General features: G+C 44.4%; 1 protein-coding gene and 1 pseudogene across 2 annotated transcripts; both read right to left on the bottom strand.

Moving 5' to 3' along the window:
- Window positions 1-65,244: 65,244 nt before the first annotated feature.
- Lrig2 (leucine rich repeats and immunoglobulin like domains 2) lies at window positions 65,245-118,730 on the bottom strand. 2 transcript variants are annotated; one of them, XM_057793361.1, is made up of 18 exons: window positions 118,295-118,730; window positions 104,618-104,683; window positions 101,354-101,428; window positions 101,006-101,140; window positions 98,967-99,110; window positions 98,714-98,857; window positions 97,900-98,043; window positions 97,550-97,693; window positions 92,314-92,394; window positions 90,691-90,762; window positions 90,342-90,410; window positions 81,632-81,795; window positions 78,964-79,284; window positions 76,638-76,919; window positions 75,311-75,760; window positions 74,201-74,329; window positions 73,000-73,287; window positions 65,245-69,765 (listed from the first exon to the last, which is right to left on the bottom strand). In XM_057793361.1, the coding sequence occupies exons 1-18, from the start codon at window positions 118,531-118,533 to the stop codon at window positions 69,548-69,550; spliced, it is 3,165 nt and encodes a 1,054-aa protein (XP_057649344.1). In that variant the 5' UTR covers window positions 118,534-118,730; the 3' UTR covers window positions 65,245-69,547. The 2 variants fall into 2 exon arrangements, with proteins under 2 accessions (XP_057649344.1, XP_057649343.1); XM_057793360.1 differs by having other exon boundaries at window positions 74,201-74,350.
- LOC130890268 (small nucleolar RNA U13) lies at window positions 99,267-99,365 on the bottom strand (annotated as a pseudogene).
- Window positions 118,731-144,179: the final 25,449 nt, after the last annotated feature.

Below are 144,179 nucleotides of genomic sequence, written 5' to 3' on the forward strand. Positions count from 1 at the left end.
TGTCATTCCTGCAATGTTAGACCTTATCAGTCTCAGGCCACGACTATCTCAGACTATTGAGTTTTCCAGAGGCTACCTCATTCTATGGCTGAGTACCCTTGCCACCACGGGAGCACTCATACCAAGGGAGCACTCACATTTGCTGCTGTAAAAAAGCAGAGAAGCAATCACCTTCGGTGTTGTCAAGGAGCAGTGGGAACGGCCACACTTGCTACTGAAGATGAAGAGATGGAGCACTTACATTTGCTCCTATAGACGAGCGCAGAATGAGAGGGAGCACTCACATTCACTGAAGAGAAGCAGGGAGAGCACTCATATTCATCGCCATAGATGAACAGGCCCTCCACTAACGACAGAGTCTCAGGGTCCTGAAGAAAACTATCTCTACCTTCCTCAGGCCACCAAGGCAAGAATCAAAGTCAAGCGGTTTCACAGTCTTAAGAATACTCAATACTGGGGCTGGAGAGATGACTCAGCAGATAAGAGCACCAGTGCTCTTCCAAAGGACCTAGGTTCAATTCTCCACACCCTTGTGGCAGCTAAAACCTGTCAGTAACTCCAGTTCCAGGAAATCCAATGTCTTTTTCTGGTCTCCACGGGGACTAGGCAAGTGTGTGGTGTACAGACACACATACAGGCAAAACACCCATGCACATAAAAAGTTTTAATTAAAAAGATACTTAATGCCGAATGATGGTAGTTCACACCTTTAATCCCAGCGCACAAGAGGCAGAGGCAGGTGGATCTCTATGAGTTCGAGGCCAGACTGGTCTACAAAGCGAGTTCCAGGACATCCAGGGCTGGTACACAGAGAAACCCTGTCTCGAAAAATACCAAAATAAATAAGTAAATAAAAACAAAAAGATAGTACTTTTTAAAATCAATTTAATTTTTAAAAATATTTTATTTTATTTGCATTGGCGTTTTGCCTGCATGTATGTCTGTGTGAGGATCTTAAATCTTGGAGTTATAGACAGTTGTGGGCTGCCATGTAGGTTCTGGGAATTGAATAATCAGCGCTCTTAACAGCTGAGCCATCTCTCTAGTCCTCAATTTAATTTTTAAAGTGTGCATTTTCACAAGTACAAAAGTAATATAACCTGCTTATAAAACATTCCAATAATATATTGTACCTTTGAAAGTTAAAGTCCTTTGCTTCCTTGCTGCAGGGGTGGTTACTCTGACTTTCCACCTTTTGCACACTTGTGACTTATGTAAATCTGCGTACTTGGTTGTGCTGTATCCTTTCCAAAACAAGACCCTCCCCTCTTGTTGGGGACTGCAGACCCCCAGACCCTGAGTTTTCACTAAACAACTTATTTTCTTCTACTCTGAGCAGCCTGCAGCTGCTCTGAGCATGAGCCCCTGATGGCAGGGGAGTGGGTTCTGATGGATCTGCAGCTGAAAGATCCCAAGAGCTGGGGCGTGGCCCATGTCTCTGTCTTTGTGTGTATGTGTGTGTGTGTCAGTCTCCAGCCCCTTGCCCGGCTCGCAAACTGTCTAGTAGTGCCGTAGTACAGGCGGTACCTACTACCTACAGGCTTAGTCATGTAGTACATAGAGTACAGGCTCTACAGGACCGTAATACAAGTATTAGCAAGGACACCACACCCTCTCACCTCCAGTTACTGTGTAATACCTGCCTTTCCTTCTAGACGGTCACGTCTACAAGAAATTAGATCCCAGTCCTTTGAGGGCAAATAGGGAACTCTGTCGTCTAAGCACATCTTCCTCTTAGAAACTGTGGGAACTCATGACCATGTTCCCAACCAGAGGTCTTGCCAGGATCCAAACTATCCCATGGAGGAGCCTCCCCATTCCACCGTGAGGGGAAAGTCTTGCTCCATTTGATATATTCAGTAGATGGCTTACAGAGGAAAGATTATCAGTCATTATTTTGAGCACAGAACGGTGTTCAGGGACTGACTTGTGAGGTCTCTGGTTGAGTAAGCGATTCAGTCATGAAGGGCGGTTCTACTTGGCCTCCATGCTGACAGAGTGTGGGCCTCTCAGCTCTTGGCTGCCTCCCACTGCCCTGGGCTCAGAGCCCTACAGTTTGTTCAGCTCCAGGAGCTGCAGCAGACCAGGGGCTCCATGGTGTCCCCCAGAAGTGAGGCTCCAGAGAGCCTCGCTGTGGTGCAGCAAGACTCTTGTGGCTAGCTACGTACAGAACAGGCCCATCTACACAACCAAGGCTGGGCAAGGATCCATGCAATTCCCACCCATCCAGAAATTCTCAGGGGCACAACTGCCAGGGATGTCCAGCCTCCCAGATGGCTCTGTTATGCTGTGATCTTTTTTTATGTATTCATTATCCGGTCTTACATAGACTTGGCTCCTTCATTTCAGAGGAGACAATTTTCTTCAGAGCGAAATTGTGCCAATTCTTCAACAATATATCTCCACTTAAAGGACATTCGTCTTATTCCCTTCGGTTTTGATTTTTCTTTTAAGCTAGTTTCAGAAGGTAATTCTGATATAGAATTGTGTAATTTGGTCTTTTGAACGCTCATTGCTTTAATCATAAAAAGGGAAATATTCTTTCCCTGTTTTTTTTTCTTCCCTCCTCCTCTCCCTCCCTCTGTCTTCCATCCATATACCCGCCAGACTTCCTTCTCTTCTTGCTTTGCTTTCTCGTTCTCATACTTCTTTGTCTCCTTCTCCTTCTTTCTTCTTAGGTACAACACCTGATTCTTGTGTGTGGCATGGTTGTGCACACAGTTAAAGAGTCCCCCTGCCTCTGCCTCCTGGCTGCTGGAATTTCAGGCCTGCACCACCACATCTAGCCAGCATTTGATTTCTTTTGAAGATTTGTATTTTTATTTTATGTGCATGAGTGTTTTGCCCCTGTGGATGGATGTGTACCACACAGATGTCTGTTGCCCATGGAGGCAAAGGAGGATACAGGATTCTCCGGAGCTGTAGTTGCAGGTGGTAGTTGCATCTGGATGCTGGAAATCAACCTCAAGTTCTCTGCAAGAGCAAAAGTGCTCTTAACCACTGAGTCATCTCTATGGCCGCCAGCATATGATCTTTAAATATGGTTTCATTAAAAAACTCTCTTCATAAAAGATGTTAATTCTACTTCCCCCTTAAAAATTATTGTGCAAAACTAACTTGCCAGATATTAAAATATCTTTCAATGTTCCAGTCACCAGATCTATAAGATTACACAGAAAGAGCATGGCACATAGAGGATTATAAACACATTATAAAAGAAACATTTCAAATCAATAGAGAGATAGATTACTTAAGAAATGGTGGTGGTGACAATACTGGATGGTCATTTGAAAAACTAAGCCTGGATCCAAACCTTACTTTTATAGCAAACTAAAATCCAGCAACATCGCCAAAGGTCACGTATAAAATGTAATCATAAAAATAATAAAAGATAAGTTAAGTTTTAATAATTTTGGGACAGAGAGACCTTTAAAAGTAAAAACATAAAAAATCCAAACAAAGAGCTATAGTAGCATTTGCTCTATAAAAATGAAAAAAAATATCCCACTTAACACTCTGAATGACAGAGAACAAATCCTTAATTTACCTAAACACATACACACTTCTATACAATAAAATTAAAACCCATCTACAGAAAGCTTTTACAAACCAAAAATATCAGCTATCATGGGGAATGGAATCCTTCACTTCTCTGTCTTCATAATTGGATTTCCTTACAGTAAGGTTTGTTTGGGAGGGGGCAAACCAGGGCTCGGGGCCTTGCGCGTACACAGAAAGTATTTCTAATGTTAAAGCCATTGCTAAGTAAAATGGTTTTACATAGATGGACATTTTCAGTAGTTGGACCCAAAGCCCAAAATGCATTTCCAGGAATCATCTTATGCTTCTACTCTCTCCTATAAATCATTAATAGCCTTCAATAATCCATGTTGTAAGCTAATACTAATTCAGACAGACAAGATGCTCGAGAAATAGTGGGGAAAAATTAGAGACACAAATATGGAACGGTAGCCTAGAAATGTAGAATTTGTTCAACAAAACCTGATTTCAATATATATCTTTGGATTAAATTTATTTGAAAAAACAATCCTCCAAGGATAACAGTCCATTTAGCGAAAGTTCTTTCTCCCCAAGACATTCATTTTTAATTCCAAGGTCTTTTTTGTCTTAACACAGGTGTCGCCTTGCCACCACTCTCCTTTCTCCTGACATCTAAGTTGTCCCATTAAATAAAATGTATGATTTAAATTTCAATTTTACTGAAGCTGCGGGTAGAATTAAAGGGATCATTCAGATGAGCGATTTCATTGAATGCCATTTCACATAAATTTACATAAAGGCTCAAAAAGAAACTGCACAGCCTCTAAAAATTCTGCTGAAGGAGAAAGGAGGAAAATGTATATTTATTGGGCACCTATGGTTGTCAAGCACTGGAGTGGATGACTTTATGTCATCTCATTTAATCCTTGTGGCCAGCAGGCCGCATCGGCAGTCCCACTTTCTAGGGGGACAGAACAGTCCCCTGGAAGATGGAGTGATTGGCAGAGAGTCCTGCCCAGGTGACTAGAGCATACACCCTTGACCTTCCCTCACCCCCATGATCCAAATGTAGGCATTTCCTCTTAAAGTATCAAGCATCCACAGGTCCTAAAAAGTGCTCTGCTAGCCTCTCAAGCGCTCTTCACAGATGAGGCCACTCCACCTCTGGGAAGTGACTGCATTGTCCCCTGCACACGTTCAAATGAACTGTGGGGGCCACACCATGACTGTTCCCAAGGCATAGAGTCCAGAGTGGTCACCTTTTGCCTTGGCCAAGGTTGGAGTCCTGTCACGCTCTTCCCTCCCCACTCCTCCGCTAGATGCTGCTGGTGTCACAAACACTAGTGGTTCAGGCTCCCACACTCATGTCTGCACACGTGACTTGACCTCTAAGTACCCACCTCCTTCTCTGAAAGCTGAAGTCCACGTGTAACAGCGTCATGGATTTCATGTTCAAAACCAGCATGCTCAGCACAGTGCCCGGCATGACAAGTTGCTCTCGCAACTGAGACCCCAGCCTCATCTCTGAGGTCCACTCACTAGCAGACCTCAGATCACCCTTCCTGGATCTTCAGGTCATTGCATCTCCACCAAACTGGTGTGCTGGACTCTTTCTTGCCTTTGGGATACATTTTCCCACATCCCCACCATGCGACCCATTGCTATTGCTATTCCTGGCTTACCTGGATTCTAGGATGGCTCCCAGTTAGGCACAAGTTTGATCTGGGGACAGAGCCAAGTCTTCCCTGGGATAAACACAAGCCCAGCTGCTGTGCTAATGGAATCAATGTTAAATTACAATCTTCCCTGCTGACAACTGATCTGTGGACTTCCGAGGGGAAATTGGCACAGTGGTGGTAAGGAAGACCATGCCTGGGGTACAGGCGGTCCCTAAGGATCCCTTTTAGTAGTAATTTTCCCTGCTGACAATCCTGCCAGAGACTTGTTCCAACAGAATGGCGGAAGGCTGGCCATGAAGGGGTGTCTTCCCAAGGAGGAGCAAGCTGCTAAATGGCTATTCTTCCCTCTGCACTGAAATCCCAGCATATTCTCCTGAGGTCCTGGGTTCTCTCTTGCTTCCTCTCTTCCTATCCACTTTCTTGACCTTCCTTAAAGCCATTGCCGATTGGATCCCTATTATCATCCTGTGGCCGTGTGACTCAGAGGATGGTCAGTCCATTGCCGACTCTGTCCACAGCCACCCCTGCCTAGGACTCTGAGGGACTGAATGAGGAACTCCAGCCACAAAACTAAACCTTTCAGCCAAAGCCCAACTTCCCTCCCTCGATTATTTATTCCATTCCTTTAACAGCGCCAACTGCTCCCTCTTCAGGAAGTGCTTAGGGGGCTGGAAAGATGATTCGGTGGTTAAGAGCAACTGCTGCTCTTGCAGAGGACCTGGGCTCGATTCCCACATGATGGCTCTCAACCGTCTGTAACTCTAGTTCTCGTGGATCTGATGTCCTCTTCTGAACTCTGAGGGCTCCCAACATCATACACATATATGCATGGATGCAGAGCATCCAGACACACAAAATGAAATAAATCTAAAAGAAGAAAAACGGAGAAATGCCTTTCACCATCTGTGTTTGGGGGCGGGGGGGGGGTGCATAGGATTCCTTAATGTCCAGATTCCGGGTACCTTATCACCATTTATGACCTGCCCAAATCTCTATGTCAGCAATCTCTCTCTCTCTCTCTCTCTCTCTCTCTCTCTCTCTCTCTCTCTCTCTCTCTCTCTCGTGTGTGTGTGTGTGTGAGAGAGAGAGAGAGAGAGAGAGAGAGAGAGAGCATTCCCACACACTTCCACTTAAGGGCTGTCCCTGTATTGTTTCATTTTGTAGATATGAAAACAGTATTCTGAGACAAGGTCTATGCCCCTGACTCTAACCCTTCCCCACAGTTCACTGAGGTGAACAGGGTCAGAACGGATGACAGTCCTCACAGGTAGTGCGGCAATGAATCCTCGTGTGCATGCCTTACTCAGGAGGAGGTAATGTCCTGTGTGAAGGGCCAGGGTCATTCTGACGTTACGCATGCTGCTTTGTTGGCCAGGTCCCGGACTGGCTTTGGGGCTGCTGGACTGCTGACCCAGCTGTCACTACACCAGGCTGGGATCCAGCCGCCAGCTTGTCTGTGGTTTCTCAAGGTCAAGGGAAAGCTCCATCTTAGAGCAGAGTCTCTCAAGGCTGAAGCACAGTCTCAGCAGAATTTGCTTTTGGCTAATTTGTCTTTTTTAACATCCAAGGAGGGAAATCGGACTCATTGTTCTGCTCTTAATAAAATGAAGCACAGTCTGCAGAAGCGCAGAGCTGGCAGTGTCGCTCGGCCGCGCAGGCCAGCTTTCTCTAAAACTGATTGATGGCGACACATAAAATGATGTAATTTTTATGTCTCTGGAAATCCCTCATTACACATTTTACCTCTCTTTGAGGGGGTCTCAGTAGTGACTGATTCTGGAGATCACTCTTAAAGGAAAACCACCGCAGGGTGACAAACAGGCCCAGGCAGGGAGCTGGGGGCGGGCAACACACCCTCCTGAGCATCCCTTATTTCCCAGAGCATTGCCAAAAGTGAGCTCACTTACTGTTGCTGAGGCCCTCTGGGTAAAGCAGGAGGATGTACCCTTCACTGACGGCGAAGCTGAGAGTCGGAGGTGGTGAGGAGCTCACCCCAGCTAGAGCCCATCAGGGCCAGGTCTGAGCTCAGCGTGGCGCGCTCTGGGTCTTTCTCTTCCCCGTGGTGGGGTCTTGACCTTTATACCTGGAATAATGTGTGCTTGGCCCTCTCACCTGGATCTGTCCATGTGTCCCTGATCGCTGGTGCTTCCTAGCCTCACCAGAGTCCCTGGGAAAGGTGTAAAATGTCCCACCACTTCCCTAACAGTGAACACGCCTGCAGGCAAGGAAGGGTTGTGGTGTTCCAGGGCAGGGTTAAAGGACAATGGTGAGTCTAAACTTCCCCAGTTCTGGCTGCCTTTGTTTCTTGGTGCTGCAGTTCCTCCCCATCACCATCTCTGAACATCTTCAGAAATGGTCATGGGTCTCTCTTCGTCTTTTCTTACAGAAGTCTGCTCCAGCCCAAAGCCTCCGTGGGTATTCTCTCTGTTCTGGAGAGCCCAGAGCACCTGCTCAGCCACACTTGGATTTGGGTCTTACACCTAAAGAATGGATTTGTGCTCACAGGGCTCTGAGACTAACAGGCAATTTAAAAGAAGATGGGAAATTGCGGAGAGATGGACCATCTTCCTGTGAAGTCCTGAAATTCCAACAGCAAATTCTGTTCTTTTGAAAAGCAGCGTCTAGTTCCGCAGTTAAGGCCACTTGTTCTTTTTTTTTTTTTTTTTGGTTTTTCGAGACAGGGTTTCTCTGTGGTTTTGGAGCCTGTCCTGGAACTAGCTCTTGTAGACCAGGCTGGTCTCGAACTCCCAGAGATCCGCCTGCCTCTGCCTCCCGAGTGCTGGGATTAAAGGCGTGCGCCACCACCGCCCGGCAAGGCCACTTGTTCTTGCAGAAGATCCAGGTTCAATCCCCAGCACCCACATGGCAGCTCGCAACCATTGTTTTGAGTTACTTTTCTGTCGCTGTGATGAAACACCGTGAGCAAAGCAACGTGGGGAGGAGAGGGTTTGCTTCACTCCTGTCTTAGGGTTTCTACTGCTGAGAAGATCACAGCAACTCTTATAAAGAAAGCATTTAATTGGGTGGCGAGCTAGACTTAAATTCTAAAGGTTCAGTCCATTATCATCATGATAGGGAGCATGACGGATGGCCTGCAGACAGATGCCATGCTGGAGCAGTTGCTGATGAGAGTCCTACATCTTGTGGGCAACAGGAAATGATCTCAAAGTCACCCGGAGGGGATCTTGATCAAAAGGGACCTCAAACCCCACCACCATCCCCCGAAATGACATACTTCCTCCAACAAGGTGGTACCTACTTCAACAAGGCCACGCCTTCTAATAGTGCCACTCCCTATGGGGGGTCACTTTCATTCAATCATCACACTCACAATTCCATATAAGACTCCATCATCAAAAGCAGTGAGGGCAGGAGCTCAAGCAGGGCAGGAACCTGGAGACAGGAGCCAATTAGAGGCCATGAAGGGCGCTGCTCACTGGCCTGCTCAGCCTGCTTTTTATAGAACCTGGGATAGATAGATAGATAGATAGATAGATAGATAGATAGATAGATGATAGATAGATAGATGATAGATAGATAGATAATACATAGATGATAGATAGATAGATAGATAGATAGATGATAGATAGATAGATAATACATAGAGGATAGATAGATAGATAGATAGATAGATGATAGATAGATAGATGATAGATAGATAGATAATACATAGATGATAGATAGATAGATAGATAGATAGATAGATAGATAGATAGATGATAGATAGATAATACATAGAGGATAGATAGATAGATAGATAGATAGATAGAGAGATAGATGATAGATAAATAATACATAGATGATAGATAGATAATACATAGATGATAGATAGATAGATGATAGATAGATAGATGATAGATAGAGAGAGAGATGATAGATAGATAGATAAATAGATAGATAGATAATACTTAGATGATAGATAGATAATACATAGATGATAGATAGATAGATAGATAGATAGATAGATAGATAGATAGATAGATAGATTAGATAGATAGATAGATAGATAGATAGATAGATAGATAGATAGATAGATAGATAGATAGATAGATAGCAGCATCTGTGTGGAGATGCTGGATGTGGCTCAGTGACCTCTGGAGCCCTCACCTGCTCCCAACCTGCTCTTTTATCTCCTTAAATGCCCTGAAGGGCCACAAGGAGTCTCACTTCCCGCTTTGCCTCTGAGTTTTCTGCGTGATGATGCTTGTTTCTTAGCTGCCCATTTGGCTGCTGTCTGGATTTGTCAGGGCACCAGGGTCTAAGAGAGTATCTGTGGGCCAGTTTGGGCCCCATGACTCGGTCCTAGGGATGCTGAGCTGAGTCAATGTGGTAGCTGTTTTAGGTTGCCAACTTGACTACATCTGCAATTAGCTAAACACAAATAATTAGGCACACCTGGGAGGAATTTTTTCTTAATTAAATCATCTGAAGTAGGAAGACCCCGATTCTAATCCGGATCTAAAGCTTTAATCCAGATCTTTTGAGGAGAGAAGATCCACCTTCTGCTGGCCACCTATATAATGGACATGGAAGAAGGAAGTTTGCTTTCTCTTTGCCTGCTTGCTCTTGCTAACAAGTCCATTCCTTCACTGGCATCAGAGTCTATGTCTTCAGGATTCTGGCATCTACTGAAGACCAGCTGAGACATCCAGTCTCATACACTAAACGACTTCTGGATTCTTGGACCTTCCATAGTTAAAGCAGCCATTGTTGGACTAGCTGGGCCACAACCCGTAAACCATTCTAATTATCACCCCATATAGTGGGTGCACGCATGTGTGTGTGTGTGTGTGTGTGTGTGAGAGAGAGAGAGAGAGAGAGAGAGAGAGAGAGAGAGAGAGAGAGAGAGAGAGAGAGACAGAGACAGAGAGAGACAGAGAGAGACAGAAAGGGACAGAGACAGAGATTCATCCTATAACTTCTGTTCCTCTACAGAACTGACTAGCACAGTTGGGCTAGAGCCTCCAGGGACTGAAACTCTGTCTCTGTCCCCAAGAAGCTTTGTCTGATAGGGACACAGGATGACTTCACCATATGTCCACATATTTTGGCTGCCTACAAGTGGGGTGCTGCAAATAGCAAAAAGAACTCACGCGTGTGAATAGCTTTGCAAGTAGGCCTTGTGAGTGGACGGATGTGCTCTGTTTAAAAGGCAAGTGCAAGTTGACAAGGAATATATTTGTGATAATTAATCTTATTGTCAGTTCAACTGGATTTAGACTCTCCTAGAAGGCATGCCTCCGTCCAAGTGTGTCTGTGAGGATGTTTCCAGAGAAAATTAACAGATAGGAGGTAAGACCAACCCTGAGGTTCAGTCCCCAGCACCGCAAAAGATGGGTATGGATAACTGTGCAAGCCCCAGGACACTTCCCCATCTGAACTTCAGACCCAGTCCACAGATATTCCTTGAGTACCCACCTCATGTCTGTTAGGTGCACCTGCAGCTCCCTGGATACAGAGCTGGGCAGGCAGCCTTTCAGGGGCAGATCCGGGGCTCGTCACCTGTATTAATTCGTGTATTAATGCTGTTGCTGTGATAAAACGCCATAACCACAGGCAGTTTATGAAAGAGAAAGTTTATTTGGCTTACAGTTTCAAAGAAATAAGAGCCCATCATGGTGGGAGGCGGAGGGCCATAGCAACAAGAGGGAGGCATGGCAAAAGATGCAGGAAGCCGAGAGGTGGCATCCTCAACCACAAGCATGGAGTAGGAAGAATGAACCAGAAGTAAAGTAAGATTATTATCATCTCAAAGCCTGCCCCTAGTGATGCACTTCCTCAGACAAGACTGTACTTCCTATACTCCCCCACACACAGTCACCAACTGGGAACCAAGTGTTCAAACACCCAAGGCCGGAGGGAACTTTCCCATTCAAACCATCGCCTCGTCTCAGCCGAGACCCAGCGCATCCTCACTGAACTCTTTCCTCAGGTCTCCCAAGTCTGCTCCTTGTCTGTTCGCCCTCTCAGAATGTCGCGGCTTTGTTCTGTTCCAGCAAAGGGCACTCCTCTCCATGCTTAGGCAGAAATGAGGTGTGGTACCTCTCAAAGCTGACCCTGTGCGGCCTACACTATCATCACAGCACCGGAAGCAGGGAGCGGAACTTTCCGGATCTGTGTTACCTACCGTCTAGGCGCTTCTCACACTATCGTCATAGCACCTGAAGCAGGAAGCGGAACTTTCCAGATCCGTGTTACCTACCGGTCTAGGTGCTTCTCTTCTCTCCCATAGAGCCCAGCATCCAGAAACTCTACAGATGTTTGCTAAACAGAGGCAGGAAGGTAATAAAGTGAGCACAGAAAAAACTTGGATCCTCCAGTCCTTGGAATACACTCTCAATAGCCCCCTCTCATCTCTCTCCTCCCTTCTTCTTCTTCCCCCTCCTCTTTCCTCTCTTCTCCCTCCTCCCTTCACTAAAACACCAACTACCGTCAGTTAATATCTATAGCCAGTCTATAGTGTTTGTATCATTTCAGCTATAATCTAACAGCACAAATCACGTTACTATTCCTGCTCCCAAATCATTGCAGATCTGCGTTGGTGGTATAGTGGTGAGCATAGCTGCCTTCCCAAATCATTGCAGCTAGACTCCTGAAAATCCATTCTGAACTCTTGCCCAAACCTGAGTTCCCTCTATGCATGTGGCCTACCCTGCTCAGAGCTCTGCATCCCTGAAGCCACCTTCCCCTGCAGAGCACCTGTTACCAATGAGATCTGTGTGTTCACTCGTACCAGGGCCACCTGCTCCTCTCACGAGCAGACTAGCTCTGACTGGTAATCTTGACCTTGATTGTCGACTTGAGTGGGGGCGGGGGGGGGGGGACTTAGAATCACCATGGGAACTAGGCTCTGAGCACATCTGCAGGATTATCTAGATTAGATTCAATGAGATGGGCAGGCCTAACCTAAATGTGGGCGGTGCCACCCTATGGGCTGGGGCTCTGGGCTGAACAAAATGGGAAAAGTGAGCTGAACATAAGTGTTGCGCTCTCTCTCTCTCCACCCCCCCCCCCCACTGTGGTCCCAGTGTGACCAGCTGCCTCACGCTCCCTCAAACAGCGAACTAAAAATAAATCCCCTTCTTTTAAAATTACTTTTCTCAGATATTTCGTACCATCAACAAAAAAAGAATCAAATTGAGAAGATTGGTACTAAGAGTCAGAGCGCTGTTGTTATAAACTTAAGTTTCTTAAGCCTTTGAAAATGGTTTATGGCAGGAACGTAGAAGAACTTGGAACCTGGACCACAAAATTCCTTAACTACTGTAACGGAGCTTATCTTGGAGGAGCCCGGAAGACAAGAACACTAAAAGAAGCGAAGAGAATGGAGACCTGGCTCTTGGAGTTTCAGGGGGGAACAAGAACCCTGTCACACCTGGGCTAGAGGCCAGTCATGTGATGTTCTGGCAAGGAACCTGGCTGCCTTCTATTCATGTCCCGAGAGTCTGGACAAGGTTGACTTTAAAGGCAGTGGGTTCATTTATTTGGTAGAGGGATTTTTTTTTAAAATTTTTTTTAATTAATTTATTTAATTATTAAAGATTTCTGCCTCTTCCCCGCCACCACCTCCCATTCCCTCCCCCTCCCCCAATCAAGTCTTCCTTCCTCCTCAACCCAAAGAGCAAGCAGGTTTCTCTGTCCTGTGGGAGGTCCAAGGACCACCCACCTCCATCCAGGTCTATTAAGGTGAGCATCCAAACTACCTGGGCTCCCACAAAGCCATTACGTGCAATAGGATCAAGAACCCATTGCCATTGTTCTTCAGTTCTCAGTAGTCCTCATTGTCCATTATGTTCAGCGAGACCGGTTTTGTCCCATGCTTTTTCAGTCCCCGGCCAGCTGGCCTTGGTGAGTTCCCGATAGAACATCCCCATTGCCTCAGTGTGTGGGTGCACCCCTCGCGGTCCTGAGTTCCTTGCTCGTGCTCACTCTCCTTCTGCTCCTCCTTTGGATCATGAGACTTCAGTCCAGTGCTCCAATGTTGGTCTCTGTCTCTGTCTTCTTTCATCGCCTGATGAAGGTTAATATTCAGGGGGATGCTTATATGTTTTTCTTTGGGTTCACCTTCTTATTTAGCTTCTCTAGAATCATGAATTATAGTCTCAATGTCCTTTATTTATGGCTAGAAACCAAATATGAGTGAGTACATCCCATGTTCCTGGTAGAGGGATTTTCAAAACAGACTAGCATGCAGGCTGTATGGTACAAAAGCTCTTCCCCAGGTCTGCAGAGAACAAAAAGCGGAGGAGGAAAAGTGTGTGAGCAGCTTTGCAGCTTCAGACAGGGAGCTGGAGGATGACAAAGGATCTCTAGTTGGTAAAGTGATTAGTGTCACTAAGGAGAAACCTGCCGCGGGACAATAAAAGTGACCTGAGGAGCAAGATCCCATCTATCAAAGGTTCCACCTTGTAAAAATGCAAATTCATTTGCAAGGAGAGAATGTCACTGAAGGGGCTCCCTGCTCAAATTAACTGGCTAAAATGGGTATTGGTGGCGCACAGACTCGGGAGGCAGAGGCAGGTGGATCTCAGTTCAAGGCCAGCCTGGTCTACAGAGTGATAAATCTGGCTAGGATGGTCTTGCCCCAAGGCTAGCACACAAAGTTAGCATACAGCTGTGGTTCAAAACCAGCCAGGCTCCACCCCTAGTTGCAGAACTTGGCAGCATTGTCCGTATGGTATTGGAATTAAAGGCTTGAAAGGTGAAAGACGGAAGAGGCCACGGGCTTGTACTGTGATTCCAGAAGACTGTGGAAGCCAGGTAAGAAGACCCAAAAGGCTGCTACATGAAGCTATGAAAGTAAAGTTCAGTTGTAATGGAGATCCAGGATGTTGGAGATGCTAAGACCATGGGGCATTTGCCGAAGAAAGCTGCGGGCAAGAGATAGAGTTGGCACAAAAGAGCAGCTATGCTCACTGCAGGTAGCGGCGCTGGAGGACCACACACGCCCTTTAGCGCCCAAACAATTCTATCCCTGCTCCCAAATGACAGACATCGAGCTACACAGTTGCTTCGCACTGCTGGGTTTCCGTCTGATGGCAGCCTCGTCACCTCTTTCTAGTTGCCTGTCCTTCCCTCTTGGACCAGAAATATTTATTCTGCACCACTGTAAACTGGTGCAGAATAAAAATATAATATAATAATAAAATAATGTTATTTTATGAGCTCACAGTCAAGAGACTACTGAAGTTCAAGACGAGACTTGGTTGTTTTGACTTCTAAACAGTGTTGTTAAGACTATAGGGACTTTTGAAGTTAGACTGCATTTTACAATAACTGATGGCCCTTAGCCTCTGGGGAGGAGAAGGAAGCCCCTGGGAAGATTATGGCTTAAAAGTGATATGCTTAGGAGTCCAATTCAGAGGGGTTAGGATAGTTCATCTTCATCATCAGCTCCATGGGCGGTGGAAACTTAGAAACAACGTGGAGATGAATCTCCAGGTGTGTCCGGGAGGGCTTATGTAGATTAGGCTAACGAGATGGGAGGCAGTGTGCCATGGGCTGGGGACCCAGACTGAAGGAACAGTAGACAGTGAGCTGAGCACAGGCTTTCACCTCTCTCGGCTTCCTGGCGATAAATGTCCTCTACCCTGTAAAACTCTTCCATGAGATAGCATGCGTCAAGCACATAGAGTACCAGCCACGTTAAGATGCCCAACGAATGAGAGGCCTTGTTAATCTCTGGGGAAGCAAGAGGGAAGGAAGGCACAGAGATCACAGGTTAGGTCCTCTCTCTGACATTCCTTTTCAGGGAGCCAGAGTGTCAGAACTGGGGCAGAGGAGGGCTTCTCCTTACTGTGTGACACTCACAGCAGCCCGTATGCTGCACACCTGCAGTGAAGACTACTTGGTATTCACGCCTCTGCAGCGCTAGAGGCTGAACACAGCCGGGGAAGGCTCCCAGCTCCTGATCTGATAGACCCGGGAAGAGGATATCTTCATCAATAATAAAGGGCATTTCACACAGACGGGGCACAAGGCACAAACCTTCTCCCCACCCCCAACCCCTACCCCACTGCAATCGTGAGAGCATAGGAATCAACCTTTAAGAAGACGGTATTTGACAGAAACACCAACAAAAACATTAAGGGAAGCATAATAGCCAGGCGCCTGTCCAAAGCCCCACACTGTGCCTCAGCAGGAGAGAAACACAAGCTGCCAGACTCGCAGAGCACAGGAGAACCACGCCAAATATCTCATGCAAGTGGAAGCCAGGGAAGCTGCAGATCAAATATTCAGGGGTGGCTCTGTCATTACCTCTGAAAATTAAGTTAGAAAAGCTTCATTAAGACTTTGGAGTCAGAGCAGGCTCTCACTTTGCAAGCCTAAACGAAAGCAAGCCTCAGAAGGGAAGCCTGTCTGCTCAACGGATCTCAAGTCCCAGGCCCAAACCAAGCCCAGTGTGAACTGTTGTCCCGGGTGGGGAAGAGGGTGTGTTCCAGCCTCTCCCCCAGATCTATGCAATATTAGGGGAATGGGGCTGGCACATTTCTGAGACTAGAATGACGTGCCAATGAAACGGAACGGTGCCGTAGCACAATGTGCAAATGGAATCAGGTTGATAATGACTTGAATCAACAGTTACCAAAACCAGCAACACAGCCCTGGAGCCCGAGTGCCGCCGCCTTCTTGTCCCACCACCCACCCTTATGTCTGTCTGCTTTACTTCGTGGAAACAAACACTTGAGATAATCAACTTTATTTATAAGGGTTTTCTATTTTGTGCGTATGAGTGTTAACCCTGCATGTACATCTATGTACCATGAGCCCGCCTGGTGCCCAGGAGCCCAGAAGGCTTTGGATCCCTGAAACTGGAGTTACCGACAGTTGTGAGCTGTCATGTGGGTGCTGGGAACTGAAACTGGGTCCTCTAAAAGAACAATAAATGTTTTCACCCCAAGTCATTTAGCTTATTTTAAAAAACAAAACAACCATAGATCTGGGTTGGGGAGATGGCTCAGTGGCTAAAGCATTTGCCACAGAAGTGTGAGGACTGGGGTTTAGACACCCAGAACCCACGTAAATGTCATGCCAGTGTGGCAACCTGCCAGCAATCCAGCCTTAGGAGGTATAGACAAGGGCTCCCCAGAGCAAGCAAGCTGGCTCTTGGAACAAATCCTATCCTGAATTCTGAGTCTGCTAGAGAAACCCTGCCTCAATGGAAGAGCTATTGAGAATGATCTGGATATTAATCCCAGGCCTCTGAATGCATATACCTGCATGTATACTCACATGTGTTTACATGCATGCGCATGAGCATACACATACACACACACACACATGAAAATGAAAAAAAGAAAACAAAAGAGCAAAGGTTTGCTTTGGCTCACAGCTTTGAAGTCCAGAGTTACTGGTCCAATACTAGGGAGCGAACAAGAGGGAAGGGAAAGGACTGCTCAGACACTGGGAGCCCACCCTCAATGACCTGAAGACATGCTATTAAGTCCCATCTCATTAACGTATCACCTCTCTTTCCAGGCAGCTATCCCAGCACCTGAAGCACACTTTGGTATGTTTCTGTGTCACATGCCCAACTCGGCCAACCACAGTGGTAAAGGTCAATGAATCATTCCAGTCGGGCAGATGAAAGGCAGGTACCTCCCCTATGGTGGAGGGGGGTCAGCCCTACCTGAACTACCTGCAATGGGTTCTCTTAGGAAAAGCAGTGTATTTCCAGAAATAGGACAGCAAACCCGGGAAGAAAACAGTAAATCGTTTTCCCTTCGTGGGTAAGAGACCTCCACTTTGGAAGAGGGTAAACTGAGGCTCGTCGGTAGCATGACTTCTAGATAATTAAAAGGAGGAGAGATTTATTGACCTTAAATTGGAATGCAGTTTCCAGGAAGCATGCAGAGCCATCCGAGACCACCTTGAGAGCAGTGGGAAGAGAGCGGGGACATTGTTGGGCATTCCTTTCCTTACACCACTCAAGAGTCAAAACAGCATAGCCAAGTAGCCCTGGCCCCGCTGAGAAGATTCTGCTCGGCTCTGAACCGCAAGTGCTGGCAAGAGGTCTCTCCCAGCCCTGGACCCCTCAGCTCCTCTCCAGCTTGTAGGTCCAATGTCTGGGTTTACTTAACAGATCCAGTGGAACAAAACAATTCTTCAGTTCCAGCATGGCCCCAGAGCCCAAGGAGGGCCTTAACCAATGTTCATGGGGGCCCTTCCCCAGCAGGCGGAAGTAAATACCCAAGAAGAATTTGAAGCAAATGCAACTTGGCCTCCCTGTCATTCTTCTGTCCTTTAATTCAGAAGAGTGCCGTACAAACCTGGATTGCCATTCCAGCAAACACAGACGTAATCAAAGAGCCACCCCCCTGCCCATGCACAACCGTTTCCATCCTGCTAGTAACTGCTGAGCACTTGACAACCGCCTTCCTAAAAACCAAAAAGGTGTTCCAAGCCAATGCGCCCGCAGCCCATTTGTCTGCTGAACAAGGCTGGAGGCAGCACTTCGAAGAGCTCAGCCTCACTGTGGCGGGGAGGAGCTCAGAATTTGAGCGGGCATCTCCTGCTTCTCATCTGCCATTGCCAAGGAGAGCGGTCAAAAAGGATGTGCCCCACTGGCTCCTAAATGCCCATCACTGCAGCCCTGGGCAAATCCAGAAAAATATTTGTACCGCTCCGTGGTCACTTAAATTGTGTAGTGGCAAATCCTAAACCCCCACCACCCCAACCAAATTTCTGTGTTGAAGTTCTAAACTCCAGGACTGCAGAATGTGAGTGTGTTTGCAAACAGAGTCTTTAAATCGGCAGTTATGTTAAAAACAAAGCAAAATGAGGCCATTAGGGTGAGCTGCCATCCCGTGACGAGTTTCCTCCTAAAAGTCGACTGGGAGACAGGTGTTCACAGAAGAAAGACCATGAACAGAAGGAAAGCGTCACCCTCAAACCAAGGAAGAGGTTTTGGAGAAAACCCACTTTCTTCACCTCAGAATCCCACCTCCAGAATTCCAAGGCAGTAAATGCCAGCTGTTGAAACCACCCAGCTACGGAACTTTGTTACCCTAGGAAACTGACATTGAAAACAACAGGTTTGAAATTTGTGAAGCTTTTTCTCCTAACCTCACTTGATTTTTATGAAATCTCCGTTCTCAGGAGAGCCTTGCACCCTCAGTTGCTGATCCTGAGTCCTGCTGATGGCCTCTCATTCCTCCTTGCAAGACAAGTGCTCGGCACCGTCGTTTTCAAGCGTCGCTGCCTGTCTGTCAAGGAGAAGAGGGTTAAGATTGGAGCCTGTAAGCTGGAGAGAGGCTGTTGGCATCAGGCTTACCCAGTGGGTTGGCAGCATTCCTGAGCTTCCAGCACTGTAACAAAATGCCTGAGGGCACCGACTTTAAAAGGAGGAAAGATTAGGGCAAGGGAGATAGCTCTGGCAATAAAACAGTTGTCCTTCAAGCAGGACCTAAGTTCAGATCCCCAGCACCCACCTAGAAATCCAGACCTGCATCTGTAACCCCAGCACTAGAGGGACAGACCCAGGCAGATCCCTGGAGCTTGCTGGTCAATCAGTTCAGCTGAACTGGTGATCCCACTCTAGAATCAGTGAGAGAGCTACTTTAAAAAATAATAAGTTGACCAGTGAGAGAGAGAGAGGGGGGGGGGGCAGATCTCTGTGAGTTCAAGGCCAGCATGTTCCAGAAAGAGAAGTTCTAAGTCAGCCAAGAACTTCATATATACATGTGGAATTAAATACATACATACATGCATACATGCATACATACATACATACATACATACATACATACATACATACGGAGAGCAACTGAGGAAGACACCTGACTCTGGCCTCTACATACATATACACAGACACAGACACACGGACACACATGGGGGCGGGGTATTTTGAGTCACTGTTTCCGATCGGCTCTGTGACAGGGGGTGGGAAGGGAATGGAGGGTTCTGTGAGGCAAGGCAGTGGCAGGAGCTTGTTGTAAAGAAGGCATTTACGGCATTTACATCATTGTGACCAGGAAGAAGGGACTGAGGGCCCAATGTCTCATTTAAGGAAATATCCCAGTGAACCAACTTCTGTCTCGTAGGCCTTGCCCTGCAGCAGCAGCAGCACAGATTGGGAACCAAGTCTTTGACCCCTGACCTTTGAGGATATTTAAACTCCAAGCCACAGCAGTATTCAAATGACTTGGGATCATGGAGATCGGTGGGTTTCTAGTTTCTCCCGTTCATGCTTCCAAATCCAGTGAGTGAAGAACTAGCGAGCAGCTTAGTGTTTGCCCACCTCTGCCGTCTCCTCCAGGAGCACAAAGCTCCCAAGCCTGCTGGTAGCTTGCCTGCCTTTGCCCTCGCTGTGGGAACACCAGGGAACTGTCGCCCTGTGTCACTACACGCTGGGAGGGGAGCTACCAGAGAACCGGGTTCACCTGAGGTTTGCTTTCAAAACAGTCATATCTTTTCCTATGAATATTGATTGAAAAGTTGATAGCATACTGAGGAGTCAGACTGGCAAATTCCAGGGGTTCAGCTTTTTCCCCCTTCTGTGCGTGTTGTGGGGGGCTGAAAAGGGACAGGGTGGAAGAACACAACAGTGAGCAAAATTTTTAAAGTATTTCTCTAGATCTGTTTTGATTATTTTTCGTTTATATGTGTATGTATGGGTGGTATGTGCATGCGCATGCAGGTGTCCATAGAATCCAGAAGGAGGTGTTGGATCCTCTGAAGCTGGAATTATAGTTGTTGTGACCACTCGGAATGGGTACTGGGAACCTAACTTGGGTCCTCCGGAAAAGCAACAAGTACTCTTAACCGCTGAACCATCTCTCTGACCCCTTAAAATATTTCCTTACTTAGATACCAGAATATAACAAGAAAGGAGACATTACATCCATGATCATCCCATTTCCTTCAAAACAAAATTCCTCTCTGTTCTTATCTAGACGCACATATAATTTTTACAGCTATATTCATGGCAAAAAAAATGAGATTTGATATTTAACATCATACTAGAGCATTTTCCCAAGTCACCACATAATTTTCACGATTATATTTTGAGTGGCAGCACAATATACCCCAGAGCAATGGAAGCACCGTACGCACAGCCATCTCCTTCACAAATTCGGTTACGCTTTGGCCAACTTCCACCTTCAGTGAACACCTCCCCCTGCAGTCTGCAGAAACGCAGCATATTCCCAACGTAGCTGGGAGTTACGGGCGTTGAACAGCAGTTCCATGTACAGATGGTTTGCCCAGGACTCACCCTCAGCTGTGGAAATAAATGGGAGGGTCAGCCTGGAAGCCACAGGATGAGACCGGCCGTCATCATCCATGTCCCCTCAGGAACCAGTGACTCAGCTGGTACCAAGGTAAGGGGGAACTTAAGGTGAATGGCAGAGGGTTCAAATTTAGCTCCTACAAAGATAAAGTATGGGGGGAGGGGAGGCTGCCTCCTCTAAATCTTGCCAGTTTCTTGAGCTTGGATACTCCAAAAAGCATGATATTGGGAGCCTTGTGTTCCTCCCAGGGGCCAGGCAGGAATGCTGAGCATCTTACTATTTACAGCTCTGGCTGATTCATTGCTGTCTCTTGCTGCTCTGCTGTATCTTCTGATGATGGACAGGCAGTTCTGGCCCCGTGGTAGCCAGTCTAGCACCACCCCTCATGCTGGTAGTGCCAGCTGGGACTCCTGGCCCGGGAGCCTCTCTCCTGGCTCATCTGAGAACCGCTGACGGCTTTGGGAGCTGACAACAAGCAGGAAGGCAGAGGATGTCACCCTCGCTTTTAAGGTCAGCCCTATTTGGAGAGAATATGAAGTGCAAGCATACTAATGTAGTCACCATCGCCAAGCTAATTTATTGCCTCCTGCTTACAGCTGTCCTGCCCCTAACAGTGAGTTGAATTTTGAGGTCTGACGGTGGGGCAGAACCTGGTGCAAAGTCTGCCGTCATCCACGGTCAGTATCAAGGTCGCTCCGGGCTTGCTCTCATTAGTAGCAGAAGCGGCCAACAGTATTTATTGTTTAATATTATGCTAAACAGTACCTGTGCTCTACACAAGATCCCAAATAATTCTCACAGCAGCTCCGTGAAAGAAAGGGCTGTGGCCGGCCCTGCTCAGTAGATGAGAAAGGCCAAGGGCAGAAAAGCCGAGTAACTGCACCAAGTCAGTCTGGCAAGCAGCTCCATTAGTTAAGCTGCAGGTTCAGGGTGGGTCTGGTGGCACAGGCCTATAATCCTCCAGAGACTGAGGCAGAAGGATCCTAAGTTCAAGACCTGCCTGGGCTCTAGAGTGAGTTTAGGGGCAGTCTGGGCAACCTAGTGAAAGGCTATCTTAAAACTAAGAAGAGAGACTAACAAGATTGTTCAGCTGCTGCTTAAAGCCTGAACACAGGAGTCCAATCCCAGGGATCCACATTGTAGAATGAAAGAATCAACTCCCCAAAATTTTCTCACCTCCACACGAATACCATGGCACATGCGTGCGCATGCGCACACACACACACACACACACTCACTCACTCAGATTCAACCAGGCTCATTTGTGCATACCAGCTCCCTGTCAGGGGCACACCTTCTGCCAGCCTTGCCACGACCATGATAAAATAACAACAATGCCTGAGCCCTGAGGGAACGCAGACACTGACTAAGAGGTTTGCTTGCATTCCTCTCGCTCCTGAATGAGGAAATTGAGAATTAAGGAGGTTATGTAAGACCTGTGGCTACTGAACCCACGGAGTCATTTCCTCCCCAGTCTGATTCCTCCTCCTTGCAGAATCATAGACCCCACTCTCAGCTGCACACGTGACCTTCTAGAATTAAGACTGCACTCCCAAACTCTAAGGGACCAGATGTACTCACGTGATTGATCATCAGGCAAAGGATGTAAGCAAAGATAGCTTCCTGGCACAGCCAGACTTCTTTTCTCCTCCCAGACGTGGGACACAGCTGTGACAGTAGAGCTGGGGACCAGGGCAGCCAGGGTCCTGAAGAGCAGCCAGGACCATACTTCTGAGACCCAGGGAACAGCAGAGCCACAGGGTAGCAAGAACCTAGATCTCCAGGGGCTCCATGAAGGAGAGATGCAATGACTGCCTCTAGATTTTTCCATTAAAAGGAAAATTTACCTTGCTAAAGTCATTACTGTGTAAGGTGTGTGACATTTTTCACACACCAGCCCAATCCTTGTTAGCATAGTGGTAGACCCAAAGGCCAAAGTCAACTGATCACCGCAATTTGTTGGAGTAAAGAAAATTTCTAGCCGGGCGGTGGTGGCGCACGCCTTTAATCCCAGCACTCGGGAGGCAGAGGCAGGCGGATCTCTGTGTGTTCGAGACCAGCCTGGTCTACAAGAGCTAGTTCCAGGACAGTCTCCAAAACCACAGAGAAACCCTGTCTCGAAAAACCAAAAAAAAAAAAAAAAAGAAAAGAAAAAAGAAAATTTCTAGTCAAGAAAATAGAATCCTTGCCTTAAGTGGAGACCTCATTTTCCAGTTGGGTCTGGGTTGTTCATTTGGTAAAGGGCTCACCCCTAGGAAGGCAGACTCTCCTTAAGACATGATAAAAGATGGGAGAAATGGTTCTTCAATAAGATGCTGAATCATTCAGAAAAGCAGATTCTCTCCTTTCTATCTCTCTTATAACTACTTTCCTCAACACTTGGGACTTTCCCCCCAACATTCTGGGTTTCCTTACTCTGCCTCTAAAGGATCAGTTCTCAGCTTGTGGGTCAGGGGTCACCTAAGACCAGTGGAAAACCCAGAAACATTATGATTTGTAACAGGAGCAAAATTACAGTTATGAAGTATCACTGAAAATAAGATTCTGGTTGGGGCTCAGAACCATATGAGGAATTGTATTAAAGGGTCACAGCATTAGGAAGATTGAGAACCACTGCTCTAAAGCCTACCTCCCCGATATGTGGCTGATAATGGCCAAATGTCTGACCTCCATACGGCATGGCTTTTTCCCTTCTCTCCTCCATTCTCCTTCTCTGGGTAGCTCCTAAACTTTACAATTTGCCCACCCTGTGTTTTTATTTTAAACTCTAATAAAACTGTCCTTGAACGTCTCTTTGAGTCCATTCTTAAATTATTTTATTAATGAGACTCAGCACCCCAAGGGGGACTCTGATTTCCTCTGTATCAATGTTATTTCTACTACAGAACTATGCCTGGTTTGGTGGTTCACCTGGTTCTGATCAAAGCTTCAACTCCCTTCTTTGGGTTGGTCAGTTGATGGCCATCATGAGCAAGCTCTGTAGTGGGGACCGTATCAGTTACTCTGTGTGTCACTGTGACAAAATACCCAATGAGAAGTAACTTGAAGAAGGAAGGGTTTGTTTTGACTCACAATTTGAGGCTACAGTCTATCATGGTGGGGGAGGCATGGCTGCAGGAACAGAAGGCAGCTGGACACAAGAAACAATGGATGAACGCTAGACCTCAGCTCACCTGCTTCTTTTTGTTCAGTCCAAGAGCTAGGATGGGTCTTCCCACACCAATTAATGTAAACTAGAAAATCCCTCATGGATACGCCCAGAGATCTGTTTTCAGGTGACTCTAGATCATGTCAGATTACCAATGGACACAAACCATTGTATGTGAAAACTAGAAAAACTAGAATATGAATGCGGTTTGATTGGTACTCCAGAAGAGTCAGCAGTCCCTCTTGGAAGACAGGTGGCTAAGCGCATAAAGAAAAGGCCATGCATGGAGTCTTGTGACAGGGACATGAGCCCACGGACATGGGGGCATACAGAGGGAGGTGACTTATCAGATGATAATCAGGACACTTAAATCAAAGAGATGTCAGGCAGCTGGGAGTTCCATGTCGCAGGAAGCAAGTGTGACATGCCTGGTTCTCAGGACTCAGCACCTTGTTACTTCAGCCCCCAGGTACAGGACAGCAAGTGCACATCCCCACTACTCTCCAAACCTCCATCTGGTCTAGAAATGCGGTCTAGCATTTTATATCCTAAGCTCTCATCACTGGAGACCCCTGGAGCCATGCCCTCAGCAATCTAGAAAGTTCTTTGAAGTAGAGGCAATATTATGAAGAAAAATGTGGAGGGGGGGGATGTCCAAAGCTATGACAAGGAATAGATGGAAGTGATAAACCAAGAGGGATCCCACAGTGGGCTAGAGAAACACTTTCCGTGTTGCTGTAGTAGCCGTGAGTTCTGCCTGAAATGACTCTGCACTTGGAAGTGGCGTTTCCTACGTGACCTTTCTACCTGCTCATCCAACCGTGGAGCTGCTGTCACTGTTCATAAGAACCAGACATGACTCTTCCTGACTGCAGCCAATTAGAGTTACCTTGAGAAGGCAACAAGGGTAACTTGGCAGCTAATGAGGGCAGCTGACATCTTGGCATTGGCTCACTTGTCTGATCATGAAGGAACAGAAAAACTTATCCCACCAAATGGTCTCCTTCCCCCACCCAGCACCTCCAATAACTTCACTACTCTGTGAAGGCCAGCTTTGACCAAGGCAGTGTGATTCACTGTGCAAAGGGGCCTCTCCCCAGGTAGTGACGCCAAAGGGGCCTCAGCAGCAAATGCTCCTCCTTGTGGTTTAAGCATCATCATCAAAGTGACGGGACTTGGAATCACCTAGGAGATACACTTCTCAGTGTGTTTGAGTGAGTGTTTTCAGAGGCTGAACTGAGAAGGGAAGATCCACCATGAGTGTGAGCAGCACCATCCCACCGACTGAGAGCCTGGGCTGAATGAAACAGGGAGAGGGAGAAACTGACTGAGCAGTATCATTTACCACTCTCGGCCATCTGAGTGTGGACGTGATGTGGCCGCTACTGTGCCTTCCTGCTGCAAGGCTATCCCCCCTAGACTGTGAAATGAAATAAAGCTCTGCTTAAGTTTCCTTTGTCGGGTATTGTCCTGGTACTGCAGACAGTGTCTAAGACCCTCATTAAGGAGCAACTGTAAGCCAGGTGTGGAAGAACAATAAACAAGGTACAAGGAGAGGCAAACTCAGCATGGAACTAGTGACTTTTATGCTTAGGGACTTCAGGCTGGGAGCATAACTCGTAGTGAAGCTCTTCCTCAACGTGAGCAAGGCCCTGAGTGGATCCACAGCATTGAGAATGAACACTTTGGGGTCTGCCATTCAGACAGTTGTGTGATTTGTGACTTTTGACAAAAGTCTGTGGGCTGTTCTTATTACTCAGTCAAAACTGTTGTCTCTCTGTACTCAATCCTGCCCTCCGTAATGCTGGCTGGTACTTAAAGAGGTAACAGCCATTTTGGCAGGATCTCATTAGGAAATTAAGTCGGATACAAATTAGGCTCTGGGGTTCTGTGGGCCATGGTTAGGTCCTCTACAGTCAGTTCTGAGTGTAATCAGCCTTCATTGGCGGGCCCAGCGTGGAAATGGCTTCAAGAATAATGCTGCCCATGGTGCCAACCTATCCTGGCACTGCCATACTGAGGCGCGGGACCAGAAAGGAGAGTGTCCCGTGGAACTCAACATCAGATGTGTTGGCAGTGCAGCAGAAGCATGCCTTGAGAGACATAGCCCATGGGGCAATTTGTCCTGTCACCCACGGTGTGATATACACAGGACCAAGTTCTCACCAGCCCTAGTCGTGGGACCGGGACTGAGCTAAGTAACACAGCGAGACGATTATACGCTATTCGTTTTCCTCTTTTTGATAGGAATGATGCCCAATAGGATTTATGAGAACTCTTGTTGGTAGGGTACAAACTACCGCAGTTCTGCTGCAAGCGTACCCGACTGTGAAATCATGTGTTATGCACCCCATCCATCAGTATAAATATCGTTTTTATTATGCTGGAGGAAAGACTAATTATTGTTCCTTTCTCTCTACAGAAAACATCACATAATCATTGAATATGAAGAGGAGATGAAAGAGGACTCAGCCAAAAACTGCGGAGAAAGTGTCCATCACAGTGGTGTTCCAAGCAGTTAATTAATAGAAAATTCTATTCGTTCTCTTTACTTTGGGATATTTGTGACATTTTCCACACTAAATAAAGGCTTGTTTTCAATTCTAATCTTGTTTTGGTAATTTTGTATTTTTTTTTAAAGGGAGCCTTCTACATGGTATAAGCTATAAGTCCCATAAAACCTGAGTTTATCCCTGGATCATTCTGCCTTTATTAATTGCTTGTCGTGTCTAACAGGAAAACCTGTTGCCTCTTCTCCCTCCACATACATGAGGTAGACCCAACACATGCCAGGCTCTAAATTGGTAGTGGGAATACGTGAAGAATGGAACAGGCCTCCTTTCCTAAGAGAAGGTTGAGAGACAGAGAGGATGTCGGGAGAGGAACCTCCTAGAGGAAATAGCTCATTTGAGAATTCCAGAATGTGTACAGGTTATCTGGATGAAGAGCTATAAGAAGTGTAGGCCAACCGTGTAGGGTTCTGAGTTGGAACAGCTTGATACAACACACTCGGTAAACAACTACTGAATTAAAATAAGGAAATAAATACGTGGCTATGGTCAGGGTTGAGATGCTATGGGAGACAGATGGGGCACAGCAAACCCTTTCCACGGCAGCTAGCAACAGAGGAGTGAGGAATGAAAAGGAGTTAGGGTGGACTTGAGAATTCCTAGTGTTCCAGTGGTGAACCGGCACGTGCAAAGACCCTGGAGTCAGGGAAAGATCAGAGAGTGGTTCAGTGTGGTTGGACCATAGTGGCCAGCAAAGGAGAAGCTTTCGAAGAGAAGCTGCAACTTTAAAACTTTCAAAGGTGGTTAATGGTGATAAATCTGGCAAGAACAGGGCTGGAAATGGCCATACCTCAAAAGCTTACTAAGTATGGGGGTTCTGTGCTGGGTGCTGCGAGGAGGTGTGTTCAGGGAATGGAAGGACATGCTCAGATAAGCGACTTAAGAAACTGGGTTTCTGTGGCTGGCAGAGCCGGGATGAGGGAGAAGGAAGGCTAAGAACAGCTCAGCTAAGCTCCTGTCCCTGATGAGAAATGCCCATCAGAGAGGGTGTGGCACCAGAAATGCCCATCACAGAGGGACTCTGTGAGCCTGCTGCAGAGGCATGTAAGAGGTCGCATAAGGGCAGGTGTCAGCTGGGGCCTGGCTCTTCCTTCCCACATCCGGCCACTCTCACAGAAGACCCATGGCTTGCAGTGAAGGGTATTCCTGTTTCCCAATATAGTGCGCCTATGTGTTTCCATTTGCTCCGCCCCTCCTTGATTCCTATCCATTGACTTCTTATTGGAATCTGCCAGTGGGAAACCCACTAAAAACAGGACAGCAGAGGAGTAGGATCACAGCCTCATTGCCTCCCCACGAGGAGGCCCTGTGCTGGCCACACCTCGGATTCTTCAAGATAAGCCACTCCCTTTATCTTCACCACATGACCTCTCTCCTTCCCAGTTCAGCATCTGCTTCCCTTCTCCTTCAGCGAAGGTCTGGGTGGCCACAGGACTCCCCTGGTCAGCTCTGGAATCCACCGACACCCTTCTGGTTGAGTTACTCTAATGAGCGAGACGTGTGGCCCTGTGGAGACCGTCACTGAGCTACACCAAACTGAGATGTCATGAAATAATGCCATCTCCTTTAAACCAGGCATTTCTCTACAAGTCACAGCCAGTGTGGCAAAGAATTCATCCAGCCTTCATCCTGCACCACTGGCCAGCCACCACCACCCTGTAGCTCTTCCCCGCCATGGACTTGAGTTCAACTTGAATTCTGAACCTTGGGATGTTCCTGTCATTCATTCCATCCAGGATGTCCCTCCTGGGACAGGGATGGAGCTGGAAAACCTCAAGGTTCATTTTCTCAAACCCTGGTGAGACCTGGGGAACCAGTCAAGTAACGATGACTGAGATCCCTGCCTCCCCAGAAAGACCTAGAAACACCTGCCACATTGTTGTTCTCCAACTCACCATTCTCAAGGCTGTCTGCTGACCTGCAGCCATCAGCGTGTCACCTAGATCCGATGTGAATGGGTTATTGTGGCATTTCTGTAAGTCCCTACTCCTCCACCTCAGAATGCAAACATCCAGGGCGGGAACTTGATCACAAATGTCTCCCAGGGCCAAGCCCACAGTAGTTACTGAATAAATATCTGTTCACCAACAACAGACCGATGACTAGCCTTAGATCACCTGTTGACCATTTCCTTTCTTCCCAAACAAGACACAGGAGCCAGAAGCCTTCAGGTTCCATAATGCTTCCACCATCTCCAGCCTCCCTCCTGAGAAGCACCTCTTGAGCATTGCAATTATTTCTAACAACTATTTCTGGACCAGCTATTTCCTCTGCAGCATGAATTTACCTTTTGATCTAATATTAAACTTAATTTGTGCCAAATATTTAAAAAGCAACTTTCTAAAGTGAATGCGGTGGGTCCTACCTATAACCCCAGTACCCCGAAGGCTGAAGAGAAAGGACGGGCCATGAGTGTGACCTGAAGGTCACACTGGACTGCAGAGTGAGACACTGTCTCGAAAGAAGAGAAAAATTACTTCCCAGATTTCCTGCCTGCAAAACCATGACTGAGCTCCAAGCAGAATTAGACCCTCTTCCTGTTTCTAGGGCAAGTGACTGGTTTGTCTGCTGGACACCAATCGCCTCCCTGTGAGCGCAGTTCCTTGCATTATGTATGAACACCACTAGTTATTTTTCCACAGACCAAGGTGGGCCTCTTAGAGACATGAGATGACCCACGACCCCACTATTGATGTTTTCTACCTATACCGCTACTCACCAGATTCGGGACTAACCTCATTGCTGAAAATTCACTATTCTTTTTTATTTTCCAGGCTCTAGATGCCATGAACAGCCACCTCACCCCACCCCCACCCCAGCCTCTCACTTGGACAATTAGCGAAAAGGTGAACCTCCCAAATCTCTCTAGGGGAACTATTCCACCTCAGGCTAAGGAATTTCAGGGCCCAATTTCTGAGTGAAGGTCAGTCAGAAGAATATTCTCTGAAATGTCTGACCTTGCCCTATGCCGTCCTTTCCAGTGATGTGCTGATGCACTCTACAAGTTCCCCGGGCAACCGAGTCCAATGTAGCCTGCGGCTTCTTCCTGCTCTGAGTGAGGCCTTCTTATTAGCACCACTCGAGAACACCCTATCACATGGCGTGACTCGCTGTCTCATCACCTTCAGTATTAACTACCTCTCGGGGTTTGTTACAGAACATTTCAGAATCTGAGCGCGTGTGTCTCTCTGACTAAATTACGAGCTCCCAGAGGGCAGAAACCATGTTTTAGATTCCTGTTGGCTTGGATAGAAGTTGATTTTAGATGACTCAGTGACGAGCCCTCTAGAGAGCGAATTGGTATGTGTGTCAGGTGCGCATGCGTGTGTGCCAGAGGTGAGCCGGGACGCAGATGTCCACAGAGGAGCAGAGGCTGTGAGAGAGGAGACGTCTCGGTCCAAGGACACCCCCCCCCCTTTTGAGGGAAGACTGCCTTAGGGTGTGAGGAAAAAAACCAAGGTTTCAAAAGGAAAAGACGGAATGATGGCTAGAAAGTTGCTGAGTCCCAAAAGTCGTCAGGTGGACTGGTCACCAGGACAGAGGCGGCTGTTGGTCTGCCAGCTGGGAAGTGGATGGTGGTCTTCGGGATCCTCATGGTCCAGTGTCTCCAAGGGACAAAGCTACATAGAGTGATGGGACGAAGGAACCAAGCAGAGCTGGCACTTTCAAGACATCCAGGAGCCAAGGCAATCTGGCACACAGAAGGCATTTCTGAGCACAGGGTATCATATAAATGTGAATGGGTGGGTATTTTAATAAACTGTCTCAGCGTTATAAGAGAGAAGCCATGTTTATGCGTCAGGGTGGGAGGAGCCTTTGGGTACGGTACTTTGTATATGTGTGTTCTCTTCTTGCCGTACTGAGGCTTGAACCCTGAACCTTGTGCATGCTAGGTAAATACTGTAGCATTGAGCTACACCCCAGGCCTGAAAGGAGCCTTCACAAAGGAGCATTTCAAGATGGAGGTAAATCAGGTCTGGGGAGAAAAAGATGGGAGTCTCAGTCCAGATGGAGACCACAGTCGCAGGAAGGAGACAGGTACTTCCTGCGAGACGCGAATGATGGCAGGAAAGAAAAGCAAAGAAAATGGCTATCTGTGGAGATGGCTTCCCTGGAAATTTTTCCAAGTATTCGAAATGATCCTGGCCCCTCTTGTCTGTGTAGATGAACTACAGTGGTGTCTGGTAGCTCCCAAACCTCTTACAGAAGGAAGAAATTCCCACCATTGCATCAGAATATCTTCTTTCCTCTAGTGTGTCACAGCGCTGGCCTGTCCAAGACATGTGAGGGCGGGCTCAGGGGAGAAGCGCTACCGAGAGTCCAGAAAAGCACAACACCCTTCAAAAGCAGAGATGGTAGTAATAAGCCAGGCGGTGGTGGCGCACGCCTTTAATCCCAGCACTCGGGAGGCAGAGGCAGGCGAATCTCTGTGAGTTCGAGACCAGCCTGGTCTACAGAGCTAGTTCCAGGACAGGCTCCAAAGCCACAGAGAAACCCTGTCTCGAAAAACCAAAAAAAAAAAAAAAAAAAAAGAGAGAGAATTATTTTTAAAAAAGTTTTTCACCAGTCGGGTGGTGGTGACGCACGCCTTTAATCCCAGCACTCGGGAGGCAGAGGCAGGCGGATCTCTGTGAGTTCGAGACTAGCCTGGTCTACAAGAGCCAGTTCCAGGACAGGCTCCAAAGCTATAGAGAAACCCTGTCTCGAAAAACAAAAAAAAGGGCTGGAGAGATGGCTCAGAGGTTAAAAGCATTTCCTGCTCTTCCAAAGGTCCTGAGTTCAATTCCCAGCAACCACATGGTGGCTCACAACCATCTGTAATGGGGTCTGGTGCCCTCTTCTGGACTGCAGGCATACACACAGACAGAATATTGTATATGTAATAAATAAATAAATATTAAAAAAAAAAAAGAAAAACAAAAAAAAAAAAAAAAAAAAGTTTTTTACCAGTTAATCTCCAGCCTGAATACAAAGGGGGGGGGTGGGGGGGATGAAAAGAAACAGGGAAAAGCAACCCCGAACTGTGTGGTCTGCACTCTTCCTTTTCATGACCCTGGCAAATGCTAGCAAGGGGCAAATCCCATTCACAAGGACAGCAGAAGCTCCATCTACTCCCCGACCTCCCCATGCATCATAAATATTCCCATAGCCATAAATATCCCTGATGAGGAAGCAGAAGGCTCTTAATAGACTCCAAGTAATTTCATGGCGGAGGGTGCTGGAGTGGGGCCGGGCTCACAGAATGAGACAAGGTCAGGGTGCGGGACCTCCCAGGAGGAAATGGAAGTCTAATCTTCTATCTTTAACGATGCTGTATCTATGTGTTGATTTAAACCATGAAAATAAAAACTAGCTCATGATCCATTGGGAAGCCCATAGTCTTCCTATGTCTCAGGCCAATTCTCTTCTGGTTAGATATTATGGCAGTTGATGTTCTTTATGATATACCATTAGAAAATAAGAGTTATTGTTGACATTTATTGGAAAGAAATGTTTGCATAATGGATAAACAAGCAGTAGTGTCTTCATGCAATGAAATACTACGTAGCAATGAAAAACTGTGTTCTGATCACAGAACATGGATGAGCTTCAGAGACATTCTGCAAAGCTGGATATGGTGAGCCAGGTTTATAATCCCAGCGCTTGGGAGGCTAAGGCAGACGTATCTTGTGTTTAAGGCTAGCTTGGCTAGTCTGAAAGCCCTACACTAGCCTGAGCACAAAAGGTGAAAGTAGTTCATACGACATGAACAAAGCAGCATTTTTATGCACTGGCGTGTGAATATGTGTGTCTGGGGGGGACAACATATCTATCCACACGAGTTATAGAATGTGGGCTTATTACTATAGATAATCAAACAGGGACCACAAAATCTTAGGAGTCATTGTGAGCCAATCCCTGGGCTGATGTCTTGTTTGTACAAATAAAGCTTGCCTAAAGGTTGGAGGGCAGAGCTAGCCACGAGTTAATCACAGGGATCTGGAGGGCTGTACAGACAGACAAGAAGTGATATGGCTGGGCAGAGAGAGGAATTCAGTCTCTTTTTGGATGGGAAGCAGAGTAGGTAAGGTGGCTGTGGTTTTGCTCCTTCGTCTCTCCAATCTCTCAGCATTTTCCCCAATATCTAACCCCAGGCTTTTATTATTAAGACCTATTATTTATTTTATTGTTTTATTATTTTATTATTAAGACCTATTAGAACTCATGCTACACAAGACAGCAACCCAGCAGAGCAAACACCAAACTTGTCAGCTCCAGGTGCAGCCTCTGGCGCTCACGATGGAATCGTCTGGGTTCCAGGAGACTTAGGCAGCCTGGCTCCTCCGATGCTGCTGCTTTTAGCACACACAGCCTCTCTCTTGGGCTGAGTCCGCTTTGTGCCCTCAGCTTTCCTCAGAAGACACGGCATGGCCCTGGCTTCTCATACATCCTAGGATCATCACTATAACTGATGTTTCCCCTTCAAAGCGTCACTCACTGGCCTCTGGAGCAAGTCTGTAGGGTATCCGACCTTGCAACGAATTGTCTCTCCTCAATGTCCTGTGGGACCTGATGAAATCCTCCATTAACCGCCCCCCCCCCACCAGCTTGCATTTTTACGAGCTTGTAAAATCAGCACAACACAGATAATGCTGACACGTTATTCTGCCAACTCAATATGGTCCGGACCGCTTCTACCACAGCTGTAACAGCTTCTGTGTGCCTCAGTTGCCAAACCGGGGTGGGGGGTGGACCTTCTGCGGGCAGTTGTTTTTGATAGAGGACTCCCTTAGCTACTGTCTCAGGTCAGTTTCTCTCCTTCCTGATGAATTTGCATTTTCACAAGCTGGAGCTTTTGATGTGTAGGGTCTTGCTCTCAAGGCATAAGCTCTATTCCTGGTGAGAAGTGAAGGATTTCTCCCTAATTGTGTTAATCTCTTTAACAAGTACAGCTGCTTTCTTTACACCCTCATCTGCAACTTTCAACACACACATGTGCTTATCCTCACCAAACTGACCATCTTCCTAGCTTCCTCCTCCACTTACTGATTTTCCTCTTTGCAAACCTGGATAAGAGCCGTGAGCAGTAATCACGGCACAGCCTGGATACAGTACTATCTTGAAATGTCCTGTTTCAAAACAATTCTTTTAAATTCAGTCTCACTCTGATTTCTCATAACATGGGAAGAATACAGGCTGATTCTTCACCAGAATAGAACATCAATGATCTCTAAGCAAGTTCCTGATAAGAGTTCTTATTCCCCCTCTGAAATCTTACGAGCAAAGTCTTAATGTTTATATTTTTCTCCATTCTGACCCTACCAGCTCCCACCAGAATGATCCATTAAACTCCACTTACAGCATTCTAGGGCTTCTCTAGTCCGCTGCTCAAATTCTTCTCATTCCTGCCATAAACCAGTTCCAAAATCCTATGAATTACAGTCACGTTTATCATAGCAGCAATCTTACTTCTGGTAACAATTTTCTATATAGTTACTTTTCTTGTTGCTATAAAAAAATCTAATAGCAGTGACTGATGTGGGATGTCCTTCTGTATATGTGTTGCTTTTATTGGTTGATGAATAAAGCTGTTTCAGTCAATAGCTTAGCAGAATAAAGCCAAGCAAGAAATCTGAACAGAGATATATAGAGTAGGTGGAGTCAGAGAGATGCCATGTAGCTGCCGAAGGAGAAAGACACTGGAACCTCACAGCCTCATGGTGATACATATATTTAAAAAAGTGGGTTAATTTAAGATATAAAAGATAGTTAATAAGAAGCCAAACAGTGTTGTAATTGGCATAGTTTCTGTGTAATTATTTGGGTCTGGGTGGCCAGGAACAAAAGAGTACTCTCTGTTTACAAGTGACTAAGGACAGGAAGGACATATTTTTGGCTAATGGTTTGAGGGAATATAGCCCATCACACACAAAAAAAAATAGGTATGGCATCAGGAGTGTGAGACAGCTGGTCACATTGCATCTGTAGCCAGGAAGCAGAGAGAGATGAATGCTAGTACAGGTGGCTTCCTTCTTCTTCCTTGTTCTACCTCAGTCAATGAGGTGGTGCTGCTCCTCTTCAGCGTAGGCCCTCTTCAGTTAAACCTCCCTGGAAATACCCTAAAAGATGTGTTTCCTATATCTAATAAAGTTAACAATGATTAACTATCACAGTAATTTATGTAAGAAAAGAAAGAATGAATGATGATCGGGAAATAGCATTAGAGGTGGAACAGGGGATGACCCGAGAGAGAGCGGGAGTGAACTTTCTGGTGGAAATGCTCCATAGATTTTCATGGGACTTTGATTTACACAGGTGTTTATAGATGTTAAGACTCAGCAAATGTGTATTAAGATTCACACAGCTGGGTAGTGGTGGTGCATGCCTTAATCCCAGCACTTGGGAGGCAGAAACAGTTGGATCTCTGTGAGTTCGAGACCAGCCTGGTCTACAGAGTGAGTTCCAGGATAGACTCCAAAGCTGCAGAGAAATCCTTTTCTAAAAAAAATTCACACGTTCTAATGCTGTAAAGAGACACAATGACAAAGCAATATTTATAAATGAAAACATTTAATTGGGGTAGCTTACGGTTTTAGAGGCTTAATCCTTTATTGTCATGGTTGGAGTGTAGCAGCAAGCAGGCAGGCATGGTTTTGGAGAAGTAGGGGAGAGCTTTACATCCAGTCGTCAGGCAGCAGGCAGAGAGGGAGAGACAGTTAGGGCACACCTTCTCCAACAAGGACACGCCTCCTCCCAATCCTTCTCAAACAGTTCACCAGCTGGGGAGTAAGTCCGCAAATATACGAGTACGAGCCTATGTGGGGCCATCCTCACTCAGACCACCACAGCACATGCTGTCGATTCTAAACCTGCAGACCAAAGAAGTGCATGCTGATACAATGATTCACTTGCTGAAAGGGCAAGTGGGCTAACATCTGCATTTGCTTTAGGATGCATCACTAAAATAAGGTAGATTCATGGGTAGACGGATAAGTAGATGGACAAGCCAGAGAAACAGTTTAACGAAATGTTAATGTCCGGGTCTGGGTGCCTCATAAACACCTCTTCACTATACCAGTTATTTTTTCTGTACTCTGTCAAGTTTTCCACAATAAAATTAAAAAGCGATGTGATTTTTTTTAAATAGCAATGATTTCCTGGCTACCCTACAAACGGGGAGGGCTTTGTACACGTTTTTCCTAATCCCATTATCCTGATTTTGCAGGTCAGAAAGTTGAATTCTGAGGCTAAGTGGCTTGCTCAGAGACGCAGGGTTCTAAGCACTGGAGTTTGACCCTCTCAATTCTCCTGCATTCGGATACTTGAACTCCACAGGCTTCTGCATTCAGAGGGAGGAACGCCTGTTCTCACCCTTTTCTGCAGGAGCTCCTCTGAGGCAAGCTCTGCAGAGGAAGACTTTGTAACAGTTTCTTTCTGGCTAGTCCCCCTCAACCTTCCTTCTTAGCACTGACCTTCGATTGGCCCAAGAAGGATGAGGTATGCATTCTGACCCTCAGCCACCCACCAGCAGCCCCGCAAAGATTACCTGAACACCGTGCTTAGGGACTTTGAAGAAATTTAAGACGGCACCTACACTCAACAGAGTACTAGAAAGGCTAACCTAGCCTGAAGAACTAGAATCTCAGGCCAGGCATGATCGTGCATGCCGATAATCACAGAATTCAGAGGGGTGAGGCAGGAGGATATAGGACAACCTGGCTCCACAGGGAGTTCAGGTCAGCCTGGGCTTCATTAAAAGATAAGGGGCGGGGGGGGGCACAGAACAAAATCTAGACTCTGAACTTGACTTTGGCACAGGTTGTGTGACCTTGAATATGCTAGTTCAAAGCCCTCATCTGTGTAGTGAGAACTTGCCCCTGCCAGTCTCCCCAACCCTCTGTGACTTTGACCCACGGGTGTAGACAGCGCATGCTAACGGATGTTGATGAAGGAAGGGGCCTTGGGTGAAAATCCGTCTCCTCAGAAGTGGAGCAGAAGAAGAGCCTGAAAGAGGGGAGCCTGAAAGAGCTCCACGGAGGGGAGCAAATGACGCTTCAGCAGAGAAAGGGCAGCCTCAGGGTCTGGAGGAGGGACACACAGACTCTGTGGTATATACACGTGAACAAATGTTGGTAATGGACCAGAGAGATGATTTCACCTGGGGCGGCGTGGTGAGGCAGTGGATTTACCGGCATTACTTAGGGGTGTACGGGTGACTCAAAGCAGCATCACTGAAAAGCCCATCCAGCTCTGGTGATGACTCACAAACCCTGCATCCCTGGAGCTCCAGGTACAAGAGATCACAGCATCTCTTCCTCCCAGCGATTGTTTGATGATCAGATAACCCTGGAGCGGGTCCTTGGGGACTTTGTTAACTTCAGGAACTTCCTGAGCCTTTTAAATTTCATTTGCTTCCTGACCCTGTATGTTTTACTTCCTGACTCATAGAAGCCTCTTTTTTCCTTTCAAAGGAGAATGTTCCATTTTGAGGAAATAGCTGCAGAGCAAAATACAAAGAGACAGGGCTTGTGAGGGGGAGGGGGGCATGCAGGAACCAGGCTGAGATACAGGTTTTGACCTTAGCTTCTGAGGAGGAGGATCCATCCCGCAGTACTGAAGCATAGTGATGTGTGGGAAAGCGGTATCTGAGAAAGATTAATCTGGCTATTTATAGCATGGGAAAAGGAAAAACACTGGCACGAATCACTCCAGTGGGCATCTTATTATCAAGCTGGGCAGCAGGCTCCCTAACCCTCTGGATCCTTGGCACTCAGCCTGCTGCTCCTCTTGTGAGCACCTTGGGATAGAAGGAGGCCGGGCTCAGCCTACCCCCACCCTAACTGCAACAGCAAGCACACTTAGGAGTGCCACATCAAACTTATTCTAAAAGGAAAACTCAACAGACCTCAACTGAACAGCCTCAATTAATGACAGAAATAAGGTAGCCAGGGCAAGAGAGATGTCTCAGCTAGTGAAGGACCTTGACACCAGCCTGACAACCTCAGTTTGGTTCCCAGAAGCTCCATGGTAGAAGGAGAGAACCAACTCCCAGACAAACATATCAGGAGGAGGTTACTGGAGGATGATGCCAAGCTCCACCTCCCAAGACCAACTGATGAGTTGTACTTTTACCTGAGGTAGAATTGAGACCCTCCAGAAGAACTGGGAGAGTCATTGTGCCCAGAGCCGGGAAATGACTGGGCCAGTCTGACTCCCTCCACCCCACCTTTCAACTCTGAACCCCCAGCCCACTTCGGGCCTAATGGGACTCTCTACCCAGCTTGGTTCCTTCTACAAGGACCTGCTCCTTACCTGCCCGCTGCAACTGCCCCAAAGTAGCTTTGGGGGCTCTCTCCTAACCCTTCACCCCCTTTCTTCCTCATCTAAACACACATTTAAGAGCTTTTCACACTGTCAAATCAGCCCAGGACCACAAAAACAAATTACACAGGATTTAGAACTTTGAGAACATTGTTTTGAATCTCTCAACTTTTGTCTCTTTCCCAGGGGACAATAGGTGCTGTTTATTTGCCGATAGTCCCATTATTCAGATCTGTTAGGGCTCTTCAAGGACAAACTTTACTCTCCTTCTGGTCTTGGGGCAGGGGAGGGGGGGCTTTTAGTAAGGACCTCATGGTATGTGTTCCAAGAAATCGCCTAAAAACTACAAGTTCCAATCAATCATTTACTACCTCTTATAATTTCCCTTGGGAATTCAAGGAGCTCTCAGCTGGGCAGTTCTGGTTTAGGGTCTCTCATTCAGTCTCGATCACACGTCATCTGGGTCTATCATCATCAGAAAGCCTCCACTTCTAAGTCAAGCTCATTCACTTGACTTCACTCATGCACTTGACTGACTGACTTCTGTCCAGGGACCTGGTTCCACTCCATGTAGGCCTCTCTCTGTTGCCACTTGGCATGACATTCACAGCCTAACCTCAGACATAGGTAGGGTCACAAAGGTCCCCTGCCCCTTCTGTGTGTAAGAAGAGTCTAAAAGGCCCCAGGGTCAGTGGAGAAGGCCTACTTGGAGCTTAGCATCCCAGACCATAGGAAGGATCAGAATCCAAGAAAAGAAAGGCAGGCCTTGCATACCCCGGGAGGCAAACTTTTGTCCCCTTCTGGTCTTAGGTGAAGTGAGGAAGACTGTCTTCCTGAAGCTCCTGAGCTGCTGGGAGAGTTCACAGAAATGACCGATCGCTCTTGGAATAAAACCCAGTCTCCTTGGCTCTGCACCCACTTACTTTTCCACTGGTGGTCTCCTTTGTCGCCGAGCCCCGACCTCTCTGGTCTTGTCTGTAATCCTCCCGCTCACAGATCAAGCCCTACCTTCCTCGGGGCTGTGCATTGGCTGTTCCCCGGAAAGCCCTCCCCAGCACCCACCATTGGCTGTGCATTGGCTGTTCCCCGGAAAGCCCTCCCCAGCACCCACCATTCAGGTCACCAGGTATTTCTCACATGATACCTTCTTGAGGGTTCCTTATCTGCCCCTGCCACCGTGACACAGCTGTAGGGGACACACACTTGAGTCCTCCACATTGCTCATCCCTTGTCTCAGAGCAGCGGTGTTACGTAAGACCCCAGGGAGTGTAGTGCCTTTCTAACCAATTCTTTCCTCGAGAATACTGTGACCACAAGCCCCAGACACACTACTTACCTCTGCATGGTGTGCTCTTCCATCAACTCCTCAACTAGCCCAGGCCTGGCTCCAGGCCAGGTCTTCACTTTCGGTTCCCTTGGCTTGATTTCCAACGCCCACCCTCCTCCAGGAGAGTTCCATTCTGGCCTCATTTTGCTGAGCATGTGTTTCTGGCCTTCCCCGGGCCCAACTATGGAAAACAGTCACTCATTAACACTCCAGCTATTTCCTGCTCGTCAGATGAACCGACATGATGCACCAGGACCCCCACGCATGTTTATTTTTAAAATATGTTTTTTAATTTGAAAGCGCACGGCCGCCGCGGGTCTGCGGGCCACCTCACCTGCTGCGGTGTGTGATTAGCCAGACCTTTTCTCACTGGGTGGCAGGGCCAGCTAATGGCCTCAAACTCCCCATGTATGTTTATCTTCAGTTAATTAAAATTTTGCCAAATCTTCCTTGCAGCCCTTGCACACAGCAAGGCCAAGCTTTGGCTTGTGGCCCTGATCTGGGGTAGCAGGTTGGAAGAGGGCGGTCATCCTATTAAATATTAATCTAAGAAGGCAAACAGGCCTGTGGGCTTCCACCCCTGAAGTTCTCCCGCTGAGAAGTCCCAGCTCCATGCCAGAGCTCAGTGCCTGTGGCAACTCTTCCTGCCAGGCCTTAGTCAGCATCAGATGCAGGCGTCAGAGCCGTTGGATGATAAATCTGAGCAGAATTCCGAGTGCTCTCTCTTAAAAATTGGGGTGAATTACACCACACGCCTGCCTTAGAACGGGATGCTAACCAAGGTGTGAAAGTGCACCCTATAAATCATGAAAGGACCAATCTGGCAGCATTTATTTGGAAGTGCTTGGTCAGATAAAGACTCACAAGTACTGTACACATCACATGCCCGTTCTGAAGCTGTCTCTGAGGGATGGGGATGCGGGCAGAGCTGACCCCTTGCAGGGACTGTGGAAGCTTCCCTGCCCCTCACTCACCTTCTTCCCTTCATCTGCTATTAGTTCTGTCCCAGGTCCCAGATCATTCCGGTGAGCGGAGACAGAGGAAACACTCTACCACGGGTTTTATTTTATCACTCAGAAGGATCTGCCTCTGTCCGGTACCTGTGTCGATGACTATATTTGGAAAGAGGATCTTTGCAAATATAATTATTGAAGAAAGGAGGGCCTCGGTCCAAGGACTAGAATCTTCAGAAGTACAGATGTCAGAGACACAGAGGCACCCATGATAAGGAGGGAAGCAGAGACGGGAATGACATAGCTACGTGTCAAGCATCTCCAAGGAATATCAACAGCCACCTGCAGCTAGGACAAGTAGACAGATCCCCCAGACCACTGCTGACACCTGAACCCTTTAGACCCATGCCTCCAGAACCAGAGGAGAATGAACATTCTCTGTTTGAAGGCATTGATTCTATAGTGTTTACTATGGCAACCTTAGCCATCACAGGCCTGCACCGCCCTGGCACTTCCTCCTCCCTAGACTCTCTGCAGACGTCCCATCACCCTGAGCCCTTCCCTTTCTAGGATGTCAAGGACAAAGAAATCCCAACTTCAGTTTAAGACGTGGGGATGAAGCTGAGGAGATGAACTCACCACATTGCGGCTCTTCCCAGGGATTCCGGAAGCCTCACCCTCCATATTCCTGCCCAAGCAGATGTCGTGCTGTCTCAGGGATCAGCAACCTGATTCTTTTTATTTATTTATTTATTATGCATACAATATTCTGTCTGTGTGTATGTCTGCAGGCCAGAAGAGGGCATCAGACCTCATCACAGATGGTTGAGAGCCACCATGTGGTTGCCGGGAATTGAACTCAGGACCTTTGGAAGAGGAGGCAATGCTCTTAACCACTGAGCCAGCCACTCTCCAGCCCCAGCAACCTGATTCAAGTCTCATGGGTTGTCATCATAGACAGAGGGGACCAGACATTGGCATCAACTGGTACTGGCACAAGCCAAAATATGAGTCCTCATATTTTGGATTGATTCGTTTTTCCTCTAAAAGGTGAATGTTAGGAGGAGAGTATAAGTCAATGGTGGTTTAATGAACTGAGTGTGCTTGAGGCGCTAGCTTTAATCCCAGCACGAAAAGAAGGAAGGGAGGAAGAAAAAAAAAGGAAGGAAGAAAAGACAGAAAGAAGGAAGGAAAGAAAGGAGGAAGGAAGGGAGGGAGGGAGGGAAGGAGGGAGGGAGGGAGGGAGGGAGGGAGGGAGGGAGGGAGGGAGGGAGGAGGGAGGGAGGGAGGGAGGAAGGAAGGAAAACAGTTAAACTTAATCTGCTTAATCCTTCTAGAATTGGGGAAAAGCTAAGGGGAGACAGACAGACAGACAGACAGACAGACAGACACAGAAGCAGACTCAACAGTACCATCAGTCAATTGGATCCTTGGACAACTTCAACTGACTACTTCACTACATTAACCAAGAGCTGCAGAAGCCACACTCTTCTCACAAGCCCTTAAGAAGCAGCAGTAAGCTCTATGACCTTTGCGGCTATAAAGCAAACCTTAACACATTTGAAAGAATAGACATCATATGACCTGTGCTCTCAGGCTACAAGGAAACAGAAACTAGAAATCAGCAATGAAAGGCAGCTAGAAAACACCAGCACAGCCGCCCAATGAACAGCGTCTTTACAATAACACATGGATCAGAGACAAAGTAGCATGAGAAATGTCCAAGCGTCTGAAATAAAACAAAAATATAACTTATCAAAATGTGCAAGATTCAGCAAAGTCACTGTGGAGCAAATATATCTGGCACCGACTGTGTGTGTTGACAACAAAGGAGTAGTAAAATCACTCATCTAAACTGAGTTTAAGGTCAACAGGAGAGGCTGGGCAGGAGAACATGGCTTTAATCCCAGCACTGGGAAGCAGAGGCCTCATCTACATGGTGAGTTCCAGGCCAGTCGGGGCCACATAGGAAGACACTATTTCAGAATAAATATATAAACAAGCAATAAAATCAACAGAAGAAAAGAAATAACATAGGCTCAGCGGTACGTGCCTGTGGCCTTGGGTATATAGTGAACGAAAATGAAGACATGACTGCTCCTGTAAGAAGGATTTTATTGTAGATACGAGGGAGAAAGCAGACATAGGCGTCAAGAAGAGTCCAGAATGAACATAGCCAGCAGGATAGATGGGGCCATGAGAGGAGGCTGTGGGAAGAGCAAGAGAGGGAGACAAAAGAATAATCAAGAGAACAAAAGGAACCAAGAAAGCATATGGCCAAAATAGCTGGGTTATAATATAGGAAAGAGAAGCTGGGGAAAGGCAAGGGAGGCTCAGGCTGGAAAGGTTTAGGGTAGGGGGCAGATGCTGAGACAAGCCAGGACTCTGTAACAGGGACTTGAGTTGTTGGGACAGCCTGACAGTCAGTGTCTGCTTTGATACACTAGTAGGCATCTCAGTTAAGCAAATGTCCTGGGTTCTTTGGGACCAAATACTTAGGAGGCTAAGGCTAGATGATCACATGAACTCAGGAGTTTGAGGCCAGCCTGGGGTATCACAGCAAGACCCTGTATCTTAAAATAATAATAATAATAATAATTAAAGAAACCGAACAGGAAATCAATAGAGAAAGCAGTAAAGCTAGAAGTTGGTTCTTTGTAAAGATCAGTAAAATCCATAAGCCTTTAACCAGACTACGAGAAAGAAGAGATATAGATTACTGGTATCGGAGATGAAAGGGAGGTTATCACTACAGTTTCTGATGGGCAGTAAAAGGATAACGGAGTAATAGTACAAACAGCTCTATGTCATCAATTTGACCACCTAAGTGAAGTAGGTCAATTCCTTGGAGAGAGAATCTGCTGAAATGCACGCCAGGAAAAAAAAAAAAAAGGACAAATCTGAACAGGCTTTTGTGCATGAACAAGGTTGAATCAATGATAAACCAATTGAATAGATTAACTGGTGGATTTCATCAAATGTTTAAGGAACCACTAATACCAATTCTTTCCTCTATTCCCAAAGACAAGAGCAAGAGGAATGTTTCTTTACCCCCCTATGAAACCAACATGGCTATATTACCAAAACCAGTGTCTACAAGAAAAGAAAATGTCTACCCAATCGTTCCTGTGAACATAGACACAAAACTTCTCAACAAGAGAGATTGCTCAGCCAATAAGAATTCTAGTTGCTTTTGCAGAGGCCCTGGGTTTGATTTCCAGCACCCACACAGCGATTCACAACCTTCTATAACTCCAGCTCCAAGGCTTCCAATGCCTTCTTTTGGCCTCTGTGAACACTGCATGCACATGGTGCCAGATACGTGCAGGAGAAACACTCTAACACAGAAAATAAAAACAAATCAGGTGGGAAGTGTGTGTGTGTATATACTGCGGCCTACCTGTGGAAGTCAGAAGACAAAATGCAGGAGCTGACTCTCTCCTGGGTGGGTTCGGGGTGGGGGTGAGACCCAAGTCATTAGGCTTAGTGGCAAGGGTCTTTGCCTTCTGAGCAGCCCGCTGGCCCACAATAAGATACATTAAAGGGAGTGGTCAGAGTGTAATATATACAATAAGGGTATATATTATAGTATATTACACTATACTATAATAGAAGTATAATATATAATAAAATTAAATTTTATTATAAATATGTGGAACCAGGAATAACATCATACATAGGTTTCAGGCATTCACTGGATCTCTTAGAATAGATCCCTTGAGGATGGTGGGGCAACTCTTTTTTTTTGCACTTTCACATGTGTGTGCACACGTATGTGGGTGTGTGTACACGGAGATATGAGGTTGATGTCATCTTCGGTAACTCAGCTGAGGCAGGGATCTCTCAGTCAAACCCAGAGCTCATTGACCTAGCTAGTTTTCCTAACCAGTTTGCTTTGAGGACCTGATTTTCTCCTCTGAGACTGGATGAATTACAGGTGGGTCACCATGCCCACCTGGCATTTAAATGGATTCTAGAGATCTGAACTTGGGGCCTCATGCTTGTGCAGGAAGCTCTTTACTACCAATGCATCTCCCAGTCCCTGGCAACCATGTTGGCTGTGAGTGAGGGAGACCCTCTCTATTAAGGCATCTTGAACCTTCTTCAGTCATGACCCCTTTTCACCCAAGAAATTTTTATGCGACTCTGAGTGTATTTGTATATAAAATAGGTAAGCTAATCAACTACTGATAGTAAATCACTCATTTATTTTAAACAATTATTTGATAGTCACATACTCTTATAATTTGTAGTAAAGACTAAATCAAATTTGCATACCAATGAGAGGATGTGCGTATTTACTTTTACATAAAGGATTAAATCTTGATCCAAACATTTGATACTACCTAAGAGAGAACATGAAGGTTCTTCGGAGTTCATGGATATTTTGATTTTATACTCAATGCTGGAAATGTCATTTTGCATAAATAGTATGCACACTGCTAAATGCCATAAAACAAAAATTTCTGAAATTGCTGGAAATTCTTTCCTCATCCTAAGCTCAAGACAGCAGCTCAAACAGCAATTTTTCCAATGAAACATGCTAAGACAATCGGCTCCAAAGATCTTAACATGCTGAGCAATGGTGGTAGGGACATTCTGAGACTTTGTTGTCTGTAATTAAACCATTATTTTCTCTAAGAGCAGTTCACACTACAGTTCACAACACAGTAGCCTGGAGTTTGAGCAGAGCTGTCTGGGACAGCACAGGCGTCTCCTGGCCAGACAGTATGCACAGGGCACATGCTGTTGTCCAGATCCAAGGCCACAGAGTTGTGTGATACAACACAGGGTTGTCCTCCCAGAGACACCTGATTTACCATGAGTTGGATTTCAGAACTGATTTTTGCTTGTTAGACATTCAGAAATCATTTACTTTGGCCAAATTTTCCAGTACCCCTACACTCAGTTATGAGCTCCCCTTTGGGACTCGGTTTAAGAAGCTCAGCTCCATATGAAGAAGACTGAACTATGGAAGAACGTGACACAACCATGGGGGATGTGGTGTTGGATTCCCAGGGTGTACAGCACCACAAATAAGCTCTCGTGTGAGCTCTGGGCTCTGGTAACAGTGATAGAGCGATGTAGATTATCAATCTTAAGAATGAAGAGTTCTAACCTGGGGTAGCTTCAGTAGGTGAAGTTGTTCACGTATGGGGACTGGGTTGGGGGTAACTACTCTACCACCAAGTCACACCTCAGCCCCTTTCTACTCAATTTTGCTGTGACCCAAAACTGTTCTAAAAAAATTGTCTTTTGGGGGACTAGAGTGATGACTCAGTAGGTGAAAGCACTTGCCCGGCAAACCTGGCAACCTAAGTTTGGTCTCTGGAACCCTCATAGCGGTAGAAGAAGGAATAATGGATGTTGTCCTCTGACCTCTACGTGTATGCGTGCCTTGCATGTGCTCATACTCACACACGTCATATACACACTGTTCATTATGGTTTATAAATCATCTTTGTGACTTGGAAAGTAGAAAGGCCACTGGCAAAAAGTCTTTCTTCCCTACCACCAACTGACTCAGCGCCTTGCCATCTATGACTCACCTGGCATGACCAACTTCTTGAAAGTTTGTCAAAAATACCAAATGTGGGACCAGGGACAGGTGCTTGCTGCCAAGCCTGATGACCTGAGTTCAATCCCCTGGAAGCCATGTGGTGGAAGGACAGATTCCCATGGGTTGTCCTCCAATCTCTACATTGTGTCAAGTATGAGAACCTATGGTTGCTCCTTCTCTGTTCTGTAAGTAAATATCTATGTAAAAAAAAAAATAATCTCAAGTATGTCCAATACAACAAACATGTGACTTTTTATGCCATAGCTCCCTCCTCCAGGAGAAGTGTCTGGAATTAACCTGCAGAAACCAGTTCCCTCCACCCTCTCTAAGCTCCATTTGAACTTCAGGTGCTCAAACGCCAACTGCCAACCCGGAATGTCTCCGTGTTTTTCCTGAACGCTGACAAGACTTTGTGAACAAGCCTGGTCCCTGGAGTCTGTTGGGAGAAGATGCAACAGTAGGAGGAGCACCGACTTCCCCTCAGCTAAAAACAGCACAGGGCAATCTCCCTACCTCCAAGGGCCTGCTGTGTGCAGAAACCAAAGAGCAGGGGAAACATCTGGCATGTCTGGCCCGTCTCCCTCCCTCCTACAGTTTCTCCAGCGCTTCTTCCAGGAGACAGGGAAAGGAAACGCAGATCTCCACCATCTCCACACTGTTTAAGCACCAGCTTTGACCTAATTCTACTTCAAAGCACTACCCTCTCCCTCCTACCTCCCACAGACGCCCACCCACCCAACTGGCTGGGCTGCCTAGTAGAGAGAACACCGCCGAAACTTAGGCCAAATGGGAACCTGGGATGGTAAAGCCTTTGAGAAAACAGCTGTTTGTTTGTTCGTTTATTATCTTGTTTTTGCTCCTGTCTTTGATTGCAAGAGCCTGTTGGGGAAAATAATAATCCTTTCCACTTTAGAGGCAGCTGCGCGGGGCTCTTCCAACCTTCATTCCACTTCAAAGTAACTCCGGGAAAGGGGGTTGAAAATAGCATGCTTTAGCTAAAAGGCCCTGTCAAACAGTCCTCCTCCTGGTCCCTGCCTCCTTCACTGTGGCCTTTATATGCAATCCCTGAAGGAGGCCCGTGGCTGCAAGGGACAGAGAACTCTTGCAACTAGAGACGCAGGGTCCTGATTTCAGGAGCAGCAGCCTCCGCAGTGGCTCTGCCTGCCCCTCACCCCAACTGTGGGTCCTCCTCTTCAGGAGGCCCTGCGGGAGCAGATGTCTTTCAGGCTGTCCAGCATTGCTCCAGCCTCCACCTCAGGTCATTTCCCTTCTGAGGAAACCGCCCAGTGTGTGAAGCTTCCCTTGTGTGGTGACCGGAAGTTCTCCTTTGTTTCTCTTCCTGGCCCTGGCCCTGTGGGGGCGGGGGAGGATAGAAACCTGAGGTTCGCCCAAGTGACCTCCCTCCCAGATGCTGCATTGTTCCAGGCCAGCTGTGGCAGTGAGCAGTTGGCGTTTCTCCCAGGATCACTGCTTGGATCGCCACCGGGACTCAGACCCCTTCGGGTGGCGTTTCGCCCTGACTTTCTCCGGCCCTCTTGCCTTTTCCCTTCATTTCTTCCTGGGGAAGCCGTGGAAACTAGAACTCATTTTCCCTAAAGCCAATCTGAAAATATGTCTCTATTCCCTGCTTTGACATATAAAGTTGATCACAGGCCCTGGAGAGACGGTTCGCTGGTTGAGAGTACTGACAGCTCTTGAAGGGGACCTGGTTTCCCTTCCCAACACCCACACGGTGGCTCACAGCCATCTGTAACTACAGTTCCCAGGGGTCTGCTGCCCTCTTTTGGCCTCTAGGGAAGCCAGCCACACATGAGGTACACATACATACACATAGGCAACATACTCATACACACAAGATAAAAATAAATCTGAAAAATAAAAAGAAATCTGACAGCAAATATTGGTGAGAATGTGGGAAAAGAGGAACTTTATTTGCTGCCGGTGGAAGTGCAAATTAAAACAGCCATTGTGGAAATCAGTTCAAAGCCTCCATAAAAAAATTAAAAATAGAATTACCATAAAATTCACCAATATCATTCCTAGGCCTTTGCCCAAAGATCTCAATATACTACCTCAGAGATGTTGCTGGTTCCGTGTTCACTCACAATAGCAACAAAATGGAGCCAACGAAGCAGAGAAAAACATGTGTGTGTGTGTGTCCTCACACACAGTAGCTGAACAAAGTGAAGATGCAGTGGCCCAGGGCCTGAGCCGAGAGCTGGAGAAGACAGTGGCTACGGAGAGGGGCAGCTGGAATGGAGGAATCGTCGCTGCGATGTTCTGTGGCGTCCCAGGGTAACTGTGGTTGACAAGTAGCTCGTGGGGAGGATTTTGAATGTTCCCACACTGAGAAGTGAGAAATGTCTGGAGTGATGGAGGTGCCAGCCATCATGATCCAATCAGAACCCAGCAGACACTGAAAACGCATAGCCATGTTGTATCTCCTGAGTCACGCAGCATGCCAGTTAAAACTCAAATCCATAAGCCAAAAACCCTCTGGCCTACCTTCTTTGGCTGTAAGTCCTAGGTCCCAAACTGCCACCCCCAAAAAGGTTCCCATTCATCGAAAAAGGGCTGTACAGAATGACCATAAAGAATCTAGCCATGCAGGCCCCATAGAGAATCTCAGGTATGACCTATCACCATTAGATCCTGCCCTCTTTGGGTCTTCAGCCTGAGGACTCCCATGCCCATCAAATGATGACCAGACCCAATAACCTAGTTAATTAACAAGGTTAATTCTTGTTAACCTGTCTGTTGTTGCAGGTGCTGATGGTGGCCGTGAAAGGCTCATCTCCATTGCCTGGCCAATGAGATTTTGGTAGCTTTTGTCCATTTTCTAGGCCCAGACTTTTAGCCTCTCCTTATGGATTCCGGAAGCCTCCATGATGCCGCCAGTAAATGTTGTCTTTATTGAGAGGCAGTTCCTGTTGTTTGCATTCAAGAGCTCCAGCCATACCAGGTGACTCAGCCGCTCTACTCTGAGGCACCGTCCCAAGAGCAATTACACCACAGGCCCATGTGAAGCAAGGACACTAGCGTCCTAGGTAGCATTGTTCACAGTGATCAGAAAAGCCAGAAACAGCTGTCCAGTGTGCTTCCCTGCCCCTGTCATAAAACACTGACCAAAAGCAATCTGAGGTTGCGGGAGGGTCACTTGGTTTCCACAGTCCACCTTTAAGGGAAGCCATGGCCGAAGCTGGAGGCAGGAACTGAAGCTGGGACCATGAAGAGGTGCTGCTTACTGGCTTGCAGGCTACAGCCTTCTAATACAACTCTGGACCACGTGCCCAGGGGTGGTACCACCCACAGTGGCCTGGGCTCACCCACATCAATCATTAATCAAGAAAATGCCCTACAGACCTACTTATATGCTAATCTGATGGAGGCAATTCCTCAATTGAGGGCCCCTCTTCCCAGGTAACTCTAGTTTGTGACTAGTTTGACAAAACTAGTCAGCCCACCTGTAAAGTTATGTGTAATGCTATAGCCCCTGGGATTATGGAATGAGTTCACATGTGATATATACAGAGAATGGTGACCACTATACTAGCTACTGGTCTGTCAAGGTGTGAATGAAGGAGGGGATTGGAAAGGCTGCCCCTGGGGCTGGAGAGATGCTTCAGTGGTTTAGAACATTCGCTGCTCTCACAGAGGACCCAGTTTCAAGTCCCAAGAAAGAAGCCAAGAGGGGCTTGGCACTGAGGAACCCCTGGTGCCAGGCTCCCTGGCCCCCATATGATGGCTGCTAGAGAGACTAGAGGGAAGAGGTTCCTGTGGGTGTGTGGAACAAAGCTGACGTCAGGGCAAAGCCACACAGGAGACCCTGGTGTGGCAGGAGTCTTGGTGCTTAGTGCTCATTAGCTGCTGTCATTTCCTATCTCTAGCCACTCCCCTGCTCCTCTAGGATCTTCCTAGTAGGGTGAGGGACAGTTTCTGAGCCTTTTTGGACCATGTGCCCCTCAACCTAGACCCAAGCATGGAACCGGGCATTGGCTTGCGGTGTATCTGAGGAGCCGTACGCATGAGGTTCTGACCCAAGTTCCGCTCCTGAGACCTTTGTCAGTGTGACCTTAAGTCAGACCGCGTTCCTCTCTGGCACTCAGCTTGTTCACTTGTGAAATAAAGTCAGGAGTTAAAAGGATACCTAGACTTAGTCCTGCCTTCTGAACACCTCCAGATACCAGTGGGTGGGTTCCCTGCTCAAATCCGGTTCTCTGGAACTTCAGCATCTCGTCAAGCTCCCCAGAGGTTTGTGGTGTGGTGTTCAGGTGCTGTATGTGCGTGAGGGATGCTGTGTGTGTTGGGTGCTAGGGACTGAACCCCACACCTCGAATACATAGCTGCCATTCATCCACTAAATTCTGTTAGGTCAGGTTTGAAAGCCACTGACGAGAAATGCTCCAAGGCCACCTTCAATATTCAGATTTCTAAGAAAAGTGATGATGTTCTCATCCAGCAGAGAGCAGTTTTGAGAGTCTGCCTTGCAGCCCAGGGAGGATGGATGGCCACTTGCCTGTGAAGGGCCCGCTGATGTCCTGGGTAGCTTTTCTACGCTTAATCATTCCCAGCATGGGAAGAAGCGGCTCTCACTGCCTCCTCAGACACCTCAGTTCAGCAATTCGCCTCCCTCTCTGCAGCTTTTGTTCTAAATGCTGTGGAGAAAGCTGGTACCTATCCCCAGAGTCCCCATTTCAGTGGCCTGAAAGCTCTTGAAGACACTGGCAAGTACCTCTTGACTGTGAGCCCTTTTTTTTTCTGTTTCTATTGTAACTGTCCTCAATGACTCTGTTAATATCTCTTATGTTCATTTATCTTCTTTGATATATTTTAAGTTTTTGAATAACTTACATGGACCTTGAGCTCCTTACATAGCTAGATCTTCTGATCCTCCTGCCTCTACCTCCCTAGTGCTGGGATTACCTAGTACTTGTGCCACCCCATGCATGAATTTAAGCATCACGAAGGGATGAACCCAGGACTTCACACATGCTAGGAAGCATTCTACCCACTGTGCTACATCCCCAGTCCTGTTAATAGCTCTTACTTGGACCACACAACAGTTCTTTACTCTTTGTGGTGGTTTGAAAACAACCCCCAAAAGAAGTGGCACTATTAGGAGGTGTGGCCTTCTTGGAGCAGGTGTAGTCTTGTTGGAGGAAGCGGACTTTGAGATCTCGTGTATGCTCAAGCTGCATCCAGTGTTTCAGACCACTTCCTGTTGCTTGCCAGCCAAGATGTAGGACACTCAGCCACTTCTCCAGCATCATGTCTGTCTGGAAGCCACCATGTCCCACCAAGATGAGACTGGACTAAATCTCTGAAAATGTAAGCCACCCCAACTACATGTTTTTCTTTCATAAGTAGCCATGGTCATGGTATCTCTTCACAGCAATAGAGCACTAAAGACACTCCACTTCTGACCTCCAGTTTCTCCTGCTTTCAGCCTCTCCTTCACAGTCCCCACAGTGATTTTCCTAAGCCAGCTTCATTTCATCATCTCTGCCCACAAGTTCTCTACCTCCCAGTCAAGACCAGACTCCTCCCCTGTCATTCAAGGCCTTTCAGAACTTGAGCCTCAGGACGTGACTCTTCTTTACCTCCTTCAGGCCAATCATCGCTTTGAGGTGATGTGAATAAGGGCTATTGTATAGTATGAAAATGTAACTGTGATTTTTATTGTACTGTTAATAGCTTCCAATGAATAATAAATAATCCACTTTGGGCTCAGTAAGCTGTGCTGAATTCTTCTCACAGGATTCTCTCGGTTGCTGGAACCCCTATCACTGCCTGATTTTCATGGCAAAACATTTACAGGAATGTCGTCAGGGACGCTACGACCTGTCAGGGGTGCTGAGTGATGTGCAGAGCTCAGGTGGGAAACTCTCCCTGCCCTTGCATCTACTTACCAAAGGCTTCTCTCTCTCTTCTAGGGTCTGCCCAGGTCTTAACCCTCAGCCCAGAGCAAGCATCTCGCTTGTCTTCGCCACCTGAGTGTTTCTAATATGGACAAGTATGCAGGGACCCGGAGCATGAATGTTCCTCTACCTAGCCAGAGCCTACCTTCCTGTGCTGCTGCTCAGTGCCCTTTGTGAGCTAATGAAATGAGCATACTTGACCAGTCAACCATCTTTATTTTCCCAGCTTCCAAATAAACAACTTCCTGTTCTCATCAGCAGCCGGAGCAGGGACAGATCCACCACTCCTGGGGCCCGATCCCCATGCTGCACCCGGGACAGATGTGGTTGTCAGAGCACTTGCCCCTGGGTGTCAGGTGACACACACACTCAGACTCCTCCTCAACACGAGTTCCCAGGAAGGTTATGTCCGTCAGTCAGAGAGCACAGGTGCCTGAGACATGTCTTCCTGCTTACCATCAGCGGTCCAGCTGCTTAATGGCGAACGTGTTAGCTAGGCAAGGTTCAAGAGCTTTAATTTCACCTCTCCATGGTCCCCTAAACGAGAGGAGCATCCAGTTACATTCTGTCTGCTCTGAGCCTCTCCGCTGAGCATCCAGTTACATTCTGCCTGCTCTGAGCCTCTCCGCTGAGCATCCAGTTACATTCTGTCTGCTCTGAGCCTCTCCGCTGGACAATCTGGATGGCGGGTGGGCTCTTTCAGAAGTCTTATTTGGCCTGAGAATTGGAATAAGACAGTTACAGTGAGAAAAGCTTCTCTTAAGAACTACCCTGATGGTGCTGGGGAGATAGGTCAGTGGGGAAGAGCACTGACTGCTCTTCCAGAGAACCAGGGTTCAATTCCCAGCACCCACATGACAGCTTGCACCTGTCTGTAATTCCCCTACCAGGGGATCTTGTTGTGATATGGGCGGCGGGCTACGTTCCTGGCACCCGGCTGCCCTCACGGCTAGCTTTATACCTGAAATAATTACACGGAAACTTTATTCTTTTGAACACTGCCTGGCCCATTAGTTCTAGCCTCTTATTGGGTAGCTCTTACATATTGATCTAACCCATTTCTAATATTCTGTGTAGCACCACGAGCTGGCTTACCAGGAAAGATCTTAACCTGCGTCTGTCTGGAGTGGGAGAATCATGGCGACTCACTGAATCTGCTTCTTTCTCCCAGCATTCTGTTCTGTTTACTCCACCCACCTAAGGGTTGGCCTATCAAATGGGCCTAGGCAGTTTCTTTATTAATTAACCAATAAAAGCAACAGGATCTGACACCCTCACACAGGCAAACTTGCAGACAAAACACCAACACATAAAATAAAAGTAAGTTATAAAAAAAAGAAAGAAAGAAAAGAAGGACTACCCTGGAGTGCTAAAATTGTGGCTCAGATGGTAGAGTGCTTGCCTAGCATGCACAAAATCCTGGGTTCGATCCTCAGCACCACATTAACCAAGTGTGGTGGTTCACACCTGGACTCCCAGCCCTGGGAGTAACAGTGGAAGGACAGTTCAAGGTCGTCTTCAGTACACTGCAAGGTCCCCATCAGCCCGAGCTAAGATCCTGGGGAAGCGGTGTAACATTGTGAAGACTAGTCACCCCAACTCTGCTTTTCTCCTCCCCAGGCCTACACATACACCCAACGAGCTGGCTGGTCTTGAGCCATAAAGAGAGGTCTCAATCGAAGAGGATACAAAACAAACTCCCCACAGAACATGACTCCTGGGCAAACAGCAACTGGAGCCGCCGTCAGTGCCCCAGGGTAGTGGCCAGGTTGAGAGATGGAGCCCTGTGCAATGGAAAAAACGATGCCTCTGGCAGATAGAGGGGAGCTATGGTTTCTTCTCTCCTATCCACCCCCTTTCTCTTCCAAGCTGATCACATTTCCACACTTAGTCAGAAGACTTAACGGATAGCTTTGCATCCCCTAAGAGCTTGTCCAGATAAACTCTTGTGGGTTAATTAGTGTTGTCATCTGTGCAAGGTCCCTTCCTTCCTGCCGGTCATGACTATGTACTGGACAGCTACCACGCACTATACGGTGAGCTCTGGGTAGAGACAAGAGCCTCTGAACTCTGAATGGTGCCCTGGAGAGTCTGAAGATGAAGATGTCAGTTCCTCCAGCCGAAGAACAACACAAAACCAGTGCATTTCAAGGCATTTCCTCCGCTCCTAAGAGCACAAGGAAGTTATAACTGGGTCAGGAGGTAGAGGCGCACACCTTTAATCCCCACACTTGAGAGGCAGGGGCAGGCGGATCTCCATGTGTTCGAGGCCAGCCTGGTCTCAAACAAATTCCAGAACAGACAGGGCTACACAGAGAAACCCTGTCAAAAAGCTGTAACTGAATAGAGAAGGTGAGAGCCCGGCAGCTGGTCCGAGGAAATCCTACACAATTTTGATGAGACCCCAGCCACCCACCAAACCAGCTCTCAAGTACAGAATAACTACAGAGGGACAGCTGAGACATGGGACGGGGACCTCTCAGTGATAAAGCACTTCCACTCTTTTTATTTTTCTTTTCTTGGTTTTTCGAGACAGGGTTTCTCTGTAGCTTTAGGGCCTGTCCCAGAACTAGCTCTTGTAGACCAGGCTGGCCTCGAACACACAGAGATCCACCTGCCTCTGTCACCCGAGTGTTGGGATTATAGGCGTGAGCCACCACCGCCCATAGCACCTCCACTCTTAAGCATACACACACTCATTTTTCCGGGTATTAGCCCCTGAAACGTTTGTGCCACCCAACGCCGACCAGACAGCGAGCATGAGGTAGGTCTAGGACTGGAACCCGGCCTCCCTCAAGTCCCACACTGCCTGAAACATACACGTCCAAACAAAAACCAAGGAGTTGGACCCTGATCCAACGGGGTAGAATAAAAGCTACAGGTACACTTGCCCCTACAGGGCATCCTCAATGACGTCATAAGGCTTTTGACAAGTAGGGTCAGAGTGCTTGTTCATGCTTTAAACAAGACCTCAAAAATACCACTCATTCCCTGTCATCTGTATTGTCCCCTTAGAGACAGGCGCCCCAGTGCCCAACCCGGAGTCATGATGTCTGTCAGGCCCTGAGACGAATCTGCCCGGGGCCTTTATGTGCCTACACACTGCTTCTGCGTGAAAAGCCGTGTGCTGTAATTGGTGCCTAGTGGGGCCTTGCTACCGGCCCTAGGCGTCTGAAGCCCTGACTTCTAGCAAACAGTCCGCCTCTCAGCTCCTCCATCCTCCTCTTCATCTGTAAATGCTTCTTCATGCTGTAGACAGTTCCGAGCCCTCCTCGGTGCCAAGCTCTGAAACCACCAAGTCGAATTCAATATTTGCCCGCGCTGCTCAGTATTTGCTAGCGGTGAGAGGCACAGAAGGAGACCTTCTCAAGACGTCTTTCAGAGTGTAGGGACTGAGAGATGGCCCCAATCTGTCCCTCTACCCCGGGAGTGGGAGCTGCAAATGAGATCACACCGGGAAATCGATTTGTAAATAGCGTAAGGTGAGAATGGGCTGTGGAGGGAGGGGGAGGGGAGGAGAGAGAGGAGACGAGGCGGAAGGCCAAGGGAAAGGACTGCAGCCTCGGAGCAGTCCGCTTTGCCTGAAGGCCTCCACTGGCCCGGGCGAGCTGAGCGCTCAGCCATGGGCTGGGAGCCCAGAGCATGGCCTGCAGCATCGGAGGACGAAACCCGAGCTACAGCCTCACCCTCCCAACAGGCCGAGCGGCTCTGGGCTTCGTCCTGGCAGTGGCCTAGAACTTTCAGAGCCCTGTACCACTCCGGGCAGATTTAGAGTCATAGTCTGAGCCATGACAAAGACCAGGCCTTTCCTCCATTGTGCAAGCCGAGAAGCCGGATTTCCCGTGAATCCCCTTACGTAAGGGCATCCCTGAGCAATGGTGGCCTGAGTAGCGCCGTCAGCTGCCATTCTCTGTGCTGAAGCGCCACCTGGAGGCTAGTTCTCGCTCAAACCGTTGTGTAGTAGAACTTTCTAAAAGCAGCCTCCACTCAGGGAAGCAAGAGATGCCTTGGAACAAAAAGGCAAAATATGGCACCCTTTGAAAGGACTTCAACAATTTGTTCACTGCCTTCTACTATTTGATGATGGGATATTCAGGGCTGAAGGACGCGGCTTCTCAACGGGACAGGATTTCTCCTTGGCTTGGGACCACAGCGGTGTTGTCACCTCTTCTCATGAATTCTAAAATCTGGATCTGAAGAGCCCACGTGCGGAGAACTGCAGCATCTCCAGCCTCTTCGTCCACCTACTGCAAAATCCAGAACTGACCAACTTGGGAAGAGAGCCTGGGGTGCGTCATAGCTTCCTCAGTCAGCTGCCGGGCACTGAGCATGACCGCGCACCCTGTTGACAAGTAGCCCGATGGGTCTACCAAGGCATCGAAGATTAAGGCGATTGTTTAAAATGGGTTTAAATGTTTTAGCCTGAAGAAATTATAAGTTAGATGGACCCAGGGAACAGGGAGTGTCCAACATATATATATATATATATATATATATATATATATATATATATATATATATATGGCTCAGGAGCCCAAACAGAGAAAGAGGATTTTGTTCTTAAACAAGCCAAGAACAGAAGGGCGGCGGGGGAGGAGGGGGCACACACACGATCTTTCATTTTTCAGATTTTTATGTTTATTCCTTTGGCAGGTCAGCAGCTTAGCTTCCCAAAGACAGAAAACCCTGAGTATTTCAAGCAGGTCATTGTCAGAAAGAGAAAGATGCTGCCGGTATCAGAAATACCCGTCTCAACCCATATTACAAAGTCATGGGAACAAAAACAGCAAGATATTGACTCAAAAACAGGCCCGTTGATCAAAGGGATCTGATAAAGGACCCAGAAATAAGCCCACAAAGCCGTAGTTAGCTAACATCTGACAAAGGTGTCAAAAACACACACTGGAGGAAAGATAGCCTGTGTGACAATGGGTGCTGAGAACATGGTTTCCACACCTAGGGGAATGAGTAAACCTGTCTCTATCCCTGCACAAAGGTCAACCCCAAGTGGGTCAAAGACTCGAACGTCCGTCCTGAAGCTTTGAAAGTGCTAGGGGGGAAAAAACACTTCAAGATATACAGGCCCAGGCAAGAACTTCCCGAGCAGAGCACCCACTGTAGAGCAAATAGTGCCAACAATCGGCAAGTGAAATTACAGGAAACTAAGAAGCTTCTGTTCGGCAAAGGAAGAAGCACCAGAGCCTAGAGGATGGTAATAAGATCTTTGCCAGCTACACATCTGGCGGTCCCTTGTACGTACAGAACAGCACAAATTAAACACCAGGGGGAAAAAAATCCAGCCCAAAACAAGCTAATGAACTGAAGGCATGCAGATAGTCAATACATACTCAAATAAGTGTTCAACACACTTACCATGGCGGTGCAAGCCAGAATGGCTATTACCATAAAAACAAATGGCAGTCCTGGCAAGCATGTAGAGAAAGAGGAATCCATGTCGCTGCCAGTAAACCTGCGCTGTGGACGTATGGAGGGTCCTACGAAAGCTGAACCGAGTGCACTCGCTGCTCTTGCAGAAGACGTGGGCAGTTCCCAGCACCTACATGGTGGCTCACACACATCCATAACTCCAATTCCAGGGGATCCAGCACCCTCTTCTGAGCTCCATAGTCACCAGGCATGCATGTGGTACATGCGCACAGGCAGGTAACACTCATACACAGAAAATAATGTTTCATTAAAAAACCCTGAACCTAAAACTACACTTGAGCCAACTATACCACTCGTGAGGATACGCCAGACGGACTCTAGGTCAACAACACATTCCGGAGATAACTTGCCTGTCCACGTTCACTGCTGGGCTATCCACAATGTCCAGGAAATAGAACTAAACTAGATGTCCATCAATATCCTAATAAAGAAAGAAATGTGGTCATAAAAAAGAAAGGAAGATGTGCCCACTGGTATAACTGTGGCATGACCCATGGGTAACTGACCACTTCTAGACTGAATCTGAACCTGTTCCACAGAAGGGAATTTAAACCTAGTGAGAAGCCTATAGCTAAGGAGGCCACAGCGTACTGGGAGGAAAGTCGCTTAAATGTACTTAAAAGTCCTTGGATTTATTTCTAAAATCTTATGGTTTCTCATTATTACATTGAATTATTTTAATTATTTGTGTGTAGGGGGCACACACGCTACAGCATGGGCATTAGAGTCAGAGAACAACCTGTGGGAATAAGTTCTCTCCTACCATGTGGGCCCTGGGGATTGAGCTCAAGTCATCAAGCTTGGCAGCAAGCCCAGCAGCAAGCCCCTTTACCTGCTAAGCCATCCCATTAGCCCAATATTTATGTTTATATTGATATAGTGTTACTGTCAGCCTTGGTCAGAGAAGCTTCATATTGCTGTGGTTACTGAAAAGATGCCTAACCAGCGGAAGTGCTGAGAAAACCCACAGCTGAGTGCTCAGCCCTGAATGAGACTCAGAGAGCATCATGGGAGAGGAGGCGGAGAGAACATTAAGAGCTGGGGGAGGTGGGGGGGGCAGAGAGGGGGACGGCTGATGCTATGGAAATGCTCAGCCCTGATTGAGACTCAGAGAGCATCATGGGAGAGGAGGCGGAGATAACGTAAGAGCTGGAGGTCAGGGGGATGCTATGGAAAGCTTTCTTCCAGGTATGACCTAGCTGCCCTTAGACTTACAAAAGCTGAGCTGGGTATGGTAACTTATGACTGTTAGCCCAGCTGAGGCAGGGAAAGTCCAAGGCTAGCCTGGGCTATGTAATAAAGCTGAGGCCAGCCTGACTGTGTAGTGAAATCCTGTCTCAGAAATAAATAAATAAAATGCTAATGTTTGCCTCCTTCTGGTTGAAATTATTTCACATGGTGCTCACAGTGACCTTGTGGAGCGAGGATTGTCATTACATTCCTGCAGAGAAGAAAACAGAAGTTAAAAGAAATTTAGTAATTTGCCTGTAATACAAGTGGCCATAATGGGAACTCAAGCATTCCGACTCCAGAACATTTGTGATCTTCCAAGATGTCAGCTCCCATTCCAGCGTGAAGCCAGAATGCTAAGTACTGAAGATAATATTCTGAGAAGCAATTCTGTTTGCCAAGGAGCGCTGTGGGAGTTCCTATGCAGTGATGGGACTGAATTACAAGGGAGACGTCTGGGCCAAAGAGGATCCCCAGTCAGGAATAAGACCGACTGACGGTCTCGCCACACATGACACTTTGTAGAGGCCTCAAATGTGTTGCCCTCAACCCGGTTTAAAGCAGCTGAGTGCTCTGCCCTCTTTAAAATTCCATGCATGCATTCCTAATCACTGTTCTCTAATAGAGTCTTTTCTGGGAGTTAGGAAACTGGAAAACAACTGGGGGCACAAAAATACACTGGAGGCGGTCTTGGGAACAGCTCCCGGTGCTTGAGATCTACAGGACTCAGCGCTGAAATTCGGGGCTTCCAAGGGCATCGCAGGATGCATTACGCGAGTCCTCGGCATCACGGGTGCCATCCAGGCTCCACCAATGGCTTACTGAGATCACACAACTGTGTGAGTGTGCGCAGAGCCAGTCAGAATCTCAGTCCCACTGAGTCCTGGCTCGAGGGCACTTTCCACTTCTTCAAAGTTTCTTGTTTCCAAGCCAAATTTACCCAGGAACCCAAATCTCAGGACTGGCTCTAGAAAATCAACCTTCTCCCATTCTCTACCCAGAGCTGTCTCAGACAGGGGAGGAGGAAGGAGGGTACACTGCATTTTTGAAAGCCCGTAATGTACAGACCGCTGTTGAGCGCATGCTTCATTTGTTATCCACATCACCTGATAACAAGTCTCGCGGAAGCAAAGCGTGCGTATTTGTATTCTGCAAATCAGAAGGACGAGGTCCACAAAACCAAGGGACTGGCTTAAGCTTCTGCAAGGGGTAATAGGTGGTAGTCGGACTGGAGCCTGCCACTGACTTTTGAAAGTCTTGTGACAAATGCAGGGCCCAGCTGACCGGAAGAGACCTCCGTATACTAGACGGCTGTCTCCACAGGAAGTGGGCAGCGTCTGCCTAGGCGTGGGACTCCCACCATAGATGACAAATTGTGCTCTTTAGAATCTTAACATTTTGTACTTTGCCCAGATGCCCTTACTGAGAACCAGAGGAAGGCAGAGGGAGCAGAAGGAAGGACACACTGGAGTTTGTCGAGAAAGAACACAAGCCTTTTTTCAAGGGAGGGGAGAGGGGTGTTCTGTATGGTTGGTTAAGTTGGGTTTTTTTTTTTTTCTTTCTTTTTTTTTCTTTTTTTTTTTTTTTTGAGACAGGGATTCTTTGTGTAGCCCTGGCTGTCCTGGAACTAGCTCTGTAAACCAGGCTGGCCTCACACTCACAGAGATCCGCCTACCTCTGCCTCCCAAGTGCTGGGATTAAAGGTGTGCACCACCACTGCCTGACAAGCCTGTGTTCTTAACCAGAGCTATAGCAAAACCATAGCTTGCCTTTAAGAATCCCCAAATTCTGATGATCTTAATCTTCTGCTACTCTCGTTAGTTATTTCGCTAGCGAGGCCCGCACTATGTACAACTGGGACGCAAGAGTGAACTTTAAAGAAAGTGACGAACCAGTCCTGACTCTTTCCTGGACCGAGGAAAGCAATGAACAGAGGCAGCTGAGAGGCCTCCCTAAATTAAGGCTGCCCAAAGACAGAAATCTGGAAACATTCACAGCTGAAGGTGTGGGGTCCTTCGCAAACCTCTCCTGACCTCCCTGGGCACTGACGTCTGTTGCACTCTGGGTAACACTGGGAGGGAGACTGGTGGCTCAGGCTAGGAGAGGTGTCAGAGAAGGCTGGTGCTGGTGGCACAGGCCACAGGGCAGCACGCCTGCCAACATGATTCATGGCTTCCCCCCAGACCTGCAATTTATTATGATTTTGTGTTTCTCCAAAAGTCAAAAGTTCTCAACATCACATGCTTGAATTTTCACCTTTAAAGTCCCATTTTAGTAAGAGCAGCTTGTGCAGTCCCTGAGTGCCCCCTGGCCCAGTGACATGTGCAGAACAAGGCCAGGCCGCCTGGGTGGCAGCAATTCCTCTTGGAAGAGAAATGTGTTTCTTCTCTGCCCTGCTGTTTCTGGCAGGGGACTTGCTCCAAAGGATAAATTATACAGGCAACCATCTCCACTGCCAACACCAGCCGTGTGCCCCTTCTTTTCAAGACTGATGGACTCACATTGGCTTTGATAGAGCATTTAGAAAAGAGACAAATCGAAACTACTCAGGTCTTGGAGCTGGAGTGGTGGTCCGGTGAATCGGAGCGTGTTCTGCTCTGCAGAGGACCTGAGTTCAGTTTCCAGCACTTGTGTCAGGTGGCTTATGACTGTTGTCGCTACAGCTCCAGGGGATTTGACATCTGTGAACTCTAATCTCACATACTGACAGCGACGCATAAACACACAACTAAAAGTAATGAAACTAAATCTTTTTTTTTTTTTAGTTTGTGTAGCTCATTTAATAAATTTCAGAGACTTGATGTCAAGAAGAGGTTGCTTATTGTTACACAACAAATTCTGGTCTATTTGTGCTTATTAATGTTTCAAGTTAATCTGAACAGAAATAATTGTTTCTGAATACCCTTAGAGTTTATTTCAATGTCCTCAGATTGAAGAAACGTCATCACAGTACTGAAGAGTTATGATGTTATAATCACTATGTCACTAAGCCACAAATAAAAGACAATTAACAAAACTTTATGTTGCTCAGGGATGGCGTACTAGAAATAATTGTCTTTGGAGTTTGACTCTATTCTACATCAAACACCTATGTATATTATTTTAGGAAATGCCAGAGCATACAGCTAAAAATGTCTATATTTTTGGCCTCTGTGTTCTCATTGTGAGGCCTCTGAAATGAAGCTTACTATGGAGTAAATATTATGCCATTTTCACGGTTGAAACTAAATCTTTAAACAATCCAGCCTTTCAAGTGCCTCAAGAGCTGCCGGCTGTTACTCTGTGTATGGGACTCTATTGAATCTGGTTTCTCCTTGGAAAAGAATAAAATAGGAGTTTACAAGTGTTCACTAAGCTGGGCATGGAGGAGCACACACTCAGCACTCACAAGGCAGAGTCGGGCAGATCTGAGTTCTAGGCCAGCCAGGGCTACATGGTGAGACTGTGTAGATAGATAGATAGATAGATAGATAGATAGATAGATAGATAGATGATAGATAGATAGATAGATAGATGATAGATAGATAGATGATAGATAGATAGATAGATAGATAGATAGATAGATAGATAGATAGATAGATAGATAGATAGATAGATAGAGCAAGCACTTACTCTTGAATGCTCCAAATACCTTTCCTTGGCTTTTGCTCCTAGCCACACTCACTTTCTGGCTATTTCCTCCTTTCTGGCAAGCCTACCCGTCTGCGATCCCTGGGGTGGATCAGACCACAGCACAGCAGCCAATCTGCTTGATTTCCCACTTCTTAGGAAATCTAAAAACACTAAGTCTCTAGGATGCATTTCAAGGTAAAAAAACCTGGAGAGGGCTGGGAGATGGCTCTGCGGGCAAAAGCGCTTGCTGATCCAGTGTGAGGACTTGGGTTTGACCCCCAGAACTCACTAAAACCAGACGTGGTGCCTCTGTCATCCAGGGCTCCTACAGGGTGATGGGCAGCAGAGACAGAACTTCCAGCTCAGCCTATACAACAGAAAACAAGACAGCCCCCCTCAAACAAGGTGAAGACCGACACCCACGGGTGTCCTCTGACTTCCACATGCGCACCACACTACACCCACATGCATTCCACCTCTCTCTCCCTACACACACACGGGAGCGGGTAAATTAAAGACAAAATCACTGGCAGCTGGCTGTGGTGATGCATGTTTTTAATCTCAGCACGCCGGAGGCAGAGGCAGGTGGATTTCGGTGAATTCAATGCCACCCTGGTCTAGATAATGAATGCCAGGACAGCCAGAGCTTCACAACAGAGAGACCCTTTTTGAAAACAAAACAACAAAAAAATCAAGACAAAACATGGTAACAGACAGGTGCCTACCCTGGAGGTGGAGCAGGAGGATCACAAAGTCAAGTCCTACTCTGTGCTCGTAGTGAGTTTGAAACTAAACTGGACTACATGAGATCCCACCAAAAAACAAAGATAACAAACAAAATAAAAACCAAACAAAGCAAAACAAAACAAAAAAACCCTTTGACTGGGACAGAGTACAGTCTCTTTCAGTAGAAAGCTTTGAGGCATGTGACTTTAGGCAAATCACACAATCTGGGCTGAACTCTCTCCCTGCAAAAGAGGTATCCGGCCAGCTGACCGGGCTGTTGGATGAGTACCTACTTAGGTCGCTGTAGTGTTCGACGGATTGGATAAAGAATCAGTTTGGAGCAGGCTGGAGAGATGACGGCTCAGTGCAGGTAGTGCGATCGCAGAGGCCCCAAGTTCAGTTCCCAGCACTAAGACAGTTTCTTTATTAACCAATGGTATTCGAAGCATACAGAGGGGAATCCCACATCAACCAAGTGCTCCTAATCACTTAATCATAACCTCTCCAGCTCCAAATCTGAGATGTCAAAAAACACGCTGAACAATGCAGCCGAGGTGACAAATTCAACAGTCTCGTTTCAGCCACTCTCACAAGCTATGTGACATTCATATTGGCAATCCATCTCCTTTGCAGACTGACCCGTGTATTTTCTTTTCCCTTAAGCTACCTTGTGATAGCTTCCTCGGTAACAAACCACAGGCTTTCCATTCCAGAGAGCATTGGCTAGAAACACAGCAGGCCTGCAGAGTAACCTGCACTCAGCAGAGGAGGAGCTAGTACACAGGGAGGAGGCTACGCAGCATTGCTGCTTCTAGTCAGGGCTTCTGGACGGAGGTGTGGTCTTCAAATTTCAACTGTTCTGTACCAGAGGGTTAAAAGGAACCATGAGAAATGAGCACAACCAAGCCCCCAGTGACCACATGGCACTGACAGTCAGAGAGGTAGCCATCCAGGTTGCAGACTGCTCCAAACTGTACTTGCTCCTTGTCCATGAAAAAGTACAAACTGAGCAAGGGGTCAGAAATGCTCACAGAGAGAGTATCCACCTCTGGAACATGCAGTACAATCCTTACACTTATGCTCTTTCTGGTTTTGTGAGCGCATGTTCACCTGAGGGTGCACGTGTGTGGGGAAGCCAGAGAGAACCTTGGAAGTCATTCCTTAGGGGTGGCCCTTTGTTTTCGCTTTTTTAAATACAGTCTCTCACTAACCTGGAGCTCACCAAATGGGCTAGCGTGGCTGGGATCAAGCCTAGCTAGGATCTGCCTGCCTCCTACTCCAAGCGCTAGGATTGTAAGAACACACCACCATGCAGGGCTTCTAGCAGGTTCTGAGTCTCGATTTAGGACTTTTCTGAGCTCTCTCCCTAGCACTCCCACCCCACTTTTCTTTTTTTTTTTTTTTGCTTTCTATTTTTTTTTTTAAACAGGCTCTTATGTAGGGCAGATTGGCCTCAAACCAGCTGTATAGCCAAGCATGGCCCTGCACTCCTACTCTCCTGCCTCCGCCTCTCAAGGACTGGAACTATAGACGTGTACCAGCACATCCACCCCATATACTTTGTCTTTTTATGCACTTTTTTCATGGCTCTTAATATTCACTCATGTTTCATAAATGTATTGCTCTGTAGCAAGCAAGCATGCTATATGGACAGTCTCAGTACTAGGTTAAAAACTTCCAAAATTTTCAGTGTGAATGGGTATGGGTATTTTTATAACAGCAGGATATTGCTACAAGGTCCTAGAGTATTCCACTCCAGACTTTGAAGAAAAAGTAATGAAACTATGGTGTTGGGTGTGCTTTTGCCTTCTACTTTACAAGAGAACCAAACGATAGTTGTTTCTTCATCAGAATTCAGTAGAAAAACCATGAATCTTCTAGCTCGTTTTCACCCTGGCAATGAGCAGAGGCTTCATTCCTGTGCTTTAGACTGCAGCCAACGCATGGTACTCAGTACCAGAAGGCATCCTAGCTGAAAACCCCTGAATCCGTCAAAACCCGATTCAACCCCTACCTTCGCTGCTTGACAGCTTCTTGCCTCTGGGTATAAGGCTTCACTGAAGCAGTTTCCTTAACTTGACATGCAGATGAAAGTAAGCTGAGCTGTCTGCCTCACCTGTACCCCCAGACTGCTGGGGGAGTCAATGAGTGCACCCCAAAGCACAGCAGATGTACACAATGAGATAAATGTGACAATCCCAGTCTTCAAAGAGCTGACCCGAGTTGATGGAGCAACGAAGTTACAGAATACTGATAATCCTCAAATACGTTAACCAAAGACTTTACCAAACTAGAAAATATTGCTAATTCTCTCCTTGTAGAGAACTCTTTCATGGCTCTTGACCCATTTGTCTCCCAGCACCTAGCACCACAGAGGACCTCTGGAGGGACAAGCAGGAGAGCACACAATGCCTGTCCCACGCAGCTCAGTGCCATGGTGCTCCCAGCACCGGGCACGAAAGGACTTGGTGACAGCAAGAGAAAAGCAATCTCGTTTAACTTGTTTAACTAGTCCATAATGTTAGGTATATTTCTAAAGAGGAGTCTCTCCGTTGATGCAAATAATTCCAATCAGACCAAATTAGACCGAATAAAAGATGCCCACGTTTAATGCAGGGCTCCCGGGTGGCTGGGAAAAGCATGGTGAGGGAGAGAGCAGAGGAGACCACGCAAAACCCAGAGACCACGTGTTTCTTTTCTGGGTGGCAGCCTAAATAGCCTGTGGGAGGGGTCCTGACCCTCCCTAGGGAGGGGTCAATGCTTGGCAGGCTTTCCCGGAGGTGGAGTCTGGACCAAGGCAACTCCCAGGGGAGGGGCCTTAGGATGGATGCCAGGGGCTGGGGTGATGCTTCCAATCATCCCAGGCTCCTTGGATATAGGGGTGTCAGAGGGCTGAGATCTCTTTTGACCAAACATCCCAGAGCCCTTGGATATGGGGGTGCCAGGGGGCCTCACTTTTGACCAAATAACTCCCCTCAAAAGGGCCCAAACAGAGCACACTCCTCATTCCTATACTCTAGAAAAGACAAGAGATTCACGGTTTAGCTTTATTGACATTACAGTAGACAGGACGAACACATGCTCTATAAAATATACATTCTTATGTGAGAAAATATAATCGATACCAGGAAACAGCCACACTGAACAACGTGACTTGTATCTCTTTAGAGGTGCCTTACAGGAGGGCTGCTCAGTTGGCAGCCTCTAACGGGAAAAGAGAATAGAAGACAGCAGGGAGTAGAAGTCACTCGTGGGCAAAGAGGCCATCTCCAGCAGCCAGGACACACTTCAAGGGTACATGAAGTATGAAGATCAGTTTCTCTTTGGAAACAGTCACAGTTGCTACAAACTCACTGCACGTCCAACACCAGGCGCAGACAAGTCAAAGGGCTCTGCACCCTCACTCCACCACTCGGTCGTTACCAGCGCTGCTAAGAAACAATGCGCAACCCAGAAGGAAGGAACCCAAATCATAACTTACAGCACACGGGCTGCGAGAGTGCTTACCTGGGTTTGGTTCCCAGGACACCAGACATCAACCTCTCCTTCCCCTCCCACCTTCTCACAAAGCCTACGGGTCTTGGGTTTTCAGATGTTCTAAGTGCAGTTTCTAATACATCCCTAATTCAGAAGCTTGGTACTTCTGCCAACAAACTAATGTTCAAAAAAGAACAAGAACAAGAAAATCTACGCTAAGTGCTGTATCTTTAGATCATGTTCCAAACAAAAAGTTTAAAGTGGAAAGGGAGGTGCAGCACACCTCCACACTGGACTGGCAGAGAGCACCAAACAAACAAAAAACAAAACAAAAAACAAAAAACCTCAGCTCAGCCATTTATGGTCCCATTGTTTTTATAACCACTCATTAATCTGTAGCAAAACAACATTTCAGCTGAGGTTGTAGCTCGGAGGTAGACCACTTGACTGGTATGCAGGAGGCTACAGATCAATCCCAGGACTGCCAAAAGGAAAAAAACAAAAAGCCCAAAGATAGGCCAAGTCTCACATAAAAAGAGAACAGATATGGGGGTCTGAGCTCAGTGGGAGAACATGCACCTGGCATTCAGAGTTGTAGTCTCAATGCCCAGCACCAGGGGAAAACGGCCACACTTACCTGCTACTCCTTATCCCTGCAGCATGTCAGTGGATAGCCAACGAGAAAAGGCTATCCTCACACACTTGGGTAAAACATCCTAAAACTGAACACTGCAATACCAACTCCACTCCAGTTGGGCTCCATGGGCAAAACCAAAAATTAGTCAAGACAGACATACCTATAGTTGCTACATTTGGGAGGGTGAGGCAGGAGATTGAGAGTTCAAAGCCAGGGGGCTAAAAAAAAAACAATAATAATAATATTTTTTTAAAAAATCATAGTGAAGAGCTATAATACAACACAGGCTTAAATTTTCTGTTAGAGTAATGGCACTTGTGTCAGAAGTACAGGGTTTTTCCTCAGAGAAGATAATGCTACAATTTCATGCTGTTAGCTGGGAACACAGATCAGATTCCTCTGTTAACCAAAGTCCCAAATGGCTTGGTTTAAAAAAAAAAAAATCCTGAAGTGCACTAAACCAAACATAAAGATCAAAGGACAAACTCCCAAGCTAATGACAACATGACAGACGTCACAGGGACCTTGCCCGTGTTCCACTCCATCAGAGGACTCTGTGCAGCATGGCTAGCAATGACGTCTGCACACACCTCCCCACAAAAGGCAGGTTATTTCCATCACCAGAGAAGTGTACTTTATACCTCCCTACAACCAGATGTACATAAAGACCTCTCTCATGTCCCCCTTTTCACAGAATGGCTGACAGTGCCGAAACTGCTTGGTCCTTTACAACCCTTCACTGGGCAACGTACAGCCTGCTGAGTGAACGTCACCTCACCAAAAACTGCCTGGGCAAGCTTCCGAGGTGGGGTCTTACAGACAGCTGTTCGCAGGGCTGGATTTCACATACATCCTATCTGGACAGCAGCCTGCAGATGAAGGTACAACCAGCAAAAACCCATCCGCTGCTGAGTGTAGATCCCGTACTGTAAGGCTTGGAGTTCAAGGAAAAGGCTACTTCCTATAGATAGGCTTATCAGCCCATGAGGGGCACAAACAAATCCAGAGGCTTGTGTGGTCCCACTGAAATGAAGTAGGAGCTGGCTGGGGGGATGGACCACTTCTCTCAGCATTTCAGTCGGCCTGGCTCTGCAATGTCCCTAAGTGGACCCTGTCCAGCCTGGAAGAAGCGCTGAGGAGATGCCAATTTTATCACTATTGGAGGGTAGACACTGCTTGGTCAAACATGGGCAAGTTTTTTCAGGAATTCCTTTCCCTAATGTAAGAAGTTATTGTTATTATAAAAGCAGAGGCAGGCTTTTACCATCTGTAGATGGATTCCTAATAAGTTATGTAACAAGCCAGGGTATCTGGGAGGGGAGACCAACATTTCACAACCTCAGGAGACCACCTGACACCCCAGCAGAAAGGTCACTGCTGAGGCTTGGAGGTGACGTCCTGGATGAAGTATTTCTAGAGGACTGGGTCAGGGCCTGCTTTCTACCCTGACAGATCACAGCTGACAGCACATTGAACTCTGACCACAGAACAAGCAAGCGGCAGCACACCTCCACTCTGAGCCCACGTGCTGGAGCTCTGCTGCTCCGGAGACAAAAGGCAGCTTTTCAATCCAGACGTGAGTCTGTTTACTGACACTGTTTAAAAGCAGAGATTGTTCCCTCCCCTGAGCATTTCTTAGACCATTAATCCTGTTTTGGGGAAATAAATACAGCTAAAGTCAGAGCAAGCCGCATGACTCTTGATCTAGCTAACAGCTGACAAAGGCGGCTCTTTACTGAAGTAGCACGGTCCTCTCTGGCTCCTGGCTGCTGGAGAGCGGCTTAGAGCAGCTAGTAAACAGCCTCTTTGCGCAGTAAGAGTCAGATGTGGCTAGCCAGGGCAGCACCAGGAAGGGGCCTGCTCTTAATTTCTAGTCAGACCACTATAAAACTGGAACACAGTCCAAAAGGAAGAAAGCGTATGGTCCAAAGGGATGAAAGACTATAATAATTTTTTAAAGATTCAAAATGAAAATGAAGAAAACATGACAATTTAAGTAGGAGGCTGGCATCACAGAGGACAGAATGAAAGCACGTGACATTTCGTCAGCATTAGTGTTGGCATTCGTTGTTTACATAAAGTTTTTTGGCTCCCAAGAGCACACTTCCCTTCTTAACACGCTGCTACATTCGTGGAGGAGATTAAAAACAAAGTAAACATAAAAAAAGAACAATCTTTGGTTTCCTTGTCATCAAAGCACTTTGCTGAAAGAAGACAATCCCCAAATAAGCCATCTTCTATACTCACAGGGCTGTGGCAAGGCTGCCGGGCTCTGGAAGAACAAGACATTTATGCTACGAGAACAAGATTATCACCTGGCACTTGTAAACAGATGGCGAGTGATCGGATGTGTAGACCTTCAGGCGTGAAGCAAGCAGTTTGTGAGCACACAATCACAAAGTACCCTGTCCCTCTACATGAGCTTCGTGACAAAGTCTTAGAACTTTAAACAGAGTTTGTAGACCTCACTAAACTAAGTTATGCAAAGTCTATGATCTTGAGAAGTTGCTGCCCATACAGTAACCAGATAGACATTATATATAATTTGGGCATATCAAAAATATTTACACTGTAGCCAACACACAAGGTCAATGAGTAGAAAAATTATTTATAAATGCACATATATTTACAATGACATCCCTGGTTATAGGGACAGGACAAACATACAACACACACACACAAAGAAAAAAACAACTCCAGAAGAATACAAAAGCCTTTGCTCTGGTACCAGCTGGCGAAAGGATTCCAGCCCAAGACCTTGAATATCAAAGTCTCGGCCTCCATTCTCGAGTCTCAGTCAGACTCAGGAGAGTTCAGAAGTTATCTCTGTTCCTTGCTTGGAAGGCAATGTAAAATGTCGAAGCAGTAATGTCTTCTCACGACCATTCTGAGGACTGGGGCAAGCCAGCAGCTAAGCAGCAATGACACCCTTCATGACAGGCAGTGCACACCTAGGCATGTCACTGTGAAGCCGTCTGGAGGGACACTTGTCCATCGTCTTCTGCCGGGGCTGTGAACTCTCAGCGTGGTACACATTTCTGTAGTACATTTCTGCCCGCCACTACCTTTTCTTCGCCAGGTGTAAGGCCAAACATCGGGCTACTTTGGTGTGGCCAGATATAATTCGAAGCAAAGAGTAATGCAAACGCTGACTTTGGGGGTTCTTCTCAACTCTGAGGTAGTAAATGAACCAACTTGAGTCTCTGCTCAGACTTCCTCATGGACGGGCTTCATGTACCCTCACTACCATCTTGAATGTTCCGAGTCCTGCTAAAATCAAAAGTGTGGTCATGTAACTTATGGCTGGACACAGGTGAGGAGCAGTTTGGATCCCTCTCTGCCAGGCCCTCATGTCGCGGAAGCTGCGGTGACTCAAGGACAGGCTGTTGGCAAAAGGGAAGCAGGCCTGGTTCTCTGTTCATGTTCCACAGAGGCCGCTGAAATACTTCTGAGAACAAGAGACAAGAAATATCATCAGAGACAGCAGAAATTTCAAAATTAATTATCTTGGTATCCTTTTTTAAAAATATGTATGGGTGTTTTGCTTGCATGTATGACTGTGTATCACATGTGTGTCTGTTATCCAAAGAGGTCAGAAAAGGGAACTAGATCTCCTGGAACTGAAGTTACAGACAGTTGTGAGCTGCCACGACAGAGCTGGGAATCAAACCCAGGTTCTCTGTAAGAGCAACAAATGCTCTTTATCCCCAGCCCCCTGATACCCTTTTAACCTAATCATCAAAAGAAGATGCCCAGCATCCTTGATAAGGACACTGAGATCACAATGCCAACATTAAAAACAACAACAAAATAAAAACTGGAACTACAAACTACCAAACTTTTATATTCAACAGAACTAAAAAGCTAGTTTATAATATCATGCTTTTCTTCACCTGCTAATTTAGTAGCTTTTCTGCTTTAAAAACTGTGTTGGCTAGTTTCATGTCAACTTGACACAGGCTGAAGTCATTGGAGGGAATCTCAACTAAGAAAATACCTCCCTAAGGTGGGGCTGTAGGCAAGCCTGTAAGGCATTTTCTCATCGGGTTATAATAAATATCATTTTATTTATGAATAAATAGCTATATCTATCAGACTGGGAAGAAAACCTGCTGGCTATCAGTGAGTGATCCATTTTACTGCGGAGTAAAAGTCCAGATTTCAGAAAGGCCTGGAACCTCATCTGTGATGTCTAGCTCAGTAGTTCTCAGCCTGTGGATTGAAAACCCTTTGGCGGTTGCATGTCAGAAATCCTGCATATCAGATATTTAAATTTGATTCATAACATTAGCAAAATTACACTATGAAGTAGGAACATAATTTTATGGTTGGGGTCACCACAACACGAAAAACTGCATTAAAGGGTCGCAGCATTAGGAAGGTTAAGAAACACTGTTCTAGTCCCTCTTTAAGACATTTTAAAAGCTGAGTGTAGGGTCTATGGTATAGCTCAGATGTTGAAGAAGCTCACCACAGAAGCAAGGGACTTGAGTTCAAACCCCAGAACCCACATAAAGGGAGGAGAGAACTGACTCCACAAATTTGTCTTCTGACCTTGTTGTGCCCTCTGTGGCACATTCACTCCCCCAACACACACAATACTAATACATAAAAGTTAGAGGTTAGGTATGGTAGTATACCTCCAACCCCAGCACTCAGGAAACAAAGGCAGGATTGCTACAAAATTAAGACTAGCCTGGTCTACACTGCATATTCTAAGCCAGCCAGGGCTCCTTAGCTAAATCCTGTCTCAAAAAGCCAAAGGAAAACAAGTTGTAAAAATAACCATTCTCTTACAACGTCTAGTATATAAAAATCAAACAATAAGAAACAAATAGTAAACCAAAGTAACTATAGTAAATCAGATTATCTGTACTTTGGTTTCAAAAATGTGCATTTCTTGAGCCAAGTGTGGTGATGCACACCTGTAGTCAAAGTACCGAAAAAAATGGAGATAGAATGCACACACACACACACACACACACACGGCATATTTTGGAAAAAGCTAGTCTAACATTTTGGAAACAAATATCCACAAATGAAAGCAAGATTCACCTAGAACGTAATGTAAGGCAGGAACTCTCTAGATTTAATATGCATGCTGGGGCTGAGGAAACGGCTCAATGGTAAGAAGGCCTGCTATAAAAGCATGAAGACTTGAGTTCAAATTTCCAGCACTCATAAAAAGCCAGGTGTGGTCACATATGACTATAACTTCAGCACTAAGGAGCAGTGACAAAAGGATCCCAGGACCTTGCTGGCTAGTCAGCCTAGTTTAAATAGCAACCTTCACGTTTATAAAGTGACTCTCTCTCAAAAGCAATGGAGAATGACTCTAGACATTCTCCTGTAGTCTCCCCAAGCATGTGTCTGCGTGTACATAAATGCATACAGATCTCACACACAAAACAAAAACAAAATTTAATACAAGCCACGTGAGGTGGCTCATGCTCATAATCCCACCTATTGCCTATTACTTCAGCACTTGGGAGGCTGAGACAGAGGAATTAGTGTTGAATTTGAACATGATACCACCACATGCAAAAACACTCCTCCCAAAACAAAACAAAAAACCATACAAATAATCTTAGGACCTGACTAAAATTTGGATTCAGATTCACTATGTCTAAGCTGGGAACACAATTGCACGTCTAACAATCTCTGAGGTAATGCTAAAGGATCCTAGCAAATACTGTGTCGAATTATTAGGATACCCTAGGCAAAGGACAAACAATCCAAGGCAGTCTCATTTGTTACTTCCCACAGGTTAAAAGAGGTATTGTGTTTTAGTTCTTTCAAGATACTGAATGTAAAGCTAAGAGACTGCCTTCAATGACAGTGCTCTTTTCTGATCTATATGAGGCATCTGTAGAACTCGTCTCTTACAGAGCACATCTTCAGTCTCATGATAGATCATTTATTGCTGCTGGAACCATCCCTGAAACAACACTATACCTTCCTCTGTGACCCTGTGATGTGGGATTCCCCTCTGTATGCTGTGATTATCATTAATGAATAAAGAAACTGCTTTGAACCTATAGCAGGGCAGAACTTAGCTAGGTGGAGAAAATTAAACTGAATGCTGGGAGAAAGGAGGAGGAGTTAGAGAGAAGCCATACAGCCCTACTGGGTAGACGCTGGTAAGCCACAGTCTTGTGGCGATATACAGATTACTAGAAATGAGTTAAATTAGTATGTAAGAGTTAGTCAAGAAGAAGCTAGAGCTAATGGGCCAAGCAGTGATTTAAATAATACAGTTTCTTTGTGATTATTTTGGGACTGAGCAGCCGGGAACCAACAAGCGGCTTTCCTCACAACAACCCTGCAATTACTGCCCTGTGCCCCATTCCCCATGTTCTTCCTCTGAGAGGAAGTGACAGCTGATTGGTCCAGAAAGAGCTCTGTTTTGCTGACAAAAGCTTGGTATATGGTGCTGAGATTGCTTGCCTGACAGAAGAGCAAACAAAACATGTTAGGTTTTTCATGCCGTATGTTTACACTTCATATCTCCGTTATTTAAATGAAGATAAGTAAAGACTTCTAGTTGACACTAGTTCACAATGACAATTATTCTAGTATACTAACTTGTTTCCTGTGAAATGAGTGTACTACCGATAGAACGGAAGGGCAGATCAGGTGAAAGTGAAATCAAAACTTCAGAAAGAACAAAAGCATCCATTACCACTGCTCATCTGTGAGAAGGGAAGCTTCTCAGTCATCCTCTCATGGTTGGTGGGAAAGGCAGACAGCTCTCTCTCTGCTGATGGTATCAGACTCTCCAGAGTAGCAGCATCTTGGGGAGGATGCGATAAAAATGTCTCTTTGGGCATCTGAACCATGAGGCTGGACAGAGTCTGATCCAGAACATCCTCCTCAGCAATATAGGTGTATGGACAGTATTCTCGGGTCCTTGAGTAGATGTTGGCATTGTCATAACAATCTGAACAGATCACCCGGGTACCAGTGCCACCTAATAAGATGGGAAAGAACCCATATGCTTTTCTGTTAAGGCAGAGTTTTGTCATAATCAACTTTCTTCTACAGTTGTAACGTTTACTACACACTTACTTTATAAACCAGGTGAGATTTCAAGGTCTTTATATGAATTAACTCACTTTTTCCTTACAGCATCCCCATGGAGCAAATACAGTTCTCTCAATGTACACCTAGGCATTCTGGCTTCAGAGCCCATGCTCCTGAATTCTAATGTTAAATCTCTGTCTAGCCTGGAGAGACTAAACTCCAGCCATGGGTTTTAAGACAGGCCTGAACCTGTGCTCTGAGATACAGCTTGGCTTGAGCAAAAGAAAACATGGCATGAGAGCCCATGTTACTTTTATGAGTCAAACAACAGTAACTGCTCACATTATCTCTAGTCAAATCCACCATCCTGGGTCTGTCACCTTCTACAGAAGTGAGGGGGGAAGGGCAAGAGGAGGCTCTAGTCACTTTACTAGGGGGTCACTTGACTAGGGGGTCAGCCCTCTGAAGTTCTCCATTATAGGCTGAGAGTCATATTTTACTCAGTAACTACCTGTCAAGAGGAGAACCTAATGTCCTTTGGATGCTATCTGAAGGATGCTCATCTCTAAAAGGGCAAGAAACACTTAAAAGAGTTTCTAAAACATCCTTGTCTTGTGTTGTCAGAGATACAGGAGCCTCGGCTGTGTCCTTCAATTCCTGTTTAAGGGTAACGTGTTTTGTTTTTAAGATGGCCTCCTCTGGTTAAGACTTTATAGTCAATTTTCATTCCACGTTGCATGAAGTTAAATGTTCTAAGTATTTTACCTTAAATTCCCTCCGTTCAATGGGAAAACTATACAATGAACAATAAACCCACTAGAACAGGCTGAAAGTGTAACTACAAACAGTAAAGTGCCTACCGTCAGTGCCTTTGTGTATGTATCCGTTGGCAGGAGGCATAAGTTGCTGATGACTGCCTGCCTCAGAGTTGCTGTAGCCTTCCTGTGGTTCAGACAGTGTTCCTTGGGAAGACAAGTAGCTGGGAATGTCTGCAGGCAAATTAAGTTCCTCTGTAAAGAGACATCTGTAACTCTCAAACTCAGGCAGTTGAAGTCAACATTCAGAAGGCAATTTTATAAATATGTTCCACTTTGACACTGTCCTGGAAAATGGTATGGACTTGGGACCCCAATAGCTCTTCATACTTCCCTTAGCATAATTTTTTTAAACTAACGTTCTTCTCAGAGTTTCATTTTAGAAGTATGACTTGGTTTGCCTAACATGTACAGGCTGTGGGTTCACTCCCAGAATTACCAGCGGGGGGTTGGGGGTGAGCGGTTACCAAAAGGAAAAACAAAAAACTAAACATTTAAATCTTATCTACAGATACATTTTAACAATCTCTCTACATGGCTCGCTTCTCTTGCAGACCCTGGGTAAAAGACCTAGTCACACACAAGGGTTCAACTCTCCCCTAAATATATATATATATATCATCTAGGCATGGTTCACCACACCTGTAATACCATGCCAGCACACAGGAGGTGGAAGCGAGGATCACTGCAAACTCAAGGTCAGTCTGTAGTTCCAGGTCAGCCAGGGCCATACACTGAGATCCTCTCAAAAGAAAAGAACAAACTGGGCACGGTGGTGTACACCTTTAATCCCAACATTCTGGAGGCAGAGGCTAGTAGATCTCTGAGTTTAAGGCCAGCCTGGTCTAGAGAACAAGTGATGATAGCCAGGGATACACAAAGAAAACCTGCCTCAAAAAATCAAAAGTCCAAAACAACAAAAACCCCACAAGAACAAGGAAACCATGCCTATAATACAATTTTAAGAGCTAAATTTAGGGGGAAGTATATATAGTATATACAAATTCTTACAAATTTTTCCCCAGATAGGTTATTTTCATCAGAAAAAGCTCCTTACATTTTAGTAAGTAATCAATCACAGTACTCAGCTTTTGTATTTTTTACTAAATCCTACAATCCTAAGAATACGCCGTGTGTCATCTGGGTGCCACTTACCTGTATTTGTGATACTGTAGTCTTCATTTTTCCTTCTCATATGGTAAATAACAATGACCCAGATCAAAGACGTGCCAACGACACAGCAGACCACAACAATGATGACAATGCCAACTGTGGTCCAACCATCATCCTCATGTCCAATGCTATTCTGAGAAGAGTCACAATTGGGGGATGAAATGACATTTAAGTAAATATGTCCTCGTTCTGTCCCAAGGGTATTTGACATAATGCAGGTATATTTTCCAGCATCTTCTAGCCCAGCATCTACAATGATGAGAAGCTGATTGGCTGCAGCAAAGAAGTGTCGTTCTGTTACTAAGAGCGGCCCATCATCTTTGGTCCAATTGAGGCGAGGAGCAGGACTCCCTCCAGCTATGCACTGCAATACTGCCGTTTCACCTCGAGTGACGGTCTTGTCCTCCAGAGGTCTAACAAACGAGGGTGTCTCTAATAGGAAGTTAAAAATACTAAGTTAGGAAACTGATACCCTAAGACTAATAAGAGTATGATAAAATGTGTGGTTTTACGAAGATTAACAGTTAATGTTTCAGAAACACAAAAGCCTCAAAAAAGAAAAAAATCTAATTATGAACTGGTTATGGTGATGCATGGCTGTAAACCCTCTACTCAGGAGGCCAAAGCAAAAGGATTACAAGTTTACAGCCATTTCAGCAAATTAGCAAGACCTACCTCTAAGAGAAAGAAAAGCAGGGTTGGAATGCTAGCTCAGTACAGCACTGGCCTGGCACACACAAGCCAGGGCTACTAGCCATTAGTGCTGGGATTTCTACTGTTTTTAAGACATGTTATCAACATAACCAAGCTCTTGGTCCTTCTGCCTCAGCCCTCAAGTTAACACACTTCTTTTAAAGGTTTGTGACAATCAGAACAGAGTGGCTCACCTGTAACACATAGTGAGTTCTCAGGGGTTAGAGAGTTTTCCTGGGCTATGGGGGTAGTGGAGGAGGAGGAAGAGATGACCCCACAAAACTTTGTATCTAAGAAAACAGAGACCTGAACTGCCTTGGATTCAAGGCATATATAAAAAACACATTTCAGCCAGGTAGAAGTGGTGTATTCCATTAATCCCAGCACTTAGGAGGTAGGAGGAGGCAGATCTCTTTAATCAGCCTGGTCTACAGAGTAGTTCCAGGACAATCAAGGCTACACAGAGAAACCCTGTCTCCAAAAAAACAAACAAACAAACAAACAAAAAAACAAGAACAACAACAAAAAGCTTAAAAAAAAAAAAAAATCACAACAAAACCTCCAAGCAGCTCTCAGAGGCTCCAGTAAAGCAGTGGTCCTGACAGAGTAAGCATACCTAACACAGTGAGTGAGGCATTTGCTGAGAGGCCGCCTGCAATATTCTGTGCCATGCAGCTGTAGATACCCATGTCTTCTATCTTCACATTGGCAATGAAGAAGACATCATCCTCGGGCATGACATGCATTCGTCTTTCTCGGGCTGCAGGAAAGTCAGTACCACCATCTTTCTGCCAAGAAATCTGAGGTGCAGGGTGCCCTTCTGCAGCACACTCTAATCTGGCCATGGCACCAGTGCGAATCGTTAGATCCATAGGAGTTTTCAGAAAAGACGGCATCTCTGTTCAAAAAGAATTGCAGAGAAAGTAGGCAAAAGGAAAACACACACAAGCACACAAATCTAATAATCTAACAGGTGAAATTCTGATGTAAAATGCTTCATTTCTTTGAGAAAACATATTCTCTGGACTGCCAATGAACCCAGCTTCTACAAGCATCTTTCTCACCAGCACCTGAGTGTGTGGAGCACAGTAGCACAGTACTTCTAGCACACACACCACGCCTAGTGACCATGCAGATGAGAAGGAAGTCAGAAAGTCAAAGTCTTTCCTGAATGCCAGTTTAGAACTGGTATTTGATATTACTCTCTCACTTGGAAAGTTAAATGAGACTTCCCAACCTAACATCGGCAGGTGTGAAGAGAACCACGGGGGTTTTTGTTTGGTTGGTTGGTTTTAATTATGCTTTTAAAAATCTAACTTAAGGGGGCTGGAGAGATGGCTCAGCAGTTAAGAGCACTGGCTGCTCTTCCAGAAATCCTGAGTTCAATTCCCAGGAACCATATGGTGACTCACAACCATCCATAATAAGATATGGTGCTATCTTCTGGCCTGCAGACAGACATACAGACAGAACACTATACACAATAAATAAATATTTTTAAAAATCTCATTTAAGAAACACTGGAGCAGGGTTCAGAGCTAAAGAGGTAGCTCAGTAGTTAAGAGCACTTGTAGGACTTGGGTTCAATTCCCAACACCCACATGGCAGTTCACAACTGTCTGTTACTTTAGTGTCAGGCGATCCAATGCTGTCTTCAGGCCTTCATGGCCATCAGGCATGCATGTGGTACAGACATACATGAAGGCAAACCACTCATATACATAAAATAATAAAATAAAATCTTTTCTAAAAAGCTAGAAATTCGCCGGGCGGTGGTGGCGCACACCTTTAATACCAGCACTCGGGAGGCAGAGGCAGGCGGATCTCTGTGAGTTCGAGGCCAGCCTGGTCTACAGAGCTAGTTCCAGGACAGGAACCAAAAGCTACGGAGAAACCCTGTCTCGAAAATAAAATTAAAAAAAAGAAAAGAAAAAAAAAAGCTAGAAATAAAAAAAAAAAACAAACAGGAATAGGACACAAGTATATCTTTTGGTTGCTCACAACCTAAAATGCTGTAGTTACTCAGTCTCATAGACAATAAACCAAGTTGCTTTGGAAAACTTTTCTTATAACCACTAGGAAAGCTTTATTTTCTTTTTTTCTTTTTTTTAAAGATTTATTTATTCATTATGTATACAGTGTTCTGCAGGTCAGAAGAGGGCACCAGATCTTACTACAGATGGTTGTGAGCCACCATGTGGTTGCTGGGAATTGAACTCAGGACCTCTGGAACAGCAGGCAGTGTTCTTAACCGCTGAGCCATCTCTCCAGCCCCCGGAAAGCTTTATTTTCAAAATCATTAAGGCCAGAGCCAGGCGATGGTGGCGCACGCCTTTAATCCCAGCACTCGGGAGGCAGAGGCAGGCGGATCTCTGGGAGTTCGAGGCCAGCCTGGTCTACAGAGCTAGTTCCAGAACAGGCTCCAAAGCCACAGAGAAACCCTGTCTCGAAAAACCAAAAAAAAAAAAAAAAAAAAAAAAAAATCATTAAGGCCATATCGGAGAACTACGGAGACCACTGGATCTGGAGATGTCCTAAACACTCTTGAGTATAGAGGACACAGCTAGCATATTAGAAAAGAATTCATGGTTTTCAAAGAATTGTGGTTTTGGAAATAAAATAAAGACCATCAAAAGAATGTCTTCAGGAGTAAAGCATCTCCTGGGGCAAAGAGTACAGGACAGCAGGTAGGAGGTAACCCAAAGTCCACCCCTGCCATATGCCACAACCAAGAGAAAATAACACTAAGAGTTCCCTCCAAATTGGGGTATGACCTAATTTTCTTGGTCAAGTGGCTTATAATTTAGGTGTAAAAAGTACTTCAAAGTATATTTGCCCATCAGCATGGCCAGATAGGCCAGACAGTCATAGCATATATTCCAGAATTATACAAATAAGTAAAAAAGAAAGTATTTCAAAAGTCAAGTAGCACAATTTCTTACCATTCACAGTCAGTTTGGCTTTCTGTGAATAATTAGAGCCAAAGTGATTAGTGACAATACACTGGTATTTCCCTTCGTCTGTGAAGTTCACATTGAAGAGGTGCAGGACACTAGTGTATTCCAGAGCTTCTCCAGCCTGCTGCCGATAGCGAACAAAATTCTCAATATCCACATCATAGAGGATTTCACTGTCCTTGCGCCACACAGTAGACATGGGCGAATCACTGCTGCTCACCGCAGTGCACGTCAGAGTCACATTAGCACCTCGTAAGGCAACTGTGCTTTCAGGATGTGTCCTCATCTGAGGCTTCAGAAAATCATCTAAAGGGAATAAATGCAAGTGGCCAAGTCAGTTATTTTTACTTCAGATTCAATTTTAAAACAAATACTGTAAAACTAAAAGCTTCATTCACAGGGGTTAAGATTGAAGGAGACTATAAAGAGCTTAAATCCCTTGTTGTTGGTTTTTTATTTGCTTTGTTTTCAATAATTTATTTATTTATATATTTCATTTTGATTTTTCAAGACAGGGTTTTTCTGTAGCTTTGGAGCCTGTCCTGGAACTATAATTTATTTATTTTTATTTTGTTTGCATTGGTACTTTGCCTGCCTGTATATCTGTGTGAAGGTGTCATATCTTGGATTTATAGTCAGTTGTTAGCTGCCATGGTAGGTGCTGGGAATTGAACCTGGGTCCTCAGGAAGAGTAGTCAGTGCTCTTAACTGCTGAGCCATCTCTTCAATCCTATCTAATCCCTTGTTTAAAGGTGAGAAAAGTAAACTCCAGTTAAACAGTTTGTTCAAAGGCATTAGGCAGTGACAGAAGGTGGGCTGGAACCCAGGTTCTGGATGTCAGCATCCAGTACTCTTTCTACCATCCCTCAGGACTCTTAGATGCTTACTATCCATTTCTATAGATACATATAGATACATTACTATACATCATTACCAATGAGTGGGGATAGATGTGGAGAAAACCCTTATGTAAGAATTTCAAGGTAAATTCTAATTCTACCATACCATGTATGTACACACAATATGATATTTATGTTCCATATATAATGATACATATACAAAATGTTTATGATAACCATTATCATTTCTGTATAATACAGAAAATGGGAACAGAAACTTACTTTTTCAAGGAAACTACTAATAAATACATGACTTGAAAGTACTTTGTACATAGCTTTGACATTAAATAGTGAAGAATTCAAACAGGATAAATGCACAAGTGAAAACTAGTTTAGGACTGGTGAGTGCACTATGGACTCATAAATAACAACATTATGGATTCAGAGAAGCTGCTACAGAAATCCTGAACCAGTATCTTTACTATGTAACATTCCATCGCGCCTTCAAAGGTGTAAGTGGAATAGTATAAAACATATGGTATGAGGCAGACCGGTGGCACACACCACTAATCTCAGCCCTTGTGAAGCAGAGGCAGGCAGGTGTCTGAGTTCCAGGCCAAGCTAGTCTGGTCTGCATAGTGAATTCGAGACCAGACAAAGGTACACAGTGAAACCCTGTCTCAAAAACATATAGCATGCCTTACATTTAAAACTAAGTAAAATTCAAAGTATGACAGTGTAAGCAGAATTCAATACACTGTAAAGAAGATTTAATTATTAAAAAAAAAAACTTTCCAAATTGAGAAAAAATAAAAATTTATTCTTGAAATCATAAATGTTATATTCAGGACATACTGTCTGAACATACTGTCTATGACTGTCTCTACTGTCTCAAAGATTGCTGTCACTTTGAGCACTAAGAAATTGCATAAAGGGGCTCGAGAGCAGTTAACAAGAGCAGTTAAGAACACCAAGTATTCTTGCAAAGGACCTAGGTTCAGCTTCCAGCACATCAGAGCTAACAACCTTCTGCAACTCCAGTTCTGGAGGATGTGATGTCCTCTTATGACCTCCTAGGCACTGCACACACATAGTGCACAGACATGCACGCAGGCAAAACACCTACATACATAAAATATTGATGAATTAAAAAAAAAGAAAGAAAAGAAATTGCATTTGGGCAGGGAAATGTCTCAGTGGGTAAGAGTTTCAGGCCTAATGGCGTGATCCCTGAACACTCCCAGTGGAAGGAGAGAACTGACTATCCCAAGTTGTCTGTCCTTTTACCAAAAACTGCATCCAAAAAATGAAATTGGTGATTATAAACACATACTGTTATACACTTAAAATTATAACAGTGCTGATGGCCACATAAGCTAATGCATTTTCAAAATTTGTCTTGGTGGTTCTTTTCAAAATCTACTAAAAGTCTTCTCGTGGAAAAAAAATACATAATGATTCAGAAGTCTTACTTCTAAAGTTAATAATTAAAAATCCTGAAGTCTTATCCTCAAGTTAACAATTCCTCTCAAATAAAGCCAATGAGAAGGGAGCACTGAGAGGGTCCTTGCATTATAAAGACAAACAAGAACAGTGAGGAAAACAACCATTTATAAAACACTAAGTCAAAGAACACAAAATATATCCTGTGTTTGCAAAGGACAGAGAGCAACACCACAAGGACATAAGATGGGCTGTCGAAAGCCATCTGGGGTGGGTTTTTGTTTGTTTGTTTGTTTTGTTTTTGTTCATCTCCTTTATTTTGTTGTTACAATAGTTAAGAGAAATTTAAACTTGAAAACAGAAATACAAACCACAAACAAAATCACTCAGGTCCACATTCAGGATACTTTGCCCTGCTAACCACTCAGGATGCGCACAGCTGACATTCACAGAATGGTGAAAGTTGTTATCCACCAGCCACTGAAGCAGCCACTTCAAATGACAATCGCAGAGCAAACTGTTTGTGTTCAGAACACTGCAGAAAGAAAACAAGGAAAAGAACCTTTCATTTTAGCTTTACTCTAGTTTTTCCAGTATAACTTTGCTACACATTTATGTATTTGCTTGTCAAAAAAGTTCACCTAATTGTAAGAAAACAAACAGTTAGCCTTAATTACATGTCAGTGTTATGAAACATATCAAAAAAGACTGAAGGACAAGAGAATAATTTTAGATTAAAGACAAGAAAAGAGTCATTTCATGCATGCATGTTTGTTATGAGACAAGAGTTACCCAGGCTGGCCTCGAACTTAGAATCTCAGAAATACGCAATGACACCTACCGACACATGATTCTTGTTTGGGGGTAGGAGTTCTAAACAGGGAGGGATATACATGTGTATATATTATAATGCATGTGTATATACTTCTGTGTGTTTGGTTTGTTTGCTGGAAATGGGGACTCATATATTCCAGGATGGCTTTGAGTTCACTGTACACAGGGATTGACCTTTAACTTCCAGTCCTTATGCCTCCACCTCCCAAATGCTAGGATTTACGGCTGTGCAACACCACATCTGGCTTAACTGGGAACTAAACCTAGAGCTTCTTAGGCATGCTAGGAAAGCACTTTACCAACTAAGCTGCATCTCCAGCCAGGGTGATATTTCTGATATTGGAAAAATTTGAAGATAAGCAATCTTCTAGATATAATTTTATAAATGTTAATTTCATTGAGTATGAAAATGACATTGTAGCTATGTAAAAAATGTCTCTGGTTTTAGGAAATACATGCCAAGCTATTCAGAAATAAAGTATCATAACATCTATAATTTTTTTATTTTAATGTGTGTTGAATGTTTTTCCTGCATGTATATGTACTATGTGTATATGCCTGGTGTCTGAGGACATTTGAAGAGAGTATCAGATCCCCTGGAACTGGAGAAACAGAGGGTTGTGAACATGAAATGTGGGTGCTGAGAACCAAACCTGAATTCCCTGCAAAACCACTAAGTGTTCTTCACAGCCAAGCCAACTTTCCAGTCCCTCGATATCTTTACAACTTTTAGATGGTCTGAAAACAAGACTTTTATATGTACAATGTCTACATAAAAACTATATATGTGCAGAGATGCAAAGGTGAAGGTGAGAAAAGAATAAGGGGAATTGGCTAAGTCTGTCAGAAGGTGAATAACTAGTATATTCAGGTGAAAGGGGTGTGGATAGTCATGTACCGGGCTTATGTTCCTGACGTTTAAATTCTTGAAACATTGTGGGCAAGGCTAGTCACAGATTTTGAAGCACTGAAAGAGCTCTATGTGGGAAGCATATTGCTATTTTCAAATTATTTCATCAAGATTGAAAGCACTTTAGCCCCTCTGGCAATATACTTCAACTCAGAGTAAGAGCCACTTTTAAAAAATGTTGTCTAAGCCGGGCGGTGGTGGCGCACGCCTTTAATCCCAGCACTTGGGAGGCAGAGGCAGGCGGATCTCTGTGAGTTCGAGACCAGCCTGGTCTACAGAGCTAGTTCCAGGACAGGCTCCAAAGCCACAGAGAAACCCTGTCTCGAAAAACCAAAAAAAAAAAAAAAAAAAAATGTTGTCTATAAAACAGATCCCTTTGAGGAATCAGTGTTTTTCTCTCCGTGATCCCTCAGCAGAGAAAGCAAACAATTTGGGGAACACTACAACTCATTCTTTGTGCATGATTTAAATGCTCTATTAACTTGGTGGGAAGGGGGATCATGCCACAGTACATGTATGGAGGGTCACTCCTTCCACTGATCCAGGAATCCAACTCAGGTCATCAGCCTGGGAGCCTAGAAACTGTTTTTACTTCTTTAAACCATCTACCCAGCCCTTAAAATATTTTTAAGTCTGCACTTATTAAAATTTCTATGCTTTTTGGCATTCCTCCTCACGCTTTGTGATGCTCATGAGAGAGTTACATATAAATTAAAAGATACTTTTTGCTAATATTTTATTATATAATATTCACACACTTCACTGTGTGTGTGTGTGTGTGTGTACGTGTGTACACTGTTAGGCTCTTGTAGGCAGAGTAGGTGTGCAAGGGGTAGAAGAAAACCGTACTTGAATTGAGGTTGTCCTCATGCCTCAGCTTCCTAACTGGTAGGATTATAGGCCTGAGTCACTACCCTTGCCTGATAAAGGTTTTCTTTTCTTCTTTTAAAGGGAGACAGGTAATATAACCACGTAAGCATTGTCTGCCCTATTTTTTAGACACAGAAATCAAGACCTAGCAGATTTACAGTGTGGTGCCTAGAGTAGGTAGTAGATTAGGATCTGAAGATGGAGCTGTCCCAGCTTTGTAGGACTAAAAAGGTAACAGCCCCAACCCTCTCCCAGCTCTCCTAGATATGAGTAGCCCAAAAATACACTGCCCGTGTCCTCACTGCCATTAAAAAGAAAACCTCAGGAGATTCTCTAAGGGCAAGAAATATAAGCCCCTGGACCTGTGACCCAAGGAAATGAGAGCTATGTGCCATCTACCAAGTACAAAGAGAAGCTGAAGACCAAGAAGTAGCAGTAGAAGGAGCTGCACCCACTGCACAAGTATGCAGTCAAGATCTGACGTGGTCAAGGCAATAAAGTGCAAGACTAGCAAAAAAAAAAAAAAAGATTATCACTAGATGGTATAAGACCTTAATATATTTAATGGGGGGCACATTTCTATAAAAATAAAAACAAGGTTCAGTGGCTAAAACAAACTGTAAACTCAAGTTTCTAAATCCAGAAAAGAGTAGCATGGTGGCACACACCTTCACGTGGGAGGCAGAGGCAGGCAGATCTTTGAGTTCAAGGCCAGCCTAGTCTACAGAGTGAATTCCAGGACAGCCAGGGCTACACAGAGAAACCCTGTCTCAACAAACAAAAACAACAACAAAAGATTAACTACAAAGATTCTTAGATGTTGGTCTTAAAGTATCTTCAGAGTTAGGATGAGTCTTGGCAACTATCAGATTTCCCCAGTTTCCACCCAGCAACATACAGGAAGGTAGGCTATACAAGACTGATTATGATTACAGCATCTCTCCTGCTACAACTAACAACTTTGGGGAAAGGCTGTTTTATTATGTACCAAGTCAGGACGCTGAAGAATAGATGGAAACATTATCTCAGAAAGCTGGCAGGAGGTATGAGAGCAAACTAGAGGACCGAGAACTCAGTACAGACTGACAAATCTACACTACAGAAACCACAAAGGGCACAACAATTCTCTCTCTACAACCACTTCTTCTCCTTTACTCTTGTTTAAAAATAAAGCCAGTTCTCATCAGCTTTGGCTCATTATTTACAGTGAAGTGAGAATAGTGTTTGACCACGGTGGCCTTTTTAAATTAGCTTTGCTGGAACTTTTCAAAGCTTCTCAGTAGGTTAGGAAGCCAAGTCAGGAACTGGCCCCAGACATAACCTCCAGGATTTACCTTCGGATAGTTCTTCTGTCCTAAAGGCTCCCAAAATACTCAGAAGTTTGTGGGACAGACAGAACATTCTTACTTATAAGGAAAAACGTTTAAGTTTTTCCAGGAGCTTTATAAACATTGGTGTCTTAAGGTCAACCTGAGTTCCTTAAAACTCTCTAGTCATACCTGACTTTATGTCACTCAAATATGAAATACTAGTCAAACTCTCCAATTGTGTACTGTTAAATGGGAATACGATCCAACTCACTTTACATAACAACTATATTGTCATGAAAATAATGATACCCATGAAGTTTCTGAATTCTAGAGAGCTCTATAGATAGAGGAAAGCAATCATATCCCCCCCTAAAGATATAGTTTGCCAAGTTGTTCCAAGTCATAGAAAGCTTAAGAAAAAACAGAAATGAGTTCCTTAAATCTGGAAAGAGAACAGTAAAGAACCAGCAACTTGACTGGTTCAGTCATCATCATCATCATCATCATCATCATCATCATCATCATCATCATCATCATATTATTATTATTATTATTATTATTACTATTGATGAATGGTTTTACTAAGTAGTCCTGACTGACCTAGAATTCACAATGTAGGGCTGGAGAGATGGCTCAGAAGTTAAGAGCACTGACTGCTCTTCTAGAGGTCCTGAGTTCAATTCCCAGCAACCACATGGTGGCTCACAACTATCTGTGACATCTGGTGCCCTCTTCTGGCCTGCAAGCATACATGGAAGGGATGCTGTATACATAATAAATAAATAAATCTTTAAAAAAAAATTCACTAGGTAGTCCGGGCTGTCCTGGAACTCAGAGATCCAACTGTCTCCCCCTCTTTAGTGTTGGGATTGAAGACAAGCGCCATTAAGCTCAAGCCCCATAATTAATTTTTATTTTATTTTTTTTAAATATTTATTTATTTATTATGTATACAATGTTCTGTCTGTGTTGTATGCCTGCAGGCCAGAAGAGGGCACCAGATCTCATTACAGATGGTTGTGAGCCACCATGTGGTTGCTGGGAATTGAACTCAGGACCTCTGGAAGAGCAGGCAATGCTCTTAACCGCTGAGCCAACTCTCCAGCCCCATAATTAATTTTTAAAGTGTTTTATTTGTGTGTGTGTGTGTGTGTGTGTTTGGGTATTTTGTCTACATATATGTCTATGTACCAAATGCATGCATGGTACCCTCAGAGGTCAGAAAAGGGCATGGGATTCCCTAGGACTAGAGTTACAGACAGCTGTCAACTACCATATGGGCGCTGGAAAATGAAGCAGGGTCCTCTGGAAGAGCCATCTCTCCAGCCCCCATAATTAATTCTTGCTTTAACTTTGGATAATAATTTCATAACTCCACTAATTCCTTCATCAGAATTCTACAAGTTCTGAGAGCAATGGTATAAGTACCAATATGGTTATCATAAGTTATCAGAAACCTGTACTTGTCTAATCTTCTCCATGAACCTTTGTTTGCCATCACAGATGATTATATTTTACTCTGATGTGTTCCTGAAAGTTTCTGCAAACAATATAATACAAAAATGCTTCAGCTTCAAAGAGGTTCATGGGAAAATATGGTTAAGAGCTGTTTTATTATGCAGTTATTCCTGTGGCAAACAAAATTTCAAAATTATGATTGCTAACACTATAGCAGATAGCAAGAACTATAAACAAATTTCTAAGAACTTGAAAAAACTCCCAAAATATTTTAACCAACAGAATGTTTAGTATCACTTAATTGACATTTTCCAGGTAACATACCACATAAATTAGTTTAATGCTTCCCTTTTCATAAGGCAAAGAAGATAAAGATTTTTCAGGAAGAGTTGGGTGTTATAACATGCTACTTGGAAGGCTGATGCAAGAGGGTCACTTAAATCCAGGAATTCAAAGCCAGCCAGGTCAACACAATGAGACTATGTTGGTTTGAATAGCTATGACCCCCATAAACTCATGTGTTTAAATGACAGTTCATAGGGAGTGGCACTATTAGGAAGTGTGGCCTTGTTGGAGTAAATGTGGCCTTGCTGAAAGAAGTGTCACTGTAGAGGCAGGCTTTGAAGTCTTATATGCTCAAACTAGTGTGACAGTCTCCTTGTGCGGCCTGTGGATCATGATGTAGAACTCTCAGCTCCTTCTCCAGCACCATGTCTGCCGGCATGGTACAAAGTCCTGCCATGATGATAATACACTGAATCTTTGAAACTGTAAGCCAGCCCCAATTAAATGTTTTCCTTTATAAGAGATGCCATGCCATGGTGTCTCTTTACAGTAACAGAAAACATAAGACAGAGGCCCCATATAAAAAGGGCTCAGGCAGGGCAGTTTTGGTACATGTCTTTAATCCCAGCACTTGGGAAGCAGAGGCAAGGAGATCTCTGCGAGCTCGAGGCCAGACTGGTCTACAAAGCAAGTTGTGGGACGGCTAAAGAGTGAAAGCCTGTTTCAAAAAACAAACAAACAAATGAACAAATAGGGCTCAGAGCATAAGAGGCTTACTCTTGCTCATTCTTGCTGTTTTGAGTGCATGCCCACACTCTCTGCCATCTGAGGATGAGGGGAAAGAAGCCATCTGCAAGCCAGGAAGAGAACTGATACAGTGGCATAATCTTCTGGTGTCTTGGTTTTAGACTTCCCAGCCTCCATAACTGAAATAAACTTCTCTACGCCAAAAGGGGCAAGGGAGGTTCAGGTGACTGTCATGATGACTAAGTAGATAAAGATAGTTGCCATGAAAGCCTGGTGAACTGAGTTTGATACCTGAACCCATATATAAAGGTAGAAGAAGGCAAGAATCTACAAAGTTGTCTCAGACCTCTACACATATGCTACAGCATAAAAGCCTCTCCCCAGCCTACAAATCAAGTATACAACATACAAAAATTTTTTATAAAGTCATAAAGGCTAGGGATAGATCAGTGCTAGAGCACCTGCTTGGCTCTGGGTTTGAATCTAGCACTACAAAAGAAAAAAAATTTCAAAGTGTTAGCTAAGTGATCCCAAAGTGAACCTGAAGTCAGAAAGTAGACTTTTATATAAAATTTATCTTGAGACATTTGTCAAAAATAAGGCAAGGTTTGAACATTAGACTACACAAGATCACATTAAACTAAAACAATCCCTACCTATTTAGCCTAGGGGATCAGGTACCCTCACAGAGACACATATGTAGGCAAAACACCAACGTACATAAAATAAAAATAAACCAATTGTCTATAAAGAGAGAGAGAACATGATCCAATCGAGTATACAGTGGATGAAGAACAAATGTCTCTTTAAACCATTATTTCACTGTATCTCCACATGATCTAGGGAACCACTACCTCCCATCCTGACAACAACATTGAGTCTCCAGCTAAGCAATTTGTCTACTATGACAAGTTATAAGGACTGGAGTAAATCTCAATCTATGGTAAGAACCAGTTTTTACATTTTCCAACCTATTACAAATCAGTACTTTAAATTTGTTTAAATTTTTATCTACCATATATGTGTGCACAGATGTTGTGTGGGGGTTAGCATACACATATGCCACATTCTTTTGGGGGGCATAGTAGACAACGACAGGGTCTCTCTACATAATCCTGACTGTTCTGGAACACACTATGTAGAATGGACTGATGTGAAATTCATAGGGACCCTGCCTGCTTCTGCCTCTCCAGTGCTGCGATTAAAGGTGTGTGCTATCATGTCTAGCAACATGTCACGCACTTGTGTGGAAGTCAGAGGACAACTTGTAGGAGTCAGGTCTTCCATTATGTGGGTCCTGAGATCAAACTCAAGATTGAAGGCTTAAAGGCAGGCACCATTATCCATTGGACCATGTCACTGTCCCAAAACTAAGTCCTTTATAAATTACTACAAACTACAAAGATGTCATAATTATATCAAATTGTTGTACAAATTCCTACAAGCTTTCTCTTCATTTTTATCACTGACTTGAACTGATTCTATTGTATGACCTTTGAGTAGCCGCTAGTCAAAGCGTTTAAAATACTGATTTTCCAACACCACAGTTTAAATTAATAACAATTCCCTTAACTCAGAAAAAAATCTCTAAACTAATAAAACCAATTTTAGGGGCTGGAGAGATGACTTAGCAGTTAAGAACTCTTACTGTGCCAGGCGGTGGTAGTGCACACCTTTAATCCCAGCACTCGGCAGGGTGGATCTCTGTGAGTTTGGAGCCAGCCTGGTCTACAGAGTAAGTTCCAGGACAGCAGGACTGACTTCCTTGAACTCATACATGCATGTATGTGGTGCACTTGCACATAAAATCATTTTTAAGGCAATTTTTAAAAAATACACGAAGATGCTGAAGAAATGGCTCAGTGGCTAAAAGCACTGCTCTTTCAGAACCTGAGTTCAGTTCCCAGCACCCACAAGGTGGCTCACAACTGTCTGTAACATCAATTCTAGATGATCTGACACCTTCTTCTGGACTCCATTGGCACCAGAAGCGTACATGGTACACAGATATACATGTAGGCAAAACACTACACATTTAAAATTTTACTTTAAAAATATGTTTCAGAAAAAAGTATAAAACACTATCTTTTTCTACTGTAATATTTTAAATTGTAGTTTAAATACATTAAAACTAATAACTCAAAATCGTAGAGCAACTTCACAAAGTAAAAGAACAAAATCCACTGCTACCCACCTTAACCAACCACAAGGTAAGAACTGGAGACACGTTTCTGATAGTTCAGAAAGTAAAGTACACATTCGAGCCCAGGAGTGGTGCTAAGGATTCCTACTTGTGAGCACAGGCAGCACACACGCGGGCATGCTCAGTGCCGGGTATCTTTAAATGACACCACCACTAAAACAACTCGATATCAGCACTTCTAGAGCTCCTGCCTGAATCACATGCTTCTGAAAACATCTGAGTCACCGTCTTTCTTTACAGACAATGAAGAGCTACAGAGATGGCTCAGTGATTAAGAACATTGTCTGCTCTACCTGAAGACCCAGGTTCAGTTCCTAGCACCGACATGGCGGTTCACAATCATCTGTAACTCCAGTTCCAGAGGATCTAATGACCTCTCCTGGCCTCTGTCTCCACCAAGCACACAAATGGTATACTTTACATACAAAAAGCACTAATAATTAAAAGAGAAAAAAATTACTTACAGTTCCTTTAAGTGAGTCTGAGAAAAAGCATTTTCTTGAACAGACATTATAGCATTGTTGTTCAAATCTCTGAAATCAAGAGAAATGCAAAATCAGTAGCCATCTCTATAGTGAAGCTACATAAATGCTTTATTGTTCATGTACACCTCCCAGGGACAGCAAAAGTTGTTTTGTTTTGAGGCAATCTCAGTATGTTACCCTGTCTGGCTTTAAACTTGCTATGTAGACCAGGCTGACCTCAAACTCAGGAAAATTTGCCTGCCTCTGTCTCCTGAGGACTGAGATTAAAGGCAGGCACCACACCCAGCACAGAGATTCCGCAGTGAGTAAATACATATGAAATACTTACAAATACTCAAGGGATTCAAGACCAATGAATGCTTTCTGAGTAATTGATTTAATCTGGTTTCCTTGCAAGATTCTGAAATAAAATAAAATTAAATTAATTAAATATTTATCTATACAAAGTATACTAAGCTAAAAGTTTATAGTGTGGCTTAGTAACACATTTTTAAATTACTTTTAATTATGTGTCTGTGTGTAGATGGTGGGGTAGAGGTATGTTCATGTGAGTGCTGTGCCTATGGAGGCCAGAAGAGGACATCAGACCCCTTCAAGTGGAAGTTACAGGTGGTTACGAGCCACCCACTATAGGTGCTGAGAACCAAACTCGGGTCCTCTGAAAGAATAGAAAACATTCCTAACCTCTGAGCCATCTCTTTAGCCCCTTTAATGGCTTTATTGAGACATATCTGAGAGAAAAAACTATACACACTGAATTGGGGCTTAATGAAAGCAAGCATTTATTTTAAAGGAAGTTATGAACTTACTAATTAATGCAAAGCGCAACATGAAAACTCTCGACATTTCAGAGCTCCTCTGAACAGTCATCCTAACCACTAAACTGCTGATAATTTGCCATTGCTACATGAGGTTAAATTCCCCATTTCTCTCCTTAATAAAAGATGGTCAGATTAAAGACATTCAGACAAGTATAAATATTTGGAGAAAACCTTCTCAAAAAGATGTAAAATGCTTCATAGAAGAATATTTTCTCCTATTATTAGACATATTCCCCACATATCTCATGATTAAACATACTACCACTCAACTACACTTTCTGAAAGCATTTATTTCTCTTACTTGAATGGAAAACTCTATTCTGTAACTTATTCAAATCCTGCATGATTTAGAATGCAAACCTGTCACTATAGAAATCAATATGGCGGTTCCTCCAAAAACTGAAAACAGAACTACCTTGGCCTAACTAAGCTACTGGTAAATATATACCTGAAGGACTCTGAGTCAATATGCCACAGCCTAGGTGTCAACTGAAACATGGATGGATGAAGGAAAGGTAGCACATATATACAACACAATTTTATGCAGCCATAAAGAAAAATGGAAGTTTCGGAATTTGTAGAAAAATGGATACAACAAACGTTTTCTCTCATATGCAGAGGCTAGACTTAAAATTATATACATGTGTGTAATAAATGTGTTTGTAGGTCATAAAACTGAAAAAGGTATCACAAGAGGGGAGGAAGAGATCTTAAGGAGGGTGGGAAATACAGCATGGCACATAAGTCCTAAGAAAGCAGAAGGAACTACCTGGATATAAAAACAAAATCACCCAAGCAGGGAGGAAGTGGGAAGAGGACAGTAGGGGAGGGGAATGAATGAGAAAAGGAATAATAAAACATATGGATGGATGAACATTCTATGATAAAACATATCTCTTAAAATGCTAACCTGAAACTAAGAAATAAAAAAGTACATTTCCATAGGAATACTTTATAAATAAAAAGTGCCTAAACAATAACAAACTATTTGACAAACAAACAAAGCTCCTTCCTTTAGGAGATGACAGGAAGGCTCAGGCTTTCTAGCCATATAAAAAACACATTATCCAATAACATTTATAATTGCTCCTTGAAAAGACCTTATATACACAAACACCACAGATACATACAATTTAGTGAGACTTTTGAGTCCAGCAAAGGCTTCACTAGCATCTTCTATGGCCCATGAAATTTCATTGTTTCTCAAATCTCTGAAAGTGTCAAGGAGAAAAAAGTTGTTAATCAATATGACTACCATAAACTAGGCAAGATCATGGTATGGCAGCATAAAAAGATACATGCTAATTTTGACCCTTGTTTTAACAATTATTACAATGAAAACTCAGTCCTATTTTTTAAAGGATTATTTTTTTTTTAAATATTTATTTATTTATTATGTATACAATATTCTGTCTGTGTGTATGCCCGAAGGCCAGAAGAGGGCGCCAGACCTCTTTACAGATGGTTGTGAGCCACCATGTGGTTGCTGGGAATTGAACTCAGGACCTTTGGAAGAGCAGGCAATGCTCTTAACCACTGAGCCATCTCTCCAGCCCTTAAAGGATTATTTTTGATAAACACAGAAGAATTAATAAATTAAGCAGGCGTGGTAGCACACGCCTTTAGTCCAGCACTCAGGAAGCAGGCGGGAGGATCTCTGTGAGTTCAAGGCAGCCTGACCTACATAGTGAGTTACGGGATAGCCAGAACTTCATAGACAAACGCTGTCTCAAAAATAAAAACAAACAAACAAATAAGCAAGCAAGCCAAGCAACTTGCTAAGGTTACTAATCTTTCTAGTTAACCATATCTAATTGTACTAGCCTATTAAAAATTGTAGACAGGATCCTACATAAAGAAGGATTTCAAGATAAAGAAGATAGATAACAGCTTACAAATGTAATTTTAGATTAATGGGATTTCTGGGTGTTTCAAGCCTTCCTCTGGGCCCTTACCCTTAAAATAGATCAAAAAGTAATACCAACACAAAGCTTCACAGCTCAAGAGCAATCCAACATTCCCCTTGGAAATCAAAAAATGGTATGCCCATGTGCTAGAGTAGTCACTGTTTTTTCTTGAAAACTACAGTCTTTTAAAATCCACTATTCCATTCTCAGAGGAAGTACAATTGTATATATCATGTGCTGATAAAATATCAGTTATATTAAAAATATTTAATCACAAAAAAATTAATCAGTTTGCTTCCTAAAACCATCTTACACTAAACTAAGACACAAGCTTTATGATTTATAAGATTATATAAAGAGGCTTCTTCTTTTTTTTTACAGACAGGAGATAGGGTTTCTCTGTGTCACAGCCCTAGCTGTCCTGGAACTAGCTCTTGTAGATGAGGTTGGCCTCGAACTCACAGAGATCTACCACCCGAATGCTGAGATTAAAGGTGTGCGCCATAACCGCTCATCTGAGAGGTTTCTTCTAACTTAGCCCTCTTCAAGCAAAACGCTAACACAGCTCATAATTAGTAAGGTATGGTGGCACATACCTTTAATTTCAGCACTCCAGAGGCAGAACTCTCTGAGTTTAAGGCCAGTTTGGTCTACATATACAGGTATGTGTTTTTGTATGTGTGTATGTGTGTGTAGGTTTGAATGAGAAATGGCCCCCTTAGGCTCCTACATTGAATGCTTGATCCTCAGTTAGTAGAACTATTTGGGAAGGATTGGGGGTGTGGCTTTGTTTGAGGAGGTATCACTGGGAATGGACTTTAAAATTTCAAAACCAGGTCAGGTCCAGTCTCGCTCACTTTATCTCCATTTTGTAGATCAGATGTAAGCTCTCCATTACTGCTCCAGTGCCCTGCCTGCCTGCCTGCCGTTACATGTTCCCCACCATGATAGTTATGAACTTACCCTCTGGAACGGTAAGAAAGTCCCCCAATTAAATGCTTCCTTTTATAAGTTGCCTTGGTCATAGTGTTTCTTCCCTTTTTTAAAAGATTTTATTTATTATTATGTATATAGTGTTCTGCCTGCATGCCAGAAGAAGGCACCAGATTCCATTATAGATGGTTGTGAGCCACCATGTAGTTGCTGGGAATTGAACTCATGACCTCTAGGAGGGTACACAGTGCTCTTAACCTCTGAGCCAGCACTCCAGCGGGGTCATAGTGTTTCAACACAGCAGTAGAACTAAGACAGAAGTCGGTATCAAGAACTGGGGTACTGGTGTGACAGGCCTGACCATACTGTTATTTAAAGAAATATGGTAGACTTGGGACTTTGGATGAACAAAGCAGTTGAATGCTATAGTAGGGCTTAACTGGGCCACCCTAATAGGAGCATGGAAGACTGAAGTGCTAAGAGCAATGTGTCCTATGAAGACCCAGTTCAGAAGGTTTCAGAGGAGAAGAATATTAGAGACCATTCTTGTGATGTGTTGGCAAAGAATGTGGCTGCTTTCTGCCCTTTGTCCAAAAAAATCTGTCAAAGACTAAATTGAAAAGGTTTGGACAAATGTCACTGGTAGAGACTTCAAAGCAGCCTAGCACTGGCTGTGCTATGTGGTTATCAGTGATTACTATCACACAGATCTACAATGAAAAGGAGCCAATAATGCAAAAAGAAATAGAAAATAAAATATACAGTTGGGGTGGGGAGTACACTGGAGTGTATGTAACACTGGAGCCAAGCAAGCCCACAGAGATGAGAAGTTTAAAGAAAGGTCTGATGTTAAATGGAATAAAAGGAATGGTACCTCAGGGCAAAAACCAACTCAGCTAATCCTACAACATATAAAAAGGAAAGTCTATGTGGCAAAGGAAATCACCAAGTCAAAGCTTATGCGAATGTAAGTCATGGAGGAGACCATGTTTTAGCCCACGCAGTGGAACTTCACACTCTGGCCACACTGCTCTGGTTTGATCAAGGATACAGGAAAGGAATTGTAGCATATTCCTCAGCAATGAGGGAAAGTCACTTAGGCAAGGTGTGTGGCAGGGGAGTCCCTTCATGGTGGCCCAAACAGGCATTTCATGAAGCTATTAAGGTGAAACCTGGGTAATTACACTAGAGATCCCAAGACGATGGCAATGCCAGAACTATGGACACCTGTCAAGAGCTATTGACAGGTGTAGAACCAGCCAGAGAAATGTGCTGCAGTCAACAAAGCTGGAAAAGTGGGATATAAAAAACCATCTACACTGGGCCTAGAGATACAGAATTTGGAATTTGCCCTGCTGGTTTTTCGGTCCTGCTTTGGTCTAGTGTTTCCTATGCCCCCTTTTCTCTCTTTTGGAGCGGTAATGTACATTCTGTACGACTGTATATTGGAAATATTTGATTTTTGATTTTACAGGGAATTATAATTAGAAGACTGCCTTGAGTCTCAAAAGAGACTGGACTTTTTAAATAGGGTTGAGATAATGAAAGACTATGAGGACGTCTGAAGTTGAACTAAATACATTTTTCATCATGATACTGCTAACAACTATATAGGGCCAGGGAGTGAAATGTGGTGGTTTGAATGAGGACAGCCCCCATAGGTTCATATGTTTGAATGATGGATCTCCAGTTAGAACTGTTTGAGAAGGATTGGGTTATATATGTCCCTGCTGGAGGAAGTGTGTCCTTACTGGAAGGGGTGTGTGGCTTTGTTAAAGGAGGTATGTCACCAGGGTTTTTGGTCTTGAGGTTTCAAAAGCCCACACAGACCCAGTCTTTCTGTCTTCTGTCTGGGGATCAAGATATAAGCTCTCAGCCACTGCTCCGGTGCCATGCCTGCCTATTGCCACACTTCCTGCCATGATGTTCATGAACTAACCCTCTGTAACTGCAAGAAAAGCCTTAATTAAATGTTTTCCTTTATAAGAGTTGCCTTGGTCATAGTGTCTCTTCACAGCAATAGAACTAAGTAACTAAGTATAATAGTAACTAGACAGTGTGCATCATAAATATGAGAGTATTTTCTCATACTTTTTATGTCTCCTTCTCATTGGTGGTTAGGTCCCAAAATTTGGAGCCTATTTCTTTCCTGAAACTATTTATTAATTTTGAATGTAATAATCACCAAGTATTCTAATCAAGAGCCATTAAGAATTTAAATTATGAGAAAGGGGCCCCTAAGAAGGGACAACTGACATTCTTAGGGGGAAGGGATAGAACCCAGGAGATATAAAAGTAGGAAGAGGAAAAACAAAGTAGAAGTGTTTACATGGGAAAGGAAGCAGGGGAGCAGGGGAGGGTGAGGAGAAGAGGGAGAGGAAAGGGTGAGAAAGAGTCAATTAAATCTGTGGATACAGTTTTAGCTAAACACACCAAGGCTGAGAGTCTCATGGAAAAGGGAGTGTAAATGCAAGGGCAGGAAGAAGGGGTGGAATGCTGTGGAATATTGTCCTCCAGGCATGACACAGCAGAACAATCTTAAACTCTCAGAAGCGGTGCTCACCTACATAAAATGAGGCCCATCCTGGAGAAAAGCAGCTGTCAGAAGGGCTATCACTGTCCCATACCTCACCCACACACCCAACCCTTGGTCTCCTGAGCAGGTTCTGCTTTTCCCCATCTTCTTCTACAGTGCCTGGTAGGTAAGTGCTTCTCAAGAACACAAACCTCTTGTAAGACTTGCCCTGTACTCTGGTATTACACATGTGCTACTAGTGCAATAAAGTGAAGGTTGGCTGCCCAGATACATAATTTATCTAAGAAAATAAATTTCATAAAGAAAAAAGGATGAGGTCTCACAGACACTGTTACCTGAGCCAGATTCCTATAAGCAATGAAATTCATCAATGGTCCTGCTCCACTGAACAAGGTCAATAATCAATCGACAGCAGCAGCAGCACATGGACGCGCACTTCACACACACACACCATTTAGCCAAGCATGATAGTACATGCCTAGAATCCCTGTACCTGGAAGGCAGCGCTAAGAGCTCAAGTCTAACCTAAGCTACACACTGAGATGACGTTAGTTTCTTTTAAGCAAAGCATGAAGATGTAGCTCAGCAGTAAAGTGCTGACCTAGCATGCTCAAGTTTTACACCGTAGCACTGCCCCCAAAGACCCAAAAATCACACACATGCAAAAAGACATGCAGCAAACTACCACAGTGAGCAGACTGTTACCACTGTCCACCTGCATCCTTCCAGACAAGGCTGGAGTTCTGGTACACTACCCACCAAGAGAACAAGCAATGATTGCATTCTAACACTGCCAACTGGCATGGAAAGGCTTTGATGTTATAAGATTAACTCAGAATTAAAGTGTAAACTGCAGTAAAATTTATTTATGGGATAGAGAACAAAAGAAGCACAAAATACTAGCATATATCCATTTTCATACTGATTATTTTCATTCATTTGCTTAGTTTCAATCTAAAACAGATTTTAAAAAACAAAACAAAAACTTACAGTGTTTGAAGATTGGAAAGAAACCTAAATACACCATCAGCAATATGAGTGACTCTATTGTCGCCTAAATTCAATCTCTCCAGTAAACTCAAACCCACAAAGGCAGATTCATCAAGGCGGGTCAGTTGGTTATTAGACAAATCCCTAAAAAATAAAAAACATTGAATGTCAAAAATTATTGTATTTAGCCCAATCTACAAATTTTACTCCATTGACATGCTAAGTTTAGGGTTTCTAACAAAGACCGAGGAAAATAGGGATGCTAGCTCTCATGACTACCATGAGCTAAGTAATTTACTCCAATCTGCTCTAGTCTCACACCCTCCCATGAAACACCACTCAACACTTACAGTTCAGATAGTCTCTGGCAGAACTCCCATGCGTCGGGGCTGATTCTTTCAATAGCATTCTGGCTCATATACAGTTGCTGTAACATTCGCAAGCCATACAGCCACCCCTTGCTCACTCCTGTAAGGTTATTATGTTCCAGTTCTCTGTACAATATAGAGAGAAGTAAATAACTCAAAACAAGACGTTCAATACCAAGATTTTAAATCTCCCTTAAATGCTTTGACAGACAGACACCTTTGCTGAACTCTAGTGATCCAAGAAACTTAAGATCTAGCCCTAAAGGGACTAAGTATCTATAAAACAAACACAACAAGTGGTATTGGATTTCTGATTCAGATAAATTCTGGTGAGTCAAAACAATGTAATTTATATTGAAAAACTTAACAAAATTACCAGTTAAATAAAAAAAAAAAAAAAAAACTTAAAAGTCTCTATGAAAGCATGTGTGAGGGGAGGAGGAAGGGGAAGAAAGTGAAGGTTTTAGCATGTTACCTCACATCAGAAAAACCATGGATCTCTGTTACCTAAGCAACTACACTAGCTATTTACACTAGCTATTAAAAGCCCAGCAAGCCGGGCGGTGGTGGCGCATGCCTTTAATCCCAGCACTCGGGAGGCAGAGGCAGGCGGATCTCTGGGAGTTCGAGGCCAGCCTGGTCTATAAGAGCTAGTTCCAGGACAGGCTCCAAAACCACAGAGAAACCCTGTCTCAAAAAACCAAAATAATAATAATAATAAATAAATAAATAAATAAATAAATAAAATAAAAGCCCAGCAAGAGTCCTCCCAACTCTCCCCTATCCCAGTACTTACAACTCTTCCATATTATTCAAGCCAAAAAATGCTCCATCTTTGAGTATGCTAATTCCATTTCGCTGCATTTTCAATGAGCGTAAAGAATCAAGACCTTGGAAGGTGAGGCCTTCTACAGTCTTAATCCTGTTTCTTTTCAGCTCCCTTAAACAGAATATTTCACAGTTAGAAAACTGTTACTAACAGTAATTTAAACAGAAAAACAGCTGTAGAGGAAAACTTGTCTCTTACAATCCATACTTTTGATACTCACAAGAATTGGAGATGAGGCAGCTTGAAGACTTTAGGTGGAATCATGCTAATTCGGTTACGATTTAATTTTACCACTAATAAAGACCCCGATAAGTTGTCAAAGCAACCGGCCTCCAAGGTGGTTATCCTATTATTACTCAAATTCCTAAAATGACAAGGTAGCAGCAAAAGAAAAGAAACAGTGATAACTAACCAAAGTCTGTAACTCTGGTTCCAATTCCATCACTTAACTATATACATTTTGTCAAATCATTAACTGCTATCCCCACAGCCCCCCAAATTATGCTTTTTTTTTTTTTAATGTCAGAAAAAAGTCATGTGCCAAGGTTGTAACAAAGTCATGGGGGACACACACCATGCAAAGGCATGAACACCCAAGCATCGTGCTTTTTGTGTGTATTCATGTGTATATGTTGTCCAGGTGAATGTGTATAATGTGGGGGTGGGGGGTTAGAGGCAAGAGCAGTATTGGGGGAAGAGAGGACTACCTCTACCATTCTCTGACTTTAATACCTCAAGACAGGGTCTTTCCTGAAACCAGAAGCTCAGTCACTCATGGAACCAGGAGTCCATCATTCTGGCTAGACAGGCTGGCTGGCCATCAAACTCTCACTACCCCCAATGCTGGAGTTATAGACACACACAGCCATGTCCCTATTTTCATATGAGTGTTTGGGATTTGAACTCAGGACCTTGTGTTTGCAGAACCAAGCATCTGTACCCACTGAGCAATTTCCTCAGCCCCTAACTAGTATTTTAGGCACAAATCACTTAATTGCTTTCTCCCTACATCTACAAAATTAATTCTGTTAGGGCTGAAGGTACAGCTCAGAGATGGGAGTGCATATGGCAAGGTCCTGGGGGTTTGAGCCCTGATATTGAAAAACATGGGGAAGGTGGGACATGGTGGTACATACCCTTAATCCCAGCACTTATAAGACAGAGGCAGATGGGTCTCTATGAGTTTGAAGCCAGCCCGGTCTACCTGATAAGTCCCAGGCCAGCCAGAAAAACATTGTGAAACCCTGTCTCAAAACAAATGATGAAAAAGTAAAGGTCTACTTCATTTAGGGTGTTACAAGGTCGTATGAATGAGTATGCTTTAGAAACTGGCATGCAAGCTAACTAACATCTCTATTACACAGGATAAACTACTATTTAGCAAACAATAACAAAGCATTCCTAGTTTACTTTTTACAAAACTGCTGATTAGGGCTGGAGGTGACTCATGGGACAGCAACTGCCTAGTGTGACAAGATACTGATTTGATTCCCAGTACCAAAAAGAAAAACTCTCAAACTAAATCTTGTGCTGACAAGATGGCCTAGCAAATAAAAACACTTGCCAAACAAGCCTAACAACCTGAGTTCCATCCCCGGAACACACATAAAGATGGAAGAAAAAACTGAGCACTATTAGCGCACACCTTTAATCCCAGCACTAGGGAGGCAGAGGCAGGGGGATCTCTTCAGTTCAAGACCAGACTGGTCTACAGAGCCAGTTCCAGGACAGCAGGGATACACAGAGAAACCCTGTCTCAAAAAACCAAAAGAAAGAAAAAAAAGCAAGCGAAGGAAGAAGGAAGGCAGGAGTGACGGCGGGCGGGCGGGAGGGAGGGAGGAGAGAGACAGATAGAGGTGGAAGACAGAAAACAATTGCACAAAGTTGTCCTCTGACCTTCACACTCACATCACCCCATGTACTATAACAAATCAATGTTACAAATCTCAAACTTTGCTCTCAATGCCTAGTAATATTTTTTCTGGCAACAGAGTACTCTTTCTTTTCAGGTGAAGTAGAAGAATAAGTAACTCCAAAAGCCCAAAACTAAGCTTATTTTACACATGAATAACAAAATTAAATAAACAGCAGACATTTGAGGAAATGTGGTTAACCAATGAATTACAGAAATGCACTTTAAAGAGAATCCAGAAAGCAGGCAGTACACCAGTTACTGCCCAGCCAACTGTTCCCTTGCAGTTTACTCAATAAATTATCCTTCCAATCAATTCAGTAAATCTAGGTCTCTATTTTACTTACAGGTATTTCAGCGACATTTGAGGAAATGAAGACGTCTTAATTTCTGTTATTATATTGGAACTGAGGTCTAAACTCTCGAGAGCAGAGTAAAGCTGAAGTGCTTCTGCATTTATTTCTGGTATTAAATTATGGACTCTATAAAACAAGGATTACACTGAAGTTATTGCCAATGACCCATTTCAGGCCACAAGGAAACTAAACAATTAGAAGAAAATGTATGGACTTTTTAAAAACAAATAACAGGTACTGTTATATTCCAGCAGATTGATAGGAGGTGTTGGTTCTCCAAAACACATACACACACCTACATACAATTCATAATTAAAAAAATATGAAATCTTAACTTACAATGAAAGTAGAGTAATATTAGGTGTTGGTTCTCCAAAGTATGGGATCTCTGTTAGCTCATTGTAATTCATTTTCCTAAGCAAAAGAGAAAACAGTTTTGAAATTTTAATGGTAGAAATTACCTCCTGAATTCTGTTTTTTTTTTGCTAAGCTATGCAGTAAGATTCCATCTTTTTAAGAAGGGGGGTTGAAGGCCAAAGAGCTATGGTTCCATTGTTAAGAATACTGGATGTTCTACCAGAAATCCCAGGTTTGATTCCAGCACCCATATGACAGCTCACAACTGCCCTGAACTCCAGTTCCAGGGTATCTGACTTCCTGTTCTGGCCTCTGTACACCCTGCATACATGAGGTGCACACTCAGACAAAATACCCATTCACATAAAATAATAAAAACGTTGTTTTTTTTTAAAGGAAGTTAAGAAGTGCTGTAATTATATTTTAATTTTAAAAATGTTTAAAAAGGCCTTTAATCCCAGCACTCGGGAGGCAGAGGCAGGCGGATCTCTGGGAGTTCGAGGCCAGCCTGGTCTACAAGAGCTAGTTCCGGGACAAGCACCAAAGCTACAGAGAAACCCTGTCTCGAAAAACCAAAAAAAAAAAAAAAAAAAAAAAAAAAAAAAAAAAAAAACGTTTAAAAAGGGGGGCTGGAGAAATGGCTCAGAGGTTAAGAGCACTGGCTGCTGGCTGCTCTTCCAGAGGTCCTGATTCAATTTCTAACAACCACATGATGGCTCACAACCATCTAGACTGAGATCTGGTGCCCTCTTCTGGCAAGCAGGCACACATGCAGAAAGAATACTGTATACTTAATAAATAAACAAATGAATCTTTAAAAACATGTTTAAAAAGGAAGAGGGTGGAGATACAGCTCAGTGACAGGAGAGTAGCACAGCTGTGAGCTGCCTCACATGGCTGCTGGGAATTGAACTCGGTCCTCTGGAAGAACAGCAAGTAGTCTTAACCACTGAGCCATCACTCCAGCCCTTCTTTCAATTTTTTTTACGCATCTCTAGATTAAATATTCCCAAATTCAGACTGGAGAAATGGTTCAGGCAGCAAAGTGCTTGCTATGCAAACATAAGGATCAAATTTAGACGCCTAGCACCAATGTAAAGCTGAATATAGTAGTACACATCTGTACCCAGTATTGAGGTGGGGAAGTAGAAATCCCTGGTATGAATGACCAGCCAATCTAGCTGAGTCAGCGAGGTTCAGGTTGAGAGCTGCTGCTTCAAAAACTAAGGCATAATGAGGCCGAGAACCTGAGGCTTAACAGGTCATAGGCCCTAGGGGGAAATCTACTATTCTGTTAAAGGAACACATCAATAAAACAACTCTTAATGACATACCGCTATACCCAAAGATCAAAGTATCTCTCAACCCTTATCAGAGAAGCTTCTTCTCCTTGAAGCAGATGGTAATCAATGTGCAGAGAGTAAGAAACTTTGGAATGCTCAGCCCTGAATGGGATATCTGTATCATACCCCTCCCATCAAGGTTCAGGGATGCATGAAAAAGAGAGGTCAGAAAGACCCTAAGAGTCAGAGGTGGGAAATGACTGGTGCGGGAGAATTGTCTGTATTCTGTCAACCATGTTATAAATAAACGCTGATTGGCCAGGCAGGAATTATAGGCAGGAAAACCAGACAGGAAGTAGAAATGATGTACTGAGAACAGGAGAATTCTGGGAAGGAGGAAGTTGATTCCTCCCACTCCTGCCCAGACCACCAAAGCAGCAGGATGTGATCTGCTCCACTGAAAAAGGTACTGAGCCACATGGCTAACATAGATCAAAAAAATGGGTTAATCAAGATGTGAGAGTTAGCCAGTGAGAGGCTAGGGCCAATGGGCCAATCAGCTTTATAACTTATAGAGATCTCTGTGTGATTTTTCTCTGGGTCTAAACAGCTGGGGGTACCAGGCAAAACAAAAACCCCAACAAACAAGCAGGGCCCCCTCATGTTACAGATGACCTCAGGAAAACAGCTGTATTCTTACACAAAACAGGGCAAATGTACACACGAACTCACATAGACAACAGCATGCACAAGACCTACACAAGCTCAAACCAGACAAAAATCCCTGGGAACGTGAACACAAAGTCCCACTCCAAAATAAAAAGCTGTTTACAATTGGTAACTGCTGGGAGGGGAAATCAGTTTGTTTTCAGTGGAGTAATATTGAGTATATCAACCACATCAAGGAAGGCTCCATGTTCAGGAATAGCTAGCCAACACAAATTACCATGTTTGTTTAGAGATTTTATTTGCTTGCTTATTTGTTTGTTTAGTCTTTGTTTTTTAAGAGAGAGAAAGAGCACTGATTAGGTGCATAAGCAAGTGGATTTTGTGAATTCAAAGCCAGACTGATCTACAAGCTGAGTTCTAGCACTCAGGAGATAGAAGCAAGCTGGGGGGGGGGGGTGGATCTCTGAGTTCAAAGCCAGCCTGAGATACAGTGTAAATTCCAGGACAGTCAGGGCTACACAGAAAAGCCCTGTTTCAAAAGAAGAACAAAGTCAAAAACAAGAAAGAGAGAGGAAAAAACATGAAGTTGGGTGGGGAGATCTGGTGGGTGAGGATCTGGGAGGATTTAGAGGAAGGGAAAGAATATGGCCACTGTAATGCGCTCTCTCTCTCTCTCTCTCTCTCTCTCTCTCTCTCTCTCTCTCTCTCTCTCTCTCTGCCTCTCTGTTCTTCTCCCCTTCTCTCTTTCCCCTCCATAATCCACTAAATAAATATCCAACCTCACTCTGCATGGTGTGCCTATCCATGTCTCTGTCTCTTGCCCACCATCACATGGCTCCCTGCCCGGGACCAGCTACCTTCGGAGACCTGCGGCCTGGTCTCATGGTGTGCCCATCTATCTGTCTCTCCTTGTGGCCTGCTGCAGCCACTCGGGGAACTGCACCGTCCCTGCCTGGGACTAGCTGTTTTCAGGACCCGCTGCCTGTTGCCATATGGCCTGCTGCCACTGCTCGGAGACCTGCAGCATTTTTGCTGATACAACCACTGGGGATCCTGCAGCATTTTTAATTAATCCATTACAGTCAAAATATATAAAATTCTCAAAGGATAAATAAAAACAAATTTTAAATAAAAAGGTAGGCAAGCAATTCAGGAAGACACCTAATGTTCATATCTGGACTCCACAAGCACGTCCAAGATCACAGGCAAAACACAAACACACACCAAAAAATACTCAAATTCATAATTGGGTTATTTCAAAGATCATAATAGCAAATAAATAAAAATAACTTACACTTCTTGTAATGTTTGTGATTCCAAACTGATGTTCCAGTTAGACAACCGGTTATGACTCAAATCCCTGAAAAAGACAAATATATATACCTTAGTGGTGAGAGCTGAACCTCACATAAAAATAAAACAAAACGTGAGCTATATAAATATCAATGTTGTTTTTTGTTTTTTTGTTTTTTTTTTTTTTTGATTTTTCGAGACAGGGTTTCTCCGTAGCTTTTGGTTCCTGTCCTGGAACTAGCTCTTGTAGACCAGGCTGGCCTCGAACTCACAGAGATCCGCCTGCCTCTGCCTCCCAAGTGCTGGGATTAAAGGCGTGCGCCACCACCACCCGGCCCTATAAATATCAATGTTAAGGAGACCAAGATCCAGGCACTCCCTAGTGTGTCCAAGGAAGGGAGGAAGTACAAAACTAAAATGGAAATACTGGAAGTCCTACTAAAGGTAAATTTTTCAAGATTTTAGTCAGGTGTACACGCCTTTAATCCCAGCACTCAGGAGGCAGACTACTCAGGCAGAGGCAGAAGTTTTAGGCCAGACTGAAGGTAGGGGTATAGGCACTCAATATGGTCCTTTGCAAGATTCCTCTCTTCAAGAGTAGTATGTGCCCTTAACCTCTGAGCTACCTCACCAGTCCCTAAGTGTGAATACAGGGCATGGTACTGAATTGTTTGTAATTCTCAGCACTAAGAAGGTAGAAATAGGAGGCTCAGCCAATGTGAGGTTTGCCTGGTATCACAGTAAACTCTAAAACAGTAAGAATTACATAGTAAGCCAGGCGGTGGTGGCGCACGCCTTTAATCCCAGCACTTGGGAGGCAGAGGCAGGCGGATCTCTGTGAGTTCGAGACCAGCCTGGTCTACAAGAGCTAGTTCCAGGACAGGCTCCAAAACCACAGAGAAACCCTGTCTCGAAAAAAAAAAAAAAAAAAAAAAGAATTACATAGTAGTCTCAAAAAGAAAGTGCAACTGAATTTCATCATTACCAAAATAAATGCTTATGAATAAGTTCATCCAAATTTCAAAACAGATTTAATACTTTTCAATTTTCAATGTGTTTTTAGTAATTTAGAATATATTAATATGGTTCCATAATAAAAGCAAAAGCCAACTACGGTGATCCATACCTATAATCTCAGCACTTGGAAAGCTGAGGTAGGAGGAACATAAACCTCAATCCAACCTGGGCTGTATAACAAAAATTTTGACTCAAAAACAAACAAGCTGGGTGTGGTGGTGCACTTGGAAGGCAAAAGTAGACAGATCTCTGTATCTCTGTGAGTTCCAGACTATAAGGCTACATAGTGAGAAACTGGGACCCTGTCCCCACCCCCCCCAAAAAAGTTAAGTATAAAAGATTAGAAAGTCTTCAATCCTTGTCACCAGCTTCCTAACAGTTTGTCTTTTTCCAATAGCAACAAATGAAACTACTGTGTGATTGCAGCCCTCCAAATGTTTTATGCATACGCCAGCAAATTTTTACACAAATGATAATGCACATTTGGTTCACTGAACCACATTGGACATTTGGTCCCTTGCTTTCTTCACTTAACAATGAGTTTCTTTATCTCTTGTAGTGATTATATAATGCCAGATTAGCTGTAAACAAATCTGAAGGTAGAAGTCACAAGTCAAAATGAGCGTTTCTATACTAAAACTTGAACTGAGTTGCATATGCAATGGTGATACACAAAGGCTAACACTAGCATGTAAGGCTAACCTGTGCTCATAGCAAGACCCAATCTCAAAAAGCAAGCAAACAAAACTAATTGCATCCTTCAGGGAATTGGGTCTTCTTAAAAGGAGCTATTCAGCTTCTGGAAAAGGTAATGAATCTCATTCAAATTATGTGGATGATGGTGACAGTTTTAGCTTAATATTTATTAAGTGGTGGACAGTCTTCTGTGTACAACTAGCTAAATTAGCACAAAACTACAAGACAAATATATTTACAATCCCCACATTTGCCAAGCATGCAAACTAATAGCTTGTCAACTCAAAGTCACACAACTAAAAGTAGAGAAGCTATTTATTCAAAATTTCTTTCCATCTCAGACAAGTGGTTAGAGTAGAAATTTCACTAAAGTTCATCCTGAGCTTAAACTTTTGAACAGTCTTTTTAAAATTCACATGGATGATTCCTGTCATCTTTACAATGTTAAAGTGGATAGAATGTAGTCCTCACGAGCTGTTTGCCCAAGAGACTTACTATATGTCTAGCAATAGGGACACATTGGAGAAACACTGCAGATCAATTTATCTCACTGTGCCGCAACAGGCATGTGGGTTTGAATGATGTCTCTATCACAGCACAACAGTTTTTGAGCTAGATTCAAGCCTGCATATCTTGGCCACTTTCATTTAAGAGCGTAATTTATTTACACTCTAAGCAACATTATTATTTTTCAATTTATGTTACCGACATCAAACTATATTTCTTTTTTTAAAAATATTTATTTATTTATTATGTATACAATATTCTGTCTGTGTGTATGCCTGCCGGCCAGAAGAGAACACCAGACCCCATTACAGATGGTTGTGAGCCACCATGTGGTTACTGGGAATTGAACTCAGGACCTTTGGAAGAGCAGGGAATGCTCTTAACCTCTGAGCCATTTCTTCAGCCCTCAAACTATATTTCTAATTTTAACAATTTATTTTCATTTTGTGTGCATTGGTGTTTTGCCTGCATGTATATCTGTGTGATAGTGCCTGATCCCCTATAACTGGAGTCAGAAAGTTGTGAGCTGCCATGTGGTTGCTGGGAATTGAACTCAGAACCTCTGGAAGAGCAGCCAGTGCTCTTAACCTGTGAGCCATCTCTCCAGTAGGAAGAAGAGCAATCAAGAGTTAGACTACCAACAACCTGGGAAGATGACTCATTAGAAAAGATGCTTGCCATGCAAGCATAAAAAACAGGATTTGGATCCCCAATACCGACACAAATGCCATGTAGGCCCAGAAGCCCACCTTTAATTCCAGCACTCAAAAGGCAGAGACAGGATCCCAAGAACAACCTGGCTAGCTGAGTTCTGGGTTCAGTTGAGGGACACCTGCTCAAAGAAACACAATACCAACCTTGGGCCTCCTCAATCATGTGCACCAACACTTGTACAGATACATATGTTCACACATATGCAAACATACACATAATAAGAAATTAACTACCAGGAAGAGTAAGGGTTTGGTAAGGCATCACCGACACTGCTATGATTAAAATGAAAGCTCCATCTGTTCCCTTCAACTATCCCCAAAATGTACCTTTCCTGTATTTGTAGTGTAAACATCTCAGTGAAGGCTTTATTGCTCCGAGCTGTAGATTCCCCTCCTACTCATGCTATGGGGAAGCAGCTGCAATAACCAATGAATTATTAAAGTGCTCGATATCATCCAAAGCCTGAGGTGCCATTACTGTGGTTGTGCAGTGCTCTCAGGCTGTAAATTATTTACAGAATGCCCAGAGAAGTTACAAGTTCTGCAAGTCAACTACAAAGAATTTCTGCAGCCACAAAGATATAGGAGTTTTCTTCTGCTCAGTCAGGTATGTCCACTTCTGTGTCAATAATCTTTTTGTTTTCAAGAATCATTGGACTTAGCCAGGCAGTGATGGCACATGCCTTTAATCCCAGCACTCAGGAGCAGAGGCAAGCAGGTCTCTATGAGTTAGAGACAAGCCTGGTCTACAGAGTGAGTTCCAAACAGCCAGGGCTACACAGAGAAATTTGTCTCAAAAAACCAAATAAATAAATAAAATATTAAAACCATATCTATATATTGATTCTGAACTCCGACTCCATGAAAAAGATAGCAGTAAAAAGATAGCCCACCATAGACTTTGTCAATATATTAGGGTACACACCAATATCATATTCCCATTAACACCATTTCTAAGAATCTATTATACATATATAATCATCAATCTTGGAAAACTATCTACCAAAAGTTATTGTATTAAAAAAATCGTAAACGAAACCTACATGCTATCAAGATGAGAGAAGTTAAATAACTTATGAAAATTCCATCCTACAGAGTTCTCTGGAGCCAGTTAAAATATACAACACATATTTATATAAACTACACAGTGGCTTCATTTATGTTTTCAAAAGGAAAAAGATCCATGTGTAAAACGCCTACCCAACAAATAACAGTGGTTTTTTTTTTTGGGTTTTTTTTTTTGGTTTTTCGAGACAGGGTCTCTCTGTAGCTTTGGTGCCTGTCCTGGAACTAGCTCTTGTAGACCAGGCTGGCCTCGAACTCCCAGAGATCCGCCTGCTTCTGCCTTCCGAGTGCTGGGATTAAAGGCATGCGCCACCACCACCCGGCAACAGTGGTTTTTCTTAACTGTGACTAAAGAACTTTTACTTTCCCACTTCAGATATCTCCATTCTATTTTAAAATTTGACCATGAAAAAAACCTGCTTAAAAACAAACTCATCCTAAGTGGTCAAAGGCCTGTGTAACTGTGAGTGCTCAGCTGCGGATGAGCCATCCATCAACCTCCCCACTCCCACAGAGCCATCCAAGGCTCAGAGAGCATCTCCAAGGAGGAGGCAGAAAAAATGTAAGAGCTAGTGGATGGAGAAGAGAACTATGGAATGTTAACTTCCAGACATGATATGGCTATTGCACTCACTAACTTGCAACTGCTGTGCTATCTGCACAAAATCTTACCAGCCAAAATTCCAGCACGAATGCGGAGGAGCACCCTCAACATCATGCCCAACCTCAGCAGAGGAGCTACTGACAACCTATGACTGAAGGAGGGAGAGTCACTCACAAACACACATAATTTAAAACAATAAAATAAATCTTTAAAACATAACAGGCTAGGTGTAGTGAATCACACCTGCAGTCCCAGCACTCTGAGACCAAGGCAGGAAGACTGTAAACTGGACAACATATAGTAAGATTGTATCTCAAAACAAAAATCAAAAGGAGAGACAACAAAAAAGTCTGAAAATAATGGGACAATGCTGCTGATTATATCCTATACTATACATATAATATATATAATATCCGATACTACACATTTTCCATTCTTTATGAGCATTTCTGAGAATCAACTGAGTTCATGTCTTTTTAGGAGACTATTATTATGAAGTCAAAACTTTTAAATGTGAAATAGACATTAAAAACAAGCTATTTCTAGGCAGTGGAGGTGCATGCCTTTAATCCCAGCACTCAGGAGGCAGAGACAGGTGGATCTCTGAGTTAGAGGCCAGCCTGGTCTACAAAGTAAGTTCCAGGACAGACAGAGACAGAGAAACCCTGTCTCAAAAAGCAAAACAAAAGCTATCTTATCACTTAAAGTCTTCGTTTAAGGGCTGGTGAGATGGCTCAGTGGGTAAAGGCACTTGCTGCACAAGCCCAACAACCTAAGTTCTAGGTTGATCCCTGGAACCCAAGGTAGAGGAAAGAACAGATTCCACAAAGTTGTTCTCTGACCTCCACTTATGTACCACACAGACGCACATCAGGACATCAGGCCTACACACATATTCACGCCAAAATTTTTTTATTTTAATTCAAATAAATAGCATTGGTGAAGATCTAGTTAAAGTCATATATCAACTGGGTTTCTCATCACTAATATAACTGATGATTCCTCAATAACAAACATAGGTTTTGTTTATTTTTTATTATGTTGTGGGAGCCATCTTGCCATATCTCTCCATCTTACCTTTTAAGACAAGGTCTCTAAATGAACCTGAAGCTCGCCATTTCAACTAGACTAGCTGGCTATCAAGTTCCTGGGATCCACCTGTCTCCACCCAATACACTGATGCTACAGCCATGTACAGTCATGTCCAACTTTTAAATGAGTGCTGGAGATTTTAACTCAGGTCACCTTGCTTTCACAGTAAGCACTCTTACCCACTAAGTTCAACTCCTAGTCTTTCAATGGCAACACAGTTAACCCAGCACCAGGTTTAACAGCGTCCCAAAGAAAGACTTGCATGTTCAGAATTATCTATGCATTTTCCAATGAAACTAGCCATGATTTAAGTTATATGAGCAAGATGAAATAGTATTTTGAAACAAATATATTACAAACAAAATAAAAGAAACCCAAAAGAAACAGTAGTTTTCAATTATTTCTACAGTGTACTTCCTGCTATTAAACTGTTCATCACTTAATTGTAAAATTGTTCATCACTAGTTATCCTGGCACTATTTTACAAATAATATAATAGTAAGTTATATACTGTAATATAAAATAATATTACAAGTAACATAATTATATTTTTATAAATAATATAATATTAATAATATTTTTGGAAGCAGGGGGAAAGAATACACATTCTTTTTTAAAAGTTTATAAACTATTCCATTCTTCTAGGAATTGTCATAAATATAAAGCTAGTAATTTGGTTTGAGAAAAATTAAGTTGCTTTGATTTTTTTTAAATTTGTATCAACTGAACAACCTAACGTTTTTCATGACTAGGGTAATAGAAAATAAGTTGAGTCATTTACTTTGACACACTAAAGAAAACATAAGAACACATTCACAGCACTTCTTTAAAACATTTTTGCTAAACTTTTAATATGATATTTCTCCATTGGTTAAATGCCAGTTTTTCATTAGGCGAGGACTTTAAAGAATAAAGCAGGGTTGGGAAGATGGCTCAGCAGTAAAAGTACTTGGCAAGGTTAAAGACTGGAGTTCTGAGCCCCAGAACCCACATAAATGTTGGCTGGGTCTGGTGGTCCATCTGTAAGTCCAGTCTCCAAAGGCAGAGACAGGAGCTCCCCCAGCATGCTTGCTAGCACAACCAGATCTTGGTTTACTAAGAGTCCCTCCCTCAAGAAATAATGTAGAACAATCTTGCAATCTCTCTTCCCCTCTCTCATAAAAATAAATCAAGAACAAAACATGTAAAATATATAAAATTTTAGAACTCTAAGATTAGGCTGGATAGATGGTCAGCCCTTGTCTTAAAGAGTGCACAGTGCTCTTCAGGAGGACCTGAGTTCAATTCCTAGCACTAACATCAGGCAGCTCATGATACCCTGTAACTCCAGCTTCTTGGAGATCTGATGCCTTCAACCTCCAGGCACTTGTACAGAAACAAACACACATACATACACACACACACAAATTAAAAATAAAAATATATCCTATTTACTAAGTTGAGAGAAATGTATTTTCAAGCATTAGGAAACTATGCAATTATAGTAATAAAAATTAAGAGCTTGATTACTCCCTTGTTGATTATGCATGCTGTATACTAGAAATACAAAGTGATTTATTATTTTTTAAATTTATTTTGTGTATATGGTGTTTGTTTGCATGTATGTCTACATATCATGAGCAAGCTTGGGACCTGTGAACAAACAGAAGAGGCATCAGACCCCCTAGGGCTAGAGTTACAGACAGTTGTCACCTGCCACTTGAGTGCTGGGAACTGAATGCTACTCTGCAAGAGCAGCCAGCAACTTTAACTGCTGAGCCTTCTCTCCAGTCCCCTACAAAGTATTTTTAATAAAAATAGTACATGCTTGGGACACTGATTAGTACTTAAGTGGGTTCTCCAAAGCATAAAGGAATTTTGAAGACCTAAGTAAACACAGATCTCCTAAATTGGCATTGAAGAGGCAATGACAATTTGGGCTGCAGACAGAGCTCAGAGGACTTGCCTAGCAGGCACAAAGTCCTAGCACTCTAAAACTATTTTGACTAAATGGTTCTCCACTAACAATGGATATACATATAAGTGGAAGGATTTAAAAACACAGGTTGAACATTCCTAACCAAAAAATCCAAAATGCTTCAAAGTTCTAAACTTTTGAGCAGCAACATAATGACACAGAATGTCACAAGTAAAAAATTAGACATACTAGTGTCCAATGTTCACAGTATGATCTTAGCACTCAGGAGGCAAAAGTTGAAGACTCACGAGGACAGCATGGAACTCCTTAGCAAGGCCTTGTCTCAAACAACAAAAAAGCTCTGCTTTCTGGTCTACCTCGCTATGAGCAAGCCACTGTATGCTGCTTCTGCCATGGAGTCTTCCTTTCCATAACAGACTGCATCTCTCAGAACATGAGACAAAACAAATCCTTCCTCCCTTGAGTTGATACATGTCAGATACTTGGGCTTAGCAACAAGAAAAGTAACTAATATAAAAAATTCATACTAAGAAGTGGGGCTAGCCAGGCCGAGGTGGTGGACACCTTTAATTCCAGCACTCCGGAGGCAGAGGCAGGAGGATCTCTGTGAGTTCAAGGGAGCCTGATCTACAGAAATAGTTCCGGGACAGCCAGGGCTACACAAAGACACCCTGTCTTGGGGGTGGGGGGTGTAGTGGGAGCTGCGGGCTGCGTTCCTGCATAAGCTTTGCTAGCTTATGCCCCGAAATAACAACACACAAACTGTATTCTTTTAAACACTGCTTGGCCCATTATATCTAGCCTCTTCTCAGCTAACTCTCGCACCTGGACTAGCCCATTTCTAATAATGTGTGTGGCACCCCAAGTGCGCTTACCGGGAAGATTCTAGCCTACGTCCATCCTGGGTCGGAGCTTCATCGCATCTGCCCCAGAGAGGAGAGCTATAGAGTCTGAGCTCACTTCCTCTTCCTCCCAGCATTACTCCACCCACCTATGTTCTAACCTATGAGGGCCAAGCAGCTTCTTTATTTTTTAACCAATGACCTTCCTCCACCAGGGGTGGGTAGAGCTGTTGTTACAATATGCTGATCTTGTTTTGTGGGCCTTAAAACTGGTCTGCAGGAGGAAAGAGGAATAATTTCTCTAAACTATGGTTTAGAGAAGCTCTAGAACATTAAGACACACAGGTTACTGAGCCACACATTGATAGCACCAAAATGCTGATAAAAGTATAAACAGTAGAGGCTATGCTCATAAAGCTTCAGAGAACAAGAACTCTATTGGAAATTAGACTAGACGGCAGTCACATTACAAACTCTGACAAGGAACATGGCTGCATTCTGCCTGTGTTTTGAAATTTTTGGTGAGGCTGAATTCAAAATAATTGACTAAGTTTGTTGGAAGAAATTTTAAAACAGCATACATTCAGACTGGGTCAGGGTTACTTCTTAGTATGCTTAGGAAAGTTTATAGTGAGGATTCAAATCAGAAAGTGGACAGGATATGGAAAATAAGCAGTTGAATCAGGAAAAGAACACGAACCTGTTTAAAGCCATGAAAAGAGTATGAACAAATCCACTATATTTGTTGAGAAGGCACCATGAAGGAAAAATTACACACTTTCCACAGGGACAACAGGAAAGATGCCTTGAGTGGAAGACACCATTCATCAAAGGCACCAACTTGTAAAAATGAAAATTCATTTGAAAAGAGAATACCTGAACTGAGAATACAGTCACACAGAAAATAAATATTTTCAGCTAAGCAAACACTCAACAGCCCCTATAGCTGTGGTCTAACAGGGTTAGGTAGGTAGGTAGGTACTAGTTTTACAAGCACACAGAATGCAAGAGTGGGAAGTCTTGGAGGCCTGAGTCAAGATTCCAGAAAGCCAGGCCAGGAAAACTATAGCAGGATCAAATCCCCTGCAGAGATACCCTAAGTAGGTTGCTATGCATCTATCTGTGAAGAGGGAACCAAAGGTGCAATGGAGAACCTAAGATACTGGTGATGCCAGAAATGTGTTAAGTTCAACAAGGAAAAGTGAAGGCACCAAATGAAGCAGGCCCAATGGAAAGACCATATGTCTCCTATGCAATGTATCTAAGGAAAGATGGTGCTACCCAAGCCCACTGGAGAACTGAAGATACTGTCACAGTCCCAGATACAACATGGAGCTGCAGGGTCAGGTATCTGCCTGACAAGTGATTCAGTCTTCCTTTGGTCTGATTTCTTTTGTTATGCATCAATTTCCCTTTTAGGAATAATACTTATTCTATTATACATTAGAAGTAGGAATCTTGTTTTTTGATTTTGCAAGAGGCTCCCAATTAAGACTTCCTTGGCCTTAGATGAAACTTTGGACTTTTTGTTTGTTTTGTTTTTCAGGACAGGGATTCTGTGTATCTCTGGCTGTCCTGGAACTCAATCTATAGACCAGGCTGTGCAGTGATATTTCATATGTATTTTAATAAATAAAGTTTGCCTGAAGTTACGAGAGTAAAACAGTTTCACTGCTCAGTCTTACAGTCCAGGCAGTGGTGACACACACCTTTAATCCCAGTAGCCACAGTAGTTTGACATAGAACAGGTGGTAGTGGTGCACGCCTTTAATCCCAGCACTGGAGAAGAATATAAAATGGGAAGAAATAGCTCTCGCACAGTCTCATCCTGAGATTCCAGGAGGCAAGATCACCATTGCAGACTGAGGTAGAGGTAGTGGCAGGCTGCTTTGCATTTCTAACCTTCAGGTTGATCCTGTCTTAAACAATTTCTGTCTCTGGGTTTTTATTAATTGTGCTACAAGGCTGGCCTCAAACTCAAGAAACTACCTGCTTCTGCCCTTTGAGTGCTGAGATTAAATGCATGTGCAACTACGGCCCAGATGACTTTGGACTTTTGAACAATGTTGAAACTGTAAGTTTATGGAAACTTGATGAATGACTTAGCTAGAGTTATTCAACAGAAACTAATGTTCTCTATGTAGTAAAGAATTAACCTGTTTACAACTATTCTAAAGGAACAAATGGAAACAAGTCTTAGTTATTGTAATGAAAGCAGAATGAGGGACCAGTAAGATGACTCAGCAGGTAAAAGTGCTGGCTGCCTGAATTCAATACCTGGGACCCACATGGCAGAGAGAACTGACTTCTACAGGTTGTCCCACCTCCACATATGCATCAGAGCACGTACCTGCCCACCCAATACACTCAATAAACAAACAAATGTAATTAAACAAACAAACCTTACAATCCCCCACCCCAGGGGTGGTGATTCACACTTGGGAGGCAAAGACAGGTAAACTTTGGTGAGTTCTAGTCCTTGGAGGGAGTTTCAGGCCAGCCAGAACTATACAGTAAGATCCTGTCTCAAACAAACAAACAACAACACACACACACACAAAACAAAACCCCAACCAGCAGAAAGCAGGCAGACACAAAAAGGGATTGGGAACAATGCCAGTTCTCACCATGTGAGCCTATGGGAGATACTTCATATTCTAACCATAGCACCAACTATACGGCGCTCTGAAAAAGGAGAGCTATAGAGACAATACAAAGCTCAGCCAGTTGTGGTGACCCACACAAGTAGGACAGGCTGAAAAGGCAGAAGCAGAGGTAGAAGGACCACAAGTTCCAGGTTAGCCTGGGCTATACCTTTGTGTTGGTAAGATGGCTCAAAGCAACAGTTCTCAAACTGTGTGGGTCAAAACCCAAAAGGGGGGAATCAAATGACCCTTTCTCAGGGGTTCGCCAAAGACTATCAAAACCCACAAATATTTATATTATGATTCATAACAGTAGCAAAATTTCAATTATGAAGTAGCAAAGAAAATAATTTTATGGTTGAGGTCATCACAACATGAGGAGCTGTATTGAAGGGTCGCAGCATCAGGGAGGCTGAGAACCTGACTCAGAATGAGAGTATCTGCCATTAAGCTTGAGAGCAAAAGTCTGATCCACTGGGACCCTAGGTTATAAGGAGAGAACCAACTTCCACAAGTTATCCTCTGACCTCCACACATGGTCATACATACAAAACAATAAAAAAAAAGAATGCAATAAAATATTTTTAAAAAAGAAGAGAAGTTACAATTTTACCTGGTCCTTCACTATGAATATGGATGTGTGCTTAATTAAATAAAACACGATATCAAGTTCTGTGCCCAACTTTGAAAAATCAAATATTTTAGAGAATTGCTAAGACAGATAATCATAAAGACCATACCTAATAAATTTAAAAAGAAATCATAGCTGTGCTTGAGGTGTGGCTCTGTAAGACAACAGTTGTCTAACATGCCTAAAACCTAGATTCCATACCCAGCACTGAAAAAAATATAAGATAACATAAGGAGCCCTAAGTATACCTGACGGTTATGTAGCTAACAGCAATTGCTGAAGAATGCTTCAGCCTGAACTTAATACAATTCTATCCTTGAGCGGTCTTATGAGTTTTTGTGCTAATGGAAGAAGATTCCATTTCTGTAAGAGAATCATTCTCTGAGACATTCCACTCCAACTGAAAATGTCAATTTCATTACAGACATTTAAATTTTCTGACCTGCAAATTGGGAACGATGGTGCAGCACTGCGTAAACTCAGACAAGAGGACCGACAGCTGAAGGCCAGCCTGGGCTACCTGAATGCATCCTCTCAAAACAAACTAAATGTCAGCTTCTGGTGACATTCTGCATCTCTGGTAACCTTACTTCTAATTACTATTTACTTAATAATGATTTTTTTTCAGTGCTAGTGATCAAACCCCAGCCTTCATGCATGTCAAACAAGTATGCTCGGCAAGCCTCTATGAAGGATCTCCAAAAGTAGGCCATATTTATTTCAATGACAGTTACATTAAGTCACACTGTGTTCACACTTATGTTTAAACAGTCTAGCATAATCAGGTAGCTATCTCAACAATTTCTTCGAAAAAAGACACCTGCTGTATAAGGAAGATGCTATGCTAATTCAGACTACACTACATGATAAGAATCTTAAACTTTGGGTCAACAAAACTAGAATTAGCTACAGCTGTCACCACCATAAAATGGCAGAAACTGTGTTACTATATTCCAATTCTAGGCTTACGGTAGCAGTTGCTAATTTTCTCAATGAATATACGATTTAGCTTCTTTCCACTCTATACTACCCTATAAATCATACTGCAAATATATACTTCCACCTGCATTCTATTTTCAATGACAACCCAACCATTCTTCATATTTTGATTACACCCCAAAGCATTTTCAGTGATAACTCTTTTTCAGCGGTAACTAGAAGACAATTAATAAGCACGTCGCTCAGCTAGTGGCAAAAATACATAACTGTATGATGGTGGCTAAGAAGTCCCGTAATTACAGTATTTAATACCTACGTTGTATTTAATACCTACTGACTCAGACCAATGAGCGCTCCAGGTACCACTAGCTAATACAAGTTTGTCAAGATTTGGAGTCGGACTCCTGAATCTACTCAACCACTGTATTGGACTCTCATATATAAACAAGGAGATCTGATGTGAAGGTTCTCTGCCTCAAAGCAATATAGTGAAAACAAAGTATCACGATTTGGGAAGAAAAAAAAATCTTTCCCTTCTTTAAACTGACGGCTTACAAAAATATTCGGGGTCGGCAATGACCTTCCTTATGCATGATGAGGTTTTTTTCAACCCCGTCAAGTACTCAACCTGGAACATACAACGAGCCAATGGGAGAACTGGGGACAAAAGAGAGCTCCTGTGTCTTTTGGGAGAGATCGTGTTTGCATCACGTGCCCGCCCAAGGACCAGTCAAGCTGGAACACAAAAATGATGCAGCCCAAAGAGGGCTTCGCGCTTGGAGCCGGCCCAAGGCCACCCAGAGCACCCGCTATGCTCAAGATGCCCGAGTCCAACGTTAACCATCTGCAGCCCAGAACATCACCAACTCCCCGGGGCCCCCGATCTTAGTCCCAAACTTCCCACGAGTCCCGGCAAAGCTAACACTCCAAGTTCACAATCTCCGCAGGGCAATTGCCTTCAGAACCCGGGCTGGCGACCGCGACCGCGCCCCTCGGGCCCTCTACTCACAGGCTGGAAGTGTCGGGGGGCAGCGGGCCTGACAGTGCCCTCCAGCCGGGCGCGGACAGCCTCCTGCGGCTGCAGTCCAACAGGGGAAGGCGGCAGGCGCAGGGTGCCGGGCACAGGCCTGCCCGGGCGGCGGGCAGCAGCAGCAGCAGCGCCTGCGCAAGGACGAGCAGCCGCGCCAGGGGTCCCGACCCACAGCCCAGGAGCCGCTGCTCCCAGACGCCGCGGGGCGCGGCCGCCATCTTCCCGCGGCCGGGACCCGCTCGAGGACGGCGGCTGGCTCGGAGAGGCGGCTGACGGACAGATGCACGGAGGCTGGGCCGCCACCCAGAGCCCCGGCCGTCACCTGTCCCCCGGCAAGGGAAGCGAGAGGTGGCAACCACGCGACCGCGGGGGAGGGGGGGGCGGCGGTCGGGGGCGTAGAGCTCAGGCCCTGACAGACACCGCTCGTCCACCCCGCCCCGCGACGCGACGTCCTCACGCTCAGAAACCAGCCAATCGGAGCCGCACGACTAGGTTGCGTCGGAAATGGAGTCCAGAGGGGGCGAGGCCTGATATAGTCCCGCCCCTCGGAAGGCGTGACTTAAAGCGGCCCTGCCTCCTTTCCCGCGCTTCCCCCTGCAATTCTGCCGCTTTTCGTCCGCTTGGGGACGCACTAGGTCCTTAAAATAGAACGACGTTTGCTCCGCCGAATCTTCACTGCGGTTGATGTGTTGTAGCAGTGGAAAAGGACTTTTTCTGTAGACTGCAGAAAGGAATGGCAAAGGGCTGCCCTTCTAGCTTTAACCACGTCGGTCTCCAGAGCCCAAACACGGCGGCCTCTGCGGCATGTGCTACCCCGAAAGAGAGCAGCCGCTGGTACTCCCGGCGCACTGCAGGTTCTCTCTGTGGAGCGACTTCATGGTCCTGATGGCAGAGGCGATGTGCAGACATCTGTACACCTCCAGCTTCTGCTGTAGCCAGGAGTTCCGTAAATGTCTCTAAGGGAAAAAAATCTTTCCTCGGTTTGGGAGACCATTGTCCATCTTCAGAAAAGCAAGTGGGGCAAATAGATAAAGGGTTGTTTTCGGGGAGGGGGTTTTCTGGTTTCTGTTCGTGGTTTTTGAGCAATCAGCAAAGTGAAAGCTGAGAGGAAATCATCCTGCAGCAAAAGCTGTGCAGACTTGCTGGGAACGGCGGAGTCTAGCTACCCGTGCCTCTCAGCCGCGTGTTACTTACGAAGTGAATAAGACTGAAAACAGTAATGACTTACTGACATGTAATGTGTTTATACTTCTCAAAGACTGCTTGCAAGCCAGGCGTGGACCGGCGCTTGAGGTTGAAGCAGGAGGAGCCCAAGTCCCGGCTCAACCTCATCTACAGTAACACATTATTTAGAAGAGGAGGAGAAGAAAAACAGGGTAACAGCGGTAACAGCCTTGCCACCAAACATATCGACTTGAGTTGGATCCCCAGACCCCACATGACAGAAGGGTACAACTACTTCTGGAAGTCACTGTGGTCTGACCTCCACATGCATGCTGTGGCACTTGAGCAACACACACACACACCACACGCACACACCACACGCACGCGCACACAAACAAAAGATCCGTGTCTAGTTAAAAAAACTGTACAACGCTGATCCAATGCTCCTGCTCAGAAAATCAGAATTTTGTGTATTTAGAGGCATTACGGCCCAAACCCAGAGCCTCGTGCCCATTGGTCATGTGCTCTACCACTAAGCTACATCCCAGCCCTAAAATCTTACCTTTTTTTTTTTTTTTTTTTTTTTTTTTTTTGGTCTTTGGAGACAGGGTTTCTCTGTAGCTTTGGAGCCTGTCCTGGAACTAGCTCTTGTAGATCAGGCTGGCCTCGAACTCACAGAGATCCGCCTGCCTCTGCCTCCCAAGTGCTGAGATTAAAGGTGTGCACCACCACTGCCCAGCCTAAAAATAATTATTTTAAAAATACATCTTTCTTTTTTCTTTTCTTTCTTTTTCTTTTTCTTTTTCTTTTCTTCCTTTCTTTCTTTTTTTTTTTAAGTTAAAGTCTCTTTAAACAGCCCTAACTGTCCTGTAACTCACTATGTAGACCAAACTGGTCTTGAACTCACAGAGATCTGCCCAGCCTCCCCCAGTGCTGGAATTAGATGGATGGAACATCATACCCAGCAGATTTGTTTTAAATTATATTTAAAGCATCTCCATCCCTTCACTTTCCCCTTTTTGTTGTTGGTCTTTGTATTTTGTTTTGAGACAGTGTCTCACTATGTAGCTCTAGCTGTCCTGGATGTCACTATGTAGACCAGGTTGTCCTTGAAACTCACAGAGATCCCGTGCCTCTGCTTCCCAGGTTCTGGGATTAAAGGCTTGCACTACTATGCCTGGCTTGTTGTGGATTTTTGAGATAGAGTCTTACCATGTAGTCCAGGCTAGCCATGAATTTGCTATGTAGTCTAAACTGGCTTCAACCTTAAAATCCTCCATCCTCCTGCCTCAGCCTTCTGAATACTGGGATTATAGATGTCCACCAGCACACCCTGCTCCACTGCTGCTTTTGCTGAGCCCTTCGCCTCCTCTCTTCCTGGAGGCCGTCACTGGATGTCTCTCCACATAAGAGGATTGGGGATTGTCAAATGGCTTTTGTTATTTGTGTTTCTCTTAATATTTGCTAATAAACATGGACTATTTTGGAAAATAAGAAGAATGTTTGCATTAATGGCTCCTTTTCATATCTACTGTCAAGGTTCTACATTCTTTGTCTAACGTGTATTTGCCATCAGCCCCCAGCCTAACTATCTCATGATTTCTTGTATCCCCTCACCATTGTGTCCATATTCCAGTCACAGATAATTATGACTTTTCATAAACTGAGCACAGTTTGGGCCATGGACATCACTGGTTCCCTGCCCACTTCCCCCCACAGGGCACTTCACATTTACCTTCAGCTTCTGTCTCTGGAGGTTTCTCTGTTATTATTGAAGCAAAATGTAAGGCCAGAAAACTGATCCAGATATCGGACTTTGTCAAAATGTAAAACTGTGAGGGCAGGAGAGGTGGCTCGGTGGTTAAAAGCACATAGTTCCTAGCACAGACACTAGACAGCTTGAAACCCAGTTCCAGGGACTCCGATGCCCTCTTCTGGCCTCTCAGGGTCTTCTAGAACAGGAACACCAGCTAAGCCATCTCTCCCACCCCTGACTGTTTCTTCAGTGTGTATGGTGTTTTGTCAGCAGGCATGTCTGTGTACACATGCACAAAGTGCCTGACAAGGAGGGAAGAGGCCATGGGATCCCCTAGAGTCACAGAGGTTGTGAGCTGCAGTGGGGGTGCCTAAGATCCAGTCTGGGTCTTCTGCAAGAGCAGCCAGTGCTCCTAACTACAGAGCCATCTCTCCTCCCCATGAACCATGATTTTATTTTTTAACATAGGAGTCTCACTATGAGGTCCAAAGTGGCCTTGAACTCAAGACCATTCAGCTTCAGTCTCCAGAGTGCTTGGGTTACAAGCATACACCATCACACCTGGCAAATTTATTTTAATATAGTCACATTTCTTATTCTTTTATGGTTAATAACTTTTAATATTTAAAATTACTTATATCTACTCCAAAGTGAAAAAATATTCTCTGATAATTTTCTTCCAAAATAGTTATAGTTATGTATATGACTTTTTGGTCTGGAATTTATTTAAATTTTATTTGGGAGGCAGAAGCAGTGGATCTTTTTGAGCTCAAGGCCAGCCTGGTCTACAGAACTAGTTCTAGGACAACCAAAGCTACACAAAGAAACCCTATCACTAAAAACCAAAAAAAAAAAAAGTATTTTTATGTATATGGATGTTTTGCCTGCATATCTGTGCACCATGTGCATGCAGTACCCACAGAGACCAGAAGAGGGCATTAAATCCCCAGGACTGGAGTCACACACCATTCATTGTAAGCCACCTTATTGGTGCTGGCAATTGAACCTGGAGCCTCTGGAAGACCACCCAATTTTCTTAACCCATAAGCCATTTCTTCAATCACTGATTATTATATGTGTGGGTACATGATATGTGGTGGGGGGGCTGTATGCCATGATTTAGCATAGAGGTCAGAGGTCATCCTTGGGAAGGATGTTCTCTCCCTTCACCTTCATGTGAGTCCTAGGCCTTGAACTCAGGTTATTAGCTTTGAGCAACCAGCACTTTCATCTCCTGAACAATCTCCCTGGCCTTGTATTGGTTTTTGTGAGTGATTAAGAAAAGATCCAGTGGCTCAGAAGGTTAAGAGCACTGACTGTTCTTCCAGAGGTCCTGAGTTCAATTCCCAGCAACCACATAGTGGCTCTCAACCATCTGTAATGAGATCTGGTGCCCTCTTCTGGCCTGCAGACAAACATGCAGGCAGAACACTATACATAATAAATAAATCTTAAAAGATCCAGGTATCACATGTTTTTGATCTCAGCACTCAGGAGGCAGAGACAGGCTGGTCCCTGTGAGTCTGTGACCAGCCTGATCTACATAGTGAGTTCCAGAACAGACAGAGATACACAGAGAAACCTTGTCTCAACTCCCCACCCCCCCGAACATACATAAAATAACTATAAAAAAAGAAAATATCCAATTTTTTTCTCGTGTGACAATCCAGAGAACTGAGCTTCACTTAGTGAAATATCCTTTCAATCACTGCTCTGAAGTTCTATGTCATAAATCAAATATCTAATTAACAACTGATAGCTATCAAAAGTCAATTTAACTTTCCCTGGGGCAGTACTATATTTTTTATTACTGTAGCCTTCAAATATATCTTGGTAGCTGGCTCAGCAAGTTCGTCTACATTTTTCACAACTGTATCTTTGTTGTTATTTTTACTTTGCAATGCCATTCTTATTGGGTTTTTTTTTTTTTTTGGATTGCACTAAATCTATATATCAACTTGGGAGAATGTGAGATCTTTATAGAAAGCAATTTTCAGTCTAAGAACATAATACAGCTTCCCCATCCAGTTGGTCTTAACATTTTTATTACATTTATTAGCTGGGTGGTGGTGATACATGCCTTTGACCCCAGTAGTCAAGACGAAAAAGCAGGTTGGTTCTCTGAGTTCGAGGCCAGCCTGGTCTAGAGTGAGTTCCAGCCAGGACTACACAGAGAAATCCTGTCTCAAAAGACCAAACCAACCAAGCAAGCAAACAAGCAAACAAACCCCACCATTTGTGTATGGCCAAAGCAGGCGTGTGGAACTCAGAGGACAACTTCCAGGAATCAGCGATTGATTCTCTTCTTCCACCGTGTAGGTTCTGGTGTTTTCATGCTGAATTCCAGCCAACCAGGGCTGGATAATTAGACCCTGTCTAAAGTAAATAAATAAACAAGCAAACCAAACAAGTGAGCATAGCAATACACACCTATAACCCCAGTATTTGGGAGGTATTAGGAGTATTAGAAATTCAAAGCCAGCCAAAAAAAAAAAAAAAAAAAAAATCTCAGTACTTGGGAGGCTGATCTCTGTGAGTTCAAGGCCAGCCTGGCTGTCCTGAAACTCTCTCTGTAGACCAGGATTGTTGTAGGTTGGAGGTTAGCCTTGGCCAGATAGTAAGTTCTAGACTAGCCTGAGCTAGCAATAGATATATGAATAACTTATCTCAATAAACAAAAACCAAAACAAAACTTCAAACTAAAACAAAACTCTGGCCTGGTGGCTCAGCCAGCTGGTGTAACCCCAACAGTCGGGAATCACAAGTTCAAGGCCAACATGAACTACAAAGTGAGTTTAAGGCCAACCTGGGCAATTTCGTGAGATCCTGTCTAAAAATAAAAAATCAAAAAGTGCTGGGAATGCAACTCAGTGCTAGGATGCTTACCTGTCATGTACAAGGCCCAAGGTTCAATCACCAGTGCTGCAAAAGGGAAAAGCCAAAGGACCTGCTGTTCCAGAAAACAACTCCGAACAAGTCTTAGCAGGGAAGCGAGGAAGAAGTGTGTGTACAGGCAAACAGTCAAACACAGCAGAAGGGGGCATAGGACTAAAGTCCTGCACTCAGAAAATGTATGGCCAAAGGTCACAGCAAAGAACAGAATACGACGAAATAGCTTAGTAGGAAAATGAGGAAGAAGAATGTGCATAAGAAAATAGTCAAACACAACAGAAGGAGGGGTATAGAATTCAAGTCCCATATGCAGGAAATGTATGGTCAAAGGTCAGAGTACAATGCAATGAATCAGTCATCAAACACGCTAGGGGCTGGATGTGGAGCAGCTCATGGTAGAACATGAGCTTAGCATACTTGAGGCCCTGGTGTTTATGTGTACACTTGCATGCACACACTAGAGCTATTTATTAGTCAAAAAAAAAAAAAAAAAAAAAAGACTCTGCTCACACTAAAAACAAAAATCCTGTCAAAACTTAAAACAAAATTTTTAAATAAAACCTTTTAATTGTTTATATGAACTACATTATCACTCATATACCAGAGATTATCGTCAAATATTTTGTTTGTTTGTTTATTACATTACAATATTCTGTCTGTGTGTATGCCTGCAGGCCAGAAGAGGGCACCAGACCTCATTACAGATGGTTGTGAGTCACCATGTGGTTGCTGGGAATTGAACTCAGAACCTTTGGAAAAGCAGGCAATGCTCTTAATCGCTGAGCCATCTCTCCAGCCTCCAACAAAAACCTTTTTTAGAAGAAAAATTTAGAAACTTTCCTTGCGTGTAGGTAGAGAAGGTGTGACAGAGACTACCTCCTGTCTCTAAAGGCACTCTGTCCTTCCAGATAAGCACACTGTACCTGGGCACATTCCCCCAGCCTCTGCTTTGTTCTTGGTTCTGGCTTTCATTACATTTCATTTCATTTCTTTCTTTCTTTTGGTTCTGGTTTTGGTTTTTGGTTTTTTAGAGAAACAGAGTCTTTCTATGTAGCCTTGACTGTCCTGGAGCTCACTATGTAGGCCAGGCTAGCCTTGAACTCAGTGTTCCACCTGCCTCTGCCTCCCCAGCGCTAGAATAAAGGTGTGTGCCACCATGCTTGGCTGTCTAACTTATATTTTAACGCCTTAAAAATTAAGAACCATGGGCTGGAGAGATGGCTCAGCGGTTAAGAGCACTGCTTGCTCTTCCAAAGGTCCTGAGTTCAATTCCCAGCAACCACATGGTGGCTCACAACCATCTGTAAGGAGGTCTGATGCCCTCTTCTGACCTGCAGACATGCACACAGACAGAATATTGTATACATAATAAATAAATAAATATTTAAAAACAAAATTAAGAGCCATTTAAGTGGCACACATCTCTAGTCCCAGCACTAAGGAGACAGATCTACTCACCACAAGCAGACCTCTGTGAGGTCAAGGCCAGCCTAGACTACATGGTGAGTTCTGGGACAACCAGGGCTACACAGAGAAACTCTGCTTCAAAAATAGATACACAGATACATACAGACAGACAGACATAGATAAATAGATAAATACATAGATAGATAGATACATAAATACACAGATAAAGTTTTAAAAAAATGAAAGTTTTGAAAAGAAAAAAACTGGTGAGAATAATGGAGTACAGCATTCTTGTTTCTTGGGCTAGGAATGGTAGAATACTTGCCTGGTATGCAAAAATTCCTGGGCTTGATGCCCAACACAGCACAAAACCTGGAGTGGCTGTCACTGTAATTCCAGTGCAGAGGAGGAGGTGGCGTGAAGACCGAAAGTTCAAGGTTATTCTCAGACAGACACACAGTGAGTTGGAACCCAGTCCTGAGCTACGGAAGACCCTATCTCAAACAAATGAACAAACAAGCCCACAACAAGCAAGAGAGTTCCTGTTGCTCATTGTCCGTATTCAGCTTTGGTAAACTGATAATTTGTCAGGTTTGGCCAGTGAAGACTCCTTTATTGTAATTTTTCTTAATATATTTTTAGGGGGGTGGGGAGGTTGAAACAGGGTTTGTTTGTGTAGTCCTGGCTGCCTGGAACTTGCTCTGTAGACCAGACTGGCCTCGAACTCACAGAAATCCACCTGCCTCTGACTCCCCAGTGCTGGGATTAAAGGTGTGTGCCACCATCACCTGGCAAGATTTTTTAAAAATGTGTATGTGTGTGTTCCTGCTTGTCTGTATGCCAGCCATGTGTATGCAGGTGCCCCACTGGACAGAAGAGGGCGCCATATGTCCTGGATCTGGTGTTACTGCTTGTGAACCGAACCTGGGTTAACTGCAAGGGCAGCAAGGGCATCGAATTCAACAGGTGCTCTTCACCATTAAGCCACCTCTCCAACCCTGATTTTATTGAATTGTAATTTGCATTTCTCTAATTGCCTTCAAAGCCGGACATTTGTCAAATGTTTATCCCATTATTCAAAATGTTAGTCAAAGCTGCGGGGTGAAGCTCAGTCAGTGTAAGAGTGATAATATAGCTTAGACAAGGCCCTGGGGGGTTGATGTGGGATGTCCTTCTGTATTTGTGTTGCTTTTATTGGCTAATGAATAAAGCTGTTTTGACCAACAGCTTAGCAGAGTAAAGCCACGCAGAAAATCCAAACAGAGATATAGAAAGAGTAGGTGGAGTCAGAGAGAGACCCAGAACCTGGCCAGTAAGGCACAGCCTTGTGACAATATGCAGATTAATAGAAATAAATTGATTTAAGATATAAGAACTAGTTAGAAATATGCCTAAGCTATTGGCCAAACAGTGTTATAATTAATATAGTTTCTGTGTGATTATTCGGGTTTGGGAGGCCAGGAGATGAATAAGTAGTCCCTGTTTGCAGGTGTTTTAATATTTTATAACATAGTTTCTTTAATTAACTTATTTTTAAAGACAAGGACTCATGTAGCCCAGAATGACACTAAATCCACCATGTAGCTGAGGCTGACTTTGAAGTCCTGATCCCCTTTCTCCACCTCTCAAGTGCTGGGATTATAGTCATATGTTCTCATCTCTGGTGGTAGCAATATTTTTAATCTGCCTGCCTGTCTATCTAGCTACCTATCTATCTACCCACCTATGGACCTATAGTCTCACACTATAGCCCAACTATCTACATCTATTGTCTGTCTACGAATAACAGTAGCCCAGAGTATCTATATACCTGAGACAAGGTCTCACTCTATAGCTCATAGCCCTGAACTCACTCAGGGGGCTAAGCTGGCTATGAATTCATGGCACTCCATTTGCCTCGAACTCCTGTACGCTGGGATCACAGGTGTGAGCTGCCACACCCAGCTGTTTTTCACTTTGATGCAGTCAGATGTTCTCAAGCCAACCCCCGTCCCCCGAAGAGTGCTAGTCAGCTTTTCATCTAGGTAACGAATATCTGAGATAGCCAAGTTATAAAACAGGGTTTATGTTGGCTTCTAACTCTTGAGATTTCATGAGTTTATGTTGGCCCCATGACATTGGCATGCTACAGCGGTAGGGCATGGTAGGGCAGGCGTTCTTATCTCATGGCCAGGAAGGAAAGGAGAAAATGAGGAAGAGGTGCCTGGGGTTCCCTGCTTCTTTCCGCACCATGACCGCAATGAACTGACGACCTCCCATCTGGCCCCACCTCCAGATGGCTTCCACTCCCTCCCAGTAGAGACTATTTAGATAGCATGCTTTTCCAGCCCAGCCACTGAGGGAGCTTGTGGCCTCCACACCATGCAAGGTTCTTCTTAGATTTCCTATTGTTTATCTTCTCTCCATTGATTTGGGGACATTAAAAGTTTGTTTGTGGCCAGGCTGTAGTGGCACACACCTTTAATCCCAGCACTTGGGATTAAGAAACAGGCAGATCTCTGAGAGTTTGCGAGCAGCCTGGTTTACAAATTGAGTTCCAGGACAGTCAGGGCTACAAGAGCCTGTCTAGGTGTTGAGGGTGTTATTTGTTTCTTTAGACAGAGTGTCACTATGCTTCCCAGCCACATAATCACATTTGAGAGTCCCTTGAAAAGATCTAGAAAAGCTGATGGGGTCACACTACCAAGAACCCAACTGTTCCATTCCTATGCGTAAATCGTGGAGAAAGTCCTACACATTGGTAGAAAGGGCCATGCACACGAGCGTTAACTATGGAAAGTATGACTTTCAATAGTTGAACCTTAGCAGCCACCCCATGTCCACGGACTAGAAAAGACAGGGGTACAGGAGCATGAGAAGAGATCCGCACACTCAGCAGAGACTGGGAAAACGGTAACAGTAAGCACAGCTTAGCCACAACAACCGAGTTCAAAGTATGCAAAACGGAGGTAGTAGCAGGAAAAGCAGACACAAAAATGACAAGCACGAGGTGAGGATGTTTCAGGGAGCTGGAGATAGCAAGCGCTTGCCCAGGGTTTGGGAAGCCCCTGGTTACATCTCCAGCCCCTCCTACCCCAGGCATGGTGGTGCCTGCCTATAACCTCTGCATCTGGGAGGCAAAGGCAGGAGAATCTGGCATCAAAGGTCATCGCTGGCCACATATCCAGTGTGAGGCCAGCATGCACTGAATGATACCCTGTCTCAGCAACACAGACACAGAGCAGGGGATGGAAGAGATGGGAGTTCCAGGACACTTAAGGTTATATATAGAGAAACCCTGTCTCAAAAACCTAAATTGAAAAAGAAAGAAAAAAAGAAAGAAAGGTTAAGACCCTTTGAGATCTGCAAAAGCCTCCTAAACAAACACTGTGGGTGTTTTGTGGCTGAGGAGAAGGAAGACGCCAAGCATGGAAGAAAACAGCCGGCACACTTCCTCCACTCCTGTCGGGCTGAGGCCAGCAGAGAAGCTCGTAATTCTAGGTGGTGAATTAGAGTGTTGACAGCTCAGCAGGTAGGAACCAGGTGTCTGCACAATGGGTACCAGTCTCACTCCTTTCCCCAACTACACACCCAAGGAGCGTGATACAGCTGGACGGAAGATAAAGGGCCTGACTTCCCACCAAGCCATGCCCCCTGATTTCCGGTCCACCCCCCATCCTTGGCATAAACTCTGGGTTCATGCTTTGAGGGTATAGGGAAGAGAGGCTTGACCATGCTGACTTCCACCAGCCATCATGTCAGCCAGACCCTGGGCTGCTTGAGCCTCTGAGCACATCTGAAACAAGCCACATTTGGGGGTTTTCAGTTTGCCGGGCCACTCCCCAGGCCTGCTCCTTTCCTCTTTTCAAGGCTGGGAGAGAATCAAGCTTCCTGGATGTGGTGATGGCTGATGACTCTCGGAGTTTGGTTCTTCTCAGCAATCAGCAGGTGCACTCACGCGTTCCTGCGCCCTCCGAGCTTCAGCCGTTCACCAGTCCTCCAGGCTGGAAACATACCCACAAACTCTTTAGCTCACAGAACGCCGAAGGAACTTGTGTGTGTGCCTGCGTGAATGTGTGCGCGAATGCCCAGAGGAAGCTGAAGGCCAGAACATGGAAAAAAGCCAGAAGCCTGAGGCTGGTCATTAGCTCCAAGCCTTCCTGTCCCTGAGTGGGCCCCAGTGTTCTGCCAAATTGACAGTCCTTCACTGTATAATAAAGTCCTCGATGATTGTCCTGATAGTGTCCCCAGAGATCTGGGCCCTGGGAGGTTCATCTCCTGCCAACCCTGCTTCTTTGGGTCCGCTCCCTATGGAAATGAGAATGCCCTTGCGACTCCCCCAACCGTTTCACTTCCCCAGCAGAATGCCTATCCCCAAGGGACCCCGATCCCGGGGGCTGTTATGACAGCAATGATTTATTAATTGGACTAATGAGAGGCCTAGGCAGGAAGAGAGAGAGAAGCTGGCAGACTGGGAAGGAGGCTGGGAAGAACTTAGCACACAGAAGAATGAAGGAGATTTCAGGATGGAACCAATGGCCCACACTCTCAGTATTTCGGGGAGGGTATGTGGGGGGGGGGACTTAGAAGACAGTTTAACAAATTCATATTCCTTTTTTTACTTTTAAATTGTATTTATAATTATGTGTACGCAGGATGGAGAAGGCATGGCATCTCTGTAGAGGTCAGAGGACAATTGCATGAAGTCAGCTTTTCCTCTGCCTTTAGGCTGGTTCTGGGAATTGAACCCAGGTTGCCTAGACTGAGCAGCAAATGCCTGGCCCATGCATTATCTATCTCCATGACATTTATAAAAAGACAAAGTCATCGGTAGCCCAGGCTGGCTTTGAAATCCATATGTAGCCAGAAATGACCTTAGTTTCGTCAACCTTCTGCCTCCACTGCCCAGGCCTGAGATCGTAGGCTACCATTCCTTACTAAAATTCGTATCCTTCCTAAGAAGACTGCTCACTGCATCACAGTAACAAATCAGCTCCATCCCTAACTTCCGAAATCCCAGCCTCTCTACTGTTTTATATTATCTTAGATAATCTTTGTAAGATTCGCATCAGATGGGAACCCAATACTCATTTTTTCTGATGAGAAAATTAAGAAGCACAAGGCCACACAGTCTGACTCTGGGGTCCAGACCTCTCGTTGTTTTGTTTTGTTTTGCTTTGTTTGAGATAGATCTCAAAACTTAGCCCGGGGTTGGCCTCAAACTGGTGTAGTAGCTGAAGATGACCAAACAGATCGTCCTCCTGCCTCTATCTCCCAAGAGCTGAAATTGCTGGGGTATAACTGCTTGCCCTATCCTTTAGCAGTCCAAACTCACAGCCAATGTGAGACATGGCATGAAGTGAGGATCAACACACAAATAAGAGCATTTACGCATTTACTAAGCGTGTCTCTGCTCTGTAGACCAGGCTGGCCTTGAACTCAGAGACTCTCCTGCTTCGTGAGTGCTGGGATTAAAGGTGTGAGCCGCAGTCACCTGTTAACACTAAGCCTTCGTGTGTAGCATCTCTAAGACTATGAAGCAGAGATATTTACCCTCCTCTGCTTTTACAGATGAAGAAAGTTGCCAGTGAAATCATTTACCTAAAGTCACTGGCATTAAGGAGTGTCTGGGCTAGCTGTATACAATGCTTTGCAGTTCTGGCCTCATCCCATTGCCTTTCTTCAGGAATCCACCTTTGTCCTGAGTTCCTACATGGTAGAAATGGCAGGCTTCTTCCATAAGGCGATCAGTTGAGACTTCCTATTTGTCCACAGAAAGCTCCAGTGTGACGCGGAGGACGAAGGTCATCAGAACTTAGCTGACGTAGTTAGAACCCGAACCAAGCATGAGGCAAGCTGCCAGGGAGCAGCCTGTTACACACACAGGCAAGGATCCTTCAGAGCATCCAAGTCCATCTTCCTGCCAGATCCAAGAAGAGGCCCGCGGGTGCTGAGTGTACGACATTTCCCTCAACATTTCTGAGGGTGAATTCTTGTTCTTTTCTGTCAGTGAGGCCAGTGGGGTATGGTGAGTCCATCCTGTTTGTCTGAAGAAGCAGTTCCAGCTGACCAGCCACTGGGAACCTACTGCTTAGGCAGCTGATATGGACAGCAGAACAGCACGTGGAAAATAGGGCAGATGGTCAACATCCTCCTGGGACTTAGAGTGGCCTTGCGGAGAGGAGCCAAGGGTTGAGGGTACAGGCACAAGAGCAGAGTTCACGCATGCCTACCTAGCTATTCCCTGACCTGGGCATAATTCACTTAAAATAGAAAGAGGGAGTTTATAATTATTACTTTATGTGTGTGTGGACCTGAGTGTATGGAGATGTAACATACGTTTGCGGTGCCTGCCCAGGGCAAAAAGAGGTGTTGGATCCCCTGGAACCAGAGTTACAGGTGGTTGTGAGCAGTCATGTGGGAGCTGGGAACTAAGCCTGGTTTTTCTGCAAGAGCAGTAAGTGCTCTTAACCACAGAGCCAACTCTCCAGCCCTTCATATTTCACTTCTTAAAGTAACAATAATAAATGATTGTCGGCACTTTGAAACCACACAGGCAAATGTCAAGTTATAAAAGGAAGCCTTCCGGGGTAGAAAAGTTGGTAGGGCATCTAGTGAAAAGAAAGCCCTTGGTTTAAGCCCCAGAACCACATAAACAGGGTAGGTGCGGCAGCACGCACTGAACAATCTTAAACCAGGTGGTGTCGGGAGACAGAGGCAGGCAGATCTCTGTGAGTTCAAGGCTGGTCTGGTCTACAGAAGAAGTTCCAGAACATCCAGGGCTGGGCTAGAGAGATGGCTCAGAGGTTAAGAGCACTGGCTGCTCTTCCAAAGGTCCTGAGTTCAATTCCCAGCAACCACATGGTGGCTCACAACCATCTGTACTGAGATCTGGAGCCCTCCTTTGGCGTGCAGACATACATCGAGGCAGAATGTTGTATACATAATAAATAAATAAATCTTAAAAAAAAAAATGAAGAACATTCAGGGCTATCCAGAGAAACCCTGTCTCAGAAAACAAAACAAAAATTTAGCTCTCAGGAGGTAAGGTGGGGACAAGAGGATCATAATCATCATCAGAGAGGCTTCATCCAGCAACCGATGAGAGCAGGTACAGAGACCCACAGCCAAATCTTAGATGGAGTTCAGTGAAGCCCTCAGACTAGCGGGAGGAAGGGTTGTGGGAGTCACAGCAGTCAAGGACACCACAAGAACACAAGCCACAGAATCAGCCAACCGAGGCTCACAGGGGCTCACAGAGACTAAAGCGACAAGCAGGTCTGTCTGGGTCTGAACTAGGTCTTCTGCATATAATGGTTGTTGGGTTTTTTTTTGTCAAATCACACTTACAGTGTACATAAATTGTCGTTTGTGGGGCTACAGATACAGTTCAATGGTATATACTTCGCTAGCATGTGTGAAGCTCTGGGTCTCACCCTCAGCAAACACACAGGTGCACGCACACACACACACACGCACGCACACACACCCCTGTCTACTATTTTCTTCTATTTTAGCCAACAGTATATTTTGTAGTTTACAAGAAAATACTCTCCATTTCCTCCCGCCCTTTGCCCTTTCTCCTGGTTCTTGTTCAACTCAATCTCTGACCCATGTTCTTTCCACAGAGTTCAGAAGCGTGTGAGCACAGAGAAGCAGGGGAGAGGCATCTATCAACAGGGGTAGCCAGCGACTGGGCATTGCGTCATGCGGCTTTATGGCAGTTCATACGGACAGCTCATTAGCTGGAGGAGAAAGATGTGCGGGCAAGACTTGCTGGTTGTAGGAGCCCATCTGATTCTCAGATTGTCCTGCAGGTAGAAAGCATCCATTGTCTCCTCATTTGCAGATGCCTGAAAGACTGAACAGAAGTCATGGAGGCAGAGAAGCAGCTGCAGCTGGTGGTGGAACACTTGCCTAGCCTGCACAAGGCTCTAGATTCAATCCTCAGTACTAAAAAAAAAAAAAAAAAGAAAAGTGTCCTTTCCCTTCCATCACATGTAAAACTTTTATGAGTGTATAAAACAGAAGTATATATGTACTATTATAAACTCTAAGTGCACCGCATATAATTTGTTAACACATATTTTGACCACTCCCCGTTTTATACAAGGAGATAATATTCTAAGTATAATCCGAGGATCGCAATACCATGTATATAAAAATGTGAAGATAGGACATAAAGCACCAGGAGGTGGTTTAAAAATAAAACCCCACCTAAATGTGACTTGGCAGGCCCTGCCAAACGCAGAGGTGTGTCAGCGACTAAACACGGCAGGGCAAGGTTAAATTGTAAATGAAATCTCTTATAATCATGGCTCAGGAAAGATGTTCAGCTGGGTTATATTCAAGAAGCTTTGGAGGACAACATGCACACTTATGCTTCTCTCTCTCTAATGTAACTAAGTGTCTGTGTGCTCTGGGACTCAGCAATGGAACGTTCAGGAAATATGAAAGCATGTATTTGCACGCGACAACATCTAGTAACATTTTTCATAAAAATCAAAACAGGGCAAGTGTTCTGCCACGGGATTGTACCTCCTAACCTTGCACCTGGCTAACCAAGGAGAGAGGAACGTGAGGGTCCAGCCTTTCCCAGTTACCCACTCTTCCTTTGGAGAGCGGCACAGTCCTGGGGAAGCTAATTCTGAGGGACATCCGGAAGGGCAACCTGAGTCTCCGAAACTGATTCGGTCCTCATGTGCCTCTGCGCTCCTCTTTCTGCGTGCTATCTGTTCTCCTTCAGATCTGACAGGCTTTCAGGGCATGTAATCCCTTGCTGCAGCTTGCCTCCTACGAGGCAGATCCCATCTAGGCTTCAAGGTACAGCTCGATATTTTTCCCAATCCCAGGGGACCAGGGGCCTTTCTTGGCCCTGTCATAGTCCGAAGTGCACACCTCAACTACAGCTTATCACACAGTAGGCCAATGTGTCTCTCTGCCAGTATGCCTCCCACGTGATGAGATCTGGAGAACAGGGCCTCTCTCTTCATTCCCGAACACCAGAGAGCTGTTTCATGGTGACTAAAGTGGACTGCTTCAGAGAACCTACGTTAACATCCTGGCTCTAGAATAAAAGGTATAGCTTAGCGGTGGAGTGTTTGCCTAGCGTGTGTGCAAAAGCCTGGGTTTGGTCACCAACATCGAAACAAAGAAAAAAGATAAGAGATCCTAGCTTTACCACTTACTGACTCAGTAACCTAAGATAAAATAGTTAAGTTCTCTTTGACCCTTTTGCTTGTTTGTTTGTTTGTTTTGTTTTTTGAGACAGGGTTTCTCTATGTAGCCCTGGCTGTCCTGGAACTTACTCACTCTGTAGATCAGGCTATCCTCGAACTCACAGAGATCCACCTGCCTCTGCCTCTCAAGTGCTGGAATTAAAGGCATGTGCCACCGCCCTCCGGCTCTCTTTCAGTCTTGACAAATTTCTTTATCTGTAAAATACAGATTAAAATTCAGTAAGATTCAGTGGGTAGGGTGCTTGCTACCAAGCCTAGGACTTGAGTCCATGCCTGGGACTTATACTGTAGGAGAGAGCAGACTTCCAAAAGTTGTCCCATCCCCCTCCCCGACACACACTATACATAAATAAATAAATAAATAAATAAATAAATAAATAAATAAATAAATAAATTCAGGTGAGATGGCTCCATGGGTAAGAACACTGAACTCTGCAAGCAAGAGGTCTGAGTTAGAATTTCAAGCATCTATGTAAAAAGCCATATTTTTTAAAACCACCATATTTTTTAAAAACATTATTTACTTATTTAATTTTATGTATGCGGGTGGTTTGTCGGTATGCATATCTGTGCACCATGGATGTGCCTGGTACCTACAGAGACCGGAAGAGGGCATCAGATTCCCTGGAACTGGAATTACAGATGTTTGTGAGCTGCCATGTGGGTGCTGGGAATCAAATCCAAGGTCCTCTACAAAAGCAGCCTGTACCTCAGAGCCCTCGATCAAGCCCTGTGAAAACATCTTAATGTAATGATGTCTCTTTAATGCCAGAAAGGCAGAAGGCTATTCTGGGAGTATTACTGGGTCCCAAAGACTTTGACCCAGGGAAACAGGAAAATAAGGGAACCTTTGAAGGCTGCAGCTCGGTCTTTGCAGTTCTCAGTAATTAGGGCACCTCTGGACATCCCACTCTACAACAGTCTTTCTGTTCTCCATGTAACTCACTTGGAAAGTTTTCCTGAATCCATGGATGCCTAAACCCAAAGCACAATGGTAACCTTTTTTGTTTTGTCTTGGTGAACAGGTTTATGGTTTCTTTCAATATTTTAATTTTGTCATAAAATGTTAATTCTATGTTCACTTAATACCACTTGAAGGCCAATCCAGGGAGATCAAAAGTTCAGGTCAGCCGAGGCCACATAGGTCTTCCTTGTCTCTAAATAAATAAATAAATAAATAAATAAGGACTGAGAGATGGTGTAGCAGTTAAGAGTATTTACTTTTGCTTCCCCCCCCCCCTTTTTTTTGTTGTTTTGTTTTGTTTTGAGTCAGGGTTTCCTTGTGTAGACCTGGCTGGCCCTGGCTGGCCTGGAACTCGCTCTGTAGACCAGGCTTGTATTGAACTCATAGAGATCCATCTGCCTCTGCCTCCCAAGTGTGATTAAAGGTGTGAGCCACCACTGCCCAGCATACTTGCTACTTCTGTAGAGAACCTAAATTTAGGTCCCAAGACCCATATCTGGTGGTTACAACTACCTATAGCTAGAGAGTATCCAGAGCTCTCTTCTGGCCTCTTTGGACATTTGCATGCACGTGTGTGTGTGTGTGTGTGTGTACACAGATAAGACAAATATGCATAAATAAATAATAAAATAAGCATTTCCAAATAAAGAAAACATCTGAGAACATTTAGTATATATAGTTTCAACAGCACAAAGAGGGGGATTCTGCCATCTCTTCTACAGACCCAACTTCAGAAGTAATTACTTACATTTCTTTTCCTTTAATTTCAACTTTATTAAAGTTTAATCAACATACTAATTTTTAGAGGAAAGAGGACAGCAAAAGCAAGTTTTACAGAAACAGAAGCGTGGTTATAGGAATGAGGCGGGGGGGGGGGGGCATGAATGGTTTTTCCTCTCCCAGCATGGATGTTTGGCAACAGACATCCTGTTCTTATCTTATAGATATCCTACTTTGCAGTCATCCTGCTTTGTAGATGTCCTATCTTATAGATATCCTGTTTTCCTCTCACGAGAGCAGGCTAGCTGCTGATCCTGAGAATCTTTCAAGCAAACAGGACATTCTCCCGGGAGCCTGCTAGCTGCGGATTCTGAGGAGGGGGTCTGTAGGGTCTTTCACAAGCACCCATCTACTTTCTGTTAATAGAGATTCATGTATATAGTCTTAGAGTTTTGTAGAGATGAGAAATCATATGAACTTTTCCCCCTGACTTCCTCTTCCTCCTCCTCCTTCTCCTCCTTCTCCTCCTTCTTCTGTTTGTTTTGTTTTGTTTCTTGAGACAGGGTTTCTCTGTAACTATGGAGCCTGTCCTGGAACTAGCTTTTGTAGACCAGGCTGGCCTTGAACTCACAGAGATCCACCTGCCTCTGCCTGCCGAGCGCTGGGATTAAAGGTGTGCGCCACCACCGCCCAGCACACGTGTGTATTCTTGTGGAGGGGTAAGAGGTGAGTTTCAGGTGTCATTCTTTATGAGCTTGCTGAGTTTTGCTTTCTTTATTTTTTGGTTGTTGTTCTTTGTTTGTTCTTTCATTTGTTTTGAGAAAAGGTGTCACTAAGTAGCCCTGGTGGTCCTGGATCTTGCTATGTAGACCATGCTGACTTCAAACACACAAAGATCCACCTTCTTTTGCCTCCAAGGACTGAATTGAAGATTTGCATCACCATGTCCAGTTGGCTTTTGTTGTTTTTAAATGATCCATTGATTTTGCTTTTTAAGATTTAATCATTTCATGTATATGTGTAGGTCCCCAAATGAGTTTCATATGTGTGTAGTACTCATAATGGCCAGAAGAGGGCATTAGATTACCTTGAAACTTGAGTTTGGGGATGTTTGTGACCCTTCTATTCAGTTCTGAGAACTGAACCCTAGTCCCCTGGAAAAGCAGCAAAAGTTCTTAACTGCTGAGCCATCCCTTCAGCCCATTACCCTCCTTGTTTCTGAAGGCATTCTCTCACACTGAGGGCTGGGGGTTGACAATTAAACTGGCCGATTAGGGAGTTGCAGGGATTGATTACCTGACCCCAGCTGCCACCACCAGAATTACAAACATACAACTAACCCCAACTTTGTAGATGGGCACCAGGGAATACTTTTCTGACTGAGCCATCTCCTCAGCCTCCATTTTATTTCACACATTTCCTTACGTAGATCAGATAAAGACAATTTCGTCCAAATCGTGCCCTGGAAACCTACAGTCTCCACAAGAAACATTAATAATATTTGAAAATAGCCAACACGGGCTGGAGAGATGGCTCAGTGGTTAAGAGCACTGACTGCTCTTCCAGAGGTCCTGAGTTCAATTCCCAGCAACCACATGGTGGCTCACAACCATCTGTAATGAGATCTGGTGCCCTCTTCTGGCATGTGGGTGAACATGGAGGCAGAATGTTGTATACATAATAAATAAATCTTAAAAAAAAAAAAATAGTCAACACTTCTGTTTCCCTAAGTTAAACAGACAGACCCAAGGCCTTTAACAATTGGTACTAAGGTGCAGTTATTTATGACTTCATTGGCTGTGACTTATTTCTTCTGAAAGCCCATGTACACAGTGACTCAGCATATAGGAAAAGCCATGTCAATTTGTGTTTACATTCTGATATAGCTTCATTCATGATATGGAGTAAAGACTTAATCTTACTATGCCTATTTTCTCTTTTCTTTTTTCTCTTTTTTGGTTTTTTGAGGCAGGGTTTGTCTGTAGCATTGGGGCCTGTCCTGTAACTCACTCTATAGACCAGGCTGACCTCGAACTCACAAAGATCCACCCGCCTCTGCCTCCTGAGTGCTGGTATTAAAGGCGTGCCACACTGCCCAGCCTCTATGCCTATTTTCTTAATTTGTGAAAGAAGAATGGCACCATTAAAAAAAATATTCCAAGAGCAAAATCAGAAAATGTACGACAAAACCCCTGCCAGTGTTACCGTCCTTGAGTGTTCCCCGGATTTTAAAGGGTTCCCCTAACATACAGCACATCCAGTGTGTTTTGTTATGCCCAAATCAGTGGGTTCCCCACAAAAGCCAACAAAGGAGATCAAGTCTCATATGTAAAAGCAAAGAACCTTTATTTTAATCAAATTTGCAAACTCGGTCTCTTCACATGTCCAACTTATTGGAATAACCGGAGAGCCCCGAGCTCAATTAGAATTGTGTTTTTACAGTAGTAAAGGTGGGGGTGACGGGTCTCTGAGGTTCAGGACCCCTGATTGGCTGACATTTGTCTAGGTGAAGTGCTGACAGGTGTTTCTATCTACAGTGCTTGGAATGCCTGGAATGCTGGAATGTCCTTCGAATGGTCTGCTCTTGGGTGGGGGTCAGGTAATCTCAGCCTGCCAGGCATTGTCTCAGGGTAAACTATTGAGACTCTAGACTCCATTTAAATTTATCGATGGCCAGAGGCCCAGGTGTTATGGAAAAATTAAAAATGCTGCAGGATCCCCGGCGGCAGTAGGCAGCAGAAATGCTATAGGTCCCAAAGTGGTGGTAGTGGGCCATGTGGCGGCAGGCAGCAGGCCCTGAGAGCAGCCAGTCCTAGGCAGAGACAGCTGCTGGTCCCTGAGGGTGGCTGGTCCCCAGCAGGGAGACATGTGGCAGGCGAGCAAGAGACAGAGACATGGATAGACACGACATGCAGACTGAGGTTATGGAGGGTGATGGAGGAAGGTCATTGGCTAATAAAGAAACTGCCTTGGCCCATCTGATAGGGCAGAATTTAGATAGGTGGAGTAAACAGAATAGAATACTGGGAGGAAGAGGAAGTGAGCTCAGATGCAGGGCAGCTCCTCTGAGAGACAGACGCCATGCTCTCCTCTCCAGAGCAGACGCGATGAAACTCCAACCCAGGATGGACGTAGGCTAGAATCTTCCCGGTAAGCGCACCTTGGGTGCTACATACATGAATAGAAATGGGCCAGGCAGTGTTTAAATGAATAGAGTTTGTGTGTCATTATTTTGGGGCATAAGCTAGCCAGGCAACCATGAGCCGGGCTGTGGGAAGAGGCCCGCAGCTCCCTACTACAGATGGCGCCCACGTGGATAACTGCATCCACAGAAAGCCTGAGAAAGCTTGGGAAAGAATAGAGTAAAGCATGTTTTCTTGGTAGCAACAATTTCTCGGGTCTGCTCTGCTTGCTAGAGGCAAGCAAGCGCTCTCATCTAAGAGAGGCTTCCTGACTCAGCTTCAGCTGTGAAACCTTGCAGCTCATTTAAGAGGTCCTGCCACGAAATACTTAAAACGGTGTTGGTGAAAAGCTGAAGGCATGCTTTTCGGTTTTCAGCCATAGCAGGAAAAAAATTGTGCTGTTTTAAAATGCCGGCTTTCTGGGCCATCCTGCCAGGGCAAACTCTGACTACAGAGAGAGGACTTGAATGTTGTCTGTGGATATAGTATTGCAGCTTGTTTGCTGGCAAGGACCTTGAAACGCCACAGAGTTGTGGTGATAAACATGGCTACAGCCGGTACCTCAGCCATGAGGCTGGAAAGCTAAGGAATGTGCTGGATCCAGCTGTCAAAGCCACGGCTTTTGTCCTACTGATATTGCTTGGTAAATTAAAGACTCATGTGGTCAGAAGAAGAGAGATATACAGTAAAGAGAAATTCAAAGACAAAGAAAATTTCTAAATTGTTTACAGTGTGTTAAAAGTATATGCAGGCTAAAAGTTCTTAAAAAAATAAGGAAGAAAGCAGTTGGGTGTGGTAGTACACACCTTTAATCCCAACACTTGGAAGGCAGAGGGAGATTGACCTCTGAGACTTCAAGGTGTGGTAGCACACGCCTTTAATCCCAGTGCCTGGAAGGCAGAGACAGAAGGATCTCTGAGAGTTCAAGGACAGTCTGGTCTACAGAGTTATTCCAGGACAAATATATACAGAGAATATAAAACAAAAGTAAAAATAAACAAAATAGAGTTAAAATAAAGCTGCACAAAGATGGAAAATACACAGAGAATCTTGATACTGTATGCTATTATGCTCTCTTTGAATTGTTTGAATGTTGAGGAAGGAGCAACAGATGCTAAAAGATATTTGTTTATAAATGCTGCTGAACTAATCCAAGATAGATATTTTCAAAATACCTTGACTTCAGAATTTGGATCTAAGGATATGATACTTTGGAAAAGAGTTTCTTCTTTTGTTTTCACAGAGGATGGGACACTGTGGATTGCCTTTATCCCAATATGGTATGATGGACCACGTCCTCCTGAAGGGTTGCTGTGAACACCTTCAAAAAATTACTTTGCTCAACTGCCAACTGAGATGAACCTAGCAGACAGGTTATCCCATAAAAGACCCGAATAACAGCGCCCCCATTCAGCAGGAAGCAGTTTGGAGAGAAAAAACTGCGCCCATGTTCCCATATATTGTTTATAAATGTTCTTTTACATTTAAAGGGGGTTATGATATAGGTATGAATAATTTGCATTGATATGGATTTTGCTTTAGTGATTTAGATTTAAGGTCAATTTTATTATATGTATATGTATTTCTGATATTGATTAAGGTATTGTGATTGTGTAGTTCACTTAAAAATGTTATGTATATAAGTTGTTAATGAATAGTTATTTATAATAGTCAAGTTTGTAGTCATGTTAGATTTTCTAGATGTGCATAGATATATTTTAGATAGACATTCTTCATATCTTTCAAAGATTATAAAATATGGCATTTTAAGTGTTTTAATAACTTAGGGTTTTTCATGACAATGAGACACTCTGCTCCTGGCAGCACCAATCTACTTCAAGCAGAAGATGGGCATCGAAGAGGCACCTTATGGAGTTTGATAGCTATTTGGGCAAGAAACTGCTCTTGCCTGGACTATTGTATAAACTGGACATAGAGAACCCACAGAGAGAGGACTACTGAACTTGCCTAAAGGTGAGATGATCTTTCGGGGTTCCTGATTCATGAAGGAGTCTGCGAGACATTCTGCAGGACACAGCAGATAGTGACTGAACTGACTTTGAAATTTCCTGCTTCATGGAAATGTCTCTGGAAACTATGGGCCTGTGGGCCGAAGATGGATGCCCCAACGGTACAGAGAAACTTTGGGTGACTGTCAAGGCAGCGAGATGTCTCTGTCATTTCTAGAGTTTGAAAGTTGCTTATTTCTTGTTTGCTTAGGTAATATTATATCCTTCTGGAGTCTTTGATGGAGTTGAAGAATAGATAGATAGTTATAGTTTTCTTTAGTTATGATAAAGATAAAATAGATGTAAATATTGTAACTGTAATTCTTACTTGATAACTGTTTTGCTATATGTAATTTTGCTATGTTAGAGCCTTTCCTTTTTGTTTAAACAGAAAAAGGGGAAATGATGGAGGAAGGTCATTGGCTAATAAAGAAACTGCCTTGGCCCATCTGATAGGGCAGAATTTAGATAGGTGGAGTAAACAGAATAGAATACTGGGAGGAAGAGGAAGTGAGCTCAGATGCAGGGCAGCTCCTCTGAGAGACAGACGCCATGCTCTCCTCTCCAGAGCAGACGCGATGAAACTCCAACCCAGGATGGACGTAGGCTAGAATCTTCCCGGTAAGCGCACCTTGGGTGCTACATACATGAATAGAAATGGGCCAGGCAGTGTTTAAATGAATAGAGTTTGTGTGTCATTATTTTGGGGCATAAGCTAGCCAGGCAACCATGAGCCGGGCTGTGGGAAGAGGCCCGCAGCTCCCTACTACAGGAGGGGGAAGAGAGAAGGGGGGAGAGAGAGAGAAAGGGAAGGAGAAAGGAGAGACAGAAGCGGGGGAAGGGGAGAAGTGGGGAGAGAGGCAGAAGCTGCCTCTCCTAGAGGAAGGTGGAAAGGAGAGCAAGCTCAGGCTGGAAGCTGAAGATCAGCCTGACTCAGCAGATGGGGGAGGGAGTGGGCGTGGCTTGTCTCTTAAAGAGAGGGAACAATCATTACACCAGGTGATAATGGCTGGCCCCCATATGTATGAAGATCCAGATGTGGCCCACACAAGGAAGAGCTCTTTGTCAGTTTTGTTTGTTGGTTGCTTGGTTGGTTCTAATGATTTAACACAGGACTTCACCCACACCTCGTGAGCACTCTACCGTTGAGTTACGCACCTCTTTAATGTTATTTTGAGATGGGCTTCACCAAGTGGTTAGCCTGGAAGAGCAGCCAGTGCTTTCAATCATGGGGTGTCTCTCCAGCCCCTGTTTAGATTTTTGTTTTTAAATTTTGTGTATGTATATGCAAGTGTAGTGAAAACACATGCTATGGCCCTGCCCATGTATTTAAGTCAGAGGACAATTGCAGGAGCTGGTTCTGTCCTTTGACCCTTTGGGGCTAGAGGATTGAACTTGGGTCATAAGCTATGCAACAGGAACTTTGCAACCCAATATGCCCTCTTGCTGCTCCTAGTGTTGTTTTTACTTATTTTATGTGTATAAGTGTTTTATCTGTGTGTCTGTGTGTGTGTGTGTGTGCACCATGTGCTTGTGGTGCCCTTGCATGCCAGAAGAGGGCATTGGATCCCCCAGGACTGGAGTTGTAGCAGGTTGTGAGCGGCTATGTGGGTTCTGGGAACAGAAATCTTAGCTCCTCAGGAAGAGCAGTGAGTGAGTGTTCTTACCTGCTGAGTCATTTCTGTAGCTCCTAATTTTTGTTTTTTAAATGAGCCTTTTTTATGAGTTAATTAGGGTCAAGCCATAGATCAATAGTAGAGTACTTACCAACCATTTACCAACAGACTGGTCTGCACAGTGAGATCCAGGGCAGTCAGGGCTATGTAGAGAAACCCTGTCTCAAAGAAATGATGGATAGATGATAGATAGATAGATAGATAGATAGATAGATAGATAGATAGACAGATAGAATAATACTACACTAATATTTAGTGAAGCTGTATTGGAGAGATGGCTTGGCAGTTAAATGCACTTCCTGCTCTTGCAGAAGACCCAGGTTTGGTTCTCAGCACCCATATGACAGCTTGCAGCCATCTGTAATTCCAGGTCCAGGTGATCCAACCCCCTCTTCTAACCTCTCTGCAGGTACTAGGCACACATATAATACACACACATACATGCAGGCAAAACAACTATACACATAAAATATCTTTGTCAGGATGTTTGAGACAGAATCTCCCTATGTGGATTTGACTAGCCTGGAACTCACTATGTAGACCATAGAGCTCTATCTGCCTGCCTCTGCTTCCTGAGAGATGGAATTAAAGGTATAAGCCACCACACCCAACTAAAATAAAATAGTTTAAGTTTAAAATAAAGTGTATATTTGCATGCTTGTGTGGATCCCTATGTATTAGAGCCGCGGTTCAGCTGCGCGGCACAGCTCTCGCTTCACAAGTAGAACCCTGAGTTAGATCTCCAACTCCACAGACAATGAGAAGGGATGTCTCAGTCAGCAAATGGCACGTGTGTAAGTCTGATGACGTGAGTGCAATCCTTAGACTCCAAGGAAAAGGAAACCTTGATGGCACACAGCTGTCATCCCAGTGCTT

This window comes from Chionomys nivalis, chromosome 18 (assembly GCF_950005125.1).
Source record: "Chionomys nivalis chromosome 18, mChiNiv1.1, whole genome shotgun sequence".
Lineage (NCBI taxonomy): Eukaryota > Metazoa > Chordata > Mammalia > Rodentia > Cricetidae > Chionomys > Chionomys nivalis.

What these genes read in the sequence shown, in the direction of transcription:
- Lrig2 (XM_057793360.1), bottom strand. Translation starts at nt 118,533, where the DNA reads ATGGCGGCCGCGCCCCGCGGCGTCTGGGAGCAGCGGCTCCTGGGCTGT. An exon ending in TTGAATAATATGGAAGAGTT is followed by an intron (nt 98,044 to 98,713) that starts GTAAGTACTGGG and finishes TATATTGTACAG; the next exon opens with AGAACTGGAACATAATAACC. An exon ending in CTACAGTATCACAAATACAG is followed by an intron (nt 74,351 to 75,310) that starts GTAAGTGGCACC and finishes GTCTCTTTACAG; the next exon opens with AGGAACTTAATTTGCCTGCA.